The following is a 112,328-nucleotide window of genomic DNA, read 5'->3' as shown; positions in this document are numbered from 1 at the left end:
TCACACTTCAAAAAATAATGATAATTTAGTATTCAGAAATGTTTTATTTAGAATATTTCATTAAATAAATTGGTGTTACGCTTCATATTTTCAGATTTTTCATAAATGTATTAATTCCAGTACTTCTACCATAAAGCGACAATTAGCAAAAATAGGAGTTGAGGAATAATTAGCGACATTAGGAGTTAAGAAATGCAATCCAAACATTTTTTTCTTGGTGGGGCAGTTAAAGAGTTTAGAATTTATTAAAATTACTATACATTATGTAGGGGACTCTGGGTCTCGTAATCAAGAACAGGAACACTCCACTTTTTACAAAAAATCATTTTACAACTCCCCAAGAGCTAAACTGTTGAGTTTTACCATTCTTGAATCCATTCAGCTGATCTCTGGATCTGGCTCAAGTAATTTTAGCTTAGCTTAGCATTAGTCATTGAATTAGATCAGACCATTAGCATCTAACTCAAAAATGACTGTTTAAGTTGGCGCCAATGGCGTAGTGGTTAATGTGTCGACACATGCACTCTGGTGCTCACATCAACTTCTGTCAATGTCAATGTGACCATTGGTTTGCACAGGGAGTGTACAGTGAGATACAAACATATTTTCTTGCAGATCTTCAACTGTTTCTGTTTGAACCAGAATACATGTAAGTTACTTTCAGGCCCTACATAATACCATTTCCATGCTACAGCGCAAAGTTCCTTGATTATTACGGCAGAATTAGAGTATAGTTCCTACCCAGGTAGCAAAGAATTCTGTCCCAGATTTGGCATGAAGCCTAAAATTTGGCCCAGAATTTAAAAATGTATATGTGGGCCACGTAATTTTGGCCTGACTTGACCCACTTTTAAAATACATTTAAATAATTTTTGAGTCAAGAAAAAATTTTACCAATCAGGTTGCTTTGAGAAAGCTTCATGAGTTTATCACATTTTTTGCAGTCGTGACAAACCAACATATCTGGGCTAGTTCAGGCCCCATTATGGGTTATTATCTTGGCTGAGACTTTGCCCAGATATGGTCCATGTTTGGCCCTTGTCTGAAAGCCAGACCTGGTCCAATCATGTACCGTTATTCACTGCGGCATGTGGGCCAAGCAAAAGGTGATTGTGTGGGCCAGAAATTTTGCTATGTGGGTATGGGCCTAAAAATAGCAACTTTTAATTGTTCCTCAGTCTTAGGACAAGAAGGGATTTAAGCCTCAAATAGGAAAATTATCGAAACTCACTGGTAATTTTTTTAGCAAGATGCTAATGGTCTAATCCAATGAAATTATTCATGGTAAGCTAAGCTAAAAGTGCTTATGCCAGACACAGATATTGGCTAAATAGATATGAAATTGGTTAAACGGAACTGTTTGAACTGGTGGAGTTGTAAAATGGGCCTATTTTCAAAAAAACACAGAGTGTTCCTTTAAGAACCATTCTTTAGCACTATAGCGGCAACACATTGTCATAAATTTGTCCAGAATAACAGCCGCTGAGACGCAGACAGTATCAACTCTATGACAACACAGACATGAGTGTTTATAAGCTCAGATTCCTGTTACACCCAACACTGCTTTCATGTCCAAAAAAAAAAAAAAAAAAGTTATCAGTGTGTGTAAACACCATTAGCTTCATCAACAGGTATTTTCCACAACTCTACATGTGATATGATGCCCTCTATGACTTTATGTCAAAGATTACACCAATCAGCCTGTTTGCTTTGCACAATAATAGCTCAATGTGTGCCAGAGGTTATCATGTTTTATATAGTATAAACACGTATATGAACATCCCATTCACTCCCACAGCCAAATAAATACTAGTTCACTCAAAACTGAAAATTCAGTCACCATATACTGACCTTTCTCTTGTCACAAACCTGTTTATTTTTTCTGCTGAACACAAAAGAAGATGTTTTGAAGAATCTTAATAAAGCCAGTAAACAAATTATTAGCTCCCCTGTTTATTTTTGTCCACAATTGCTGTTTAATGGAGAGCAGATTTTTTCAACACATTTCTATACATAATAGTTTTAATAACTCATCTCTAATAACGGATTTATTTTATCTTTGCCATGATGACAGTACATAATATTTTACTAGATATTTTTCAAGACACTTTTATACAACTTAAAGCGACATTTAAAGGTTTAACTAGGTTAATTAGGTTAACTAGGCAGGTTAGGGTAATTAGGCATGTTATATTGTATAACGATGGTTTGTTCTGACAATCGAAAAACATATATATATATATATATATATATATATATATATATATATATATATATATATATATATATATATATATATATATATATATATAGCTCAAAAGGGCAAATAATTTTGACCTTAAAATGTTTTTTTAAAAATTAAAAACTGCTTTTATTCTAGCCAAAATAAAACAAATAAGACTTTCTCCAGAAGTTCACAGACTGTGAAAATTTAAACATCATTTGGGAATTTTTTTAAAAAGAAAATAAAATGAAAAGGGGCTAACTGTACATAGTATTTGTTTTCCCTACCACGGAAGTTAATGTTTACTGGTTTCCAACACTCTTCAAAATATCTTCTTTTCATACTTGTCAACCGTCCTGTTTTTCCCGGGGATTCTCTAGAACTTTACAGTTCTATCCCGCTATCATCCCATAAAGGTATTTTCTCCTTATTTCTCACATATTTTCAATCTTTTTATGAAGGGTGGCAATAAACAATAAAGAGCCGATCCTCCCTATGCGCAACCCATACGGCCAAACCACCAGGCCCCACCCCCCCGGCTCTTAAATGCTTTTGTTTTATTAAGGCATAAAAACACTTTGAAATAAATATAAAAATGGCGGGATTCCCTTCCTTTTCATTACATGTGCCATCGCCCCTCCTATGCAATCCTCAAAACAGTTATATATCGGTGCGTGACTGTCAGCTGACACGCTTCATAGTGACAAATAGACGCTGTTTCGCAAACGGATTCTGTACACGTGATTTGAAGCAGAGCGAAAGTCTGGGTTTTGAGTGTGTGTCTGAGCAGATATATACACATTATTAATAATAATAACAACATCTTAAGATGACGATCTTGGTGTTTTTTTTTTTTAAACGCAACTAATTTTGTCCTAAATGAACATAAACAGTAAGGAAAGCAATCGAATACTTTTATTATAACGTTAGATGTGTGCATTTTCAAAGTGACACCTCTGTTATTTAATGTAATCAAACGAAAAATCCAAATAAATGAGATTCATTCACTGCTCTTTAATCAGAATCTGTAAGTTATACAGTTAAGAAAAGATTAATGAGATTTGATAACTTGATTCTATTTCTTTATAATAGCTATTCATTTTAATAAGCTGAAGCGTTTGCTAATATATTTGCTGCTAATATATACTATTTATTTTGTCTTTTGTAAATATTAATAATAATAATAATAAACATATAACTGGTAGTTTAACTGTTTACTTACAATGAAATAGCTCCAGAAGAACCAATTAGCTTTGAGTAAATAGTGACTACATTTTCATTTTTGGGTGATCCAACTCTGTAAGGCCCATAGATACAAATAGTCATTTAAGCATGAATACTGTAAGTCTGAAAAGCAAACTGCTATTGTTCAGAGTTTGAAATACTCCAAGTTGTAATCAGAATTCATTAAGAAGATGGGTGTGAATACTGTATTTTTAGCTGCAACATGGGTTCATTTAATGTCCTTTTGTTTCCCAGCACAATGTGCTTTTGTTTGGAATAACTCGAGCTGGATTACAGTGATGCAGTGAATCATTTCAAATCAAATCAGGCTGTAGTCTGCCTGCAAATGAGTCAATCTGAATCAAATGTATCCTCTCTAGATTTTTTCATCCATAAACAGTGGTTGTGAGTGTTGTTTGAGGTAAAATGCAAAATAAATTGTCAAATCAAAGTATATTTGTTATCCGTATACTCAAAAAAAAAAAAGTTTGCTGTTTGTTCAAACTGCTTATAAAAATTAGCTGAAACTGCACAATTCTTGAGGTTTTTTTTTGCGACAACTTAATTGTTTTATTTTTAATCCACTTAAATGTGTACACTGTAAACAAATCCTGGTTGCCTTAAATTTTTAAGCTGAATCAAATGAACTTTATGAGTACATTGAACTTATATGATGTTAAACTGACTTAAAACATAACTTATAAAATTAAGTTATAACATGATTAACTTATTTTAAGAAGTGACAATGGACCTAATACATGTACTGTCATGGCTAAATTAACTTAAAAGTGAACTTAATTCATGTTGTTACAATACAGATTGTGTGGAACCAAACATTTTTTACAGTTGGGTTTTAAATATACACACGTATATTTTTCCTTTGCGTTTGGTTTGACACTCTTTGATACATCATATGTTTAGTTCAGTTCAGATGAATGCTACCCTAAAATACTCAAGAAATCTCTTGAGATGTACTAGTGCACCCTTTAACCTGAAATCTTTGGGGACTTGCGGGATAGGCTGGGAAAAACACAATGTTAGGATTCATCAGACCCTTCAGCGTGTGATCAAGCACAAGAGCCCAAGAGATGGACTCTCCCGGGATGAACACTTGATGTGTCTGCGTCTGGAGGCTGTGTTTGGAATGAAATCATTTTAAAGACTGGTCTCTAAGCTATATAATACTTGGCCAATTTGTTTGTTTATGTTAAATATTTAAGCAATAGGGTTAAGCCTCGGGTTAATGTAACCTAAAATTCTTTCCAGCAAAACCATTGTAGTTAATTTTTGTTTCAAAATATTGTTTATTTTGCATATTGATAGACTGTAAGGGCTCTATTTTGATGGTCCATGCGCAGAGCACAAAACGCAGGGCGCAAACGCTTTCAGGGAGTGTCAGAACGCGTTTTTGCTAATTTAAGGATAGGAAAATCTGCTTTGCGCCGTGGCGCATGTTCTAAAAGGGTTGAGTTTATTTTCTTAATGAGTTATAGGTGTGTTTTGAGAATAAACCAATTAGAGTTTCATCTCCCATTCCCTTTAAGAGCCAGCTGCGTCGCGCCAAGAGCGCATTCGCTATTTACAGGACGCAAAGTAAGTCTAAGTGGAAATAATGAGCATTTCACAAGCAAACAGTTAACAGTTTTTTTAACAGAAAACTGTTAAACAGAGCATCTACTGCGTGAGAATGAGAGGTAATGGATCTACTTTCACATTCGCTCTTGGATAGGGAAACCTTTACGCACAGACATCAATTAGTCTATAATTAATTTAGTTTGTTAACTTCAAATATTCCTTTCAAAACTATTTCTAAATTCAGTTCTAATTTCCAGCAAACGAATAAATGAACAATAAAAACGAAGTGAGCTCAAAAACCTGAGTTATATCCTAAAACACATGCTGTGCCCCATATGGTCTAAAACCTGACAGGTGGGCAAATCTAAGCTTGTTTTTAATAAAACAAATATAAATATGGATATAATAAATAATACTGCTAATAATAATAACATTATACAAAAGCAAATTGTTATGAATGAACTAAAAAAGCCTCCCGAGATAAAGAAGACATAAAAGCAGTGATTTTTCATATTTATGTAGGCTAGAAAATAATGTTTTGTAATATTTTAATCCTTTATATTTATATTCTATATCTATTCTTATTATATCCTATATATATATCCTTAATATTTACATTTTTTCATATTTAAAGATATTTGCCTATTGCTCTCTTGTGCGTATTAAGCAGCGGTAAGCGAGGTGCAACTCTGCGCCGGAGTTTAGACCGGGTTTGTTTTGGTCTATTGAAAAATCTATTATAGTTTCTCAAAATAGCAACGCGCCAGCGGTCCACCTCAGAACGCCTTCCTTTTTAGACCAGAACGCCTATGGGCGCACATATGAGCGCTAATGCATTTGCTATTTAAACAGCGTAGCACAACGCCTCAAAACGACTCTTGCACCAAGCTGAAACTACCAAAAGACTATTGCGCCACGCCTTGCGCCACACTGCGCCGGGTGTATGATAGGGCCCTAAAACCCAACAGTCAACTTAATCAAATGAAATGATTGTAGTTAACTCAAATCTGACTGAAAGTTACTAATTTGAAAAGAGTTTTGAACTTAGTGTTGAAGGTAATGGGTTAATTAAATACCTCATTACTTCAACTGAAATGGAGTAAATTCACAGTACTCATATAGATTACTTTTTAACTCAAATGGTTTGTAGCCATTGGTTTCCTCAGTTGGTTTGAGTTCTCTTCATTTATTGGGTTTTACTCTGCTCAAATTGCTTTGTTTACTCAAATAGATTAAGTTCACACTACTTATTAGGATTAGTTTTTGAACTTAAATAGTTTGCAATCGGTTCCCTCAAATGGTTAAACTGAGTTACCTCAACTCTTTGGGTTTTACAGTGTAAGTCTTTTGATTACTTAATTTCAGCATGTGTGTATTTCAGACTACATCAGGCTGTGTTTGAACAGGCACTGACACCAGGTGCAGAGCCAAAGCAGAGATCATTAATATTCATGACCTTTCCAAATATAGTCAAAACCAATATTTTCATTCTAGAACAAACTGGTCAAATGACAATCGTTTCAGGTAGAGAACCTTTATGTTCCGAGCATGTGGGCTATGTGTAGGCATTTAAATCTGATGGATTTAAGTTAAGTAAGATGCTCCTATACTGCACCTTTGTTGTGAATGAAATATGAGCTAAATTATAATTATACTAGACAAAAGGGACCAACAGTGAAATATTTTGAGATGTATTTTGCTGTTTTAACACGTATGAAAACCAGGGCGGGAATTAATATCAATCTCCTCATAAACAACAGACGAGTTTGATCTTTCACTCAAGAAAATTGACAGTAAAAGCTGAGTGATATGACGAGATGCATAAACATGCATTAAACACTTATAATCAGCAGTTAACCTTTCACAATACACACAATAAACATATAAAAAGATAAATTCAGGGGTGGTGCTGAATAAATGTTTAATCTGTAGATCTTGCATTTTGATGCGTAAAACATATAAATAAGAGACCAAGCCGAAGGAAATGAATCTCGCATCTTGCCTCCTGACAAGCTGTAAACAACTGAGACACATGGCTGCCTGCTTCAGAGTACTACTCCTTTACTATTCCTGCCTCTCCCATCCTCAAATAAGAGTACCACATACATAGTATGTTTAATACAAGCTTAGATAAACTTAAAAATAAGGAACATAACAATCATTGTTGTAATCTCACTAGATAATAAATATTAATGATCGTATGTGGATTGTCAGAATCTGGGTTTTGTTCCAATTGGCCTGTTTATAATACTCAGAGTTTATACATGAGAACAAGGAAACAATGGTGTTTGAGGCATTTAATTCATTCCCATGTACTAAACTCTTATTATTCAGCTATTCCTAGGTATATTTAGATTAAATTGAAAAAAAGAGATCATGACAAGAGAAATCAAAATAGCCTTTTTAAAGAGGTTATTGTAAAAATAAATCAACCTCCAGTTTAAAATGCACTCCTCATTAAATGTATGAGAATTAATAGTAAATAGTCCAAATTGAAATATACGCTGTACTAAAGTCTGATAGACCCTTTTCACATTACTCAGTAGCGAAAGTCGTCATAGTTGGGTAAACTTAGAGGGCAGTGAATTGGAGAGTACAACAATTTTTTTTACAATCCTATTAACTGAAACAATAAAAGAAAAACTCTATAATGGTGTTATCAAGACTTTCAGAAAAAGGGAAAAAAAAATTGTGTGAGACTGATAACGGCAGTTAGCGGAGAGAATTACGTCAAATTTACTCTCAGCCCCATAAACCCCATTTGCTTTTTGTAATTTAACACAAAAGATGGTATAACACATTTGTAAATGAATATAAATGTAAAAAATCTAAATATTTACAACTTTTAAGGATTTAAGATTATGATAACCGTTAAACGCGTCATAACAGTCTTGTGAAAAGGGTCCATCACACATCCTGTGATCAATTCAAATGACACCTCATGGGAGATTATTTTAGGGTACAGTTACAGAAGGGTAGTACACTTAAAACCAGAAAGATTGAACTTTTTTGAGGAAACTCTCATGCAGACAACAGTGTTGTTAAAAGGATTACTGTTCATATTGATATGCTCAAATGACCAATAATAACAACACTATGAATCTGCACATACATATATGGCTCTATGCCATTGTTGTTTTGGTTGTCAAATAATTACACTGACTATAGACTGAACATGTGGACATATATGACATCACCATTTTGACAAACCTGCACACACAGACATTAAATTACTAATTACAAAACTTTGCACTTTGAAATAATCGTCAAAAGTTTGTGTTGTCATACCCAAAACAAGGTTTTCATGTAAATGAATGGCCAAAGTGCATGAAAAGCTTTGATTTTGTTTGAAACATTACAGTAAATCTCAGTGAAATTTCATTTCAGTCAGCCATGTCTTGCTCTTTAATATGTTTCACATACATTATTACAATACAACATCAAACTGTACTCAGTCCTGAGCTTTAAAAGGTCCACAAACATGTGACATCGAAAAATACTCATCTTTCATATTTCAGCCTACTGTTCTTTGAGCAGCAAATAAATAATCATTCAAATCCACCAATAAGAGAGTATCATTCATCAGGAAACCTCCGTGAGTTCAACACAGTGAGCTGTCTGTACATACAGAGCTGATTTAATATGAAGCGGCGAGGACAAATCCTTCCCATCCGTAATGTCTAATCCAGCATGCTTCCTGCACGCAAGGCCCTCATTATTCCCAGTGAGCGGCGACTCCGGATGCCTCAGTGCCGTGTGTCTGTAGGAATTACTGATTTCTATTGGCTGGTTGTCTAAAATGGAGTTTTCAGTGCTTACTGGCCTGTGCGTATGTCCGGGTTCAGCACTTTCGCAGCTGCTCGTGGTGCTGCTCTGCTCTGCGTACAGTTCGCGCACCAGACCGTTGACTTTAATCCGGAGCGAATCCGCTACGCTCGTTCGGGTTGAAGTACGAGTGCTTCCGTTGCATGAAAGAGGCTCCCTTCTGCCCAAAATATGATAGCGGACGATCTTCCGGAAAGTGTGTCTGAACTCTCGTATTCTGTAGGCGTAAATAAAGGGATTGACCACTGAGTTTGCGTGTGAGAGGATTATAGCCAGATACATGATCAGAGCCGGCGGCCGTTCACATTCAGGGCAGAACAGAGTGAAACAGTTGATGATGTGAAGGGGCAACCAACAAACGGCGAACAAACCAACGATGATGGCTAGCGATTTCGCCGCATGGACTTCTTTCTGTAGGGTGGAGCGGGACTTGAGTTCACATGGGATGGCTTTGGACTCGATGCATTTAAGTTGGTGGCGAGCAGCCATGAAGATGCGTAGATAAATGGCCAGCATGAGGAGCAGAGGCACCAGAACGCAGGCGAAGAAGTTGAAGTAGACCATGTAGTCCATGACCACCACCTCCTCGAACAAACACTCCATCATGCCGGGTGGGCAAGTGCCATTGTGGCCCTCTTGTAAGCGGGCTTTGTGCCAGCCCAGCATGGGTGTTAGACCGATGATAACTGACAGGACCCAGCAGATCGCGATGATGCCTCTGGCGCGCTGCCCGGTTACTAGGCTGTTGTACCTGGAAGAGTGAAAGGAAATTATGTTGAAAGAAGAAGCATGTTTTTTTTTTTTTACTCCCTGACCATTAATGTTTGTTCCACATTGTCTAGACTGCACATCTAAAAGGTTCAAAGTACTGACACAAGTAAACAAATGGCAGCATGGCTGTAAACCTGAACACCTCTTTAAAACAGTTCACGTCATGCTGGAGTTATGCAATCATCAATTTCTTATAGGAACACCTTTAATGTTTTTCTCAGTCTTTGGATCTTCTTACTGCATATTTTCAATTCTCAATTTATAATCACAGCTGTTATATACATATGACCCTGCAGCCCAAGACCGATTACTCACTGAAGCTAAGCAGTGCTGAGCCTGGTTAGTACCTGGATGGGAGACCACATGGGAGCACTAGGTTGTTGTTGGAATTGGTGTTAGTGATGCCAGCAGGAGCACTTAACCTGCGGTCTGTGTGGGTCCTTATGCCCCAGTATAGTGAAGGGGACACTATACTGTCAGTGAGCGCTGTCTTTCGGATGAGAAGTTAAACTGAGGTCCTGACTCTCTGTGGTCATTAAAAATACCAAAAGAGTAGAGTTGTAACCCCGGTGTCCTGGCCAAAATTCTTGTCATCAGCCCTTACCCATCATGTCTTCCCAATCATTCCCATCCACTGAATCGTCTGTATCAGTCTCTCTACTCTACCAATAGCTGGTGTGTAGTGAGCGCACTGGCTGCCGTTGCATCATCCAAGTGGAAGCGCTTTGGGTGTATGGCTGTACATACAATTACTTTCCCATCTTACTTCAATAATTGCAACTGAATTAGGTGCTATCAAGCCGAACCCAGTTTTCCCCACCAGAGCGAGTTGAGGCCCGCTCTGTCTAGGCATGGGAGTAGGGGTGTAACGATACACCAAAGACACGGTTCGGTTCGGTTCACGGTTTTGGAGCCACGGTTCGGTTCGGTATGGTTCGGTTTCTGTTTGCTGTGGGGTTAGGGTTGATGTCATGTTAACAGCAATGCTAAGGGACAATTCACTTAATAACAAGAACATCTTACCTTTTTCTTTATTAACTTTGCCATCACATTTTTAGTACAGTCAGGATACCCGAGTAAACAACTACAATTAAATAAATACCTCCAATAAAGACTAGTCAGAAAAAAAACTATTCTCCTTAGTGCAGCCATCTTAACTAAGTAAACTAAAATTAAATAAATAACTGCAGTTTAGACTAGTGAAAGATCTTCTTCAAAAACACCATAATATCCACATTCTCAGATGAGAGGCTTGATTGATCGCTGTGCAGACACAGACGCTCATTTTTGTTTATCTATGGTTTCAGTTAGATAGATAGGTTTCCGTTTAAATTAATGAAAAATATACATATAATGTGTTTGTAAAGTGTTTTTACATGACACATTCACCAGTAAAATACATTGCAGTTGTGTCTGAAACTAATGTTGGGGTTGTAGCCGGCTGTATGTTTGCCTCCCGATCTCTCTCTCTCTCTCCCGCTCCCTCTATGCCGGTCATTTATGTAGGTCCGCCTTCCTACAATTTTTGATTTCCCTCACATTGTGAAATTACCCCACTTTTTAAATGTTTTTTCTTGTAAGTAAGTTTCGTGGAACAGTTAAGACAGACAGGCGTGCGCTTTGTCTACGACACAAATTCTATTCTTGTACTCAACTGGAAAACCAAAATGTTTCCACACAGATGACTTAAATGTGTCTGGGGGATCTGCAATCTCAGTACTATGTGAAGCAGCCATCCTGCGTCCAGTAGTAATGAGTTACATGACATGATGTGCACTAAAATACTAACTTTAGAATATAATACTTAGAACAAAACCTCATCATTACTAAAACAATTTAATCAAATGTGATAATAAAGATGTGTTTAAATTGGTTCAATTAGTTAGAGACAAGTGACGTCAACCTCAACAATGGGCAGCAGGGGTCGTGAGAGTACCGCGGTACGCCACGAGAGTTTCGCAATACGTAACGTGGTTGGTGTATCGCGATTTTTCGATTCGGTTTTAATATCGTTACACCCCTACATGGGATGATAACCGTTTTCAAGGAATAACGCGGTTTGGAAAAGTCAAGGTTTTAAAACGTCCAAAGTGTTTGCAATACCGTTTCTAAGGTATGTGTACGATTTTTTATTTACTTTTTTTTGTTTGTTTTGTTTTTAGAACATCAATATCTCCAGCAGAAAAGATGCTGTTTTAAATTTAAAATTAAACAAATGAAGACCGCAGAAGTCAATGATTCATTTAGCCCGACAGGTTTACTGCTTCAAAATATTTTAAATGTTTCTCAAAATGAAATATACTGTGTTCAAAATGGACAAAGTTTTTGTTTTTTACCCAGACATTTAAAAAGAACATTTTAGAGCGATAATCATGATTCTGTGAAATCGTGATATTTTTATCCAAGGTTATCATACCGTCAGAATCTTTGTCTCTCTGTCACATAGTTGCATTTTTATTAGTTGCAACTGTGACTTTATATCTAATAATGCAATGTATTTATATTTATCTGACTGCGTGAAATCAAAATGTACAATGTATTTTGCTAGCCCACGTTATTATTCTTAAGGTAATAAATCTGTAATTACCTTTAGAATTGGTAATTAATAAAAGTTACTCCACTGAAAAAAATAGTTTGTGGCTATGAACTATTTCCATTTTTGGATTGTCGGTTCTTCTGTTGACGTCAATCTGAGCGCTTCTATAGCAACTGCATACACTCTCATGCCGTTGGTTTGCTATGAGTGAATGATGCACCAAAATGAAAGCCCCGTCCCCTATTCAATATTCTGTTTCAGTTGGAAGTACATCAACATACTGAAAGATAAGTCTCAGCAACTTCCGGTTCACGCTGGCTTTAATATCTAACAAAAGTGCTTTGCAATGTTTTGTTCGATGTGTAATGTTATTTTAACTGAAACATGACGACAAGGACAATAGCAATAATTTATATCACAGCTCTGTAAGTGAGAGTTGTTGAGCTCAAGCGCATATAGCTATTGTGTCCGGAAGGTTTAATAAGAAACTGAAGGATGAGGTGATGTCAAAATAATCATTGATCTTTTTAGGCTGAAGTGACAATATGTTTATATCTTCTTATTGTGACTTTTGCACTGTTTTGGAGTTTATAAATATTCTTCAGGTTAACATAATGATACTAACTTCTAAAAATCGCATTTTATTTGACTTCACAGGAACTTTAAAATGGCTATTTTATGTCTCGTAATGAACAAGTTTTTATCTTGTAATTGCTAGTTTACAGTGTTTCTCAAAATATATCCATAATCACAACTTAAGTATATTAAATATTTCAAACAATTCTGGGTATTTCTATCACTTTTTTACCTTGTATGCTTTGTTTTTTTATCATTTTAAAATAAAAAATAGCTCAGATATTTCCACATAATTATGGTAATTCTGGCACAATGCGAGCACTGCATTAGAACAGCCCTGACACGACTACAGTGCTAATGATCCTAGCATCCATTCACAGTATTTCCAGCAAACTCTCCCATTGGAGCACTTAAAAAGCAAGAATGTGCTCAGAAATGTCAGCGTTTGGAACAGAAATCTATTTTCAGAGTCTCGTTTTGGGCCAGTGTGGGAGAACAGCTGAGTTCCTTGGCCTCTATTTGTCTCATTCTCCAGATGTGGAAGTTCAATGAGCCACAATGAGAAAACATTATCATCCCCCACCCCAAACCTGCTGACAGGACGTGGACACACACACACACGTGGTCTATCACAATATCTCTCTAACACCAGCAGAACTGACTATTCCAAAGCAGACCGAGATACTATTAGCCCAATATTCACCCAGTCTCCATTAGCATGTTAGCTGGGTATTTTGAATATAGTTTAACTGAAAAAACTAGCACGTATAAAAGACAAAAACTGAAAGGAACACTTGTTGAGGAAATATGTTTAAACTATTAGCAAAAACATTCCAGAGTAAATCAGATCTTAAAGGGCTTATGTTCAAAGATGACCTCAAAATCAAAAGATCCTGCGGAGATCTTGCTTTATTCTCAAATTATATTCTCACAAAAATAGCCCAAAAATCTGATGTCTACTGGAGAGACACAGTGTGTCCTATTACTGGGACCATAAATTAACTTCATGTTGGCCTGACAAAGGGAAACAGTGCCATGTGTGGTTCCAGAAAAGACCAGTTTTAACCAGCACCAATCTCCACATTGGCTAAAGGTGGTTTCCCTTTTTTAGGAAGCACATCTTAAAGGATCACGAAACACCAAAACACATTTTTTTTGAGATGTTGACAGTCATATATATGTCCCACGTTGCTAAAAAACACTATTAGGACACATATAATTAGCTAATAAATAATAATTGGTCGTTTTGCGTTGTTTTGAGCAAATTTGTTCTTCCGGAAACAACTTCATTAACCTGTTACAGTGTTCAGAGAGGTGCCACAATGTGTTGCCAACTGTAATTCAAACAAGTAAGAGAAGAATTGAAGACATGGTTCGTTAATGTTGTGTTTATAAATGTGCCAAAACAAAAGTTTTGTTTCCATTTCCTCGCGATAAAGCACAGCTCACATGGAGACCTAAGCAGTTGGATTACAGTGGTCTGCTAACATGCGTCAAAAATACTTTTGTAAGGAAAAATTTAACCTGAGAGCTTTTCATATCTGGAATTGGTAAAATCTGGATTTGCTGCTCGTCTTCTTTTAAGAAAAGACGCGGTTTCAGTTTAAGTTTGTGTCCTGTCTCTACGAATTTGGTAAGTGTGTGATCAGTGTTCTTTGTTGTATGTTTATTCAGATGGCAAAGTTAGTTAGTATCGTCAGCAGTACTCTTTTAGTTTTTAAGACATACAGTCTTTGCACACTGAAGTCCGTAAGTTTCATACACATTTTTTGTATTTATATGCGACACATACATCGTCACGTACAAAATGAGTCCAATGAGTATTAATTAATCCTTTATGAAAAACTCACCCACTTTCCAGGCTTTTTTTAAACTAGAGATGTGAAAAACGCCCTGCTGAGACAGAAGCGGGGAGGTTAATAGCCCTTTAAGGAAGCCTATGCTGGTTTGCTGGGGAGTTTGGTCAGGCTGGTTATCAAGGGGATTTGGTTACATTTCAGCAAGACCAGCTGAAGACCACCTTTAACCAGCAAAAATCTCATGTGTAAAACAATAATAATTAAGTTAGTTAGCTTGTTTTCATTGATCTGCTAGCCTGCTTGTGTTAAAGGATTTACTGGGATTTCAGTCACATTTCAGCTAGAGCAGCTGAAGGCCAGATTAAACTGCCCTGAATTTTCATAATAGTTTCCCTAATGAAAAAAAACATTGAAGCAGTCTAGGCTGGTTTGCTTGTCTTACCCATCTTCCCAGGCTAAATTTATAGGAGGTTCAGTCATTTTGTAGTTAAAGACTTGCTAAAGGATCATCTTAAACCAGCATGTATCTCCATACTGGCTCAAGCTTGTTTTATTGCTGAAAATCATTGAAGCCGGTCTAAAAAGGTGTCAGTCGATGTTCCATGTCAGTCGATGTTCCAGCCTGATAAAGATGATTATAAGCCACTTTCACACAGTGATATCGGTAAATATTAGGAAAATTAACGGAATGACTCTACCGTTAAATAAAAAAAAGCAATGTTCACACAGGCAAGGACTTTGCTGAATTTTTCCGCAAAAGACCATTCACACATCCATTCCAAAATACTGGTAAATTCTGACACCATTAACCTGAAATGACCTCTAAACGGCTGCGCTTGTATTTGTAAACATAGAAGGGGTTGGGCTTTTGTTGATGGTTGATGGTACATAATGGGCCTGTTTCAGTAAGGAGGTTCAACCAACTCGGCGTTTAAACTTAAACTCTGAGTTGATTCAGCGAGAGATTTAAAACTCAGAGTTTTCAGTTTCAGAATAGCGGGTCTGAGTTAGGTCAATCAACTTTGAGTAGACTAACTCAGAGTTAAGCGCGCACACCGCAACTATAAAAAGGCATTATCATAAAAAGCGCAGACATTACGAGTGACTATGGCAACATCTTAAAAAGAGATCACCATTTCTTTCTCCAGCTGAACTTGATGTGCTCATGCAAAGTTATCGCAAATATGAGTGTATATTTGAAAAAAGCAACACCACTGCATCAGTGAAACAGAGACAGTAAGCGTGGGAAAACAGCTGCTCAAGTTAATGCATAATTTTACATTTAAAGTATTTAAGTATTTAAGAATATTAAAATGAGTAACGTTATGTGTGACTTTTCATATAAAAAATGTTACACGTTCCCAATTTTATACACGTTGATCAGTTTAATAGATGTAAAAATGCACTTGTGTCTGCCTTTTTTATTGATCAAGTGATAGAGGTTGATATGACATTAAGAATGTAAGCGAAACTAAACAATTGTTTTTAGAAACAATAATAATCCCATTAATCTATTAACAGTACATGTCCCTGTTAAAGGTCAGTGAATTTAAAGCTAATTATTTATTAAATAAGGACAAGCCATTCTCGTACGTGACGTTGTTCTTTGTGTGACTGAAATGTAGGCAGTAGCTGTTTCCATCCAAATATTAATTAAATTCATGTACAAAACTGGAAAATCGCATAAAAGCTAAGCGAATAAAGCAGCGTTTCCATCCAACAAGTCCAATAGAACAAAATCATAACTTCTTGATTAAACATGTACCAAATATCAACAGTAAAAACAGACTTTACTGCAGTAGAAGAAGCTTCGTCAATCTTTTCTTTATTTAATAAATGTACTTGCGCCTCAGAAGACAATGCCGACACACAATGAACACGTGGGGCCATTTGAAGCCATGAGACGTGGAGAACAGATGTTCTTAACATGCTCCAGGCGCTCTGGAGGTCATTAATAATATAATAACATTAATACTGAAACGGTTAAGGCATTTTAGAATGACCAAAACATTTAAGATGTTTTAGTGTGCTCAGCCAGCTGGTTTGTCCAATCACATTTTCATCATCATATAATCTCTTATCTTATTTTAACAAACCTTTTTTTATGCACATTAATTTTAGTAAAAGTGTTTTTATCGTAATATAGGCACATTTCAATCGAATAAAAGTTTATCCTACTCAGTTATACGCATGTTTTTTTATGCGTATTTTCAAAAGTTATGTGAATCATGACGTTTCCACCCATTGTTTTTATGCGCATCCCCAAAATGAGCATTAAAATAGGTAGGTGGAAACGTAAGGCTAAGGCGAGAAATACCGCTTCATCTTTAAAAAAGGGGACGGGACCGAGAGAAACTCAGAGTTTAGAGAATAAAACCTGCTCCTGACCAGGTTAGATTCACAGAGTAAGTTACCACAGTAAATAACTCTGAGTTAAAGTTACCTCTCTTTCAGAAACAGTCTTGACTTACCCTGCTTTCTCCAGTTTAACAAACCTGCCATTCTGAAATAGAAAACCCAGAATTTCTCTTATTTCCGGGTTAAAATACTCTGAATTTTCACTTAACCTCCTTTCTGAAACAGGCCCAATATGTGTGTGTGTTGGCCTACATGGACTCCTTCACGTGCACAGACGTCAAGCAGCTGAAGCACATAAGCATTTTAATGATAATTTTTAACACAGTAGGCAATAAAAAGGAAAATAGAAACGTTATGTGAATGCGTCTGAATGTTCTGATTGGTTGGAGTAGACGTTATAATCGTGAACGCACTCTTTCCGGCAATGTTCCTTTTGCGTTTACACATCACAGCCTTCCAGTAAATTATCGGTAATTTTACAAGTTCTCTTTCCTAAAAATTGCCTGAACAAATCCTGTTCACACATTATTCCTTTACAATAAATTGCCGGTAATTTTCCGCAAAGGTCTGTATGTGTGAAAGGGGCTATAAAGGGTTTTAGTTACTATTTCAGTGAGAACAGCTTATAAAAATAAGCCACCCTGTTTGTTTGTTGCTCTTAGCTGATCTTCCATCTTTTAACTGGCTCTAGCCGGTTTCCTGCTATAAACAACAGCTTAAAGTCCATGTGTGAACCGGAAGTTGCAGCGACTTTTGCAGTGTTATTTCAGTATGATGATGTACTTCCAACGGAAATGAAATATTGATTAGGTGACGGGGCTTTCTTATAGTGCATCATCATTGACTCATAGTAAACTGTAAAAGGGGCAGAGTGTAGAAAATTGTAGCTGAAGCCATTAAACTCACGTCAACAGGAGAAGGACCACCACTCCAAACGTGGAAGCAAATGGTCAGACTTTAATTGAAAGTTACCAAAAAAAACTTTTTACACCTAAAAAATAACAATGTGCATTGGCAAAATAAACATTAAACATTTTAATTTCACTCAGACTAAATTGGTGTTTTACTCTTAGGTGCCGTCCCTATCAGATTTTTAAATTAGCTTAGAATTTTTTTATTGAATTTTAGATTTAGGTCACTTTTTACCAAGGTCAACTCAAAAAAAAAAACAGGAAAGCAACAAAGGCTGGTTTAAACGTGCACTTATGCTTGTCTAGCTGGTTTGGTGATCCAAAAATGCAGTTCAACCAGAAAGCAGAATCCTCATTAAGCTGGTTAAAAGCCTCACTGGGGACTTTAAGCAAGTGTCAGAACAGGCAGAAGTATTTCCCTGAGGTGATATGAAAAATATGAACCACAAAATGTAATCAAAACCACATTCAACACATATAAAATACAATCAACAACTCGCAGAAACACCCTTCACTCACCTAAGCGGGATTTTGATGGCAATGTATCGGTCAATGGCGATGGCCAGAAGACTAAATATGGAGCTCTGGGTCAGCACGAGGACGAAGCAGGCGATGAACAGGCAACCATAGAAATTTGCACAGAAACCGGTACTGATGACGATGGAAAAGGGGATGGCCAGCACACCCACCGCGATGTCCGCCACGGCCAGTGAAACAACAAAGAAGTTGGTGATGCTCTGGAGGTTGCTGTTGAGGCCCACTGCCCAGCAGACCAGCACGTTGCCCAGGACAGAGAGCAGGGCAATCAGCAGCTCCAGAATCATGTACAACACGTCGAAAACATTGTTCAGCATGGTGAGGTCGCTGGGGAGAAAGGACCATGCCTCGCCTCAATGTACATAGCTGCAGCTCCACGCAACAGCCAACTCAGTGTCAGCCTTACCAGAAGACTTTAGACGCCGATGTGTTTGTAACAGAAACAAGAATCTTTCAGCCTGTTGAACTGCCAATTGGATCTGTGCAATAATTCAAATTTAAAGACAGGAGAAAGTTGCGTCTTTGCTTTTACAGAGATTCGGTAAATAAAAACGAATGAACAAATAAAAATCCATTATGATCCCATGTGATGGTCCAGTCCATGTTCCTTGTGTTCCTTCATTCAGTACTGCACTGCATTCCCTGGAGAAAGAATCAAATGATGTCATCAGCCTCAGAAGATAAAAACAGATGCAAGATATTTATTTTTTTACACTTTCAAAGTAAATTGTATTAAAAATAGTGTTAACTGCCCAGATTCGATTTGGTCCTTTATCCCACATAATATATATAAAAAGATTGGAGGTCTCAAATTTTTGTTAACTTGTAGTTTTTCTCCATCCAAACTCCCTATAAAAGTCTCTAAATTTCATGAACAGGCTCTTTTGGCATGGAAATTATGTTCCATGAAGCTATGGAACAACGAAAGTATCTTAGTAAAGAATAAATCGATTTTTTTTTAAAGAATTGGCCTGAAAAAGATATTAATTACCTTTGAGATTTATTTGATCCACAAGGGAACTTGTTTTGTGGTTAAATATAATTTCCATGTACCTTTAGTGGTAGTTCTACCAAGAAGACTTAATGCCACGTCACTCATCACAATCAAATTTTCTTCTCCATCGTTAACTAATTTGCAGAATTATCTTTGTGACTTAAATTGTTTAATTACTACTTTACAAAATGTTTACAGCAAAAAAAGTGTAAAAACTGTGAGATTTTATAAGGACTTTGTAAATATTATTTAATTTGATAGTTTGCCTCTGTACCCTGTTTTTTTTAATCTTATTTTTATTTGATTTTAATTTATTTATATATCATTTTCCTAGTTTATTATTGTACTTGATGTAATCCACTATTACGGTTAATATGATTGAATTATTAAAACAATTTTTTTTTTGGTCAGATCAAATACTTTAATCATTATTAGTGCTGACAATAGCTATGTTTCCATCCAAAGATGCAAATTATATTTTTGCACAAAACTAAATTATCGCGTAAAAGTTGTGCGAATAAACCAGCGTTTCCATCCAACGGGTCAAAGAGAACAAAATCGTCACTTCCTGATTAACTGCCACCAAATATCAACAATAAAAACGGAATTTGCTGAGGTAGGAGAAGCTGACTGAATCTTTTATTTATTTAATAAAAGACATGTCGAACATGTGATGGCATTTAAAGGTGTCAAGATGTGGAGCACAGATACTTTTGACAATTCTGGAGGTCATTAATAATATAATAACACTAATACTGAAACAGTAAAGGAATTTTGACCAAAACAATATTTCAGATGTTTTACAATTTGCTCAGCCTGCTGGTTTGTCCATTTACACACATTTTCATCACCACATGATCTCTTATAAAATATCACATGACTTCTTTAATGTGCATACTGGAATTTGTTCGATGAAAGTGTTTCCACCGTAGTTTATGCGCATCTTTTCTTATCAAATAAAAAGTTTATCCTATTCAATTTTGCCTATTCAAGCGTTTTTCAAAACTGATGCACATCTTGCTGTTTCCATCAACTGTGTTTTATGCGCATATCTAAACTGCACATAAAAATAGGTGGATGGAAACGTAGCTACTGACAACAACAGAGTTTACAGCGGCAATTCAAAGGGCAAAGAAGCAGCACAAGTAATATATATTAGCAATAAGATTATCCCATGATCTCACAATCAAATTATGACTCTTTGTCAACATTAACTCAGTAATAATACTGAGCTTTTCCAGACTCAAAGTGCTTTCTTGTAAAAACAAATGGCGAGCGAGCACCTTGCAAGGCTAAGAAACACACGGCAGCACAAAAGAAAGCTGAAGTGGATCTCAGGCTTTACACTGAGCAGACGCTGAGCGGTGATAGCCAGAAGCTCTTCTTTTGTTTTAGTGTTTATGGGAAGTCATTCTGAAGAGTCTGCGCTATTTACCCTGGAGTGTTCCCACACTGCTGAGAGACTCACTGAGGTTACTCACCTCTGGAAAACATGAGAAAACAGCTGCTTCCCTGCATTTACACACTGTTTTCAAACGTATAGTACTTTTTGTGCACATATCAAAATTATTAAAGTTAAAAGTAAATTATGTGCAATAAAGATTATGTCCATTATTTTTTGTATTTATTCATTCATCCATTTCCTTTTGGCTTAGTCTCTATTTCAGAGGTCGCCACAGCGGAATGAACCATCAACTATTCCAGCATATGACTTACGCAGTGGATGCCCTTCCAGCCAAAAACCAATACACACTCATTCATACTCGCACTCATACACTACAGCCAATTTAGTTTATTTCATTCACCTATAGCGCATGGACTGTGGCGTAACCGAAGCACCCAGAGGAAACCCACGTGAACACAGGAAGAACATGCAAACTCCACAAACAAATGAAAACTAGTCCAGCCAGGACTTAAACCAGCAACCTTCTTGCTGTGAGGTGACTGTGCTAACTGTGAGCCACCGTGTTTCCCTGCCGTTTATTATTATTTTTGCGGAAAGCACTATACAAATAAACTTGAAATAAAAATGATAGAACTTAATACTACTTATTGTTAACTTATTGTTATAAGAAAAAATAATAATATAGAAATATCACTATAAACAAGTAAAGTTACTGGATGCTCATTTTCTTTTCTTTTTTTTTTTGTACACAGCCACCAGTGTTTAACATTAACTTTTTTTATCACCAGCCACTGTGGTTAGTAGTTTTCCAACATTACTAGCCAATCGCCTTTTTTACGAGACACAATTTTGTTGTTGGGAAAATATATTAATTTTATATGCATAAAATTTGACTTTGGCATTCTAAAATTGTTTGATTTAGATTTTGAGTTATGTCCACATGCCTCCTTTATATCCAGGGCTCACAAAATCTGGTTTCCCAACATCCCGGGGCTTTGCTTTTTCCAGTCGGGCTACCAGAATCTATCTCCATCTGCCTAAAGGGCAAGTGGGAGTAAAAATATATTTTAATGCCTTTACGTTTATTAAAAAAAATTATAATCATAAAATGTGCTGTGCAGCGGATATGGCAGCAATAAATGCACTTTTTATTTGAGAAAATTCACAATATAAATAAACAGTTACATCTCTAATAACTAAATAAGAGCACACAAACACTCGTCACTTTCACATGTTTTAATTTAATAAATAATGTATTTTCTATTTGGGCTACTTAAATTTAGATTCAGACTACCAAAAACTGAAGAGTGCCTGCCTGTAGCAGGCTACCAGGGGTTTAAACATTTTGCGAGCCCTGATTTCACTTTTTGTGTGTTGTATATGAGCTTGCTCGATGAGCATGAGTAAACAGTGCCGAAAAGCAATTAGTTTTTATTTCACGTGACTTTTGAGGGATCAACAGTAAGGATTTGCCTCATTTCTCTCTAACCACACCAAGATAAATAAACAATTCTTAGCTCAAAATAACTAAGCAAAAGAAATCAGGTGATAAAACATTGTGTGTGATAATGAAAGGATGATGACATGCACACATTTAACGTTAGGCCCATTAACAATCTCTTGGAGGAATGGTGAAACAAAAGCAGCAACCGCTGCTGTATACAAAAAAAGACATTTACAAAAATCTCCAGCTCTTAAGAGCAGCGGGACTGTGGGTGCGCGAGTGTTGTTTTTTTGTCCAGTGCGTTTCAAAGTGGACCAATAACACGAGTTGCCTTTCCAGGCACGCTTGCTTCGTGCTAGGAAACATTTCTTTTAAAAACTTTTAAACACTTGTGTACATCACATCAGCTGTATGTGTGACACTGAAGCTTTCATCAGCGAGTGAGAATCACCTGTGTCTCACCGCGTGCATGTTCATCCTCTCATTCAGTATATACCTGATTTCTACACGCAAACACAGGTATTTTTATTTTCATCATCTCTCACACTGACCCAAAACTCTGCTTTTTAAAAAAACTACAATTTAAAAACAAACTTTAACCAGCCAAGGTGGCCAGTGGGAGTGCTAACAGTTGAAATCGACCCGCATTTGGCAGGTGATAATGTCAAGCCCTGACAGTCACAGACAATATATTGTTTTGAATGACTAAAAACATCAATAAAAGTAAGATATCCATTTTTACCATCTACAGAAATCTATTTCCCAAAACGTAATTTGAAAGCTTATAAATAAAAAAACACTTATGAACTATGGACAGTTTTGAATCAACAGATATCAGGGTCAGTAAAGATTCAATGAAAATGTATTTTTAAAGACTTCAATGTTAGAAAAACTATTTTAAAGACATATGAACTGTATGTTAACAACATTTTAGTTTTCTCCCGCAGAAATTTTTTCTGTTCTTTTATTTCTCTCTTTTAATCTGATAAACAAATTTTGCAAACATTAAGGACTACATTAGCATACTGATGATGACCTCTTTAACGTGCAATAACGTCTGCTACAAAATGCTTTATGACAACCTGACAGTGCTCAATCACAGCTACATATCTCAAAACAAGATTCTGCCCGACAAAAAAGAGCAAAAATGAAAAGAATGTGAATTGGTGACTGTCGTATAAAGTGGGGGAGGCAAAAATGATTGTAGAAACAGGTGAGAGAACAATAAACTAGCAGATCCTGAAGCTCAGCCTCACAGCCATTGATATGCATCTTTGAGAATTTAGGGGACGACAATGGGACGGGTCTTCGCAACACTGGAATGAAGCCTTTGATCAGTTTGATCAGTGGTCTTAGGATTCAGCACAATATTCAAAGGGACAGCTCACCCAAAAACCAAAATGTCCTGATCGTTTATTCACACTCAAATGGTTTGAAAATGTCTTTCTTCTACTATTGTCTAATATATTGTAAAGTTTACTCTCTATTTACTTGTGCTCCAGCAGATGAGTCTAAATCTTTATGCGTTTCTTTCTTCTGTTGAACACAAAAGAGGAGATTTTGATGAAAAGCCGAAAACCTGTAACCATTGACTTCCATAGTATTTGCTTTTCCTACTATGGCAGTCAGTGGTTACAGTTTTTTTATTTTTTATATATCTTCTTTTGGGATCAACACATCCAGGTTTTAAATAAGTAAAGGATGAGTAAATTATGATCAAATGTTTTTTTTTTTTTGGTGAACAACCCCTTTAAGTGCCTTGACATACTGTGCCAACATCAGCCTCAACAGTGGACCCTTGTGGATGGACGATGGAAAAGATTGCAGTCTGCGTCCATCCATCATCCAACACGGTCACAAATATCTGGCAAATATCTCTCCAGAATATCAGGGTTTGAAAGCAAACCAATTCAAACAGCTCCGAACAAACAGATGTACTTCAGCTGTGTGTGAATGATGGGTTTATAACCGCCTCACTCTTTTTACCTCAGCTGAATGATAGGATCATAAAATGAAAAATGACCATAAAACGCTTCATTTCTCAGTTCAAAACCTGTTTTGATTCCTACGTTTAATGATTTGTTTGATGTTATGAATTTGGAGCCAAAATGTGGGACTAGTTTGGAAGGTACAGAAATTCTGGTTATGAAAAGCTGCATTATTTCCCTATAGTTTTCCAACATCAGCAATAACTGTAAAGCGCCTAAAGTGAGAAGCAAAAAGTTTTTAAAAACATCTAAATCTGGATCCAAATTGCTGAATGCAGTATTCTTAAAGCTTTACGTGTATCAACATTAAAAAAACACCACTGTGGCAAGACCATCAATATTTTATGGTTTATTATTAATCTGATGTTTTTAGCCATGCGTCATGCATTAGTTTCAAGAAACATAAGACTTTTGCAAATATTTTATTTATTCTTTGCATGATGCTTTATGTTAAACTGCCTTGACAAATTGTAACGTTGCAGAAATTAAGGTATAGATTTGATATTTTACCTTAAATTATAACTGTTATTTTAACATTGTAAATTGTGCATATTTCATTAAACTATTTCCATGCATTATAATTGTAGTAATCAGTACAACTGTTATTCTATTTGTAGCTACGGGCTGATATTAGCAACATACAGAAAACAGCCTACAGAATAATGTCAAAATTTCGTTATTAAAACACACTTTTAGCAGAATTACATTAACACTGCTGTTGTGAACACACACTTTGCTGGTGTTGAAAGCTCATGGGTGATACAATTTGGTACACACTCTAAAGCTCAATTATAAATGTTATCGGAAAAAATGCACTCCAGTGTGAAATATGTATTTGTGTTCACAGAATACAGTAAGTATCTATCCAAATATCTAATCAAATATAAAGTGTACTATACTCGATATTATAGTATACAACATGCTGCAGCATCTGCAACTGATCTTTCTTTTTACTATAAACTGTGGTGTGTTGAAAATAACATACCGTTTTAGAAAACTACAGTACTAGGTTTTGTCTATTACTATAGTCGTATTACCATAGAAACGACAGAATTACCCCAACATATGAATTCAGCAGTCAGCCCTTTAATACAGTATGGTTCAAAAACACCAGGTTATTTACTATCAATTAATGTAGTATTTTTAATAAGAAATTAAATGTATAGGAGTAACTTCTAATTAAACGAGTATTAACAAAGCAGAATGGCTGCATTTAAATAACAAGAAAGCTCTTCATGTGCATTATTTGGCTACTTAAAAATACCAATTCATATTAAGGAGTGCATGCTTAAACGGCTTACCATGCTAGTTTGCGCTTTATAGACTTTATAAATTGGTAAATTGTATTCAAATCAAATTAGTATTCACAGTTAAAGTAGCTGCACAAAAGCGTTTGTCTAAGGAATCTATCTAAATGACAAAACTGTGAAATAATTGGTGTGGTTTTGTAGGCTAATGATTTGTTTTGAAGTGAAATATTGATGCCTTAAAGGATTAGACGCGCTTTAACCAATGGAAACAATTTCACCTAAATGGCTGATTTCAACATTGAACAGCCAACACAAGCTGTGGGTGAATTACTTAATTTAGACGTTTAACGTTAAGCAATAACAACTTCGCGTTGTAAACATATTTAGTTAGTTGCTGATTTCAACTTACCGTCAGACTTGACAACTCCTGGAAAGAGTGAATAGGATAATAAAATAAGTAGGGGATCCCATTAACGTAACAAAGGAAGAAAAGGCAGCTCAGTGAAGCAGAAATATAAACCCGTGTTGTCCGTCAGTGGTTCTTGATTGGTTATTGATTCTTTCGGCGCGTTCGTTCAGGCGGCTGACTGGTGCTCGGTCACAGTCGCGCGCACTGAGAGATGACAGACATAAAGACCCCCACTGAGCCCGCGGCTTGACCAATCCAGAGGCAGGGGCTTATAATTCCACACCGGACCAATCTTCACTGATACCTTTGGTTCCTGCGCTCAAGTATCACTGAAACAACTGAGCGGCTAGCGCCGTCCCTTCTGTCATTCAAATGAAAGGACACTGTCGAGGATGGATGGATTATGCAAAAGTACGTGCAGTATTCAAATTAGCCACTCGGGTTTTAGTGTCGACTATCGTCATGATTTCCCAATGTAAACATACTGTCTCTTTAAATTCTCATTTAAATGGTTCTTAACTATGTTAAAAACGTACAAAGTTCACGTAAGCTCGTATTAATTAACGCAAATGAAGGAATAAATATAATGTAGCCTTTTCCCTAGCACTCAACCTTTCTTTAGGGACTACTTGAGAAAGCAAGCCCCACAGCTAAGCCAGCAATATTTAGGTCAACCTGGGTTCCATTTACACATGACATTGAAAAGAAAAAAAAATCAATCGTGGCACAGACAATAGGGCTTTGTGCTGGAAAGCAAGCCAATTAACTGGTCTCATTCAGGAAAAAATGCAATATTTTCCCCCTATGTAACATCTGACGTCATATCTAATCTTAGAAATGTACTAATCACACACCCATCCTTTAAAACAATAATGAGTGAGAAGTAAACTCATAAACACCCACCGTCTCCTTTTCTCAGACCTTTAGTTGGTTTTAAATGACCTGTTAAAGGCTTTAAGAGAAAGCCTTCTAGCTAAATGAGAGGGCAAACAAGATGCATTACAGCGTTACTTGAATTTCCGGTTCAGAAAGGGGCTGGAAATGAATCAAGACCTTTTTTTTTAAAATTTTATATAAATTGTTCCTAAAACCCAGTTGATCAATATCTGAGAATACAAAGGTGACATGTGACCATGCCGAGGGACATAACTCTGGCTAATTAAACGTAAAAAAAATAAGACAAAAATACATTTACGCTGCACTTTTAAATATAAAATCTAAAGATACAGGAACTGCTTTTGCAATCTATAAATTTTGCAACAGAACTTTCCAAACATCCTAAACAATACAGTGTCAAGCAAAATGGCCTCCCTGTGTATACATTAACATAGTAGCATTTTTATCAGTCAAGAAAAACTGAAAAGCTTCTAAAATTTGTAAATTATTCTTTTTTTAGGCCTATTTATGGTCACATCCTTTGACATCAGGAGTTATTTTTAGTTGTCTGTGGTCTGTGTTGAATTAACGTTTGAGTTGAAGAGGACCAGAATTGATAGGAAAGTGGTTTGGGTGGGTAAGGATGTGTTCACATGTGGTTTGGTCAGATAAAAATAAGGTTCTGGTGCAACTGCATTGTTATTACAGCTTCCAAGTGTGAACACAAATAATGAACAAACCAACAAATCACAAGGCATAAAATAACAGCATACTGATTGCACTTCACATTTATTTATAAAAAGGAAAACATTTTACCCTTTTTATTAAGATAATGCTCTCATAATGATAAAAAAACCTAAAGAAGTATCAGCAAAAGTTCAGCAATCAAGACCAAAAATAAACTGGTGTAAAACAACACACATCTACAAGCAACCAAGCTGAAGACGCCTTTCTGCTGTACATTTATATTAATATGATGGAAGCACATTAAACGGAAGTATACTGAATGTAGGTCCAACTTAACATGTGCCTCTTTTTTTAGCAAATCAAACTGATATGAGTCTCATGAATAAAATATTTGGTCAGGCTCTATTTTGGATTAATATTAAGTCATTTATGACTAATGAATATGTAACAATGGTCCAAAGGTGAAGTAACTAAAAAACAAAGAGGGAAAAACTACTAAACTGTAATGTAGTTTGGAATATATCTTTAACGCTTACCAGGGAAACTGAGCGTTTGTCTTTCTCTAAGATGATCAAGACCTACAAATGTCTGCTTCGTTACACACCCTGGAATTTGAACAGGAAATATTTTAAACTATATTAAATGGAAACATTTAATATCCTATTTTAAGAAGTGAAAGCCAAACCTTGTTATTTGTAATTCTAATATGTGTATTACCTTTGAAGTGTCATTTTCAGAACGGCGGGAAGCTTCAAAGTCTTTCATATGCGTGAAAAGAGAGCAAAGCCTGAATTCAGCACAGCTGGAAAACAGGATATACGTGACAATTATGATTATTCTCGCTGCAGAAAACCCTTATATATCAATTCTCAAATGCACTGGAATGTAGCTTCATTTACATCTTGAATTAGTGCATGATTTCTGTGCTTTGCAAACAATAAAATGTGCGGCTAACATATCAGGAATCACACTATGATTGATAAATACCGATAAGACTTTCTTATCCTGAGAAAGAACATACCATTCGATTAGTACAGAAGGAAGTTAGCTTAACTGCGTCACAAACAAGAAGACATTGTGACATGATTTTTGGTATACCATTTCGGACTAATATACTGGACAGTACATGCAAATCCGAATATAGTGTTTACTACAGTATTTTACTGTTAGTGAGCAGCACTAATGTCATATGAAATGGCTCAACGGGCTACATAAGCTTATTGCTGACCTCCTTATTTAATATGTAGTATTTCAAGCCAAGATCTGTCACAGTCGTTACGTAAAGGCGCCCATTTCAAAGCAATCGCTTTGAAAAAAATCAGCAAATAATTTCAAGCTACTAATCTCGTGTGCTATATATTGTACGATTCTCCTCTAGTGAAGTGCTTCTTTCCATTAGGCACTGCTTTGAGCAATCCGCACGTCTCGCTCGTGTTGCACGGTTGTGAATTAAGGTGAAGGACTTGCTCCAAACGCCGTCTGGACGCAAGAACTCAGGGTGACGAAAGGCACGGGGTCGCAAGCGTGTCCGACTGACTTCAAATCCACAGACTCAGATCATCCACACCAAGAATTCCATGTATAGTCTGTAGTGTTAAGAGTCTTCAAACAGTGAGCCGAAGCTCCATTATCAAGGCAAACTCATTCTGGGTTAGCGGCTGAGATCCAAAATCAAAGTATCATATCAGTATACGCTAACAGAATTTGTCCTTGTGATGGGGGTGTAACGTAATGTGACTTTGTGCTAGGGTTAGGCATGGATGATATGGTGAAGAGTTGAACTCGGGTTAGTTGGCGGAAATCTGTTGCACTGGGTGTGGCAGTTTGTGAATGGACATGTGCTCAGGTCTCAAAATACTTGTAGATGGAGGTGACGTAAGTCATAACACTCTGCCAGTCCGGTCTTTCTGTATGGACCATGTCATTGATGTCCTGAAACAGAAAGAGAGAGAATTGTGTCACTTTTCAGATCTCAACTGAACAAGAAGAAATCATTGAATCTTCATGGTTTATTATATTTATATAATATATATATATGTATATATATATATATATATATATATATATATATATATATATATATATATATATATATATATATATATATATATATATATTATGACTTAAAAAAAGGTTATTGCACAAACACTAGCATGTAACACTTTAGTTTGAGTACCAATTCTCACCATTAACTAGTGGCTTATTACCTGCCTATTATTTAAATATTAGCTGTTTATTAGTACTTTATTATGATCTTATTTTACATCCCTAATTCTACCCAATACCTAATAGTGATGCAGCGATTATAGATTCGAGTTGTGTGATTATAGTCTAAGGAATAATCACAGTTTCACTGTTATCACGATTACTATGCAGTCCTTAATTTCAAAACACTACTAGTTTAGTAAATCACATGAAAACTCCTTATATTTTAAAGTGTTATTTATTGCTTATCAGTAACCAAATAATGCATCACATAATAATAATAATAAAAACAAACAATACTCCATTTCTCTTTAGACTTTAAAAATAAGTGGAAAAAAAGATTTTGGCATTTAAACATCAGTAATAATTTTGATAATAAATGACAGTGCATTGAATAAATAAATAAAAAAAAAATTAAATAAAAAATAGTTTTGTCTAATGTACAGTGTAAGTCAGAATTATTAGCCCCCGTTTATTTTTTCCCCGATTTTATTGTATTTATTTAACGGAAAGAAGATTTTTTTTCAACACATTTATAAACATAATAGTTTTAATAACTTGTTTCTAACAACTGCTTTCTGATTAGGCAAGTTATTGTATAAAAATGGTTTGTTCTGTAGACAATCGAAAAAAATAGCTTAAAGCTGCTAATAATTTTGACCTTAAAATGGTTTTAAAAAAATTATAAGCTGCTTTTAGTCTAGCTGAAATAAAAGAAATAAGACTTTCTCAAGAAGAAAAAATATTATCAGACATACTGTGAAAATGTCCTTGCTCTTTTAAACATCATTTAGGGAAATATTTAAAAAGAAAAATAAATTCAAAGGGGGGCTAATAATTTTGACTTCAACTATATCTAAGCACAATATTTGCTAAGTATTACTCTTTTAAAGAGAACAAATGTAGTCAAAGGCTGGTGAACCTGTCTGAAAGGCGCTTTTGATCAACTAGATTATTATGAATTTGTTTGGTATTTTCCTTTTATATATTTTTTCTCTCCGGAAAATAAATGTGTATATTACATACTAAATGTGGTCAACCATTTGGTAGAGCAGGCAATTAAAGAGTTAAGGAGTTCATGTCACAATGAGAGATTCATTAAATCATTCATTTAGATTAATTGTTTAAAAAAAAAAAGCGAATTAATTTAGAAACAAGACAAGCGATAGCCTTTATGAATGGATAACTGAATAACAGACTCAAATGATCTGTTAAAAAATAGATTCATTAAGAGTCAAGGCACAGCATTGTTGCTCTAAGACACAATTTTCAGATTTGTTTAAAATATTTTTCTTTGCTAAAATGTTACGCACTAAATATTAACTTGTTTAACTATTTTATATTTTATTTATGACATGTAATAAATATAATTAACACAACCTCATATAAACATTACTATGTTTTCTTTACTATCAATTTGTCACCATTATTTAGTTTAGTTAGCTACAGTTTAGTTTGCTATTAGCAGTAGGGTGTCACAACAACAATTTTTAGCATTTTCTAGCATATTTGCAGTACATTGTGATAATAAACCAGGGCTGGGCCAATAAACAATATTATATCGAATTGTGATAAAAATTTAAGTCAATAACAATGATAATCTCTGGACTTTTTTACTCTATATTTATCTAAGAGCCAATCACACAGCAGAAATGTGCAACAATGGGAATCTAGAAGTGTGTTGATATTAGAGATGTACTAAATTTTCAGCCATCAGAAATGTATCTGTCAAAATGATGTGTTGCCATTTAACAGACCCTCTAATTTTTCTGGCATCAGTCGTTGGATTACTGTTTTAAATTTGGAAGCATTAACAACTTTAATCAACATGTGTATCGTTATCGTTCAATATGGGAAATAATTATAGAGACTGCTTTTTTGCCATATGGCCCATCTCTACAATACAAGAGATACCATGCCTGATATTATTGTTATTAAGTCAGATCCATTCTGTTAACTCCATTCAATGTGCAATTGTAGCATCCGTAATAGTCCAAATAAAGTAAATATTATAATGTGAAATTATTTGTTTCCTTCATCATAGTAAATATGAATTTATCATGAACAATGTATAGTCTTATGTTGGGAAAAAGGAATGTATTTTTTATTATTTTTGTCTCTTTTCTTTTCATCAAACAATTATTTGTCATTTAAGGGTCATATATTAACTGAACTGTACTGTTGTGTGGGATGCTGTGCATGCTAATTAGCATTATTGCAGAAGTAGATAAATGCTGGTCAAAAGTAAACTCAGCTCTGCAGAAATAAAGGTGTTAAAAAAACACAGAAAGTCTTTTGCTTTTATTATTGTGCAGAAAATTCATAGAAAAAGAGGACTTATGTCTGGGGTGCAGCCAATGGAGGACTGGACAATGATAGAATTTCACTAAACTCCACCTGTTAATATCAGCTGCCTATATAAGTTAAAGTCAGAAAATGAAAACTGTTGCGCACCTCCTGAATGTAACGTTTGCATTTCATTGAGGATAACAGAATTCTGTGAATTGAATTATTCATTTGTATCTAATAAATGGTTAAGATTTTTGACATGAAGAAAAAACCTCTCCTGACCTTTTTTCTTGGACACGCATGGAATTGCAACACTTACTAAAAATGTTCATGACTGGTGATATACTTTAGTCACATTAAGTTACTTCAGAATCTCAAGACCTTCAGAGGTGTTTTCAGCATGTGAACATGTTTAAGTAGTGGTTCACAATAAGGAAACAATCCTATACCGTGTGCTATAAATAACCAGCGCTGGCTGATAATTAAGTGTTTCCAGGTTTTCACCTGCTTTCAGCTTACAGGATGGGAGTGGATGACAGAAATAATCCACCTCCATGATTAATAGGCTGCCGTACATCTGCATCAGGTCTGTGTGCACGTTGCTCATTCGCAAACGCTCGGACAACTAAACATGTACAAACTACAAGCTCACTGCGTCAGCCAGCCTCAATGAGCCTGTTGTGTTCAAGCTAATACTAAAATACCTAAAGCTCTTACCAGAGTGGACTTGATGCCCACACTTTCTGCTGCTTGGAAGGCCAGGGTGAAATTTCGTCTCTGAAAACAAATAGTTGTGAGATTAATGACAAAACCCAGATTAACCTAAAAACAATGTTCTTATAAGCTTGACAATTATTTGGTTTAATATTGATTTGTGCAATGTAGACATATGCTGATATTCAATAAGTCATTGTGATAATAAACAAACACAATATTGATATCATCGGCACATCAAAATACTGTGAATAATTATTTACTTAATCTAAAATAACTTTAATAATAAAAATAATAATAATAATAAATAAGTGTCTTTTAAAAATATTCAGACTGTTGAATTGACAGTGGTTGTTCATCACAACACCAAATGCTTGAAGACATTTTATTTTCAAACATTTATTTTACATTTTAAAATAATTCTGTGACTATTTATAGATCTTTTGTTAAAAAACTCTGTAAAGTAAGGCTCTATTTGTTAAAATCATTTCAGTTAACTAAAGTCAAAGTAATCATAGCTACAAAAGCATTTTTTTATGTCTTAGTTAATGCCTAATAACGCATTTAAAAATTCATAATAGTTTTATTTAATTGAGTTAATAACTAATACAATTGTTGCAATTTTTATTAACTTTAACATATAACATGGCTGTTGATTTTAATCCATTTTGTTTACTAATAAAATTTGATTATAAAATGGTAGCTATTTCCCTTCATCATTCCTTTGCAAATAAATTTGTTTACAACATTTAATTAGGGTCTTTTTACACTGAAGTCCAAAAGTTTTGTATGTTTTTTTCATATTCATATGCGAAAAAAATCATCACGTAAACAAACTTTGCACACAGTCCGATGCGTATTAATCTATTGTGAAAAAAGGCAAAGCATTTCAGATACCTTTTTCGGATGAAAATTTTGCATTCAGTTGGCAATAACCATGGAAAAATGGAAATTTTCATCTGGAATTTTAATAAATATTATTAAAAAATGAATTAGACCTCATGTTGTGTCAGTCATATTGACAGACTGCCTCCGAAACTTTCGTCCGTCATGAAAAAATTCGAACCAGGTTAAATTTTTTCCACTTTTCACATCTGAACAAGCACTTTAAGAGGTGTTTAAAGCGAAAAGTTAAATATAAAATGACATTTGAGCTATAGATAACTTTATGTCTAACAGTGCATAAAATAAAGACATATTGGTTATAGATATGATAAAAGAAAGCATGATCCGCTTTTGTGCTGTTGCTTCAACACATTAATGCAGCCACCATCTATTATAATAGCGCAGCTCTTTGAAAATGAGCTGAACTCTCCTTCCTCTCTAAGCTGTGTTGGATGAACACAATATGTAGCTCTACTTTAGAGAAGAGAAAGGAGAACAACGCCTGATCTGACTCTGAAATGTTTAATGTTTTTTCATAATGGACTAATTAATACCCATCAGACTCAGTGTACAAGGTTTGTTTAAGTGACAAATTTTTCACATATGAATACGTAAAAAACACGTTAATTTCAGAATTTGGAATTTCGGAATTTTGTACCTTTTTTTTGAACGTACAATTTTTAAACCTGTTAAAATAATACATTTAGATTAGGTCTGTATGGTGATGATAACCTATATTATAATAAAGCATCAGCAATTAAATTGTTAATATTATTAATAATACTGGCAGCCTAGTTCAATGATATTGAACCATTTTAAGGTGTGTTTTAGATGTTCTATTTTATCTCTATTTTAGGGAAATTCCTGCACAAATAATTATGGGGGCCCGAAGTGTCTATCAGTTCTACCGTTAGAAATCCTTCATTCCGAAGCGGCCAGTTTTGAGCACTTAAGTTTGGAAGGTCACTTCAATATGGCTGCCGTGTTTGTTTTCACAAGGAAGTGCCCTTAAGAGTGTGATATATCCCGTTGGAATGCACTGTAACTGAATTCTTCTTCTAATATTTAGTCATACTTGCCTTGTCTTGACTGTTGAGCTCTTGGTAGGGAATGTGAGCAGGCAGGTACGTGTGAAGGACAGCACAGAAGGCAAGTCCATCATTCCAGCTGCTGCTGAAGTTAGTAATGTCAATGTTCTGCAAAACAAATGATAACAAAAAAAAACAGACTGTAGGATCATAAAATAAAGCTGTGATGCATTTAAAAGTAGGTTAGAGAGTTTGAACCTGATTCAGTTAAAGTTGTACAATTAATGCAATTCAATGTGCCACATTCAGTAAACCACTACCTCACACTGCAGCATTTTCTCATCTTCCTGTGGTGTAAAATGTGTAAAGCAGATTTCCTGTTCATTGAAGTTCTCCAACAACCTTATCTGAGCTCCAAGAGCAAAATAACATGGTTTAGATCTATTTCAATGGCTTGAAGTTCAATTTTCTGTGGCAGAAGAGCAGACAGAATCCTCTTATACTGTTGGATCTACTGCTGAAGCATTGGGAACATCGGTTCTTATTCCTTCAGAGAAATTTAAAGCGTTTGTTCACTGCAAAGTGAAAATTCTGTCATTCCAATCATAAGGCTTTTTTCCTCTCCAATGAAAGCCTTTTCACCCAAAACATTGGCGCTTCAAAACAATCATAAAATTATGCAAAAAATGATTTAATCCAAGTCTTCTGAAGAGACATTATCAGCTTGTATGATAGACAGACTTGATTTAGGTTTGTCTTTACATCCATACAATAGATTGAAGAGTGAACATAATCAGAATTTTAAACATACTTTCTTAACGTGTAAGAACAAAACTCACTGGTTCCTGCTGAAGCTCAAACATGCTATGAAACATGCAAGAATGAACCAGAGCCTCCGTGACCAAACCTGATGTTGTAAACCATGCTTGTGAGTGTTTATATACACGAAAGCCGAATTAAAATCTGTCCATTACATGAAGCAGTCATAACTCTACAGGATTTAAATTCATAAAGATCTCTTTGCAAACATTTTGGACTATCAGAGTGTTAGTAAATTCATTCATTTTCTGAAGATGAACACTATTTTAGGTTTGGAGCAAAATGAGAAGAAATTTTTGTAATTTCAACAATAATAATATGTGTAAAATCTGTATCGCAGAGAAGTGTGATAAAAGTATTTTTATAAACTTTATGTGTCTAGCATTTGAATGTTACATGCATAATCGATCTATATTTGATCCATCACATTGAGCCTTACCACAAAACGAAAGTGAGGCTGCGGTGGGAAGAAACATTGCAACATCATGCTGTGGACTACAAACCTCCAGCTGTTGCAGTGATTTCAAAGTGCAGATATGGTGTAAACATCACTTTAATATCATTCAGTTAAGTTTAATTTAACAATAAAAAGCATGTTAGGCATCAAACAAATTCATAATCTCTTTAAGAGTAATACGCTTAAAGTGTCCTCGTGGCTTCAGTTCATTGCACCAGGTAAGCTTATTTAACCCAGTAAGCGATAAAACAATGCAGTCCTCTGTAGCACACCCTCGTGTTTTCTGTAAAAGTGTAGTTTCCATAGTATTCACCAGTGCTCGACATAAATGATTGTGAAAGAGCCATGACGCTCACCAGTTCACTGCTCTTCACAGCAAACACAGATTTAACATGCTAAAACATGTGTTTTGGAAAGGAAACGTTAGCTAACTAGTGCCGTTTCCCTTCACTTAGCTGAAAATGAGATCTGTTATTCCTTTTTATTTTCACCATCCATTCAGAACAGGTCTTCTGTTCACTTGTAAAGTGGTGAGATGATAAATTTGTGCCACTTTCCCTTCTCTGATAAGGTGTATAGCCAGGTACACATCAATATGGTAGAGTGAACACCGTTCCCATGTGTCTCCAGGCAATACTTCGGGGTTTCTTCCCATCACAGCCTTGCTTTCACTTTTAAAATGGTACAGTAGCTGCATGAATCAGTCTATTGGCTACAGCGGACACAAAGATGACCCTTTAGTGCCTCAGCACAGAGAGTAAATATTAATGGTGTAAGTAGAGTCAAGTGATTAAAACAACAACACTGAGTCAGAATCAGAATGTCTGCAGAGGTTTTCAGTTATTCATTATATTTTAGAGTCTAATGTTTGCAATTGACAATTTTAGTCAGATTTAAATGCAACTCAATCTGAAAAATATCCATTAATAGTGTTTTTAGTGTGATCATTGTAAATAAATGATAAAAAAAGCTAATTTCTCTTTATCGCAAGAAATATTGCTATCAAAGAATTTTTATTTTGTGAACTAACCCTTTAAAGGGGTGGTCCAGAATGTTATTTTTAAGGCTTGGTTGTGTTAATAAGATGCAAAGCAATGTGTGCTCATGTTTAACTTGAAGGAAATCGTGTTATTTTTTCATAAATCTCACTTTGATTATACACAGCTACTCAGCTAACATGAAAACGACTGTCATATTTCCTAGTTCCTCTAAAAGGCCCACCCTCAAGTGACTCTGATTGGTCATCATCATAATATGCTGTGATACGCCGATCGGCTTCACGTCACGCCCTGACAAGCACGCGCGTTTTGTGTAAACAGTCAGTCAGTCAGTCAGTCAGTCAACACGTGTCTGTAACGAGTGAAAATGGGATGCGGCTCCTTTAACTGTTTCTGTGCCTTTTAGTGTGTTTATGCGTGTATACGATGAAGTATTTGTAACACGAGAAGCGCATGTGCGCGGGAGAGATTTTTATTGTTCTTTTTCTCTCATGCTCGGATTAAGTTATTTTCTGTGGTGACAGAATAAAGCACAAGATGTGAGATGAGACCTTTGTGAGCCTGGATTGATTTGTTTTTGATGTTACACTCCAGTTGGGAAATCATTGCTGTATTTTTTTTAAATCAATGCGTTACAGGACGTCTTTCATGCATATGCGGAATATGCCTGTGTAAGTAACATGAATCGTTCACATATCTTTTGCGACTTTATTGTCCGAGTTGTAAAACGCATAGCATAGCTGCCTATAGAGAGAAATTCTGCCGTCTCACACAGAGAGACGCAGGTGCTGGCCAAGAGTGCGTGTATGTGTATGTGTGTGTGTGCGTTTACAGCCGTTTGATAAATATGGATTTGTAACGTTAGCTAAGTCGTTAGCGGTTACCATAATTTCCCGTTGTTTACATCTTTGCTACAACACACCGTTAAAGTTAGACACTGTACATGTCATGATCAATTTTAACAAATAAAAACACTTACAGGTCATGACTCAGAGTTCACAGCGTCTCCTTGCTCCATCTTTGAGGAGATTTTAACTGAATCCAGCACTGAACTGGGAGAGATTCTGGAAGCTGTGTTTTGTCAAATCATGCTTGCTATGTATTTTATAGTTCTCTGGAACATAATTAATATTGAACTGTAAGCACTTCTGTGTTTGGGTCGTGTCATTTGGAAGCCCAACAACAGAAACAGAACAGCTCTGTGGAAACAGCAGGATGGCATTTCTCTCTCTGCAGTAACGTTACAGCGCCTCTGGCCACGGCCTTTACCTGCGCAGTGTGGGATGCGCAATAACGAACTTTTGTGATCTCACAGGGGGCGGAAGTATTTTTTGTAGTCCCCAAAATTCGTTAATTGTAGGCGTTGCTAAGCTAACTCTGTACAAATCAAGGTCTCCCTTTGCATTAAACTTTGAATATTTTACATTCAGAGATGCTGTTTATGTTCACACAGCTACATTACACATCAACTGAAGTTTAAAATATAATATCGTAGTGGACCACCCCTTTAATGAACAACCAGTGATGCATATCAGAGTAAGTGAAACCTTATTTTACAAGATCAGCCAGTCTTTATTCCATGAGTGCATCTTCACGATTTTTCTCTAGGTTTGAGTAGGGAGCGTTAAGAGGAATTAGTGACGTATTTTGTTTCTATATTATTGTACAGGTTATGTATATAACCACAGAAGCACGATGATGTTTTTCTTTTAATTCTTGATAACCATTGGTTTCATCAGCTGTGGTGTCGGCTATCAGTTTCACGTGTGAAGGTTTGGTGTTTAACAGTGACTACCACAACCAGATAAAACTCATGTTTACTCTAGTTTTCTAAAATACGTGCTAACAAATTAAGTAACAGTAAAGTTAAGCTTGTGGAAGTGGAAAACAAAGACAGATGACCTTTAAAAGCAAAAAAAAAAATAAATAAATCTATTGACAAACCAATAAAACAATATAGAAGACTTTATGTTGCATAAAGAAAACGTAGTCATTTACATAAAAAAAATGCCCTGATGATGTAAATTGACAGAGTTTGTTTTCAGAAGTGCTGCTGATGAGCCTGTTTTGCGTCAAGTGCCATTTAAAATGCCTGAGAAATCCAGCGCACTTCCTGGTGAGGATCTTGATAAACAGTGACTATGACAACCACACACGCTTTAGTGGAAGAGAAAGACCTTGGCTGGAAGTAGGAAAGAGCATTTCACTAAAATCTGGGAAAAACAGGGATATATATACAGTAGTGTGGCATGGGGAATTATTTTATCTATTATTTTGAACAAAGATCCCATATTAGAGTTGCCAAGGATAACATTTCAACAACAGTGGAACGACAAAACACCTTTATTACCTAAGCAAAATTTGCTATTTCATTAGAAATAATGTATTTCATTTAGAAAATATGCAAAATAATTGTTTACTTTATTCAACCTTTTATTCTGTATTTTATTTATTTTAATTTTTAATTTATTTATTCATTTTTTTTATTAAATGTATTTGCCTTTTTTCCTGATAATTAAGTAATCATTATTTCAGTGGTTCTCAGTTCCTGTCCTTACACCACACTGTTCTCTGATACCCAGCATGATAGATGAAAGATGAGATGCATCAACTGTGTTCAGAAATAAAGGGTCCAGACCGTATTCACTACTTCCTGCTAACCCAAGGGTTCCTAAATTTTTCAGTCTGCGGCCTCTTAAAATAACTCACGACCCTTAATATTCCCTGAGGTGGCTATAAATTCATAAAGTTTGCACACAACGGAGCACACATAAGTCTATTCCTTGTTTAAATTTTGGAGAACGCCACTCAGAGAATATCCTCCATGTGCAACTGTGGCCTGTATTTATTTTTGATGTACACGAGTGCCGTAAAGGTGTCAGAAAGTTTTACCTTGTGCTATAAAATGTGCTGCATCTGACGCTATTGCTGTGTCTTTAATACAATGTAATCACCACAGGGGTCACAAAAATAAATAAATAAATATATATAATACAATATAATAAATTATAATTTAATATAATTACCTACCTGATAACCCTCAGTCTTCTTCTGACACCACCTCAACAGTGCATTTCTTTTGGAACCACCATACTCTCGAGCCAAAGCTGACAAAGGGTCTTTTCGCTCCTCTCTACATGCATAAAACAAAATAAAAAATATGACTTTAGACTTTTAGAATTCATGCTATTATTTAAACTACTGAATATTCATATTAATTATGAATATTACATTTCAACTTATGTCAGATTCATATCAACAAATATTTTGAAATTTTGAAGGTGCATGCAAACCTAAAATATGTGAAATATGCAAGAGATAGTTTGAGCTGTAGGGCAGGTTTTGTACCGAAGGCGGCTTCGTGCAGTGGGGTTGACGGAGGCTGTGGGAGAGGAAGAAGAGGACAGCGCGGCAGCAGAGCTCATGCTTATCAGAGAGGAAGCCGGACCTCCATCAGGAGTGCTGATATCCCGCTTCGGCTCCTCACTGCTTCTCCGAGATACTAACCAGCGGTCAGAGAAAACATCTCGTCAACTTTTTACTTGGTAAAAGTAGTGGAGGAATACAATTCTTCTTTATATTAAAGAGATAGATCACCATTTACTCATCTTTCACTTGTTCCAACCTTTCTTGTTTTGAATAATGTTGGGACAAAAACAGCCACTGACTTCCATAGTATTTTTTAGTTCCTACCATGTCAATGGCTTTTCCAACATACTTCAGAATATCTCGAAATTCATAAAAGTTTAGAACCACTTGAATGAGACTAAATGGTGAGAAAATGATTATTATGGGGTGAACTATTCATTTAATCTGAAACTGAAGTCACATGCAACAGTTACAGAATCTGACAACTCGGTATATTTGAATATGTACAATGCTGTAATTATTAGGCAGCACAATACCAACTTCAGTTTTTCCAGAGTTTAAAAAATCAATTATTTGGTAGAATAACCACAATTTTTAAATTTTAACAAATGATAAATAAAGAATAAATAAATAGATAACCAACAAACCAATTAACTAACTAACTAACTAACTAACTAACTAACTAACTAAATAAATAAATAAATAAATAAAATGGTTTTAAGGGACAATATTTATAGTGCAGTTTGGAAATTAGACTAGAAATGTATTAGACCTCTATAGAATAAAACAAATATTCACATTTTATTTAAAAAAAAAAAAAAAAGTAAATCCAGAAAAACTTTGAGTGAGAAATTTTCAAGTGGCTTCCTAAATCTTCATATTTGTATTTTAAATTTGTGTTTGCATTATTTCTAATTTTCCAGTATCATTACTAGTGTTCAATGCCACATGATCCTTCAGAGATCCTTCTAGTATGTTAAATTTCTTTTCAAAGTCAAGGTTTATTATAAATTGTGGTGTCTGCATTTGCTTTTAAGGGTCAAAGCTTCACCTGTGATGGTCTTTGATGTATCCATATTTGAGACTCTCTGAAGAGCTGAAGCTGGACGACTGTTGGCTGCTCTGAGTAGATGCTCAGCTAAAGACAGACAGACAAACAGAGAGAGAGAGAGAGAGAGAGAGAGAGAGAGAGAGAGAGAGAGAGAAAGAGAAAGAGAAAGAGAGAGAGAGAGAGAGAGAGAAAGATAGATGTTACGTCATAATCAGAATCTCATAATTGCTTATCAGTTCATCTGAGTGCTGAACAGAATGAACTGTGCAGTTTACAAACACGCTTGACAATAAAACTTTATGGCACATTAAATCAAAACAATCACAATCAATTTCAAGTATAATCAAATCAATCTGTAAAAAGGAAAGCATCATTGGGGACAAATGAAATCAATGCTGACAGTGGATTAGTCTCAATAGAGTGCCCATCTACTAATATTGGCAAAATGAGAAAAGAATGCTGTGAAAAATAACTTTATTCTGTAACATTTTGATCTTTTGCTCAAAATATTAATAAAATGTCTCTCATTAGGAGCAAACTATTGGAAACACAACATGGCTGTATCAAAAAATGAATATCTTTGTTAAAAACACATACCATAATTATTGGTATCAATAGAAATTCATATAAGCAAGCTCATTCCCACTGATATTTTTTTTTAAACATGCTTCTGTTATTATGAACAGGTTGTTCAACTATTTGTTACAATTATTATTAGTGTTATTGATATTATTAAATATTTACTACAATTGTTATGAGCTCCCGTTTCACATGGCTAAAAATATGAGGAAACAGGCCACAGTCACTCCGTCACTAGTTTTCCCATTTTAAGACAAATATCAAATTCCCTGACTTTCACTGACTTAGAAGCGGAATTTCTATGGTATCTCAAGAGCAGGAAAAATAGGCCTGCTGTTGTGCTTGTAGATTTATAATAAAACGTTAAAATATTAACAATGTTAAAATGGTTTTAGCTCAAATATAATTTTGCTTGACTGCAATAGCCACTATAAGAAAAAAAAAAACTATAGATAATGTTCCGGTATAGAAAATTTTGATTAATGGAAAAAAATCCCTGATATTCCATGACTTCCATGACAAAATAGTATAAAAATTCCCTGACTTTCAATGTGTGGAATAGACCTTTAAAAATCCATGATATTCCAGAAATAGTATGACCAGTGGGAACTCTGTCTCATATGTTACAATGTGTAAAAGAGCAGAGTGAATTGTGCCAAAAAGTTGTTGAGCTTCACAAAATGTGAAGTTACTTTAAGAAAACAGCAGAAACACCAAAAATTCCCATTTCCACCATCAGGGTTCAGGGCCATGAAAAAGGAACTCCAGTCAACTGGAAGTGTTACGGATCACTCTGGAAGAGGTTCTGTCGGTCTCATATAAATACATCATTACACGGTGTCCTAAGTGCAATTTATTTTTGAACTAACTAATGCCGAGTTCAGACTGCATGATTTTCTTAGTAGTCGTGTCACAGATGTTTTCACACTGCATGATTATCTGGGCTAGCGTTTTGTCACTGTTTTGTTTACACTGCAAGATGGATCAGCGACAGGGAGTTTCAAACAGTATGACTTTACAAAAGGAGAATCGCCGACAACTTTGTCCAAACTACATCTCACAACCAAAAACACGTAGTATATCTTTTGTATTTAACTACATAATGAGAAAGAAGCCTTTAATGGGGTAGAAAATGCACTTATTTGCTCACCTGGGTTTGAAGGGAATTAGCAATTTCTTTTCAACTTTTTTTTCATTTTCGACTGGTTATGATATTGCTCACATGACACGTCAAACAGACACTTGTGCTCCAGCCAAACTTATACTAGTTTATATTTGAGGTTTTGATCCCTTCATTTCTTGGGGTCCAAATAAACTGAAAAGGAGCGCTTTTAACTTCTCCCCAGCCTCCCGCTGTCCAGCAGGTGTACACACACACACACACACACACACACACACACACACACACACACACACAAGTCAATGCTGCTCTCTCATTGGCTGTAGGCGATTGCCGATGTTATTTTCAGTCAAAACTCATCTCACACGGCATGATTTGAATCGCCGACAGCTCCAGATATTTAGCATGCCAAATATCTCACAGGCATCGGCGACTCATCTGCGATTCTCTCATATCGTGTCTTTGACAGTTCATACTGTGTGATGGTTACTCGCATGAACAAGCACTGATTTGCCTGTGATTTCAGGCATTTGTCGGCGATTTCTCAAAACCTGTTGGCGAGTCAAAATCAGGGCTACAATCATGCAGTCTGAACTCAGCATAAGAGAGGATCATGTGCTTATGATTGATCATGGCTGGTCCTGCATCAGTTTCACATAATGTGCCAATCAGATGAATACTCACTCACTATAAATAACCAGAGTTTTTCACTACAGTCATCTTCGTCTCATGAAGAATCCCCCCCTTCCACCCCTACTCCTTCCTCTTCTCCTGATAAGGCAGCACGGCGGCCCAGTGGTTAGCACTGTTGCCTCACAGCAGTCAGCATTTCTGTGCGTAGTTTGCATGTTCTCCCCGTGCTCATGTGGGTTTTCCCGGGTTCCCTTTTTTCCTCCGACCATCCAAAGACATACAAAATAAGTAAATTTACTAATCCAAAGTAGCATAATAAGCCAAACTCTTAGTCAGGTATGTTTCTTAGCTCTTCCTAACATGTTCACAAGCAACGGAGCTCTCAAGATCTACCTGAGCTCAAACTCCCTTGTCGCCATTCAAACGGGGGGGAGCCCCAGGCTCAAGGATCTTATAAACTCAAGTCTCCCGGGACAGCATGCCAAACATGCTTTATTATCAATCATCAGCTAAATGTGAGCTCTTGAATCACACACAATGTGGGGCCATCTTTTTCATGTTAATATATTATTATATTATTATTATATGAAAAATTTCTATTTTTGCAAAATTGTGGGAAAGCAAAACTAAAAAACTGCTGATAATTATCTCCTCAGGTACAAACTATGTGCTTTATTCAGTGTCCGTACCGTGCCCAGGCCTGTGTCCTGGATCATTTGAGAAGTGTGAGTGCGCTGAAAAGCCCGAAACTGAAAGCAAGACGTGACTTTTAAGGGACTGTTTCATATGGATTTATTAATCATTCTTACTGTTGAGTGAACGCAAACTTCCGTAGTTTATTAAATACGCAAACCGCTCACTTCACGACAGCGGCGCACCTTCAGCAAACCTCTTCATTTCTGCAGAATGAGGGCTTTATGATTTTTTATGAGCGTCAAAAGTGGCTGATTTGTTTGGTGAATTATCTGACAGAGTGTCACCGCATCCTTAAGGACTAAAGCGATATAACTAGAAAAATCTCAACTGTGCTGAGCGAGAGCGCTTACTGAACAGCGCAGCATCGATGTCGTACGCGTGCCCAGGCCAGATTGTAATGTGAGTGCGGGCCATTGGGGGAGACGGGAGGGGGACAAGCATGCTTTGGCCTGTTCGAGGAAACTGTACATAGTGTGAGTACGCCCTGAACACCATTTTTCTTGACATTTATTGCCATACTAGTAAAAGCAGCAGCAGATAGTTCACCATGTTAAAATGAAAGCCAGAGACAGCAACAGTACACACACAGCCTATGTACTTTTAATAATGTTAAATAGGTTAAATGTGTATTAATTTGATTAGAATCTTAACATTTTATTGAGAGTGGAGTGGCTGATATTTAAAGAAATGGCTAGGTTTTTCTGTGGAGTCGCTTCATGTTTGGAGCAGACAGTCAAATGCTTGTCACTGAAATCACGTCATGTCGCATGCAGTTAGGACATGGTGTTAGGATGGTTTAAGTGAGAAAAAAATATCATAAAGTCACCTACATTACCTAATTTTTACATTACAACAAAGTGTATGGAATGGTTTCAAGAAAAAAAAAAGCCTCTAATCTCATTCAAACTCAAGCATCTAAAGCTTGTGTTTTTTTTTTGGTATAGTATTTTGAGCAAAAGCCCCTTTTTTGATTACGTTGACAATTTCTTCTTTCATTTATTTATCTTTTCATCCTCTTCATTTTTTGTGTTTATTATTATTATTTTTAGTGTTAGAAAGTGTTTATGTATATTTATCTATTTTTCATTCTTTCTCTTATTATTTTTCTTCAAACAGCTGTAACTTTAGCTTGAATAATAGACATCTTTAACGCTATTATATGTTCTATTTTCAGCAAGGGTTGTGGGGTTTGAAAATGTGTATAATTGAAACATTTACGAAAAATCTTAAGCAAAAGTATATTACTTTTTTTGTCAATATTAGTGGAAGGCATTGTAACTATAATAGGGATCAGATTGGGCAACCGATCACCCAAACACATAAGTCATCCTCACGCCAATCAAAACACTATCATTTCCACCAATGTTGATAAGAGTTCCCTGTAAACTGAAAAACAAGCATATCAGAGAGGGCTCTATGTTCCATTGTGCACGTTCACAAACACACGGCTTCTCGCTCCAGCATAATAATGGTGAACATGCGTGGGGAGGGGGGTTAAAACTGGAGTATTTGTTCATACGTGGTGTTTTTTCGCACGAGTTATTACATCAGAGTTCATCATGAGTTCAATGCTGCTTTTGCGGGGGTCATAAACCACCGTGTCAGGAAAACGTCTGTCTTTTATGAGGAAACTGCCTCTCTGAGTCAAATCTCAGTGCATCAGTGCAACTTCTGGAGAATTCTATGATTCACAGTAAGAGTGTGATTTTTGGTTTATAATAGGTTAAAATGAAAAATAAATATATAAATAAAAACATTCAGGCAGGCAGAGCAAGGTGGAGCAGCAGAACAGGCATCCCACACAGGTCCAGTTTACTGTGATTATGCAGGAAAAAATTTATTTATTTTTATTACTTTTGTGTCTTTATTTTTATTAGAAAAATGTTTAGACTAACAACATATTAGTCAATCTTTTTCTTTTGCATAATAGCATGTTGACCTGACACACTTATTCTTTTTTTTTACTGTGCTGCATACTTTTAGAGGAACTGCTGACCAGAGGAAATATATTAAAGAATAAATTTAGGGTTGTTCCAGACTGCTTTCTAGACATGTCACAAGTTGTCATGATGCTTGTAGAAGGTGTGAAATATATTAAAGACGAACATAACTGTTCAGTTCTGGTATGCAGAGAAGGGTTGCAAAAAGAGGAAGTATGTCTGGGGGTACAAATGACAAAGGACTGCAGATTGACTGATAGGTGACGTGACGCCAAACTCCACCTGTTAATATCAGTTGTGTATATATGCTGGAGTCAGGAAATGTATGTTAGTAGCGAACCTCTTGAATGCAATTCTTGTATTGCATTGGGGTAACGTAACCCAGAGCTCTGTCATTGAATTATTAATTTGTATCTAATAAATTACTAATATTTTTGGCATTGAAGAAAACCCTCTCCAGACCTTTTCTTATTGAACACGCATGGAATTGACTTGATATTCCAACAATTAACCGTTTAAAAAAATATTCTAATTTCATATGCATTTTTACATGAGATGCCACAAACTTTAAACAGCTTATACTGGACTGGAAATTACAATATAACAACTAATGAAGTTTCACAAGTAGGTTTTCTGATTTTAAATGTTTTGATGTTGGTTTCAGGCAACATTTTATAATCATTTATAATGAATTAATATTAGTGTAATTATTTTATTACCATTCAATAATTAGCATTTTTATTTATTTTTAGTGACAAATAATACACATATTTGATGAAATTAAATTTTTTTAGTGTGGGTGTGTGTTTTTTTATGTAGGAATATGCAAGTAATATGTAGTAAAATAATTAGTTTTATTTTTATACTTTTCTTAAATGTAGTATTTATGTCCGTCATTTTTTAAAATTTCTTTTTTATACATCCATATAGTGTGGATACATTTTTATTTTGCTTGTGAGTAAACAAAAATAATTATTTTTATTAATAATTAATATAAACCCAAATTATTAGAAAAAAAAATTGTTATTCACGTAACAAAAATAATTGTAGCTTTTTGGCTTTGTCTTCTCTATAACAACTATGAACTGAGTCTATGACTGTGGACACTATACCCATACACAGTTCTGTCCAAACAGCTTCCAAAAGATTATTTTCATCATAGGTGCCCTTTAACTCAAGTCAACAAATAAAATCTTATTGTAAAGAGTGAGTCAAATCAATCAGACTACTGAAAGAAACTGTATTTCTACATCAACACACAATGATCAGTAAAGCCCTTTAGAAGGACAGGAGAAAGGTCATTAGTGAATGTGTGTTACCTGGCATGCTGATGTCTGTGTAACTGGGTCTTTTGTCTGCAAGTGAGGAGAGAGGCTTTGCGGCAGCCATGGAGCCAGTGATGGAGTGTCTCTGCACACAAATAAAATACACAACAGTTAACAATCAGTTCCAAAATATCAGCTTACACACACACAGCATCAGTGTGATTGGTGCCGATTCAGGTGAGACTGGATAGTGAAAGGAGTCATAAAAAGAGAACTATCCACAGCACTACTGAGATGGATTCATATCACCATTTCATTTCAGAGCGCCACATGCTTTCTTCTGCACTTGGGAGAAAATAAGTCTCTGCATCTGATCCCTGTAAAAGGTCTCTTTCCCTTCATGACTTCTGCTGGACGCCTGAATCGCGGCCAGTTTCAGTTAAACCCCTTGAACAGCAACTCGATTTGGACATCAATCAAACTCCTCTCAGGAGGATAAGACTTTAGATCTATTTCCTTTTTTGTCTGCTGTCCTTGCTTCACCTCCATAATGTCTGGACAATCCCATCCTTATATAACCTTAGTGCTGAACATTTTTAAGAGTGTCACTTTGATAGATGCAGTCAATTTTGAGAAGCGTTTGTATCCGCCGAGTGTTAAAATGTGCTAAAAAAAGTGTCTGCTACTGTTGCAGCCACTATGGTAAATAAACAGCGTTTCCAATTTGAGTAGATACACTGTAAAAAATTCTGTTTATTTAGTTGATGTATGTTGTAATTCATGGGTGTTTTTCATAGATTTATGGTTATAAGTTGTATTATGTGACATTGATCTCTGCTTTAAAAATTAAAAACTGTAGTTTATCAAAGTAACTTTTATAGACATTTTAGTAGTTTAAAAAACATATTGCATAATATAATATAATATAATATAATATTATCATACTGTACAGTTTTACACTGTACTGTACAATGTAAAATTACTGACAGTTTATCACCTGACTTTTGTACTGTAACATTGTGAAAATTGTTAACTTGTGGAATTTTTATAGTGTAAAGTGTATTGTATAGTTGTGTATTGTTAACTGTGTAGCTGTTGTCTTTAGAATCTATCGCTGTCAACTTTTAAATGACATCGTTATTGATGAATGGACATGAAGAGTTTTGAAAGAACAGTTATACACAGACACACATCTAAAATACCCAAATGAACGGGTCAAATTTACCCTTTATGCTTTTATTTACCTCTGTCTCCAAGCCACTACAGTAGTCTACTAGCCTGTGAAATTAAAATAGAACTGATTAGGAAACGCCTTGTGTGACTAGCAGCTTAAACCAGACAGTGTAAAAAAGCAGCGATTAACAGCATTTTGCTGTTGTGTTAAAATAAATAAATAAATAATTAAATAAATAAATAAATAAAAATAAAACTCCTTTTTAGTAGCCAGAAAAGGATATGATGAGAAACTAAACACTTCCCTTTATTTGTGTTCTTTGTTAGCCTTCAGTAAGAAAGCAATCTTACCATGTTTTGATAGCACTAACTGTTTAAACAAGCTCTTTTGATTAGCACTTTTCAAACACTTTTCCTGAACTGGAAATTACAATGTTACAACTTACACTAATAAAGTTTTAAATAGAGTGTTAGGTGCTCAGTGATGAGTAAAACACACGCACGTATGCCAACACACACATTTTACAGTTTCTTATTAAATAAATTACAGACTTATGTTTTTAGGAAGCATTTTTTTGTCATTTTGCCTTTATTTGAGAGGACAGTAGAATGACTGTAAGTGAAGTGGGAGAAAGAGGGGGACAAGATCGGGAAAATTCCACAAGCTGGGATTTGAACTTAAGACGCCTGAAGCACAGTTGCACTATATGTTGGCTCTATAACTACTTTGCTATTGCATCAACCTTCCATTATTTTACTATCAGGTTAATGATACTGTCTATGGTGACATGGTGGCTCAGCAGTTAGGACTGTCGCCTCACAGCAAGAAGGTCGCTGGTTCGAGTTCCAGCTGGGCCAGTTAGCATTTCTGTGGGGAGTTTACATGTTCTCCCCGTGTTTACGTGTGTTTCCCCTGGGTGCTCCAGTTTCCTCTACAGTCTAAAGACATTTGCTATAGGTGAATTGGGATTAACTATTGGCCATAGTATATGAGTGTGTGTGAATGAGATATCATATCGGACTTTCCCATAACTGGGTTGCGGCTGTAAGTGCATTCGCTGCGTAAAACATATGCTGGAATAGTTGGCGGTTAAATCCACTGTGGCAACCCCTGATAAATAAGGGACTAAGCCATGGGAAAATGAATGAATGATGCTGTCTATGGCCTAACTCTACCCCACCAATCCTCTCAGAAACATCTGAAAACCATTAGATTCTAATAAAAAATTGTTCTAGCCAGTTTATAAGACTTTTTAATTAGAATGGATAGTAACAGTAAAATGTCCCCACTAGTGCGTCATGTTAATATTTCACTATGGCACGTTATCACTGAGCGGTAAAATTCGGAAGCAAGTGCTACTTTTAAATACACAGCCGAGACAATAGATCGTAATACTATATACAGTACATATATAATAACGAGCTATGGTCTACCAAAGCTTGTCGTCGTCTTTATGGACAGCCACAAAACCAAGAAGAAGAGCGCAATTTACCCTGAGCCCTGTTGTTGTTTACAAGGCTTTCTAAAGCGCCAATGTTTCACTTTGTTGCGAGCTTGCGGCACATCTATATTTGAAATAAAGAACCTCTTGAGCTTATGATAATTACGTGCTCGTGATTACAGAAGTGATTCTGACATCCGATCCTTTCAGAAATAGACAAATGCAATAGTGAAGCACGAAAAAACAAAAAAGAAGAACCCCCGCTCAAAAAAAAAAAAAAAAAAAATACAAAGGAGCAAATGATTGCTTCTGCAACCTTAAACATGAACAAACTGCCATGTTTAACTTTTATCATCAACTTTTGGACAATTATGAAACCCGAATAACGGAATTACTCTCAAACAGAGGTTACATGTTCTGGTAAAGACTAAAGATGCAGAGGTTTGCACTGACTGGGCTATATGTTGCGTGTTGTTTTTTAACTTAAATAAGGACTGAATGTATGCTGTGTGCAGTTTTTCTGTAATTTGTTACATATCAAAGACTGTAAGGGGCTGTATGTGTTGTATTGCAGACGTTACAGTAGGCTATAAGGTCAATGATCTGCAGTTATTATCAAATCATGTTCTTAGAAAGAATAGTAATAAACATTTATACACAAGTATTTATGTGCATAAAGCCTCTGTTTTGTGAGCAGTGCTCCTCATATGATATGTAAATGACCAACAGAGCGATGTCGACTGAAACTTTGTTGTACACCACACCCACTAAAAGGAAACCATTGGTGGAATGCAAGGTGATAAAGATGACCCATACCGTCCCGTACCACTCAGTGGAAACAGGCCATAAGGGTACCTAGAGCAACAGTACTGTACCAACCTACTGGAGTTAGACTTACTGCTGAATGCTGTTGGTTTACAGAGAGTCTTTGCTAGCGAGTGCAACAAGCCAGCAGAACGACAACACAGGAAGCAGCATTTTTAACTACACAGGCAAAATACAAAACCAAAATAATAATATGACGACGTGCAGCAATGAACATTGAACAAAAATTACATAGACCTCCTTTTTTATAGATACATTTTTTAATATATTTTGCTCTTATTTAAGAGGACAGTAGAATGACAATAAGGCCCAATCACAATTCTATTTTTGTACCCCTATCCTATACCCTTGGCCCTTAAAACCGAGTGAAAAAAAAGGGCTTCAAAATTTACCCCTAAGAATTGGGATAGCACTACATCACCTGCACACCTCATCATGTGTCATTGCGCTCTCTTGCTTTATATGTGATCAGCTGATTGCGAATGCTGTACTTATTCCAGCAACAATATCATGTTATCATAATAATATGATGTGGCAATAAAGTATTAACTGTACTATGCATTTACACAGTGGCCATATTCATCTGTGTAAACACACCAAAATCAACATTAACATTATAGCAGACACTGTAAAATGCGGGGATTGGGATTGGGCCTAAGTGGAGTTGAAGAAAGAGGGGGACACTATCAGAAAAGTTCCACAAACTTGGGACGCCCAGAGAGCTGTTGCACTATATGTCAGATCTATAATCACTTTGCTGTCGCACTAACCTTCTATTATTTTTATATTAGGTTAATGATACAGTCTATGGCCTAGTTCTACCCCTAAACCAACCCTTACAGAAACATGCTACAAAAAAAACTCAAAGCTTATAATATTCTAGTGACAAACAGCCACTTGCCAAAAAGCAAGACCGTGATCTGCTGGATGTCCTCTATTTGTTCCTTTTGATGAACCCAAAACTCAGTTTCACATCCAGCCTGAATCAAAAGTCACGACTGCGAAAGAAATAAAAAGCTGAAGGAAACCAAAGTAGCCCACAATGGAAATTCCTTAGTCCTCATGAATGAGCTGGAGCTGTGAGAACTGTCAAGAGGCCGGGATGAGGAGGAAGTGCTGCTATCTCAGCGGCTTCCTAGGTTCAACAGGCAGGAAGACCACCAGAACGCTACTGTTTGACCTTCGGTGTGAAAATAACTCTCTCTGCAGCGCTGTATTATGAGTAGTTAGTGAGCACGTTTACATGCACACCAAAAATCAGCTCACTGAAATGAAGCATTGTTCCATTTTACATGCAAACTGATAACCTGGCAATGGAAGTAAATCATGTTTATAAAACTGTATTAATAAATCAGGAAGTGATCTAATCATCTGTGCATCTACCTTCAAGTAATTTGTTATGTCAGGTGTCATGTACAGTAAACCATTTAAATCTAAAGAGCATTTCTGCCTGTCAGGAGGGCACTTATGGGTCATATATTATCCTCTTGCGATGTAGCGTTATTACTGTAGCACTTCTGCTGCACAAGAAAGGAACTCATTTTTAAAATTCTTTGGATCAAGAAGCTTCCTTAACGCCAAACGTTTGCTCTGTCTGCGTGCACACAAATTCTGCACTAACAACTTGTTCCTGTCACGCATCACACATGTGGACTTTAATAAAACAACAAAAAGTAGGGTAATGTGTTTATATGCTTGACCAAATCAATGTGAGGGGCGACAAAAATCAAGCTGCTATGGTCAATTTATGACCTAATAAACAACAGGCAAATGCGTTTACATGACCTTATTATTTGTCAGCCTAACCTTAAGTCAGGTTAAAGTGATAGTTCAGCCAAAAACAATGAAAATTCTGCCATTATTTACTCACCCTAGACCAGTTCCAAACAGGTTTATGCTTTAATATTCTGCTAAACACAAAACAAGATATTTTGAAGAATGCTGCAAATCTGTAACCATTGACATCTATAGTGCACAGCTCCTATGGAAGTCAATGGTTACAGTTTCCAACATTCTTAAAACACACTAATACGTTTAGGTTTTAAAACACATACGTTACCACTACAGTTACCACTTCTCCACACTATCCCAAAAACTCAGAAGAGGCTGTTTTCGTTTTAAAATGCTGCGGCTCCGTGTAAGTTTGGATGGGGAAAACTGCGACATTCGAAAACGGAGGCATGGTTGCAGTAGATTTTGCCTTTCTGATTGGGGCTTTTTTCTCTATATTAAGTAGCCTACACAAAGTTCAGGCTTGCATCCTTTTCTTATAAGTTCAAACTTTGCAAGTTTGATAAGGAAAACAAACTCCCGAGGACACGTCGGGTAAATCTTCAAAGAAAACAGTGTACTTTATAATGTCATTCACATCACCCTGGCTATGCTAATTCACTAGCTTAACAATAAAATGAAAACATGATTTAAGGCTATTTTCATTTTGATATTAACTTAAAAGACACTAAAAATGTTGAGCATCATATAGCTACATATTTATAGGACTGTCATCTTCACTGTATGCATATTTTTAACAAATCGGAGCCTATAGCATTACTGCCTCCAATCATTTTCGGTGAAAAATATAAAACATCCTCTCTTTTGCTGAATATCAGTTTTCATAATCAATAATGGACATTATAATATTATAATGTACAATAAGTTTATACATGATTGGAAATAAAGGCAAGCAATCAGTCAAATGTGCAGAGTCAGTTTACGTGGTTACATAAATTAATATATTAACTTTTCTTTGCGCTCAGCCAAACCACATTGCCTGAGAACAATTGAGCAAAAGAGCAAAGTCAGGAAATATGTTGTTAGATGTAGACAACAAGATGAATTAAATATCACGTTTAACAAATATAGTGAGATTAGATTCAGCGGTAGATACTTGATGCACTGTCCAACATGCGCTGCTCTCATCTGGGGTTCTGTGCACAAAGCATCCGCTGACTCCCTAAGAGCTCAGAGACGTGCATATGCTGCAGCGCATGCCAGAGTGATGTGCGTTTTTAGCGGTACAGTGTGGAGAAAGATATTTTCTGAAACGCCAGATGAAACACCAGTGTGGACGTGGATCGTTTTCATTCTAAACGCCATGTAAAACTAAAATATATTAGTGTAAACAGACCTTTATTTAGTATGTTCTATAAATTCTGTGTTCTTATATCATATATTCTTATATATTACAAATATCCTTAATATATCTTCCTTTGTTTTCAATAGAATTAAAAAAAACTAATTTGGAACAAGTCCAGACTGAGTAAATGATGACAGATTTTTTTCATTTTTGGGTAAACTATCCCTTTAAGAAGGTGCCTGTAAATGTAGTTCATGTGTGACTGTGATTTACCTGTATGGGTGAGACGGCAGCAGCAGGTGGGGTTTTCATTGGGCTGGGACTCAGAGGTGTTCTGGGTAAAGGGGCTGTAGGTGTTGTGCTTGTGACGGTGACAGCAGCAGCGGCTGCTGCAGCAGCGGCGGCGGCAGCGACAGCAGTAGCGTTAGCTCCAGGACCTGTGGCCACACCAGAACAGAGCAAATCAACTTTTTAACACAGTAAAGGTTAATGTAGATCATAGTTTAATAATAGTGAGGTACCCTGTGAGGCACTGTCGAAGCTCTTGATGAGAGTTTTAACAGTGGGCGATGGTTCAGATGATGTGGACGGTCGTCGACTCAATCCCATACCCTGCCGGAGCGCAGCTAGATCCCTCTCCACAGCGTTCATGTAGTTATACACACGACCACGCTCTTCATCTTGCCTTCGACAAAGAACAGTTTTATATTTGTTAGGAAAGTTTTAATTCAGTTTAAATAATTACACCATGGCTCAAAAATGTATATTTTTTCCCCTACAATAATGTAACATTCTCAGTGTATAAGACTTTTTTTTCTTTCAGACGAAAACAGTCGGGAGTATTTTACAGCTTTTTATTCGTGTCTTACATACTGTATAATAGTGTTTGTCGTAAAGTGAACAGCCAGGGTAAAATATAAATCTACTCCGACTGTGTTCGTCTGATAGAAGTGATATACACAGAGGGTGCAGTAAGGGTGAGTAACTTATGCAAAATTATGTAAATTATGAGTGAAATATTCCATTAAGATACGTATTGTGAAGACAACATCAATAGTAGTTGAGTCTGATGCACAGAAACGAACTGCAAATCTTTGAAATTGAAACTACATTTGGGTAAGTTATAGCAATGTATTTTTTAAAAATAATTGTGCAATGTGACCATTTGATGCAATGAATGAATTTAAACCTTTTGAATGTGAAAATGGTAAATTACAGTATTTTGTGTTCTAAAATAATTGTATACTGTGTGCACATAAATTGAGTTTTTGGGAAAAGCTCATAGTCAGTAAGTCACAAAAAAAATAATTCATTTGACATTTACTTTTTTGCACTGAGGAAATAACTGACACACAGTCCCTGAAAGCAGCAATTGACAAATGACCAGCAAATACCAAACTAAAAAAAAAATTCTATTATTTAAATAATTATAAATCTAAAAATCAAACAGTTTTCCAAACTGATCTTTTAAAGCAACATTTGATAGATTTCATCATAACCCATTAAAAAAGCAGCTACTTTTTGACTCAAATGATGAAATGTCACTGTTATACAGTTTAAAATTGAGGCACATTTGAACATTATAGTTTTTTATTTACAGAGTATTTACTCATCTCCAGCATAAAGCCATTAACATAATCTCAAACACAGGTGCTCTATATATATATATATATATATATATATATATATATATATATATATATATATATATATATATATATATATATATATACATCCACGCTAAAATATCAAGGTGAAAGTCATCATAGCTTGCGTAGAATAGACCCAGCTCCCAACCCAACTTTGAGAATAGATTAACGCAGATATTTTTTTAATCGCCCAATTAAAGTCTTGCATTAACGCAGCATGTTAACACCAATAACGGCCCACCACTACTTTATATATATATATATATATATATATATATATATATATATATATATTAGGGATGTAACGGTATCAGAATTTCACGGTTCGGTAATACCTCGGTATGAATGTCACGGTACGGTATTTATTGAATCATTTACAGGAAAAAAAAAAAACTTTTGAAAATACTCCAAAAAAGTGCCAAAAGTGTCAATGACATACAAATTAGCCATCTATCTGTAAGCTTTGAAACAGGAACTTCAATTTTAATAACAAAAAAATATTAAACCATGTAAAAAAATAAAGTTTCAATTTAGTATTGTTGAAAACTCATCACATTCAACATTTAATCACTCACTCACTTAGATAGAGATGGGTTTAAAGGAAAATTATCATATAATTATAATCTGGTAAAAGCTGGTATCTCTGGGTATTTACAATGTCCCCTGCAACAGAAAAAAACCCTCTCATTTGGGACTGAGGTTTCTGGGACAAGAGAGATGTGACTTGGCCCATGTTGACAGCAGTGGGGTAACGTTGTGCATTGTCTTTCCCCCACTTGAGAAGACAAACCATGAGTGAGATAGAGATCTCTTTGCGGTACAAGTCAATGTCTGCATCAATCTGAACAGTGTGCTTTGTTTCTGCAGTCCCCATGACTGTTATTAGTCGTATTCCCCAACTTGCAGGCACGTGCACACATAGGGCTCAACCTGTGCAGTGCGCACGCCCTTTTTAGTCTTGGATAGAAAATGCCCTTCCAAAACGATCAAAAGTGCCCCCGCGACGCGACACAACCTCCGTCCAATCCAGCCCTTCAGTAGGCGCGCGACAACACCTCTCTTGAATATGCGCGCTCAACCCCCCCTCGGCGCTTTACAATACGCGCGCCACAACACAGCTGATCAGAACGCGCGCGACAGCACCGCTATTCAGCACGCGCGCGGCGACAACACCCGCTTTAGGTTCGATCATTTCCATCTTTTTTTCATCTCCGCTACTAGCAGCACACTCCATTTCCGCATTACTGGATCTGTAGCGACAACAGACCGCAAAGGATTATGGTCACGCCTGGGCTGATGGGAAATGTAGTTTCAGCTACGTCCCGTTCGCTTCATTCGCCTGAGCAAATTTTCTCAGAAGACCTATAGTTTTACCGAGTCATGCGACTTCGATAATATCGAAAAAAATTTATATTGCGGTATGACGGTATTTACAATACCGTTACATCCCTAATATATATATATATATATATATATATATATATATATATATATATATATATATATATATATACATATATATATATATATATAAACACACACACACATACAATCAAGACTATTACAAGCAGTACAAATAAAAAACGTGATGCCTTGCAATATCTTGATATTGTTATAACACTGCAAAGTCTGAAGCAATAAAAATGAGTAAAAACAAGTAACTGCACCACCAAAACTATAGAACCATGTTGTGCATAACACCTCACAATGCATAGACAAGTTCACTTTTAACACTTACTTGCGGTTTTTAACTTCCTCTATTTCTTTGCCCAACTTCTCATTCTTCTCTTGGGCTTCTTGCAGGCGGCGCCGTAAGTCACCAATCTCCTCTTGAGCCTCTGATTTGATGTCATTAGCAATGACCACAGCAGTTTGCAGATCTGCCTGAAACTGACGCCACTCTGCAGACTCTTCCTGAACACACAAATGCACAGAGGTCTAAGTTCACTAAGAATAATCATAAGTGTGCAACAAATGATTAGTTAACTAAAAAATGAAGTCTTTGTTGTCAATTACTTACTCGCACAACGTTTCAATTCTGCATTAGATCATGGTGCACGTTAACTAAACGTATGTGTGTACCAAATGCGGGAAAGAAGACATACACTGTAAAAAATGCTGGGTTCCACATGATGGAATTGTGTTGGTAAAACAAAGTAATTAAGTTAACTAACTAGTGTTTACAAATTTCAGTGGATTGAACATAAAACAATTAAGTTGCCTTCAAAAAAAACCTTGTTTAAGCTCATTTTATATAAATAAGTAGCTTGAACAAACATAATTTTTTTGAGTGTTAAAAAGTAGTTTTTACAGTTTTATTGTTGCACAAAAGTGTTCTTGAAGCTTAGTATGATTACAGACGAACCACTAAAGCTCCATGTAATGGGTTTGATTTCTCTTTTAGACTTTGAACATATGTCTATTGAGGATGAGAGAGCTCTGATTTAATCAAAAATATTTTAATTTGTGTTCTGAAGATGAACGAAGGACTCGGGTGTTTGGAACAATATAAAGGTAAGCAATTAATAAAGAAAGCATTCAAATTAAGCATTTTTATGGATCTACAAGGGAATTCATTTTTGTACATTAAAGAGAAATGGGAGAATGTAAGTGGTATTATCATCTCAACTGAGGATTGGGTAAATATATGTAATTTACAACTGGCAACTTTACGTTCTTCACGTTGGAGAGAATTTTGTAGGAGAGAATTATTAGGTTTTTTTTCTTACACTAAAACAGAAAACGTCATTTTATGGGAACTCAAATTGTTGGAGACATTGCGAATTACAGGATGCTAACTGTTTTTACATATTTTGGAGGTGTCCTAATATAAGAAGTTTTTGGAAATATCAACATAGCCTTTTAAAAATATCTTAAATATTTCAGTTGATTGCAGTTTTGAGGTACTTTATTTGGGAATGCTGTCAATGGATTCCTTGGAAAGAAAAAACAAATATAAGGTCATTCTTGCGTCAAGTAAAAAGGCCATAACTAGATGCTGCTATAAACAAATGCAAAGATCAGATTGATGTCTTGACAAATTGTCACCTTAGAATTATAAGGTTCTATCTGACATTTATGTCAAAATTGAGTTAGTTACATATTCTTATTAAACAACAGCTTATTTACATTATGGGATGCTTTTTTTAATAAGTTGTTTATATTTTAAGACTTTATAATAAAAAAACAAATGTTACACACGTGCTGTTTGCTATGGAATGCAAAAACTTTAAAGCTCAATGTCTCAAAATCATTCAGAACGCAGATAGAACCTTATAATTCCAAAATGACGAAATATATTCATTATGGAGAAAACTACAAGCAAAAGATAAGTTCAAAAGATACATTTGTTGACTTTTGGTTCAAATTAATTTAGTACATAACTTACATTCAACCTAATGTCCTTTTATTATAGAACTTTAAGATGTATTTTTACTGTAAATATTGCTTCCACTCCCTCCTTTCTTTTGTATATAGTTTTGGCATAAATAATGTAAGATAATGTAAAGGGCTATGCTGTTCTGTTACTGTCATGAAGAAAATTGTGTTTCCTCTTTGATCCCTGATTATGGAATTTAGAGAGCACCTATGAGGAAATTGAACTTTTAAAAGCTGTTAGGACAAAACTGCGTGTAGGTATAATGATATAAACCCACCAATTCTTCTTTTTACAATTTCATGATAATAAAATAGGACCCAAATACCAGTGATTTTGAGGCCCACCACAGTGCAGTGCAGTGCAGTTTCTCCCACCCACTCAAAAGAGCTAAAATAGGTGCCCTTTAAGTTGCAAAAGCTGGAAAAGTGAAAAATTTCTACTGATGCTGTAAATTGTATCTCTTTGCAATAAATAAATTTAAAAACTAATCCTTTAACCTGTTTAAGCCATTAGTGGCCAATTCTACTGCATAATTATCATGGAAATTCTGGAAATGAATGGGTTAAGTTAAACGACAATTAAAAACCAAAAAAAGCTTGTGAATGTTCATTAACAAAGTATGTTATGCAAGCAGATAGAAAATAAAATGCTGTTTGCTTGTTTATCCTGACATCACACTGAGAGGTTGAGGACAGCCTTTGAAAAGGACGACCATTTGTGAATGCCAGGTCCTCTGATGACCGCATGAACTGCTGCCCCTGCCCTCACTCACCCGGAGTCTGCGGTGCAGGATCTTTATCTCTCTCTCCATGTCATGCTTCTGATCCTGAAGCTTTTTCATCGAATCTGCCAGGAAACCGGAAAGAGGGTGAGTGATTGAGCATGTGAACTGAGGACAAACAGGGTTTATGTGGAAAAACTTCACTGTAGCAACAGTGATTATATAATAAAAGCATTCTGTATGATGAATCTCACTGTAAATGTCAAAGCATAAAGCTAACTACTAAGTAATAATATAAATTATCAAGCCACTAATGTTTGTTATCTGCAGAAGCCAAAAGTTGAGCCTTAATGTTCTTACATGACTGGCACCACCATGTGGTAATGCGAGGCAGATACACCAATATTAGCCTCTTCAAGTGTTCAATAAAAGAATGTGCCTTGCACATATTCAGATTCATCCTATCTAATGCAAGCAAATGCTGATGACAGTGCCTCTACATTTCTAAATTACTCCTGTTTTCTATAAACTAAAAACTATACTTATATGTTTATATAATAAGTATACATTTTGTTACACTCTATAAATTCATCATTTTATCATTTTAGACCAGAGATCCTCAAAGCAGGGCCCAGAAGCCAAAGTTGGCCCATTGTAACCTTTGATTTGGCCCACCATCCCATCTGAGAGGAGAGTGAGAATGATGGAGAGGGTTGGGGCGAATGCTTTTAACACAGACATCGTCATTTCTAATTTGATGCAACCTTTATTGTATTGTTTTATTGCTATGTCGCAAAAAAAGCTAAGTGAAATCAAACGTTTCAATTAAATGTAAATGAATTAGATTTTTTCAAATTTAAATACTGCGCTCAATGGACAGACTATGGAAAAGCCATCGGTGAGCAAATCAAGGCAAAAATTTGTTTAATTCTGAAATAAATGGGATTGTTTTTGTTTTTACTGTAATATGTTTATTATAAAAAATACTGTATCAGTTCATATAAAGCAATGTTTGTTTAAATATTATTAAATAAATAAATAATATTAAAGGAAATTACTCATGGCAACTATATTTAGCTTTGGCCCACTAGCCTCAATCAAGTTTGGGTTTTGACTCTTCATAAAAAAAAAAAAGTTTAGGAACCCCCGTTTTATATTTACCTGCTCCAGAATAGACATGTACTTTAAAATTAAAAATAAGTTTAGCTGCTTAATGTGATTTAGGAATACAGTTATCACCTTACTCTACACATTTTTGAACTCTTTTTAACCAAATACACATAAATCAACTCAATTACTTATTAGAATAGACTCCAGTCAAGTGTTCAAGTCCTCCTAGGAAGCTGTATTTTTGAGTCTGCAACTTGAAATTGTATGTTGTCACTTGTTTATCACTCATAATTACAACTTTGTGGTGGCGTTCGTGTGCTTTCAACTCATAAATACTATCTGTTTGACATGACTTGAACACATCGTTCATCTTCAGACACACTTGATCATTTCAAACAGGTGTGATAGTGCAGAGTTTAAACTGAACTTTGCACCAAACTTAATTTCCCAGAACAGAACTGGGCATACCAAACCCAAGTATAAATTACAGTGTCAAAACTAGACATGACATGATGCTGTAACGCGATAAAATGCTATTTTTCTTATGTTGAAATGAGTTTTTGTCCAAGCCTTCCACTGCAGAGACACACAGTTTCTATTTTCTATTTCTTCATTGCATCTGGACCATCAGCATAAACTACTATGATAATGATCATCTTGGGTGATGATTACGTGCTTTATCCAGTGTTAAATGTTACCAGTGTGAATTTGAACACAGGTTTAGGTGACATGTATAGCCATACTGAAAGTGGCAGTAGATAGTTTACCTCAGATCTTGAAAATAAAACATGAAAATTAGAACTGTGACTCAAACCACAAATAGACAACAAGTTCATACTTTAAATGTTAATGATGTTTAATATTCATTAATAAGATTATAAGCCTGTCCATGGAAGTGCAAGCCACTTTTGCACTTCTGAATGGCTCAAGTATTTAAATGTTTCTGCCATTTCACATCTGGTGCAGACAGCTGAATTGCTTTTCACCAGAATCTCATTGTTACGTGTTGTTATGCTGGGTTCAACCCAAATGCTCGTTTACTCGCAGAATATATATATATATATATATATATATATATATATATATATATATATATATATATATATATATATATATATATATATATATATATACACATATATACTCACAAAATTATCGATTAAATGCTTATAATAAACCATTGTTTGTTTACCTTCAAGCTCTGCTTGACACGTGTGCACGTGAAGTGCAGGAGTGCTCCGGGGAGTGCCAGCACACACACATATCAAGCACATCTCGACATGTGAAAGTGTTCCTCCATATGTTTTCATCGAAGTTGTTCACAATACTTATCCATCCACAGAATTTATAATGTTGTCAAATGTGTAAACATTTAGCCGTGGTAAGTGCTTCTGCCTTTGAATGTCTCTGGGATAAGCTGCATAAATGCTAAAGCTTTAAATAAAAGTGGAACCATCGAGCTAGATCCCTATTAGGTTTACAAAAACAATTGCGGTCGTTTGGAACTCATTTCTGCTTAATAATAGCAGAATTTAGTCAGTTTAGAAATTTCTGAATATTAACCGGTATCACTGTGTGAAAGGGGCTTGTGTCGTGTCATACATTTGTGCAAGATACAAAATAAAAATGGCTGCAGAGTTTAGCTCATTTAGTCAAATAATAATAAAGGGTACACATAAACATTAAATACATTGCAATCCCAGGCAGGTGTGTTTGATAAAGAATGAAGGACAGTGTTCCTCCAAGGCTAACGTTTCCCATGCCTATTCTAGAATATCTATAATTTGAATGTGCAAATCAAACTCTCTCAAACCCACTCTCCAGGTCGCTGATGATGAGGTTGTCATGAAGTTTGACGGCTCGGTGCTGCTCCACTTCATCCTCCAACTCAAAGATGGTCTCTTTCATATCTCCGATCTCAGTCTCTTTCTCCTGCAGGTCCTCCCGTTGCTTCTCTATAGCCCTCTTTTGCTCAGCCAGCTCTTTTTGCACTACACTCTGGAAGTCCCTGTATTCTGCATCCAGCTAGACCAACACAAAAGTACAGAACGACTAAATATTACCTCAAGCTCTTAATGCATCTCGAATCAAATGAACAAGTGCTTGTGCTTACCTTGTTGAGTGTGTCCTGCAGACATGCAACCTCAGAACGAGCATGGCCCAGGTCATCCTGTAGTTTGGAGGCTTTGGCTTCAGCTTCCTCTTTGTCCAGCCTCACCCCCTCCAGGAGCTGGTGGATGTCACTCTTATCTCCAGCATTGTGGATGGAATAGAGTTCTGCAACCTTTTGTCTCTCCTGCTCGAGTAAGACCCGACAGCGACTCAGCTCAGCCTGGTCGTTGTTGACCGCAGCTTTACACTCCTCCAGCACTGCCGCCATGCTGGCTCGCTCTTGCCTTTCCACGTCCAGAAGTCGCTCCATGTGATGGTTGCGCTCCTTCAGTGCTGCGATCACATTTTGAGCCTCAGCGTTGTCCTGTTCGGCCATCTTTAGAGTGTTACTCAGATGCTGCTGCACGCCTAACAGCTGCTCACGCTCAAAGCGGGCGTTTTCCGCAAGCTCAACGTAGCGCTGCTCCAGCTCCATGTATCGGCCACTCTTGATGTCTTCATCTACCGAGTAGGCAACACCATGCTCATCCAGGAGTGAGCGAAAGTACTCTATTTGACGACCACAGTGCTCTAGCTTGTCACTCTGTTGACACAGAGAGTCCATAAGCAGGACCTTTTCTTCTCCCAGGCGTTCATTTTCGCCGTTTAGCTCCTGTGTGATCTGCTGTAAGTCAGCCAGTTCCTGTAGAGTGGCTTGGAGCTCTTCTGATGTGCTGTGTTGGTTCTCCTCCATCTGATGAATGCGCTCTGTCAGGCACGCCACGGACACCTCACTGGTGTTGCCACTGCTTCCTTTACGAGAGGAACTGCGGCAGGCCGGAGGGCCACCTTCAGACTCAGAGGATGATGAAGAACCGCAGCCTGAAGGAGCATCCAAGGCATCATCACTGGAGGTCACTGCTTGGTAGACCTCACTGGACTCGCTGTCTAAGTTGTCCGTTGAGCCACTTCGCTGGCCTCCTGTCAGGAGGTCCTCCATAGAGCCTGGTGCTGATCCCTCAACGGAGGAGGCCACCGTGGCGCAGTCTCCATGAGCTCCAGCGCCTCCAGAGGAGAGTTCAGGACTGGTGGAGGGAAAGCCAAAGGTCTTATCAGCCCCGTCCAGTCTCTGCTCTAGGGAAAAGCCCAGAGCATTGAGGCGGTCCTTCAGCATGCGGTTTTCATTTTTGAGCAGGTTAAGCTCTCCACGGATGGCCTGATTCTGCTCCTGCAAGAGCAGTAATGTTGACTCCACATCCGCAGCTGTGATCACTGCAGCCGCCTCTCTCTCAGGTGGCCTCTCTTCCTCCTCATCTTCCTACAAATATCATCAGATTTTAGGGAGTCTAAAGTCTTTACAATAAGTTCTTTCACAATACAGATGCAACAACACTACACACATGTACTTAAATTACCAAAACTAACTATCTACATCAGAGATCGGAGTTCAGCTGCAACGTTGACCTAACTCACCTGTCTTTAATTGCCAACTGATCCTTCAGATCTTACTTATTTGGTTTAGTTGTGTTTGATCAGGGTTGGAGCTGAACAGCAGGTAGGTAGATCTCTAAGAACAGGATTAGGCACTCCGATCTACATCCTAATTTTCCCAAAAAAGATTATATATATTTGATAAAACCCTAAAGATGTGTGTTATCCAGGTCACTATGAAAGCCTATTTCCACCTCAGAGTAACTAAAAGGTATGACTTTAAATTAGTGCTGGGTAATTAATTGAAAAGTAATTGAAATCGACAATTAAAACCTATAATCGATCAAATTTTTCAGGACGATTTTTTCAATTACTTTTCCTACATGTCACGTGACCCTGCTCTGTTAAAGGCTAAGGCTGATTTCTACTTCTGCGGGCACTTTGGAGCTGCATCTGATCTCTGGACAAGCAGGACAATGGACTCATTTTCGAGTCTTAAATAATAATTGTTAATTTAATTATTTACAAAAATTATTGTTCATTAATCGTAATCAGGTTAAATTGGTCAGTTAATCAAGATTTTGATTTTAGGCCAAATGGCCCAGCCCTACTTTTAATCTCAAATTGTGACTATATCTTATGACTCCATATGTATATATTGCAATGTGATTTGATACTTATCTCATAAATAACAGTAGGGCTATTGGCTATACATCTAATAACTGTAATTTTATATCTCGTTGCGAAATATCGTTTTCACAATTGCCTATTATTTTTAAACTGAGGTGGAAACAGGTGGGGAATGGAACAAAGAATGAATTGGATTTCTCAATTTATTTTTTTCTCTGTGACTTATGATTTTTATTTTTTTTTTTTATATATTTTAGTATATTTATTTTGTAGAATTGCGTAAAGGGATAAATTATTTTTCTATATTGCTACTGCATTGAATAGTCTACAATGCCACAGGACATTATAAAATAAACATTTTACCTTCGTTGTGAGACTGCAGTCTGAATTTAATGTAATGGGATGACAAGATTGAGTACCAAAATAAAAAGTCTGCAGATAATACATTGACTAGTTTACAGCGTTTTCTTGGTTGCTACATGTCTGTAACTCAAAAATTATCTGCATTTGCATATTCTTCTATTCATATATTTTATCTACATTGCATATTCATATTGCAATTAAACAGTATTTTACATTTCCTGTTTTGTTCATTACGATATAACATAAAACTTTTAAAAATGATCATGTAGGAATATGGTAGTTATTTCTAACCTCAGGCAGTCCCAGCTGAACCCTCATGTCCCTCAGCTCACCCCTGAGCTGCAAGATTTCCACGTCTTTGCTTTTGGCCAGACCTAACAGATTTTTCACTTTGGCCTCCAGGGCCACTTTATCGCTTAACTGTCCGTCAGACTTTGATTTGCTCATGCGGCTCTCCGAGTCCGAGGTCTGGGCCAGTGCACGGGAATGCTTGGGCTGAGCTCTATCTGAAGCACCAGTGGATGACTGCTTTTTACTGCTGGAGTTTCTAGAGTTTCTTAAACGCTCTCGTGAGGAATTCGACTCCTTGGAGGTCATGGATGTTGTCCGTTTGCCAGAAGGACCTTGGGAAGACATAATGACAAATACCAGTGCACAACTGTCAAATTACATTTGTAGTGAGTCCATTTTGCCATCAAGGGTCACATAATATTTGGCCAGAATTTTTGCTGTATGTAAAGGGGCTTGCTTTAGAATCAGTAAATGCCTACAAGACACCTCCTTGCTTTTACTGAAAAATAATGGTAAACAAATAAAACTGAGATTTACAGATTTTTTGTATCGTTTTTTTCACATGCTGCTTTTTATTAAAAAATAAGTTCTGTCCTATCGTGTAACACTTTACTTGGAGAAGGTGTTCATAAGAGTGTTGTGAAACCTTCCTAAATACATTATCAAGATAACCTACCTTGTTATAAATCTGTCATAAACATGATTGTCATGAGGTCATTATAATTGTATCCTTCATTTTATTATTATTGCAGAGAGATTAATATTTTCCTTGACCTAAACTACAGTGGTACAAATTGAATTATGGTCATCATTACATTAAATATCCTTTCATATTAATGACACTGTTATAAAATTATTTGACAATGTAATGACAGAGAAATTTTCATGAAACAACAAATGACAATTAATGACAGTGGTCACAAACATGCATTAATGGTTCTTTGTATTAATGACATGTCATGTGTCACGTCATGATTATAAAGGTGTTGTGACACTTCCATGAACACTTCTTGAAGAAGTGTTACTTTTAATTAAACAAAACACAGAAGAATATTATGACGTACATATTAAATACATTTAAATGTAGATTAAAATGTGTGAATACTCTAGTATTTGGTTATCGATTGTTTGTTAAAAGGTTTAAATACCTGAGGTGGTTTTGGTCTTGGTGTCAGGGTTATTAGTGTTTGTTCCACAAGATGTTGAGTGAGTAGACGTTGACTTCTTGCCCTTGGCAACACTGTTGTTTGTGCCTGCACTGCTACCAGCCATAGCAGCTAGAAGATCATCATTGCTTTTCACCTGTAGATCGAAAACCAGCCATTCACACAAAAAAATCAATAACAGAGTGACTCAGAGGCTAGTTTAAGTGAGTAAAAGTGTGATGTTACCTTGGAGAGAGAAGCTGATGTAGGGCTCTTAACAGTGTTTTTGCCAGCACAGTTTCCGGCCGTCACTGAGTCACCTTTACCTCCTCCACTTGCTGCCTTATTCCCCACTGGCCTGCCTGCTTTCTTCATACTGTGCTCCCTCCTGATGATGCATCTACCCCTTAGTCTGAGCAGCGACACAGAGAACAAGGGTTACAGGTTAGTTTAAAATTACAAAAAAAAATAAAAATGACTGGATGAGTAACCATCCTGAAAATCAAAACAAAAGAAGACTAGAAATAAAAGACTAAAATCCCTGACCATTTGACAAGCAGAGTCAGTGGAGTAGTTTAGTTTTTAAAACAAATCAGTCTTGCCAAAAAAAAAAAACAACACAATTAAAGCTAGTAACTGTGTTATGATGGATCAAGAAGACTCTTAAAAATAAATAACAGAGCATTCACACATGAAATTATATTACAACAGGGAAATGTTATACACATTTTACTCATGTTAAAAAATGTGTAAATGTTTAAAAGATCAAAATAACCTTCCACGAATAAGTAACCATTTGTTGAAAATGTATAAATGCTTATCAATATGTTAATAATGTTCAATAAACATTTTCAATAAATCAATATACACGCAACAAACAATAATATGCTTTTTGTTACATGTTTATATTTATTTTATCATATTCTGCAATAATTTGGGGATTTTCAAACAGGACTGTTTGCGTTTGATTTCTAATCTTTTACTGAATGTGTAAATGTGAACTTACATAAACACATTATTACATGTTTATTGTGAAACATTGCATAAAATATCAATAAGCATGTATCAAACATGAAAAAAGAAAATAATGCTGTGTTATGCTGATATTTTGATGTAATGTTTTCAAACGTATTTATAATAGTGATTTGTATATGTATAGTGCAAACTGACTACAACATTAGGCAGGGACTGGGAAAAATATTTCTTGTTAAACATTGTATAAAAATTCTGTTTTAGAAAACAATTATCTCAAAGGGTTGGCTGAATATTATATTAGATTACTTTTTAAAAAAAGTGATAAACATGCTGCATTTATAAGGGATTACTTGACTTAACTTAAAAATTTAGTCGCCCAGTTGCCTTAATTTCATTTTCATGTTAAGTTAACAGTTTCACGTTACAATGTTCACTTACTAAACTACTCGCTTTTTGCAATATATATGAACACATTTATAGCAAAAGTACGTATTTTTCCAAACATATTCTCAATCTTGTTGCTGAACACTGTACATATACATAATATGCATACATAATACCGTAAATATACATCTAATACAAACAAATGCTTGTATTAAGTACATTTTTGACAATATATTCAATTTATATGTTTTATGCTGTTCAAAAGAACACAACGTCAATGTCTTTTCACTTCCACCAGGTGGCAGAAGGCACTAAACTAACAGCTAAAGAGCACTTGCACTGCTAGGTTAAAGGCTGAAAGCACAGATCACATCTTTCCCAAGGCTAGTTGATCAGAAACAGCCTTTTGGCAGATCCAGCCAGACGCTGACTGTCAAACTATCTCTAATGACAGGGATGGGCTTCACATGTGTCGCTGGTGCAGTAAAGTCCTGAAGAGCAGGCGTATCAGCAGAGCTTGTCATCAGCCGTGCGTGAGACTTCAAGAGTTCACATTGTGAGTCTGCAGTTCTCTACTGTGTATATACTGCTAAAAAACAGAGCCTTAAAAGGCAGCAAAGTCCTGGATGAGTTCGAGACGGGATCAACATAACAATACCAGACTGCCCATCTGCACAGCAGGAAAACCTTCAACTTGCTTTATCACTTCATTTTTATTGAAGAACTCCAACTGAAGGGTGAAAGCATGATCTCAGACTCCTGCGGTTCAAAGAAACAGATTGCCAGTAATGAGAGGGCAACAAGCTAGGCTAATTATTCTGGGCATTATACGCTAATAGTGGCTGGAGATCAGAGCTATTTGATCCTATTGTGGAAAAAAAAAAGCATCTGAAGAGCATTAATGGAGCCTTGTTATATCACTATTTGGCTTCAAAGCAAAACCACACCACAAACAAACCGCTCGCATAGGTCACAGCGCAACGCAAATAAAAATTAAAAGAAAAGTTCAACTATAAATTATGTCGATTCTAAATTAAATGATTGCAGAATTCCCATTTTCAGGTGACTTATCACTTTAATACAATCATGTCTAAATTATCCAACTCATTATAAGAGACCACAGGGTACAAAAGTGGAAAAACTGCTCGAGTTCTGCACTTCAGCCAGCAGTTTCCGAGATATTTTGGAAAGATAGCATGAAATTTCTAACCCAGAGCTCTGCACTTGTTTTTGCACGGTGCAGATCTTTCCAGATCGTTCATTTAATGGATCCCCATTGTCCTCTTGAGTCTGATCACAGCGAGGCAAAGAGCCCGTTCCTCCTGTCTCTCAATGGAAGAGAAAATAAGGCCTAATATCTTACAGCTGTTGCGAGGCAGGGGGTGGGGGTCTGTGGGAGAACGTTTGCTCATTTCCAATTTACAGACCCCCCAATGGAAAAAGGCTTCAGCGCACATTCCCTTAAAGGGAGAGGTTTGAAGTGCAACTCCATGATGGATTTTTTTTTCTCAGAACCATCCTGAACTGTTAAAATGCTGCGTCAGTCTTCCAGAAATCAAAATGAAGTCTTTCAAGTAAACTGCTTGCATGTATAAAAACCTTACTGTTAAAAACTAAGTTAAAAAAATGCCAAACATGCGGAAAAAGTACATTTCAACATTTAACACGTCAAAATATAAGTTAACATACAGGTGTGTGTCATATTTATCATCTTTAAATGTTGTAATTGTTGTTGTAACATTGCGCAAGCAGCTAACATTGGCTGTTTCTCAATATGCATTCTTCTTGTGTCCTCGTGTTTTCGTGTAACATCATCATTAACCTCCAAAGATCAGTTCAAAAACTCAAGACCGCAATAACAGAGGACGCGTACGAAATTTCCGGATGTCTTCATGGTATCAAGGATGCATCGATGCAGACTTGAACACAAAACTCACTCGAGAAGTCCCAGAAGACATTGCAGGCTGATTCTGAATAAAGGAGGTGGGAGGTGCAGCATTTTAGACCCATTTATTATTTAAGTTCGGAAAGATAACTTATTTATCTCAGGAGTTTCACTAAATGAGACGGTGAAAGTAAAGCTTAACATGAAAATCTTAATAAAGGCATTAACACATTAAGGGTGTTTATTTGCTGAAATTCCTATTAAAATCTGTTTTATTTGTATTGTGCAAAGTATATCTGTAAGGTGTTAGTGCATGTTATATATATTGAAAAAGGGAAAACAATAAATCGTTGCATGAATGCAGTTAAATAATTTTCCGATTAAAACACTTGAAGGTCATGTGACCATCAAGAAGAATGCTGCATCTCATTTCTCACAGAAGGCGTTCTGTGTTTTTGCAGTCTCCCGAGTTCATTCTTCCAAGGTAACCTGTCAAGAACGGTCTCCACGAGAACGCAAGTCTGTTTTCTGCATTATTGGAATTGAGAAACAGTAGGGGTGTAACGATACACTCAGCTCACGATACGATGTGTATCACGATATAATGTTCACGATTCGATATGTATCACGATATTTGGAATAAAAATTGAAAATTAAACTGAAATGCAAATTTTACCAAGTAAACTATTTTTTATGTATTTCTTTTGTTTCAACTTGTTAAACTGAACCTTCTTTAAGAAAATAAATTAAACAGGCCTGTCTCTGGAAAATAAAACAATTAAAAAAATTCTTAAAAATATTATTGAAATGACAGAGACAAAATTAAGGAACAATTTAAGTAAAGGTGCAAAAAAACTAAGCTTTCTATTCAATTGAATTTAACAGTAAGAGCTTAAGGCTTTGCTTGGTCACTTGCGTTTTTTGTGTGTGCAAAAAAAAAATCCACATTTCCAGGTATTTAATTCATATTTAATTAAATTTATTTAGAGATATCTCTAATTACAATTGTGACGAGTCAAAACTCATTTAGAGATATCTGCAAATATTTTTCAATGGAAGTCAATGGAAAAATATGATTAGTGATAATATATTTGCAGATATCTCCAATCTGATTTCGTACTAGTACAATTGTAATTGCAGATATCTCTTATTGTCATTCTGACTAGTCGAATTATAATTATGACTTGTCAAAATATAATTAGAGATATCTAAATATATTTATGGATAGTCAGAACAAAGGTTTAAATGCTAAAACGGCTTGCCATACACGCGCGTCTATCAAAGTCCGCCCTCTGTAGTAACAGCTCACGGTCAGCTCACGTCATGTGTGATTTTGCGGCGGGAACATTATATGAAGACAGAATGATATTTTAGGGTGAATTGTACCTTATAAATATAGTATGTGACTCTTTTAACACCATTAGGAGGTATCCCTGTCGCTGTGCAAAGTGTGAAGACTTTAAAACTTAGGATGTTTGACCCAGTATGCGTGTCAAAAAGCGGACGAGTCTAAAGCAATGACTGTACAACCGAAATGTTGCCAGACGTCTGATTTTGAGAGGATGGGCCATCCTCTATTTCAGCTCCACTCATCTTGGTCTGCTAACATTACTGCTGCTGCAATCTGAACTAACGTGCGACAGCAGGTGGAACGTAGCTCACATGCAAACAGCTCAACTAATAAGAGAAAACGGACGTCATATCGTAATCAAATCGTCATAACGCCACAATGCATATTGTGACATTTTTGCATCGCAATAAATCGTACAACGATAAATCCTTACACCCCTAAGAAACAGCCATTATCTATTATGTCAAACATTTTGTGAAAAAAAAAAGTTGAGTCTAAATGTTCCTCCATGACAAAGCCAATAAAAATAGAGGTAGAATAATTAAATCAAAAATAAATACTAATAATTAAATAATGTCAGCACCAGTGGTGTAGTGGTTAGTGCGTCGACACATGCAATCCGGTGCTCATGGTGACCCGAGTTCGATTCCACCTCACGTTCCTATGTCCGATGATTCTTTCCCTCTGTGTCTGCTCCCTATGCTTTCTGGTCAGTTCTCTCTACTTTCCTATCCAATAAAGTGAACACCCCTAAAAAATTCTTATAAAAAAAAAATGATAATTAAACAATATGACATAAGTATGTAGTTTTTTCAAATTTCAGTGTTAGTGTCCTCTCAAATGTGGCATTTGTTTTACACAGAGGTTTAACAAGCAAAAAGTTAGTATTGCCTAAGGTACATTTACCCATTATCTCTTTTTAATGTTTTGCCAATAAAAATAGTTCCCAGCATGGTCAACACAGATCATTTGTGCACCTGAGGTAACACAACATGTTGTTTCTTTCTTGAATTAATCTGTTATGAAAAAGTGATGAGTCAATGATTCAGTGATCCATTCTTTAAGAAAGGCATCTGCTTCATTTCTAAAAGTATCAGTTCAGCTGTGAATGAATATTCTGAATGAATCACTCATAAAGAGAGGCACTATCCCTCATATACTAGTGGTTTTTTATTATTATTTATTAATGAATGAAATAAACAAGCCAATCTACCAGATTTGTTAAACAAAACAAAAAAAAAAGAAAACAAAAAAAAATCACACTAAAAAAAAACAAACAAACAAAAAACATTATGAATAGACATGTGGTACAAGTGAATTGAATATGCTTAAGTGAATGTGTGTGAATGCAAGAGTGTATGGGTGTTTCCCAGGGTTGGGTTTCAGCTAGAAGGGCATCCACTGCATAAAACATATGCGGGACAAGTTGGCGGTTCATTCCGCTGTGGTGACCCTTGATTAATAAAAGGACTAAGCCGAAAAGAATATGTATGAATTATTGAATGAATGAAAGGACATTCAATTCCACATGCATTTAAACTAAAATACAAACAAATCATCTCCAACATTTAAGTGTAGAATTATGATACTGACCAGCCATGACACATGACCCGTTACACCCTCAACATGACAACAAGACTAAGCACTATTCTCACACCCAATATACACTTCAGAATAGCAGAATCCCTCCCAATCTTCAGGCACTGACTTGGAACTTACTCCTTTTAACATTACTCCTTTTCCCAGCAAATATAATAAAACTAATGCACTTTTTACAGACCAGCTAAAATGTGATGTGGTGCTTTAAAGACTAATATTTATTTTTAAGATTTGGACTTGAAGCTATATCAGAATGTTTGTTGGTATTTATTGCAATAGTAATATCCAATAGTAATAGTAATATAATTTAATTTGTGAAGAGAGACAAAAAAGTTCTTTATCTTCAAAGAAAAAATATATCTTTAAATTATTATTATTATTATTATTTTCTTTTTTACAAATAAACAAAACATTTGTTTTATTGCTAGAGGACGCCAATGCAAATAAACTCCACATAAAAATATTTTTTTTGTTTTTTAAATGTTTTTGTTGGCTAAAAATGCTGCCATCTCAGTGTGAAAGGAAAAACAAAATAGAGAAAAAGTATATAAAAAAGCCAGAAAATGCATTTGTTTGTACTAATACGTTACTAGTATTAGTTTTGGTCTAAATAACAGTTAATCCAAATTGCTGCAAAATAGGTGCCATTCATAATATTTGCATTCTCTAGCCAAAAATAAATAAATAAACAAATAAAAATAAAAAACTCTCCTGACTTATTTCAAAGATCCAGATTATACTGCATGTTAGCTTCCTTGTTTAGAATTTAAGTCAATTTGTGTATGGAGTAGATAATTTATTTTGTAGAAACTTTGCTGGTCGAGAGCTGTAGTTACATTGCTAACCACACAAGTTTGTGATGCTGTTTGCAAATGTTCATTTTAGAACTATAGATTCAGAAAACACACTCACAAAACCAGAATTGATAACAGAAGATGCAACCGAAATGGCTTTTGGGAAATACACCTAAGATTCGTTATTCCTTGACCATGGTAGTGTTGGGGCGATACTGTAATTCGTTACCAATTCGTTACCAATCTGTACTAAATTTTAAAAACTGAAATTTTTTCAGTTCACTGAACTCACCGCTGTTTACACAGATAAAGGGACATTGGAGCTTTTTAAAGTCACATCGATTGACTGGTTTTTCGATAAGCTGACATACGAGCGATCCACTGATAAATCGTGGCTTTAAAGGGCTCCAACGTTCCTGTATCTGTAGTTACACTTAGTAAACAGCAGTGAGTTTGGTGAATAAATGACCAAGTGATTAAATTCACCAATTGCAGTCATTTCTGTTGAGCATATGAACACAACAGCAAATCAGTGCTGTTTAAGAACGTGCTAAACAACACTCAAATGTTTGCAGGAAACACACATTTTAAAAATTTTAGTATCGACTGGAACCGAATTCCAGTATCGTGACAACCCTAGACCACAGTAACTAAAATAAATCACTTTTGCAAAAAAAGTAATGCCATAACATTGTGCAATATAAGTAAGTAAAAACTACAAAATTACTCTCATCTCATCCCAAGATAACAGCGTCAGCTAAATGTCTGACTAAAAATGTCAAGCGAAAAATGAAACCAGTATTAGTATTATGAGTAAGTACAGTGTGGCTCCTGGATTTAACCTCAAGCTGACCTCCGCTATAGAGTGAGCATAAAGAGCTGCTGACAGAGACTCAACACTAACACAAACCCTCAAATATGAGTCATGGGAGAGACGTTAGCTTACATACAGAGAAACAGATGCACACTTTCACACTCCCCTGCAGAGTGCATCACATACTGATAGCAAAATACATCTATTACCTAGTAGGCCAAGGCTTCAAGGCCTGAATAAAATAAAAGGAAGCATATGTGGAGCTGGAGATTTTTTCCAATGCTCTCTTTACCTCTTGACCTTACGAAAAGTTTGCTGTCAGGAACGTGCAGGATGAGGTCACATTATGAGGTGTGTGCTGCATGTGAAACGCTTACACGTGATTTATTACTACAGTGAGGTCATCATAACGCTGTGGACCCTTGCTTGTTAAAAAAAGACACATGTGACATGAACTTTCAGTATAAGAATGAGGCCTGAATTTTTTATAATATAAAACATGATTGAATTAGTTCTCTAAAGCCATTCATTCATCTCATCTCGAAACGAGAGCTTGCCAATCAAAAACCGTAGCCTACATAAGGTACAATTAGGGCTGGGCGATATGGTAAAAATGTAATCTTGATAATTATTTTTCATATTAAGCGATAAAGATATAAATTTCGATATAAGTTGTTAATGTTTTCAGAGTACCCCAACAATGACTGAAACCACAAAAATTAGAGGGTCCATTAAATGGCATAACATATTTTCAACCTAAAAATTTTTAAAGGCTGAAAATTCGGTACATGTAATTATTGTAATAAACTAATAAGTTATAAAGAGGAGTGTCGCAAATAACAAGACAAAGCATTTGGGTTGGTTCACATACGAATATCGAATGAAAAGAATAGCTTATTAAGTTCATTGTGCATCTCGCAGATGCAACCAACAAGAGTTGTGCAATTTAGTTTAACTTTTTTAGCGTGATGAGCAGCTCGGTGTTAGTTTTATTTCAATACCTTGAGATGAAACTAAACAGCGCATTCTCTCCGCCTCCTCATTCATAAACAGCGGGCCGCGCTGCTGAAGCACGAAGAAAAGATGGCTTTACACTCCGTCATTCATAATCTTAGCTGTTGTTTTGCAGTTGAAAGAATATATAAAGTAGAATGTTCTTTTAAAAGTCCCGATATGTTTAATCTTTGGCTTTTGCAAAATTCTTGTCATTTCTCTTCTGCAAATTGAATTTTTTTTAAATCTGCTTGATTCTTTTAAAACTGAAAGCAGCGGCCGTCAATTGGTGTTTTTCCATAACAAACACCTTTGTGTATGTTTTATCTTATGTGTATAGTCTTTAGTCATGTGTTTTTAGTCATTTTATTCTATTCAAAGCAGCATTCAGACATGAATTTATCCTCGAAAACGTGGCATGAGAGAGATGCATGTGTTGGAGGAATTTTTTATGTTTTTTGCACGTGCGATCAATTCCTGATCCTTTGCATAAAGTTTTTAATCCAAAGACATGTAATTTAATTACTTTCCATGTGCTAAAATATTTGTTAAATGAAGGTTATTTAAAAAAAAACAAACATATATACATATTAAAACTGTAAAACAGAATAAAGTCTAATCAGAAATAAAAGAAAATAAGTTATCCATTTCATTATTTAATACATAAAATAATAAATAATTTTCATAAATTGAGTTTAATTGATCGGAAACTTTTAAAAACATTTTCTTATCTTGTAAATAATAAAAATTGCGTCAGATTGATGAAAACGAACCTCAATACCTGCATGAACAGAGCCATAATGGCTTTTTTTTTTTACATTAAAACAATATGATACAGTGTCTTTTGTCTACATGACTGGCAATGGCAATCAAAAAAAAACAAAAAACTGCTGAATCTCTGCAAATATTGGTAAACTAATAAAACAGTGTAGTGATGTCAGTAATGCATAGAAAAATGCAAAGCAGAATTTTCCTAAGTTCAATAACCCATTGATGACAGCCACTTTGTGATGGTTTTTAAGGTGGTTAATGAGGTTTTTTGTGTTACCTTGGGATGTTTGGACTAAACAGAAGGCTACCTGATCACCATTGCATTCCTCGAAAAAACACTTGAAATTTAGACGCAGTCACCTCATGTTTGTAATGCGGTACACTCCGTAAACTCTGTCCATTAAAAAAATGGCTTGGTCTTTATACTGTAAAATCGTGGTGTTATTCAATTATTGTTCGTAGGCCACATATATCATTATAATAATATGATTCATTGTGCAGCCCTACTCAAAGGTTAGCAGGAAATGGACGTTTTAGTAACAATTACCACTGAACTCAATAATTTTTGACAACACTAGACAGACCCCAGTAAATCAGTCTCTGAATGAAATAAAAATTCAATTCAGAATCGTGGGAGAGTCATGGTCTCTAAAAAGTGACTCTCAGTTTATACAGAATCATGGAGATCTAGTTTCGGCCCTTCAGTAACAGCCAAAACGGCTAATAAAAGGTGTCAATGTGCTAGGAATTGACCTCTGTGTCTATCTTTGTTTGGGCTCTTTGTTCTTTCTCTTTTCTCAGCGGAGTTAGCGACGGGAGCACTGGGATGGCCCTATTTGTTTAGTCCTCTTCATCAGAGCGTGATGGGGGTCTTGGAGTCCTGCCCGGTGTGGTCCGGCAGTTTGTATTTGGGTAGCATAGTGGAAAAAGAGAGGGTGAATAAGCTGTGGTACTTAATGTGGTCAGAATGTAGAATAATAAACAATATGATCATGTACTATAAATATTAAAAATGTACAGCATTAATGCGTGATTCTAAAACTTCAATGTACTAGCCACAAGCACTTTCAATTTGTCAACAAAGCCCCACCATGAAAACACCTTGCACCAAAATCTTGCTTGTCATGAATATTAAAAAGCAAATATGAATGTCAAAAGGTTCACTGGAGTTCCACAACTGCTCAGACAATTTAAACAATATATATTACTTGTAAATTAAAATTAATGTGAAAACTATACTTGTGACTATACTTTTATATATATATTTTTTTATATTTTTATAGAATTTAAAAAGCAATTTATTCCTGTGATTGCAAAGCTAAATTTTCAGCATCACTTCAGCAGTCTTCTACAATGTCCATCCATCAGATCCATCAGAAATGCTTCTAACGTGCTGATTCACTGCTTAAAGAGACATGAAACCCCCCTCTTCCGGTTGAAGTCTAACTCAGAATAAAAACAGTGCTTCATAATGGGCGTGGCTGAGGGAAGAGTGGGCGTAGCTGGCAAAGCAGGGGAAAAATAGGGGAGCGAAGTCAGCGAACAACTGTCAGTTGGCTAACAAAGTGAGACACAAACTGTGAGAAGACCCATTATTTTATAGTTTACAAAATTAAAATGCAGAGAAATAAACAGCAAGTAATTTAATGCCCTGCAACATTTGTTATTTGTAATTTCATATAAACATTACCACAGTTTTACCATTATAACCATAGTTTTATCATTATAAATTTAATCATGTTTACAGTTGAAGTCATAATTATTAGCCCACACACTGTAAAAAATGTTACTTAGATCTAACTTATAAAAAGTGAGGCAAGTGGTTGCATCGGACGTTTTAGGTTGATTCAACTTCCAGCCTTTTTTAAGTATTTTAAACACTAAAACATTGCTTAAAACAAATGCAATAAAATTAAGTTGAGCCAACTAATATTTCTAAAATTACTCAAATCAGATAAACTTACTTTTTTTGTTAAACTTAACTTACTTATACATTGCTATATGTTGACTGTACTCATTTTAATTAAGTATTATGAACTTAATGATCTAAATAAAATTAACCATGCATATGTCATTTAAAACTAATTTAATTGACTTCTGGCTGTAACCTCAGAAAATAAATCTTCGTTTCTATATTGTAAGCACAATATACACTAGTAAAAACAGATAAACAGACTTTCCTGTCAATAACAATTAAATAAGAATGGGAAGATGGATTAAAGACCATAACATGTATTCAATATCAATCGATGTTCCTTTTAATAGTGACTACAAAATAGGCCATTAATGTGGCTACACATACACAATACATAAATAAAAACATTAATAATACCAGATCCTATTGAGAAATCATCCAAGGCAACTCAGTGAGGAGATTTGCACATTTTGATAAAGATTTAGGATGCATAATGTCCAGTCCCACAAAGAGTCTCTAATATATCTCAAATGTATACAGTTTTGATGGATACTTGAAGTCGAGGACATCGGTAAGTCCAAACAGGAGCCATCATGCATTTGACAGGTTTGGCAAACCTCTGACAGTCCTATGATAATCCAAACTGTGTTGGGCTGATGGCAAATTTTTCCCGTGGGCAGCCGCATGCACCTCTGATTCCTCACAACTCTATTGGTAGAGACAAAAAGAAACAGGAGTTCAGGTGGTTGCTACCAAACAACATTAAATAGCTAAATACTGAATAGGAAATAACTACAAGTGAAGTTACAAAAGTCCAGTGAGAATGATGCATGGATGAAACACCTTAGTTTATCAGTTACAAATTACCTTAGTTAAAATTACCTAACTTCTATTTAAAAAATAAAAAAAGGTTATAGAGGTTGTGTAATTACATTATTCCAGGTGTTTTTAGTTATCAAATTTTAAAGAAAACTGTGATTTTACTCAGTGTAACAGTGCATGTCATTGTGTTTTCCTGTCAATCAAAGAATTGTTAAAATTTAGGTATTACATTTTTTGTTTATTTTGGCAACTTATAAAGCATAAGAATGTGTATTTAATTTAGATATTAAAACTGTTTGAAAATGGCTATATGAAAATTATAGAATACAAGTTCTATAATTTAAATGTCATCTTCATTTTGCACCAAACTTTGCACGTCATAATACAAATTTTATTAAATAAATAAATAAATACATTGCCATTTTACACATTACATTAAGGTTTACATTAAATGTTTGCTAAAGCTACATTTAATTGACTTTTTCTTCAAATTTAATGTCACTGGCAAATGACAGTTCAGTGATTCAGTGTTATCAGTTAGCTTTATTGAAAGACTGACAGATAATAAGAAACTGCATTAGGATATTTTTATACTGTTTTTACTGTTGCACACATAAAAAAATCTTCAGATATCAAATGTAAGTTAATTCTATGGAGCCCACTATTGTTTGCAATTTTACCAATGTTTTACTTGCCTGCAAATAATTATAGCTGTAGTTGTATCTAATGTTTTTCTTACCTGGATGTGAAGTTTGAAGATCCACAGGTAACAAAATCACTTTGGTATCTAAAGACCAAGAACATGCATTTTAGAATGAGGTGCATACAATTTAAATGGTTCTGTAAACATCAGTAGTAAATGTAATTTAAGTTAAAATAAATTGTAAATCTGTAATTTATTCACTATGCAGCATTAAAAAACTTATGGACTAAATCTCTAAAACACAAACTTTAAGTTATACTTTCTCTTACGTTAAACACACACTACTTAACTGTTGCATACGTTTCTACATTTAATATCCATCCTTAATGTGCTGCTATAACTTAGGTGAGCTAACTTTAGCTAAGTTAGCGCTAGCAAACTGAACCCCCACACCCCGACCGCCCACCAGTGACCTTGTTAATCGGTTCTGCAACGTTAGTTATACCTACTAAGTGTTTTAAAACTACTTTCACTATTTTTTCTCAATAATATCACTTTTAATCATTAGCATAAACTAGCGTTGGTTAGCGTTAGCCAACTTAGCTTTCCATGTGAGAGCAGTCTAACTGTTAACATACCTGAGGCTACAGTACAATTTACAAAGCTAAAACCTCACCTGCCTAGCGAAGACAGCAGTTTTGCATGACTTTACAATTATCATTCGGCTAAATTTGCAACTTACCGTGTTAATCAGATCCGCTGCTGGGAGCAGTTAATGTCGACCATTGCAGAAGCTGCGTCTGCCTGCTAAATCCCGGGCAATGAAAAAGGAGTCACGCCAAACTATTAAAATCACGTTTTATGAACACCTGCCCACATCGACAGCTGCTCTAATAAATTGTCTGTGTCAACTCACTTTTATAACATTTATTCTACACAATAACCACGTAAAAAAATCTACTCAAATAAATTGCATTAGTTTTATTCAAAATATACAGTTATATAAAAACTGATATATTTTAAGTAAAGAGGAAGCAAATTTAATTTTTTTGGTATAAAACAAATAAAATTAACTAGATTGCAATTATTTAAAGTAGATAGAACCAACTTTGTGAGTGTAGCACTTTTTACAGTGCAGTATGTCTGATAATATTTTTTCTTCTGGAGAAAGTCTTATTTGTTTTATTTCGGCTATTATAAAAGCAGTTTTTAATTTTTTAAAAACCAATTTTGGGACAAAACTATTAGCCCCTTTAAGCTAATTTTTTTTTTGATAGTCTACAGAACAAACCATTGTTATACAATAACTTGCCTAATTACCCTAACCTGCCTAGTTCACTTTATTAACCTAGTTAAGCCTTTAAATGTCACTTTAAGCTGTACAGAAGTGTCTTGAAAAATATCAACTAAACTATTATTTACAGTCATCATGGCAAAGATAAAATAAATCAGTTATTAGAAATAGGTTTCTAAAACTATTATGCTTAGAAATGTGCTGAAACAATCTTCCCTTCATTAAACAGAAATTGGGGAAAAAAAATAAACAGGGGCGCTAATAAGTCAGGGGGGCTAATAATTCTGACTTAAACTGTATATAAACACTATAAATGCGGAGGACTTCTTCTCCTAAATCCTGGGTCTATATGCAGACACAGTGGATAGAGGTGCAGCAGGTCTCTTGCCCTGTCTATTTCAACTATTAGTGCTACCCGTAATCTGGAGGATTTTAAACATAGGCAAACACAGCAGCATACAGTATGTGATATGTCTGAATGGTAAAAAACTGAACTGATAATAGACAAATTCTCCAATTCTCCAACAGCTCTCCCAACAAAAATGCTTGCTGCACACCAACAGGTTTGCTGTACCAGGCCTGACAGAATCGTGGGAAAAAACATGCAACAAACCTAGTGGATAATTGAAGCAAACACATAGGACCCATGGCGTGCAGATGTGGTCTCACCCAGTAATCGGGTCGGGTCACAGCTTGGCAGGTCTGTCTTGCTTTCGGAAAGCACATGCTCTCATGAATATTTAAGAAGCAGGGTCTTCTGATAAGATAAGATAACGCCGCTATGACTAATAATGAGAAACCGACGCGTCATCACTCCACTCACAGATTCACGATACTGTCACCGATTTCGATCTCGCCCCAAAATTTATTTTAGACCCGGAAGATGAATTTAGCTGACGAAAGCTCAAAATTATCCAGTTTTTTCCACAATTACAGTTGACAAGTGCTGTTGTCTTAACTGATGCTCATCACACACAAATCTGTTAAGATTTTTTTTTTAAAAAGTGCTCCAGGGTGTCCTGAACCTTTAAGAAATGTCGTATAATTTTGATGTTGAAAAACCTTTGTGCTGCTTTATATGTTATAGCAACTGATACTTTTTTAATAGAAAAACAATCAGTTTCTTTTGAACATTCTAAATTAAAATCTTTTAGAATATCACAAATTCATAAACGCCCATTTTAACAAATTAAATGCATCTTTGGCATATAAATGTATTAATTTCTTTCTGACCCAACCATGTCTATAGGGGGAAAAAAAGAACAGTTCAGCTCTTAAAATCCCTATATTCCACTTCATCTTTTGTGTGAAACGCTCTTCCAGTTGCACAAGAACTTCAAACGCTGTGAAATATCTGAACAACATCTTGCTACATCAAAACCACCAATAAAACATCTGTTGGCAATCTTCAAATGCAATAAAATTAGTGAGCCCTTCCTTTACTTGTGTTAGCATTCAACACCACCTCTTTCCAAACACCAATCATTTCAAAATCATGTTCACAAATACTTAAAAATCTTTAAAAGCATTTAAAATAATCTTTAAAAGCATTTAAAATAATCTAATAAAAATCTTTAAAATATTTAAAAGCACCCTTGAACCTGACAAACACACCAAGGGTCATGATGTCCAGTGAGAATGTATGAAGTACAAATAATATGATTGGGGCATGATTTTCCCACACGCGCACCATGAAACATCTCAGCAGGCACTGGGTTTTTCTATATGTGAGCCCATACACACACTGCAACTTAAACCCTCCCACTGCTTCAGCTCTAGGAATGTGTTTTGTTTGGAGGCCTTTTTGGTGGTTTATTAGATCTTAAAGAGGATGGCCTCCAACTTCTTCACTTGGGATGACTGTCCTGCTAAAGCCAAGGATCAAGAGCGGCCAAAGAGAGTGTAATTCGTGTTGCATAAGTCCTGTTCCCTGGATGCAACTGATAAATAGTTTGAGAAGAAGACATTTTTTCCACAAACGGAAAGAGAAGAAAGGGAAGGAAAATACGCCACTTTGCATAAAAACTAATGTGAGGTTTTCTTACCTTAACATATCTACAAGCTCATGACTTATTTTTTATTTTTTTATTTATTCACATTTTATTAAAAAAGTAGACTTGGCCAGTCTGTTGAGTTTTCCAACGACTTCAATTAATGTTAACATGGTTTTAGCTACTTCAGACAATTTTTTATCAATCAGAATGTGCCATTTGTGTTGTTATATGTCCGTGGTTAGAAAAGGGTAAATATATAATTCATTTTTAATTTTAATTCACTTGTAGGGTCTTGCAACCCTACAATGCTCTATAATTTATTGTATTGTTACACATTATTTATTGGTTTTATTTTTAAATGTTGGACATGTGAGGTTCATCAAATGGTAATAATGTTAAAACGAAAAAAAAAACATTGAAAAAGCGATTTAATACTTTTGAAAATCACAACCGCAATATATATATATATATATATATCCATAGCTAATATCAGAGAGCCAGAAAGTGATAATTTTTTTTTTTATAAACTGTTAAAATACTGGTGTCTGTGATGCAGCAAGTCCAGAGACTGTTGTGTACAGCATGATTGCTTTCCATTTATACAAAAATATTACTGCAAAAACTATTGGTTTTAACGAACAGAACTTAGAACCACTAATTTAAAAAAAAATCAAGAAAGAACCAGCTGAAAAAAAGGAAAATATCAATACGAACAATTATCTTTGCTTCTGTTGCTGATAAAGGTGAATATATTAATCTAAAATCTTGTACAACATATCATATTGACTTTCAACTAATGATTTAACAATTCGCACACAAAACTTCATGTTTTAACATGGGTGAATAGGGGTGTAACGATTTATCGTTGTACGATTTATTGCGATGCAAAAATGTCTCGATATGCATCGTGGCGTTATGACGATTTGATTACGATATGACGTCCGTTTTCTTTTATTAGTTGAGCTGTTTGCACGTGAGCTACGTTCCACCTGCTGTCGCACGTGAGTTCAGATTGCAGCAGCAGTAATGTTAGCAGACCAAGATGAGTGGAGTTGAAATAGAGGATGGCCCATCCTCTCAAAATCAGACGTCTGGCAACATTTCGGTTGTACAGTCATTGCTTTAGACTCGTCCGCTTTTTGACACGCATACTGGGTCAAACATCCTAAGTTTTAAAGTCTTCACAGTGATTTACATACTTTGCACAGCGACATGGATACCTCCTAATGGTGTTGAAAGAGTCACATACTGTATTTATAAGGTACAATTCACCCTAAAATATCATTCTGTCTTCCTAAAATGATGCATTGGCAGCCGCAAAATCACACATGACGTGAGCTGTTACTACAGAGGGCGGAATATGATAAACGCGCGCGTATGGCAAGCCGTTTTAGCATTTAAACCTTTGATCTGACTATCCATAAATATATTTAGAGATATCTCTAATTATATTTTGACTAGTCATAATTATAATTCGACTAGTCAGAATATAATTAGAGATATCTCTAAATGAATTTAATTAAATATACTTATGGATAGTCAGAACAAAGGTTTAAATGCTAAAACGGCTTGCCATACGCGCGCGTCTGCTTCAGTGAACAGAACCTGCAGGTTGTGACTAATAAAGTAGTAAACAACATTCAGTTTGTGAGACAGAGTGATCGTTCAGGAGCCGCGTGGGAAGTATGAACAGCACTTAGCAGTGGAAACGAAACCGAAAACGTACACATTATTTAAACAATCATATCGCATTTTAGAGTTATGATTACGACGAGCATGAACCCTTTTGAGTACAGAGGTACACAAATGCACGTCAACATGATACACTTGATAGCACCAACATCAGCGACGCCGAAGAAATAGTAAACGTGCCTAAACTGCTGAAAAGAGTCACGACTGTCCTGTGTAATGAAAAGACGGCCACCCTGTCACTCATCATGCCCAACATGAAGACAGCCATCCATAAAAACCTCTTAGATACACATAAGTTCAGGATTATCTTATAGAACTGCTGATTACCTGGAAATGTGCACACACATAAAACGCAAGTGACCAAGCAAAGCCTTAAGCTCTTACTGTTAAATTCAATCGAATAGAAAGCTTATTTTGTTTGCACCTTTACTTAAATTGTTTCTTAATTTTGTCTCTGTCATTTCAATAATATTTTTTAAGAAGTTTTTAAATTGTTTTATTTTCCAGAGACAGGCCTGTTTAATATTTTTTCTAAAAGAAGGTTCAGTTTAACAAGTTGAAACAAAAGAAATACATAAAAAATAGTTTACTTGGTAAAATTTGCATTTCAGTTAAATTTTAAATTTTTATTCCAAATATCGTGATACATATCGAATCGTGAACTTTATAACGTGATACACATCATATCGTGAGCTGAGTGTATCGTTACACCCCTATGGGTGAATCAATTTTAAAAACCTATTTAGTGACATAACTTTGATGGTTGTTTGTTGCCCCCTGCTGGTTACACAATATAACTGCTACTATATTCACCAGCGTCAAGTTCCATTAAACAGCCCTGTGGAGCACCAGTGTTGAGGATCAGTGTCGATAATGTAATGTTATTCATTCTGACCTCCTGGCGTCTGCCTGACAGGAAGTCCAGGATCCAGTTGCACAATGAGCTGTGAAGACCCAGGGCCTGGAGCTTCACCACCAGCTTGGCAGGCACTATGGTGTTGAATGCTGAGCTGTAGTCCACAAACAGCATTCTCGCCTATGTGTTTTTGTTTTCCAGGTGAGACAGAGCAGTGTGCAAAGTGAAAGCAATTGCATCATCAGTGGAGCGATTATTCCTGCATGCAAATTGCAGAGGGTCAGTGTGAGCTGGCAGTACAGAGCAGATGTGCTTTTTAATCAGCTTCTCAAAGCACTTGCTGAAGATGGGTGTCAGAGCAATCGGATGCCAGTCATTCAAGTACATGATTTTAGCTGAAAAGCATGCTTTAAGTACACGTCCAGGGATGCCATCTGGGCCCGTAGCTTTCCAGATGTTCACGCGACGAAAAGATCTCGTTACATCCCCTACAGAAACTGAGAGTATGCTGGCGGTTTCGGTCGCAGGAGCGCGCAGTGTGTGCGCGCTGTCCTGGGCTTCAAATCGGGAGTAGAACGTGTTGAGCTCATCCGGGAGAGACACAGCAATGTTTACAGTGGCAGATTTGTTACTTTTAAAGTCCGTGATGTAATTAAGGCCCCGTTTACACTAATGCGTTTTCGTTTTAAAATGCATAAGTTTTGCTACGGTTACGCCATCCGTCCACACTATGCCGGAGTTCTCAGGCGCCGAAAACTGAGCGTTTTGAAAACGCTGGAGAGGCCGTTTTCATTCTGAAACACTGCTGCTCTGTCTCAGAGTGGATGGGGAAAAACGGAGACATCTGAAAACGTAGGCGGGACTGTTAAGATTCGCTAGCTGATTGGGGCTTTTGTGTCATTGTGTATCCTTCCCTTATTCATCAAGTCCCTATCACATGACTATAACACATGGCTTTAACGCTACCAGAAGACAGTACTGTAAACAACAACATGGGCACAGAAATGGGAGCGTTGTTTGCATTATTGTCTGTTGTAGGCGCCATTGTGCAGTTATTCATTTGTTACGTTTAGTAACAACTCAACCTCGTCGTCTGTCCACAAAAATACCTCTCTTGCTTTCTTTGCCATCGCGTTTAATGTTCAACCGGCGTTTGTTGACTAACAATAACCAAATGCCGAGCTAGACGCATGCTTTCTGTTTATACTAAAACATGCATGCCCAACGTGAAATACGCTTTTGGTGGCTGAGTGTGGACGGAGATATGTTCAGAGACGCTAGGTGAAACTCTGGTGTGGACACGGATCGTTTTTGATCTAAAACGCCGTTTTAAAACTAAAACGCACTAGTGTAAACGGGGTTTAAGTCCCCACAACATGCTCCTTGCGTTTTTGGTGTTAAATTGACCCTCTACCTTGTCTCTGTATTGACGTTTTGCTGCTTTGAGGGTTTTCGTGAGATTGTAGTTTGCTTGTCTTTGTTCCTCAGCATTTCTGGATTAATAGGCGGAAGCTCGCACTGATAGGGCTGTTCGAACTTCGCCATTGATCCATGGTTTTTGGTTGGGGTAGACACGGCATATTTTTTGTTGGGAACACGCCTTCTATACATTACTTGATGATGCATGTAACGGTGTCCAAGTACACTTCTGTCGTCATCAGAAGCTGCCTGGAACATATCCCTGTCCAAGTGGTCAAAACAGTCTTGAAGTATGGAATCCGATTGGTCCATCCAGCTTTGTAGACAGCCATAATTATAAGAGCTGTGAACTCCCTTGGTAGCCAGTATGGCTGACACCAAAGAATAAGATATTCTAGATCAGGAGATCTAAATGATTTAACTGGGTGTATGTTCCTCTCATCACACCATGAGTTGTTAATAAAGAAACACACACCTCTTACTTTGTGTCAGCTGTGTCTGGTACCTCCACAGATAGCCAGGGTTTCTGTAAGGCAGATAATGCAGCAGTTTCTTGTTTCCCGTTGGAATGCACGCACGTAGCTCGCAAAGTTTGTTGTCCAGTGACTGAAGGTTAGCCAGCAGAATGGTTGGGTGCGGAGGTCAAAATCCAAGGTGTCTTAGTCTGACGAGGACGTCGGCTCTATTTCCTCTTTTCTGGCTGCGTTTCCGTCGTCGCTTCGGTTGTGTGACCCAGACAAAGGGTTTGTTGCTGTGTTTGTAATAAGGGTGTCACGATCCTCCAAATCCTCGATTCGAGTACATTTTCAATTCTAAAGGTACAATTTGATTCGATTTTCAATTATAAATAATTAATTAATGACCAATTAATTATTTGTAGCCTACCGTTTAAACTACCTGACCTGCATGGTCTTTGTTTTACCCATAAACAAATCATACAGTAAATGAATAAAGGCAAGATACACACATAATTACCACCTGTCAATCACTTTTTCTGCGGGACTCGTGAATAGGCAGTGGTCTGTGTCGTTATAATGGCGTCGGTAAAAAAGACGCACAACCAAAAGGAACCAGCCAACAGTATCTGAGGTGTTCGCTAAAATGACTAAGTACAAGTGAGTGAAAGATTGAAGCAGTCCTCTGACTGCCTGGACCTGCTGTCTGGAGCGCATGGCTGTGTGCGCGTCTGTGTCTGTGTGGTCACGTTATGTGCATTTTCAGCGGTAGTGAGGAAGGAGGGCTGCTCAGAAATGCTACATGCCACTGTGGATGTCAAATCGTTGTCGTTCTAAAATGCCATTTAAAAACAAAGACAGTGTAAACAGGGCCTGAGTGTGTACTTTTCGCAAGCGGATTTGCAACGGGGGCGGGCGGAGGATCGCGATGCCAGTGTTGTCTATTGAACGAACCGTAAGTAATACGTACATAGCAGAGCTTGCAAAACTGTGTTTTTTTGTCGACAACACGAACGTTGTCAACATAACTCACTGGAAATCCAAAATGCTTACACACCGGCGACTTCAGTGAAAGAGGAGAGGGTTTAAGTTCTGTCGACGGGTCTCCTGCTTCTGCAGTTTAACAAGCACTTCAACAAGCCTGTTTTTTTTCCCGCTTGGCAAGCCAAGCTGACGTGACATGGGGGCCTGGCAGCATCGACGATTTTATTTTTGATTCGATAATCGAAATTGAGCATAAATTTCGATCGTGACATCCCTAGTTTGTAAACAGAGCGTCGTCAAAGAACTCAAAGTCTGGTCTTCGATCTGCAACGAGGGAGCCATATTCCCGAAGTGTGTGTCTGTCGTAGGTAATGACAGTGTGTACATCCAGCACGAAAAAATGGCAAAAATACAAGTAAAACACACAAAACAAAACAAAGTTTGCTGGGAGCACAAAACACGGCAGCCATGCTCGACGCCATCTTGATGACGTTTCCATAAACGTTACCATAAACATCAGTGAACTATAAACTGTTCTCCCAGTACTTTTGCGTTACTTAATTGTTTGTAACTAACTGAAAAAGTGTAAAAACTGAATCTCAATCAAATATACTGATTTGAATGCAGCGCTTTATAAGCATATGCAAACCATTATCATTTATCATGTATGTTGCAAGGGTTTGCATTGAGATCTCAATCTTTTAATATTTAATTGTGCAGCTTTACACTGAATGCATTAACGCAGGCTAAAAAAACAGTGACAAAAAAAAACTTTAATTAATACCCTAAGAAAGCATTTATCTAGGTCCCACCACAACGTTTACCGTCATCATTATATTTTACAGGAAAGCCAAAATGCTTTCATACACGTGATTTGAATGATGCGGGAGGCGAAACATTCAGCAATTTAACAGATATTGTGTTTATTCTGAGTAACCAATGCTTCTGTTGTGCTGCTACATCTGAAAGCATAATAACATATTTATTAATCTGTTTTTACCCCAAACTTACCCAAGTTGAGTGTTTGAAATAAGTCATAATAATCAATAAACAAACAGGGTCAGCTCATAGTTTGCGCCTTAGTATACGTCACTATATAAAATGAAGCTTGCACTCCAGAGAGCTGTAAATGCATACAGGACTGTTTGCTGAGGCAGTGTATCAAAAGTTAAAATGAAAAATAATGTTCAGTTTCTTGTACAGACTTTTTTGCTTCATAAGATCTTATTGCATCTTTTTGATAATTTTACTTCACAAGACCATAATTTATGATCAGAAGGCACAGGCAAAGGGATCATTCACCCAAAAAAGAAAATTTACTCACTCTTAAGTGGTTCCAAACCTTTATAGAGTTTCTTCCTTCTATTTAACACTAAGTATGGTTTATTCATTAACTAATTTCGAGAGGATCACGTGCTTATAATCAACATGGCTGGCTCCTTGTTAGCTCCGTAATCAGCCCGATCAGATGATTACGGAAGCATTATAAATAACCTGAGTTTTTCACAGTTATCTTCGTCTTGAAGCCCCCCCCCCCCCCCCTTTCCACCCCTACATCCTCCCACTTTTTCTGATCGGGCGACACGGTGGCCCAGTGGCTAGCACTGTTGCCTCACAGCAAGAACACCGCCGGTCCAACCTGGGTTCCCCGGTTTCCTCCCACCGTCCAAAAACATAAACTATAGCCAATCGACTAAAACAAAGTATCACCCAATACAACCTTAGTTTACACTTCTCACGGTGACAAGCAGGGGAGTTCTCAAGACCTACCTGACCTCGAATTCCCCTCTTGCCCTTTTAACGAGAGGGAGCCCCGGGCTCGAGGATATTACGAGCTCAGGGCTCTCTCCCGGGACAGCATGCCAAATACACTTTATTGATTATCAGCTAAGTGTGAACTCTTGAAAGAATATATTATGAAATAAATCTGAAAAGCTGTAACAATTGACCTCCATAGTTCGAAACACAAATCCTGTGGAAGTCAGTGAAGTTTTTAACATTCTTAAAAATATCTTCTTTTTTGTTTGACAGAAGTCAGGCAGATTTGGAAAAGGGACAGGTAAGTAAAGACAGTATATTTAAACCTTTTAATTACATTTGCCTATGTTTACTTCGACTGTCAAAGAGCTGAAAGCCATTCACTTGCATGAAAGAATAAATATCTGCCTATAACATAGCATTGTTGTCACTGACAGACAGGATGCCTACACTAACGTTACCCGTTTATCCAGTACTGTAACGGATACACTGAATGAGTGTTTGAAAACAAATGAAATCCTGAATAAAATTACTAACCGAACTAGAACCTGTAACAAGAATATGTAATGTATTTCTCAAAATTATCTACCAGATAGGAAATATTGATTAACCCATCAGGGCTTTCCAGTGCGCGATTAAACTACCATTCTAGCAAACGTGACATGTCTCACAACACGAAACACTTCTACGTAAACACAAAAATGTCACAGTATTGTGCACTCTGCGACATCCACCTTAATCACCGCCGTGCTGTGTTTGTCTCAGCATGGTTGTGAATTTACAGGCTAACCGCTAATGCTAACAGGATGTGCTGTTTGAACAGGATGGTGATAGAAATGTCTCATTTATTACCTTCACTCCCTCTTTTCCGTCTGTATAAGCACCCGTCTGGGTAGATGATCTTCTTTGTAGCCTTCAAGGGTAGACAGCAAAAGGTATTCCGGAGTTTTAGTTGGTGTGGCATAGTTTCTGAGAGACAGCAAGCCGTTTCATGCTACACTGATGGTTGGCCACTGCAAACACAGCCCGACTGACAGACTACAGTTACACACACACACACGCACGCACACACTGCGACCGCCTACCACATGTTTCAGTATTACAGCTGTGCGGTATGAAATATTAATTCCAGCTGAAAACAACTGACGTTTGTTTTAAAAATGAAAACAAAGCGTATTTATGACATCTAAATCTACTTGTGAAAGCTTTAATGGTGTTTAAAAAATATTTCAGTCTGGTATAAAGAAAACCTAAAATTGCACTTTTATTGTTATTTTTGCTGTGTATTTATTCATTTGTGTCTGTTGATTTACATTACAACAGCACGCGCATGTATTACGAGTGTATAGAAAGGCTGTTTTCTCTAAATTCGCTATTTTTTCTCTCCTGTACTGAGCCATAAAAATAAACATACCTTATTTATTCATAAGATGTCTTTTATTATAATAATATAGCCTCTCATTATTATTATTATGTTGTATTATATCATGTTAGCTTAAAATGCATTATGCATATGATAAACAGAAATAGATTACAGACTGTCAAATTGCTTTACTCATAATAATTAATATTTTATTAGGATCATTGTCATGACGCATGTAATTGTGATTATGTTATTAGTATGTAATTGTGATTATGTTATTCAAAACATTATAAAATGTGGATACACGTTACTTAGTCAAAACCAGCATTAATTCATTTTTAAATGGTGCAGTATGTTGCAGGATTCCTTTTATTAAAATTCAATGAAACATGAACATGAATTGTGTAAATAGATCACATCAATGTTTCTAGTTACAATAAAAACCACAACATTGTATGTTCATACTTATGAGGGTATATGGAACTATACAACAAATTACAGTTAATAAGATTTCATGTGCAATAATTTCTATCTCACACATGCATTTTTCAGAGTTATGATTTAATGCGGGTAAAGGGCCTTTTTCACCAGCTATTCTTCAAACAGCCTATTGCCATATAGCCTATACTCTGGAGAGAAATTAAGGTATATTTGTAACAACTACTTATATGTTGGATCGCTTTAACCAGATGCATTCAATGCAATGGTACTCCTATGACACTGTATTACAGTGGACTCTGAGACAAATAAAAACACAATTCAGGTGTTGCGATAGAGAACTTTATTCTGTTTGATTTGAAAACTCATCTGAAAACATCTGCATCATTATTGCTGGTCAGGATAAACATGGACTTCGTGCCTACTACATAAACTGTAGACTCTCACAAATACATCCTGATATTGATGAGGTGTGTGATCTGTAAAAGTGACAAGGCAGATTTTTTCCAGATGTTCTGGGCTTGTCACACAAACATTTAAAACACTAAATGATTCTTTTATATATACACACGCCTCATACAAATATCTAAAATCCTATATTCACAATATAAGTCATCGCATATCCTGATTATGATATATATGACAATATTTAATTTTACATTTACCTGCTCATGTAACGTTACAGGAGTAGAGAAGCTGACTTGTTGTCAAGCATTATTTACTTCACTAAGACAGTTTAATGTTGAAGAATTTGATCCAATAGGCCTATTGATAGAAGGTTTGTGAAGAAACGTCACGCTGCTTTGTAAAAGTATTTTGTAGTATTTTTAAAATACAAAAATACAGTATTTTATTTTGATACATTTGTGGCTGCTGTGTTTTGTAGTTTATTTTGATGCACATAAAATTAAGGTATTTGGTATTTTATTTTAAAATACATGTTGATGTATTTATGCCAATCCCTGCGCATTACTATGGACATACGTTAATACATGGCTGTCAATCAATTTGGTGGTTGGGGAAAACTGCACTCCAATGTCACGTGGGCCTCAAAATGGAAAGCATTTGGGTTCTATTTTAACATCAGGAAATAAAAAAAAGAGACCTATTGTTTTTATATCACCCCAAAATGACTGTGGACACTCTACACCTACAAACAGTTCTGTCCAAACAGCTTACAAAAGATGATTTTTTTCATCATAGGTGACCTTATGATTAATCAATAAGCTTTCGAAACCTTTTTTTTTTTTTACCTTATTCATCTGCAGTGTCTTACCTTAACTTGCCATCCTTATATCTGCTAACCTAATAGTACGAGTTATGCACACAGATATGAAGGATAAACTGTTGGTCAATCGTCTTTTTTCCATCTTTTATCTTCTTTTGTTGGACTTGTTCTTCTATAGATAGTATTAATTTGCCATTCATTTATATTTTATGAGTCATTTCAGGTAAGCAATATTTCCAGAACTGAAAACACAGCAGCATTAGCCATAATACACTTTGACATTATTGAAACAAACCATACGCAGCAGTTCACTTTAGTTTATGGATTTGAGTGTTTTATCCAAGCACACTAAAACTATGTTATAGTCTATTAAAACATTACCGCGTTTAAAGTATGTCATTGAAAGGCATATAATTTGTACTTTACAATGTAGAGAATGCAGTACAGGAAACATAAAACTTTTAAAATATTGAATTTAAAAAAAAAAAAAAAAAACACTCTCTAAAAGAATGGATATGTATGCTGCTGAATGTCTGTAACCAGTTGGATTTCATTAAAAAATAAATTAATACTTTTATTCGTAGGAATTAAGCTGAATAAAAGAGACAGCAGAAACTGTTGTGCTTAAAAAATATTTTGATCTAAAATAACTGAAATGCTGTTTAATTAATTCATCTTAAGAAGCCTGACTGCTTTTATAATTATAATTGTAATATTTCACAATTTTCTTTCACTTTGTAATTTGCATTTCTATTAAACATTTGTATCCCAATTTGGGATTATTTCTAAATATAATAAAGTAATTTTCTAGCATTGAAATATAACATACATTCTAAAATATATTTTATTAGGGGTAAAATCATGCCAGAAATCTTTTTTTTTTTTTACTTTTAAATATAATATAATATAATATAATATAATATATTGTATAATACAATATAATATAATATAATATAATATAATATAATATAATATAATATAATATAATATAATATAATATAATATAATACAATATAATATATTATAATATAATATAATACAATATAATACAATATAATATAATATAATATAATATAATATAATATAATATAATATAATATAATATAATATATCACACAAGTAGCAGTGCGATGTGGTTGCATATTGGCACTGGTGGGAGGCGTCCGTTTGTATCTCACCAGTGACAATATACAGCCACATTGCTACGAGTGTGATATCACATTTATATGACAGTTAGACTGCATAATCGTGTGTAGAAAAAAGAAAATTAAACACGGAGAGTCTCAAAACCCTTTTGTAGGAGGAACTAATTTCTTCTGCCATTCATTCACATCTGCAGCTGACGTCCGAACAGCAGAAACTGTTGCTCATTCACAAACGTCACTTTTGAGTATTTGAATGATTTTCTAGTGTAATGTCTACAGTGATGACAAAACAGGTGATTTTGCTCACATTTTAATATTATAAGGCTGAACGGCATAAAATGCCATCAGTCTAAAGATTTCCCAGCACATCAACAAACAAAAAAGAGAGATCGACTTAGAAAGTCATTTACCTGTTTAATAATAATTTGCTCAGATGTAGTTTGAAGTTATGCTGTTTTAGTCTTTTAGGGGCTTGTTATGCGGTCTCTGTCGCCATCTTGTGGATGAACATCGTCAACCATCTTTGTTCAAAGACAGCCTAAAGGCCGCCGACACGCTCCGTCAAAAAAATATAAATATTTACAAATAGACACTATCCTTATAAATAAGCTGCATATTTGCAATCTAAACAACTACATTCTCAACTAAAAAAAAGCCTCAAAAGTACATTATGTTGCCCAACAGCAACAATATTTGTCAAACTGTAGTGTCTCTCTGCTTTTCACTGTATGTGGGTGGAAGGTTAAGAGGCTGGACAAGTGCTGTTATTGGCAGAATATTGCACGGCTATCAACCAATCAGATTCAAGAACCACACAGAACGTTGTATCAAATATAATATAATTTTTCTAGCATTACACAAACAAACAAACGAACAAACAAATCTGGAAAAAGTATGATAGAATATTTATTTTGTACCATTTTTAATTAAATCATAAAAATCTTTAAAAATACGTTAAAAAATCATAAAAAAAAATCTCCACAATAATAATATTGCAAAATATAACATTTAAATAAGAATATTTATTTTCATAATATTTGATTAGCTCAAATCTGCCCATTTTTAATGCCAGTCTATATTTATCTCAGAAAAACACAGTCATTTTCATTTTCATTTGAACCAATCTCAAGTTTATTATTCATCTACTTTATACAGAATCACATTATGAACACACATCAGGCCTTCCATACAAGCACAGCATTGTGCACTTTCAGTATTGTCCATTAAAATAATAAACCCAAGACTATTGTTTCAGCGTCAGTGCTCCGGGAGAAGAAGGAATGCTGAATGCAAACCACACTGTCCTAAAGTCTTCAGGGGAGTAATGCTATCTCTTATCGAGGAAGGTTTAATGCACTTGGCCATCGGTCAGATAAACACACAGAACAGTCAACGGCTCTGTGGAAACAAGAGGATGAGGGAGTTTATTACGATCCATCTCCTTAATCCACACTGTGCAACACTTCTCCATATACAGAACATTTGCTCATCTGTGAAACGGCAGCCAGGAATATCTTCATCAGTACAGCCAATGAAAAAGAGAAAACTGAGGAATAGTTACATGTGTAACTCCAGCAGGAGCTTGATTAAGCAAGCGCAGATTCCAGAAAATACAATAGAAAAACAACAGAGGAAAAAAAAAGGCAATGATCGTCAACACAATTACAGGAATGTCTGGGTTTTTTCCTTAGTCTAAAGGAAATACTGTACGTGAGCAATGTATCACACAACAATGGAAATCTCTATGAGAAAAAATAAGTCTTAAACAGATCAACATGCCTGCATGTTACATTACGCCCTAACACACAACCTTTTCATTAGTTATGAACAACATAATAGATACATTTGCATATTAGCAACAATTTACATACACGATAAACAGGGCAAAAGCATTGGCACTGTTCAGGATCGCAAAGTGCTTGCAAGTTTTGAGAACAGCAAAAATAAATGTCATTAAATACGAAAGATTTACAGAATCTGATTAATTACTCAATATATTGACGTGTATTGAGTGCCTACACGGTAGTACTATTATTCTGATGGAGAAATTTTATAACAATTTTAATATATTAAACCTGTCAGTTGAGGTTAAGCTTGTACACATAACCTATGGTGCCTTAAAACTGGTTTATTTAAGCTATGTGACGTTTCCAGTTGAAAAAGTTCTGAAAAAGTATGCGATATTGCTGAATAAGGGCTCAGAAATCTCAAGAAATAAATCACTCAAAAATGAAAATTTGCGGTTAATTTACTCACAAACATGTAAGTAGAACATTCAGTAGAATTTTATTTTGTTTTTTGGATTCCTAAAACAAAGGTCAGTGGCTACTTCTGGCAATACATTATAAATAATGTTCCTTTTCTTGCACCGAAAACCTTTTGCATCATGAGTCAAGTAATTTATTTTGCCTGTATTATTTGTTTCTTTTTTACTCTCAAAGTGCCCGTAGAAATTGACTTGCATTTTTATCAATCACCAAAGATGACAGTTTCAGTTAACAGTTTTTTTTAAACATAGGTTTTTGAAGAAAGCTTGAAACCTGTAAACATTGATGTCCACAGTGTTTGTTTTTCCTATTAAAGTCAATGGTTTCCGGACAGGTTTCCTGCTTTCTTCAGTTGTCTTATTTTGTGTTTACAGAATAAAGAAATTCACCTCTTATAAAACCACTTGATGAAGAGTAAATAGTGAGTACATTTTCATTCAACTATCCCTTTTCTGAGATTTAGACTATCTCAGTATATTTTACCGAAGAAAAACATTCTCTTAAATAAATTGGTAACATTTTTTATTTTTTGATAAACTATTTCTTTCAAGTTCCATAAAACAGAACATTGTTTCCATATTTAGATCCAAATAAATGTATATTCTTCAGAATGGTAGCAGTACTCTGCTTGATTTATTTTCGTTGCATCGAGACTACTAATATGTAGTCTTAAGTTAGTTACAGAATCTGACGTTTTCAATTTTCCCTGTTGTGGTTTATCCATCAGTAAAGGGCCACATAAAAGTGTTCCTCCTCAATATTTACGTATTCAGATGTTCCGTAACTCTCGCTACGGGAAGACATAAATCATAGGTGAGCAAAATGTCAGATCAAATAAAAACAGCCATGGAAAACTGGAATGTGTAATTCTGTAAAAAAAACACAGAGTTGAGAGGAATGCAAGAATAACATTCATCATTCACTGGCCTACGTGAGACCGTTCATGTTACACCAGATGAAAACAAAAATAAACAACACCACCTCCATGTAGAATGCAACTCTAAGTGCTTGTAACAGTGAGAAGATATCAGATTGGCTTGTCATTCTTCACTTGTAAATTTCTCCAGTAAGCTACTGATGCGGTTGGGGAATCGGCTCTGTTTGGAATATATCAGTAGGTTGTTGGTGCCCTCTATTGGTCTCATGCTGAATCGCTTCAGTCCCAGTGCATTTGATGTCGTAACGCACCTCTTTATACTTCTGTGGAGAACAGCATACTCTGACGTTTACTATCCGGAGTTGGGATGGCCTCCAGCTGAAGGAAGTACAGTAATACCTGGACCTACAGAGACAGAGATGGCGATGAAACACCTCAGACTAGCAGATTCAACCAGTACATAAGACGTTTTTTTTTTTTTTAAAGAGCTTTCAGACTTCTGAAGGCTTGTTGCACAAAATAAGTTGAACAAACTCAGGGTTGCAGAGTAAGCTTTGGGTTGACAAAACCAAAAATATTCAGCCTGGTTAAGATCAGGTTAGATAGTTTGATAGGAATGCTTGATATAAACTTTCTCAAGTTTTAGCCCAGAAAGTGTGACAAGTGCAGCAAACAGACAAAACCACGAAACATGAGAGAGTCAGCAGTTCACTTTTCTGGTGAAGAAATATCATTATCAGATACCCTTGTCACAAATATAATGAAATATAAGGAATTATGTTTATGCAAATCAATAAACTGATCTTAAGCAGCTAAAAACAGCTTAAAAGTATATATTAAAGCAAATTTAGAAAAAAGTAAACTCTATAACTTATGTTAATTGATAATTTAATTTTAAATATATAATATAATAACAAAATAAGCTTTACATTAATTTGGACTCAAAATGATTTTACTAAGGCTTTAATTTGGAGCAAAACATATTCTGGCATTGAGTATATAGCTTTATTTCAGCATATACTGTATATGTCATATTTTCACAGATGATTGGTCCAGTTGGGTATCTGATCTCTGAGCCAGAATAAAACTTGCAGGTTTGCCTTGTAGTGTAGAGCCAATCCAACCCATCTTATTGAGCCCTAAAACTTGCTTTGTGCAACAACAGGTCTGTAAAAGTATAAAGTTCTGCTCTATTTGCACTCAGAATCCAGAAGTTCTGAGTTTCCGGTAAGAACTTTTAATCTAGTGCTGCCTGAAGTCAGAATTTCCACTGGAGGAAACAGCAATATAAACAGTCCGCTGTAAAACTATTTGTTAATTAACAGTTGTCCGTAGCTCATGATGCAGGGGGTGTTTTCTGTTTATTTACAGTATGTTCTCAAATTGCATTATGGAACCTTGATCTTTGCTCCATCAGCATTTGAAAATGTAACTACTGTTTAACAGTGACTTTGTTTACATTATTAGTATTCTGAAACAATATAGTAACATATATAGAAATAAATCTGTAAAAATAATGGAAAAATTACTCAAAACCCAATTTTTGTAGTGTAATTTACATGACCAACACTGAAACTTTTAGAAGTGATTCAAACTTCTAAAAGACAAACACTATTCACTTTGTTAAACATTTCTTCATCAAAAGTAGTTCCAGTCAAGATTTCATTTAACAAATCAATAGCATAAAAACAGAAAACATCTGGAGCACAGAATAAAGCTCAAATTCGAGTACTCTGGAGTTACACAGTGTAAGTGTGTTACCTGAGACATAACCTCAAGAGACCAGCTGTCACTCATAGAGATGGGCTGCGTGGGATTGCTTGGTATTTTACTGTCCTTCTCAGAGGGGCGGAGAAGGGTCGGGCCGAACACTGTAGCCAGATTGTGGAAGGACATCTTGTTGACAATCTCGTTCTCAGCCACCCTGAGGACAAAAGAAAGAGCATTTGAATCAACATGTAGGCAAGAAAAATAAAATATATAAAAAGTAAATAACATTGGCTTAAAAATTGATCACAAAATGTGACATTGTGTGAAAAACATTTAAGTAAACTTGAAATAAATCATTCACATGGTTTCATATATTATAGTTTATATTTGATGTTTTCACCATGAATCATTTCAAATTTGAAACATTAAATTTTTTAATGAACATTGCATTATTTATAATAAACGGAATTATTTCTGAATACCATTATTATTATTATTATTTTTAAGTGTCCTCAATCTTTAAAAAAATACTTCCCCTCTCTCTTTTACCAAAATCTCTGATTACATGTTTACTGGCACAGAGACAGTGTTGATTTGTCAATTATATGACATCCACCAATAGCAACTAACAATGATCCAATTATTTCTGAATGGCAAAAATAAAGAGACATCCCACTTAATTTCCTGTTTGTGAAGCTGTTTTATCATGAAACATGACACAATAGGGAAGAAATAAATTTTCGACTTCCATTCGATGCTGACTTCCACCTTTTGGAGCCATTTCTTTCTTTTATTATTATTATGTTTGGATTAAATAGGTTAATTGGATGGTATGATTATTATTGTTAAGGTTACATTTGATAATTATTGTGTTCAGGTCTGAGTATTTGCTTTGTATACTATTCATGTTTGAATATTTGCTTTATTGTATTATGTGGTTGGTTGAGATTATTTTATTCTTTTGACAGCTCTTTGCCTAAAGATTTTCTTTTTTCTTTTGATGAAATGTTTTACGTCATGTTTAGGTCCAATCTGCATATTTTCACTTGTTATTGACATGAACTCATACAACTACACTGTACCTCTTCAGATGGTCCAGCAGAAACAGGAAGGTCAGCAGGTTGGGTTCAGGAAGGGAGAGCAACAAGTTGAGCATGCAGCTTTCCTTTGCCACGCTGTCTGACAAAGCTGAAGGAAATAAAAACACAAGAATAAATGATCAACACAAATGGGTTTAAATAAACAGTTTTTCATCAGATCTTGAAAAAGAGTCCACTGACCGATGCCTTCAGTGAAGTTAATGTAGAGTTCATCAGTGAAGAGGGGCTCGGGAAGCTCTCTGAAATAAAGCTTCAGTGTTCCAGCAATGGCATTCACGTCCATCTCACTCATAATAACTGAAACATCTTTGTTGTCTGTGAAATCATAAGAACACTTATTTTTAGCATTACAGAATATTCAGTGATGACCAAAGTTAGAGAACAACCTTGAATTTCTTAGATTTTGTGGCCGCTGCTATTATAGTCTTATTTGAAGTTGTGCTATTAGGAGCAAAATAGCAGTTTTTAAGCATATTTCATGCATTATATCTATTCTGAAATACAGCATAAACATTACTCGGTGAGATATTTGAAAAAGAGTGCTGATTAAAAATAGAGGCTGTGTCCAAAATCGCCTACTACTCAGTAGGTACTGCATTTGAATTAAAATGTACTACTCGGATGGTTGGGTTTAGGGTTGGGGTGGGAGCAGGCGCTAAAAAATACAATTTATTGGGTAATTTAATAGATATCATAAATAATACTCGGTACAACTACTGTTTTTACGTTACTGTGACGGCTGGGTTTAGGGTTAGGGTGGGTGTAGACGTTAATAAAATACAATAAATGGGAAAATTAATAAATAATAGAAACAACCCTGTTCTTTGAATTCTATGAATTAGGACATACTACTCTACTCGCATACTGTTTTTAGTGTACGTTATAGTGTGGAAGTATGCGTTTACGGACGCAGCTCGTAGACACTTTCAGATTCATCACACATTTATTGGTGGTAATCTGCACCTAGTGGTCATTTCCTTAATTAACCAACAAATCCTATTTAAAGGAATAGTTCACTCAAAAATTAAAATTATCCCATAATTTACTCACACAGTCAGAATAATTTTAAATATTATCATGGCTCCTTCATGCTGAATAATGGTGTTGGGTAGTGGCCCTATTATAAAGCTTCCTAAAGCGTATAAATCCATCATAAATATAACCCATATGCAGTCAGGGGGTTAATGTATGTCTTTTGAAGAGAATTTATGTGTTTTTTGGAACAAAATATTTCTAATATTTAAAATATTTTTAAATTATCAACTCAAACCACTAACTTCTTACTTTTACCCTAACCCTTATTGTATAAAGTACAGTTATCCTCATCCATCAACTCTCACACGAGCTTCCGATATGAGTCATACGTCGAGTCAGAGGTCAGCCAAGAACTTGTCTAGAACATGCATTTGGCAGCCTCCAGAAGTCAGTGGCATATGGGCTAAGTTTAAAAAAAATGGCCACAACCAAACATCAATATACATTGAAGAACCAGCTTAAATTAAAAACTACTCCAAAGGAATTTGTCTGAAATAAGTAAGTCATATGTACTAATGATGAAAAAAACTTTTTTATTATTAAGGTTATTTAAATGTAATTTGATTATAATCAACCATATATAAATAATATACAATGTCAAAATATAAAATGAAGACAATACCCAATTTAAACTTTGGCACTGGTGACGCTGAAGAATGTAATGAGCTCATTTAAACAACTTCTTAAAAACTATCAGTAGTTTTGATGTGTAAATTCCCCTTTTCTCTATATCTGTCAGCAAGCATATAGTCTCTATAGGAGTTTCCTGAGCTCGCTGATGCCTCCAATAGAGATAAGATAAAAAAGACTGCGCAATCAGCTGAAATGTTAGTGAGCTTCATTTGCATGTAAATAAGATGGGTGATATATATTGCATCATGTCCATGTATTGCACAATAAGTCAATATATTGAGTATTGCATAAGACCTACATAAGATACAGAAATAAATATACAATATAATCTGATGTTTATTGTTGTAAAAAATCCTACTCACTGGCATCAAATGCAGCTTTCAGGGCCTGGATGTCTGTGGCCACACCAGAGACCCGATAGATGCCCACTTCCTCCATCCCTCTGCGCTCGATCTCCTCCACACACTGTCTCACAATCAGAGGCACTTTGGAGTGTTCGCGTCTGAACAAACACACACACACACACACACACGAATATACATTTCAGCTGATCTGTGCTTATTTTTTCAGGATTAAAGCTGTAAATTCCATGACCACAGAGGATTATGGGGAAATGCTGTACTGTATATATAACAGAAGCTTTCCGCTAAATGTATTTCCCATGGAAAAGGAAAAAAAAAGGTGTTTGCTATCATTTAAGGAAATCTTTTCCTGGCACATTTCTGGGGCGTTCAAAGAAACAGCATATTCTGAGAGCTTGTTTATTTATTCACCAGGACTTTGCGGTATTAACATTCTCACAGCCTATATTTAAACTCACATCTTCATTATACTGACGCAGCACTCCAATATCCACAAAATCAACACCATAATGAGACCACCTGAGAAAATGAACATTTTGCGCAGCGTAAATCCCTCCCAAAACTGTCAGATTTTAAGAAAACAACAACTGTTATTACAGGGCAATATTTCGCCCATATGCGTTTCTGTTAAACTCTTAAAAATTCATATATGAGGGTCTAATTCCTACATCCACATTTCTGTTTTTATTTCAGTCCTTTGAGGGAAGCCTTTTGCAAAACCCTTTTGCCTTTAATAATAATTCCTTCCTGTTTGTCAGGAAGTCCATAATGGGGTTTCTCTCTGTTTTCCTTTCTGCTTTGAACTGACGGAGGCCATTATTAAAAGGAAGTTTCCCCTCCTTCGATTTTATGAGCCCTCATTTGAGTCATGTGGGTCTATGAAAACACAGGCTCCCTGTGTCCTCTAAATTATGGGAAACATGGCTGACATCTGACTGCTGTTGTTTTTGGAGTGAGTGGGAAGAATTTAATACTCAATCACCATTGACTGTTACAATGCAACAAACGTTTATGAATCCTTAAAGGCACACTCACTAGTTTAATTGATAGTCATGTTAGACTTACAATGACATTTGTTGGTATAAATACAACATTACTTTAAAACAGGTTCCATCATTTAAGTATATAAAAATAAGAGGTTACTGAGTAAAAATATGTAGTTTTTGGCAGGACATGTAATCTCAACATGCTTATGTGACTCAAAAAGTCTATGAGTAGATTTTTTGTGGACGCATTTTAAAGTGGCCATTATGTTACTTGATGCTTGAATTAACCAGGAGACTGAAGTCTTCAGATCAGAATTCTTCGAACTATTAAAAAGTTATTTATTTGTAACCACTAAGAATTATTATCATTTTAAGTCGCTTTGGATAAAAGTGCCTGTTAAATGAATGTATGTATTTATCAATTCTTATTTACTTACTTGTTCATTTTCGTGAGATATTTAAACAATACATGCAGAATGAACTATTTAAGGGGGCTTTCACACCTACACTTTTGTTTAGGAACCTGTCTCGTTTGCCCAGTTAGAGCTGTTCAGTTGGCATATGTGAATCCAGCAATCACGCTAGGATCCGTGCCAAATCAATCGCTCTGAGATCGCTTGAATGAGATGGCCTCGGCTCGATTGAAACGAATTCTGGAGCGGATAGATTGCAGTGAGAAATCGATATGATCTGGGCACGGTTATTACACAGTGTTTTATGGATATGTAATAGGCATACGGCTATATGAAGAGAGAATTATGAGTAGGACGGGAAGTTTCGGGAGTCTCCCAGATGCTTTTTAAACAGGTTTTTACATGTGATGAAAATAAATAAATTTTTTGTGAGCTTAATATAACTGTTATCGCGTGTCATTCGTTCAGTTGTCTTAATAAATTTAAAGGTGACATTGTTTGAGATGTTCTTGTTATGAAAATTGACATAAAATGTATCACAGCCTGTCTTTGTCTAAGAAATTATTCATATTTCAATTTGAGCAAAAATCCACTTGCACTAGTACTGTGTATAGCGCATTTAAATCAGTCATATATGGATTGATCTGTAACTTTACTTACTTAGTGACGGCCCCGATTTTGACTCCAAACACTCCAGACTGTTTTCTGGAGGGCATCCGCTTCAGACTGAACTCTCTGCTGGTAAATCGCATAGACAGCTTGACCTCAATCTGGAAAGAGTGATGAATATGCACAAGTTTTTTTTTTCCACAAAAACACTCACTGATGAGAACAAAACAGCTCTGTACTCAATCTCACCTATCAAATAATCAAGAATTAAATCAATGTAAGCTTCGTCCATCAGCTTAATATCAAGCCACATGATTTTAATCCATCGGTGTGCTTCATGTTATTGGAGACAAATAATTGTTAACTAATGATTGGAGGATGTTAATGGATTCATGTACTGATGGAGGTATATGACATATTTTAAGAACTTGATGTCTATATTTTCCCACCTGATATGTCACTTTTATATATTTTAAACGATCATAAATATTTTCACATTATTATGAAAGAATTTATTAGTCTTGGAAAATAAATGTATTATTGTCTACACAAAAAATATGAACCAGCACAACTGTTTTCAATTGATAATCCGGCTATATTCCTAAGCACCAAATGAATAGGTTATTTTCACCTTTACTAAAGGATTATGTCGCACTGAAGACTGTGATAATTATGCTTAAAATGGACAAATAATTATAGTTTAAGATATATCCAAATAGAAAACACTTATTTTGAATTATAGTACCAGAGTACGCCTGCTATTTTTGATGAAACAAATAAAAGCTTAAGTTTAAAACAAACCCTATAAATACATGAATTCATTCATGCATAAATATTTTTCAAACATTTCTACAAGCAAGTACATGAGCACAGAAATATCTGGACAGAAAATAGTGTCATTTAATTTAGTTATTATTTTGACAGACTACATCTTTTAAAACATAGACAGCTTTAGGAAAAGAAATACCTACAAATCTTAAATATCTTACACAACTCGAAAAAATATCATACATGTACAGGTACCTACATGTTAGGGGTGTGTATTTATCATCGCAATCTCATGGCAGTTCATAACTGTTTGATTTAGTTTGATAATTTGATAATTGTTAATAAATAAACTGTTTGATAATTGTATGATCTAATTCGCACAATTTAGTATGATAGTTTTAAAATCGTAAATTTTCATACAACCAAACTCATAGGAATTAGCCACTTAACTGACAAAACGTAAAATACTGATCTTTTCTCGACAGATCAGGCTGGTATTTATAGTCTAAGACAATATCATTATTGTCTTATTTAACAAAAACAAAAGAAGATATTTTGAAGAATGTTGGAAACAACAGCCATTGACTTCTACCATGAGATATGTAGTCAATGGTTACTTGCTTCTAGCATTCTCCAAAATATATATTTTTTGTGTTCAACAGAAAAAAGGAAACCCATAAATGTCTGAAACTACTTGAGGCTGAATAAATAATTTTCATTTTTTTGGCTGAACTATCCCTTTAATATAATTATTGCTCCATGACAGGCCTATACCAGCCAAAATACCAGCACACCATCCTAATTGAATGTAAATGGCCTTTTGAACATTAACGTGATTGCTCCTATTATTAGTAAATGTGTTATTATTGTGCAGGATGAGCCACACTGACCCCATTCATGCTGATTACTGTCCTCTGCCAGTCTTTACCCTGCAGCGACTGCGGATCCAGCTGTGAAAACAGGGACAAATGTCAATCAAGAGGATAATCCTTATCTGAGCGTGACCCAAACACACAGTCACCTGCTAAAAACGGCTTAGTCGACATGCTTGTTGGAAGCATCTACATTTCTCTCTCTCTCTCTCTCTCTCTCAAAAAGAAAGAAACAAACAAACAAACAAACAAAAAAATCAGAGCCAGAACATAAGATAGCCACCCATGCCATCTCAAATACTACTGTAAAGTGTATTACACTGTACATACAGTTGAAGTCGTCCTGGGTTATTAGCCCCCTGTATATTTAATTCCCCAATTTCTGTTTAATGAAGAGACTTTTTTCAACACACTTTACTTTAAGGAAGAAGTCTTTTAGGTCAATAAAATATTAATTTGTTGATTAGCATTTATTAAGATTGGGTTCGGTATTCAGTAGGATTAGGGATGTACAATAAGACCATACTCTATAAGTACTAAACATCTAATAACTTAATATAAAGCAAGTAGTAAGTCAGTAGTTAATAGTGGGAATTGGCGCTTTAACTAATAATAATAATTCATTTTATTTCAAGGCGCCTTTCTAGCAACTCAAGGACACCGTACAATCAAGAAGATCAATAAAACAACAAGAGAAAAAATAAAATATACACAGCAATAGTGCAGACAAAATTAAGTATTAAAAGCCATCTTAAATAAGTGGGTTTTGAGTTTTATTTTGAATAGTGTGAGGGAGTCAGTGTTTCTGACGGCAGGTGGTAGTGAGTTCCAAAGCCACGGAGCAGAGCGGTTAAATGCTCTGTTGTCCATAGTGGAAAGACGAGAAGAGAACAGACAATTGGAGGGAGGAAGAAGATTGCAGGGTGCAAGAAGGAATAGAAATGTGGATGAGGGCAGACAAAAATAGAGGGGCGAGATTGTGGATGGCTTTGAATGTTAACATCAAGATTTTTAAGTCAATTTGAAAATGAACATGTATCCAATGAAGCTGCTGCAGGACAGGGGTGATGTGATGAGAAGAAGGGGTTCTGGTGATGATACGGGCAGCTGAGTTCTGGACCAACTGAAGCTTACGGAGGGATTTATGAGTGAGACCAAAGAGAAGAGAGTTGCAGTAATCTAAATAAGATGTGACAATGCTATGAACGAGAACAGCAGTGGCATAAAGGGTAAGAGAAGGGCGGAGACGGTTAATGTTGCATGGTGAAGTAAGCAGACCGGTTGATGTTATTGATGTGAGAATCAAAAGATAGGGTGCTGTCAAGGATGACACGCAGACTTATAACCTGTTTAGAGGGATAAATGGAGCAGTCGTCAATTGAAAGAGAAAAGCTGTCAGTTTTGGAGAGTGTTGTTCAAAAACCTCAGTTTTTGAACTATTTAGTTTGAGGAAGTTAAGAGAGAGCCAGGACTTGATTTCTGCTAAGCAGACTGTAAGGGAGGTGGAAAACAAGAAGAGGGTTCTCCACATACATTGTTTTTGAACTATGTGACCACTGTAATAAATACTTAAGCACACTTAATTTTTACTAATTGTTTACTAATGTGTAGCAATACTAATTGTTACTTTACTTAAAAGTATAATACATATAGTTGTAAAAAACAGGGTTGGGTTGTTTCAATTACTTCAATTGCATTACCAGCAAATATAGGATTAACACAACAGATTAATTCAAGTATTTTACTAAAGTAAAAAAAAAGTATGGATCAAAAACACTAGTTTTCATACACTGTAAAACCTAACAGTCAAAATCACAAAAGTTAGTTTAACTTGTATACTTTTTTAAAGATTACATTGACTTAATGAAAAAAAGTTATCGCAACTCATGAATGGATCATTTAAGCAGAACTTAAAACGAATGAGTCATGAATTAATTAATTATATTTTTCAATCAGTTTCCTCAAACAGTTTGCGTAAACTTATCGGATTTTGCAGTGTAGTATTTGATATAAATTACTATAATTTTTTCATGAAAGGACAGTGATTGAACAGTAGGGATCAATTTACAATACACTTTCAACTTTTACAAACAAAGGCAAAGATGCAGAACCTAATATTATGAATCAAACGTTTCCCTTCTACATGTCAATTTGTAGTTTTATGTCCAGCCGCTTGTTGGTCTCAAACCAGTGATTGATTCGGTTGTAATATTGTAGTAATTCTATGCTGTCAGTTTGTATTTATTGTGGGCAGCTACGGGTGTTGTGAAAACATAATTTACCAGCTTGCAGCCAAAGAAAAGATCTGCATTGATTGGTTGGTTTAACTGGTGCCAAAAAATTATTTATCTCATTTAAGGCAACTGGTTTAGTAGAACACAGATGAATAACAGCAGCAATCAATATTAAAGGGATAGTTCACCCCAAGATGAAAATCCTGTCATTATTTACTCATCCACAACTTGTCCAGAACCTGTTTGAGTTTTGTTCTTCTTTTAAACACAAAGAAAGACATACTGAAGAATGTTTGGGGGAAAATCAGCCATTGATTTCTACATAATTTTTGTTCCCCCAAATGACTGCATTTTTCTTCAGAATATCTTGTTTTTGTGTTCGACAGAAGAAAGAAATTTGTAAAAGATTAGAACTAGCTGAGTTTGAAATTATGAGAAAATTAAATTTTTTTAATGAAGTATCCCTTTAATTCTGAACTGTGATGATCGGAAGAGATGTGCAGTAGAGAAGAGTCTTTGTTGTTTTAGGTAGGATGTGTCAAGGTAGAAACTCAGTATAATAAAGATAAAATAAATCAGAACTGGAAGCAAGCAATACAGTAGCCTACATAAACCCCATTACATTGCACAGCATAAACTGAATGTTTCTAAGTATTAAAACTCATTAGTACACTACTCCCAAAAGTTTATTGTCAGTAAGATATTTATGGAAAGAAATTATATGATTGATTAAATTACTACTATTTAGTGATAGTGAAGATATTGTAATGTTACAAATTATTTCTACTTCAAAGTTAGTTTGAACCTTATATTCAAAGAACTGTTAAAAGAACACAACATAAAATATTAGGCATTATAACTGTTTTCAACATTGTTTCAGCATATTAGAATGATTTACAATAAAGACTGAAAAGTCCAAATTTGTTCACACAGGAAAAAAATAATTTAAAATATAGCAAATCTCTTTAAATATACATATATTATTATTTACTTTTACAATTTATTTATTATTTAGATAAACTATTATTATTTAAATTTATATTATAGCGTTTTTATTAAACCAATATCTGATAACTACCAAAAACAAAATCCTAATCTCAGGGAATAAATCATTTGAATAACAGAAAGTACTGATAGCTTATTACCACAATTTACCCAAATAATCTACTGTTCCAAATGACTAAAATATCAACAAATGTTACTCTGTTAAACCACAGAGTTAAACTGAACTTTTACAACATGCCATACACTATAAAAACCAAACGTTATCAAACGAAATGAGTGTAGTTAACTCAAAGTTGACTGAAAGTTAATTCTGCTCATTTGAAAAGAGTTTTGAACTCAGTGTTGAGGTTTTGAGTTAATTAAATAACTCATTACTTCAACTTAAATGGAGTAAGTTCACAGTACTCATATATAGTATTTTTTTTTACTTAAATGGTTTGTTGCAATCGGTTTACTAAAGCGGTTTGAGTTACCTTAACTTATTGGGTTTTACAGTACTCAGTTAGTTTGAGTTATCTTCATTTATTTGATTTTACTGTGCTCAAATTGCTTCATTTGCTCAAATGGATTAAGTTCACACTACTCATTAGGATTAGTTTTTAAAGCTTAAATGGTCTGTTGCAATCGTTTTTCTCAAACGGTTTGAATTACTGGGTTTTACAGTGTAACAAAATTTTTAAAAAGTAAATAAACAGAAGACACTCATGAAACATCAGTTACAGATAATTGCATAAAACTGTTAATCAACATATACATTTTTACAGTGTAAATAATAGCTCTCTACAAATATTGTTACAAAGATATTAGTGCTGGGCAAAAATTAACAGCATTTAATCACAACCAAAGTAAAAATTTGTTTTGACATAATATATGTGTGTGTGCTATGTATATTTATTATGTACGTATAAATACACACATGCTTACATATATTTGAGAAAATGTTTATTCAAATTCAGATATAAAATATATGAAACAAATGATACGTACATTTTAAAATATATGTAACAAAACTGTTTTGTATAGTTTTGTTTTTATGTGTGTGTGTTTCACATATACTTAATAAATCTATATAATACACACACATACTGTATATTATGTCAAAACTAACTTTTATTTTGGATGCGATTAATCTTTGCCCATCATAAAAGATATATAAAGAATTTAGAATTCTAAATTATACTTTAAGGCAACTTTACTCCTTGCTGCCCCCTGGAGGTCCACAACTTGCTACGCACCATTGTATTTCTTGCTTCATTTACATAGACATGACAATTCAAGTGTTATCAGACAATATCGCCATTACAACTTATTTATTACCACCGCAAAGCAAACAAACAAGTCTCAATTCCTAACCAGCCAGCTTTACAATACCGCAGTTAATGACTTGAGCTTCTCTTACGCACACACACAAGGAGTTTACCTTCTGCCTGAGAAGTGTGTTTCGAACTCTACCCCAAAGTCGAGCCCCGGTGCTGGAAGACCTCCTGAGGCCAACATCCACCTCCACCTCCTCCTCCTCATCCTCCACCGAGCAGCTGCTATTCAACTCTTCCTTCATCAGTTTAGCGCTCGCAGCCTTTACCCTACCATCCTGCTCCTCAGCGGTCCCCGTCTGCTCTTTCTTACCCATTTCCCTCTAGAGTCTCTACTGTTGTTAACCTCTTCGTTTACAGAAGCTAATTCAGATCCTCCAGCACAGAGTCATCCTGCGTGTATGTGTGTGTTTGGAGGAACTGCTGCTGTCATGCTGAATCTATTGTTGTGAATGTGTTCTCTCATTTATTCTTGAGTACACGCACACACACACACAAACACACAAAGGCACGCACAGATGGAGTGCTGGGATTAACTAGTGAATCTCCACCCACAATGATGATTACAGGCCGTTGTGGCAGCTGACCGACCAACACTGTGTTCAAGATTGTTTCAATGTTTCCGTTCGTCGTTTTCTGGTTATCGGCAATGACTTGTGGCACTTTCGAAGTTTTTATGTTCTACAATGGCCTAATATTGGCACCCTTGGTAAATTTGATTGAAAAAAAAATGGTTTAACCTTCTGACCTTTTGCTCAAAATATTAACAAACAACAACTCTGCTCTCATTGAGAACAAACAACTGCAAACACAGCACAGTATTATAACTTATCAAATATGAAGAGTTCAGGTGCAAAAACAGTGCAGAGTCTGAAATCTTCTTCTCAAATGAGAATGTTTCTCAGCCTACCATGTTTTTATGTTCAGTAATTTCACTTTAAAAGGAATGAAAATAACTCATTCTTTTTTTACTAAAGTAAAAAGTACAAAAATGCTTGAAATGGCAGACATGGTGAAAGACTTTCCACATTTTCTGAGAGGGTGCTCGCTGCAGAGCCATTTGAGGAGAGCTGAGCTCCAGCGAGGGGGAGCATGAGCTGTCGCTCCTCCTCCTTTAAGCTGTTTTAATGCGTACACCAACCCCACCCCTAACCCTACCCCTAGTGACATCACTCGTAGAAGAAGTGCAAAAAAGGTGGAGCTCAAGCTTAAGCTCCCCCTCGCTGGAGCTCACCTCTCCTCAAATGGCTCTGCAGCGAGCACCACTTGCATTTTCTTTGAAACTTTCGTTACAAGAACAAAAAAAAATAGTAAAAATGAATAAATAACAGAATAATGATAAATAAATATTGGAACTTAATAATAATAATAAAAACAACAGTAAAATAATTTATTCTTTGACATAAAAGTGAAACAACTGAGCCTACACACAGGAACCTGAAAACTGCTCATTTGAGATGGTACTTTCAGACGGAGGTTTTTGCATCTGAACTCTTCAAATATCTTTATTAAAAGGATAGTTTACCCACTAATGAAAATTTACTCACCCTTCACTTGATCAAAGTGTATTTGAGTTTATTTCCTCTATTAAACACACAAAAATAATTTGAAGAATGCTGGTAGCTGGCACCCATTGACTTCCATAATATATAGTTATATAACTATATATAACTAATATATAGTTCTTAGGGTTTAGGGTTTTCTTCACGAGTGAGGGAAGGCTGAAACGTGAGATTGACAGGCAGATTGGTGCAGCGGCAGCAGTAATGTGGTGGATGTACCAGTCCGTTGTGGTAATGAAGGAGCTGA

General features: G+C 35.6%; 3 protein-coding genes and 1 long non-coding RNA gene across 11 annotated transcripts in view; 1 reads left to right on the top strand and 3 right to left on the bottom strand.

Annotated features, from left to right (window-relative positions):
• Positions 1–6,927: 6,927 nt before the first annotated feature.
• adora2aa (adenosine A2a receptor a) lies at positions 6,928–26,032 on the bottom strand. 2 transcript variants are annotated; one of them, XM_087263578.2, is made up of 3 exons: positions 25,827–26,032; positions 18,319–18,978; positions 6,928–9,599 (listed from the first exon to the last, which is right to left on the bottom strand). In XM_087263578.2, the coding sequence occupies exons 2-3, from the start codon at positions 18,651–18,653 to the stop codon at positions 8,606–8,608; spliced, it is 1,329 nt and encodes a 442-aa protein (XP_087119704.1). In that variant the 5' UTR covers positions 18,654–18,978; positions 25,827–26,032; the 3' UTR covers positions 6,928–8,605.
• Positions 23,916–27,618, top strand: LOC147842655 (uncharacterized). Its single transcript, XR_015498099.1, has 2 exons — positions 23,916–26,632; positions 26,821–27,618. It is a non-coding gene; the product is annotated as an uncharacterized LOC147842655 (long non-coding RNA).
• specc1la (sperm antigen with calponin homology and coiled-coil domains 1-like a) lies at positions 27,475–91,184 on the bottom strand. 4 transcript variants are annotated; one of them, XR_015497184.1, is made up of 17 exons: positions 91,014–91,184; positions 67,010–67,175; positions 66,767–66,920; positions 65,619–65,950; positions 62,926–64,221; positions 62,630–62,837; positions 59,754–59,827; positions 57,341–57,516; positions 54,475–54,638; positions 54,227–54,390; positions 47,492–47,582; positions 41,205–41,291; positions 40,078–40,286; positions 39,815–39,917; positions 34,562–34,678; positions 32,601–32,660; positions 27,475–29,321 (listed from the first exon to the last, which is right to left on the bottom strand). XR_015497184.1 is itself a non-coding variant. In XM_087263583.1 (17 exons), exons 2-17 carry the CDS (start codon positions 67,136–67,138, stop codon positions 29,232–29,234), a joined length of 3,399 nt encoding a protein of 1,132 aa, XP_087119709.1. In that variant the 5' UTR covers positions 67,139–67,175; positions 91,014–91,184; the 3' UTR covers positions 27,475–29,231.
• Positions 91,185–95,442: 4,258 nt separating this feature from the next.
• si:dkey-91m11.5 overlaps positions 95,443–112,328 on the bottom strand; it is a 95,337-nt gene continuing 78,451 nt past the window's right edge. The window contains exons 18-25 of one of the 4 annotated variants that reach the window (XM_087263499.1): positions 105,986–106,045; positions 104,379–104,488; positions 102,320–102,459; positions 100,470–100,604; positions 100,272–100,377; positions 99,241–99,403; positions 97,791–97,884; positions 95,443–95,733 (exon numbers count right to left, since the gene is read on the bottom strand). In XM_087263499.1, the coding sequence (XP_087119625.1) occupies positions 97,795–97,884; positions 99,241–99,403; positions 100,272–100,377; positions 100,470–100,604; positions 102,320–102,459; positions 104,379–104,488; positions 105,986–106,045 (804 nt within the window). In that variant the 3' untranslated portion in view covers positions 95,443–95,733; positions 97,791–97,794. Of the gene's footprint in view, positions 97,885–99,240; positions 99,404–100,271; positions 100,378–100,469; positions 100,605–102,319; positions 102,460–104,378; positions 104,489–105,985; positions 106,046–112,328 lie in introns of all 4 variants that reach the window. The other 3 variants (XM_087263500.1, XM_087263498.1, NM_001123253.1) reach the window with 3 other exon arrangements.

Source organism: Danio rerio, chromosome 8 (genome assembly GCF_052040795.2).
Source record: "Danio rerio strain M-AB ecotype USA chromosome 8, GRCz13ab, whole genome shotgun sequence".
NCBI lineage: Eukaryota > Metazoa > Chordata > Actinopteri > Cypriniformes > Danionidae > Danio > Danio rerio.
The sequence above is the reverse complement of the archived record's forward strand: the minus strand, read 5'-3'. Positions and strand labels throughout refer to the sequence as shown.

What these genes read in the sequence shown, in the direction of transcription:
- specc1la (XM_087263583.1), bottom strand. Translation starts at nt 67,138, where the DNA reads ATGAAGAAAGCAGGCAGGCCAGTGGGGAATAAGGCAGCAAGTGGAGGA. An exon ending in TACATCAAAGACCATCACAG is followed by an intron (nt 40,287 to 41,204) that starts GTGAAGCTTTGA and finishes ACCGCTGGTTAG; the next exon opens with TATCTCGGAGAAGCAGTGAG. An exon ending in TGGGCATCAAGTCCACTCTG is followed by an intron (nt 29,322 to 32,600) that starts GTAAGAGCTTTA and finishes TTTCTGTTTCAG; the next exon opens with GACATCAATGACATGGTCCA.
- adora2aa (XM_087263578.2), bottom strand. Translation starts at nt 18,653, where the DNA reads ATGCTGAACAATGTTTTCGACGTGTTGTACATGATTCTGGAGCTGCTG. An exon ending in GCCATCAAAATCCCGCTTAG is followed by an intron (nt 9,600 to 18,318) that starts GTGAGTGAAGGG and finishes TCACTCTTCCAG; the next exon opens with GTACAACAGCCTAGTAACCG.